This window comes from Citrus sinensis, chromosome 2, assembly GCF_022201045.2.
Source record: "Citrus sinensis cultivar Valencia sweet orange chromosome 2, DVS_A1.0, whole genome shotgun sequence".
NCBI lineage: Eukaryota > Viridiplantae > Streptophyta > Magnoliopsida > Sapindales > Rutaceae > Citrus > Citrus sinensis.
The window spans coordinates 28,493,840-28,602,317 of record NC_068557.1 but is presented as its reverse complement, the minus strand read 5'-3'; the positions used below and the strand labels follow the sequence as shown (position 1 = coordinate 28,602,317).

At 34.8% G+C, this 108,478-nt stretch overlaps 20 protein-coding genes and 1 non-coding gene across 28 annotated transcripts; 10 read left to right on the top strand and 11 right to left on the bottom strand.

Moving 5' to 3' along the window:
- The first annotated feature begins 3,323 nt into the window (after positions 1-3,323).
- Positions 3,324-8,431, top strand: LOC102611625 (tobamovirus multiplication protein 1). The gene is made up of 11 exons (XM_006467952.4): positions 3,324-3,680; positions 4,031-4,121; positions 4,224-4,276; positions 4,652-4,744; positions 4,856-4,927; positions 5,782-5,854; positions 6,008-6,053; positions 6,190-6,253; positions 6,884-6,937; positions 7,707-7,784; positions 7,866-8,431. The coding sequence occupies exons 1-11, from the start codon at positions 3,522-3,524 to the stop codon at positions 7,956-7,958; spliced, it is 876 nt and encodes a 291-aa protein (XP_006468015.1). The 5' UTR covers positions 3,324-3,521; the 3' UTR covers positions 7,959-8,431.
- A 623-nt stretch (positions 8,432-9,054) lies between these two features.
- Positions 9,055-11,978, bottom strand: LOC102611922 (derlin-2.2). The gene is made up of 6 exons (XM_006467953.4): positions 11,685-11,978; positions 11,023-11,122; positions 10,485-10,699; positions 10,303-10,386; positions 9,803-9,856; positions 9,055-9,655 (listed from the first exon to the last, which is right to left on the bottom strand). The coding sequence occupies exons 1-6, from the start codon at positions 11,781-11,783 to the stop codon at positions 9,473-9,475; spliced, it is 735 nt and encodes a 244-aa protein (XP_006468016.1). The 5' UTR covers positions 11,784-11,978; the 3' UTR covers positions 9,055-9,472.
- Positions 11,979-13,582: 1,604 nt separating this feature from the next.
- On the bottom strand, positions 13,583-15,498 carry LOC102606817 (taxadiene 5-alpha hydroxylase-like). Its single transcript, XM_006468173.3, has 4 exons — positions 14,889-15,498; positions 14,368-14,806; positions 14,097-14,290; positions 13,583-14,004 (listed from the first exon to the last, which is right to left on the bottom strand). Exons 1-4 carry the CDS (start codon positions 15,492-15,494, stop codon positions 13,693-13,695), a joined length of 1,551 nt encoding a protein of 516 aa, XP_006468236.3. The 5' UTR covers positions 15,495-15,498; the 3' UTR covers positions 13,583-13,692.
- A 2,746-nt stretch (positions 15,499-18,244) lies between these two features.
- Positions 18,245-20,223, bottom strand: LOC102612219 (taxadiene 5-alpha hydroxylase). The gene is made up of 4 exons (XM_006467954.3): positions 19,611-20,223; positions 19,075-19,516; positions 18,815-19,002; positions 18,245-18,706 (listed from the first exon to the last, which is right to left on the bottom strand). Exons 1-4 carry the CDS (start codon positions 20,100-20,102, stop codon positions 18,413-18,415), a joined length of 1,416 nt encoding a protein of 471 aa, XP_006468017.1. The 5' UTR covers positions 20,103-20,223; the 3' UTR covers positions 18,245-18,412.
- A 3,770-nt stretch (positions 20,224-23,993) lies between these two features.
- On the top strand, positions 23,994-33,195 carry LOC102612519 (uncharacterized). Of its 2 annotated transcripts, none has more exons than XM_015526517.3 (20): positions 23,994-24,782; positions 25,046-25,514; positions 25,613-25,698; positions 25,915-26,028; positions 26,139-26,327; positions 26,444-26,509; positions 26,641-26,697; positions 27,216-27,338; positions 27,424-27,540; positions 27,939-28,046; positions 28,131-28,263; positions 28,750-28,887; positions 29,108-29,266; positions 29,355-29,938; positions 30,700-30,877; positions 30,983-31,224; positions 31,531-31,720; positions 32,166-32,391; positions 32,498-32,653; positions 32,771-33,195. In XM_015526517.3, the coding sequence occupies exons 1-20, from the start codon at positions 24,087-24,089 to the stop codon at positions 32,856-32,858; spliced, it is 4,119 nt and encodes a 1,372-aa protein (XP_015382003.2). In that variant the 5' UTR covers positions 23,994-24,086; the 3' UTR covers positions 32,859-33,195. The 2 variants fall into 2 exon arrangements, with proteins under 2 accessions (XP_015382003.2, XP_024951399.2); XM_025095631.2 differs by having other exon boundaries at positions 28,131-28,281.
- A 639-nt stretch (positions 33,196-33,834) lies between these two features.
- Positions 33,835-34,576, bottom strand: LOC102612820 (15.4 kDa class V heat shock protein). Its single transcript, XM_006467956.4, has 2 exons — positions 34,410-34,576; positions 33,835-34,330 (listed from the first exon to the last, which is right to left on the bottom strand). The coding sequence occupies exons 1-2, from the start codon at positions 34,549-34,551 to the stop codon at positions 34,062-34,064; spliced, it is 411 nt and encodes a 136-aa protein (XP_006468019.1). The 5' UTR covers positions 34,552-34,576; the 3' UTR covers positions 33,835-34,061.
- A 666-nt stretch (positions 34,577-35,242) lies between these two features.
- On the bottom strand, positions 35,243-38,021 carry LOC102613117 (uncharacterized). The gene has a single exon (XM_006467957.4). It carries the CDS (start codon positions 37,404-37,406, stop codon positions 35,508-35,510), a length of 1,899 nt encoding a protein of 632 aa, XP_006468020.1. The 5' UTR covers positions 37,407-38,021; the 3' UTR covers positions 35,243-35,507.
- Positions 38,022-39,341: 1,320 nt separating this feature from the next.
- LOC102613416 (polyadenylate-binding protein RBP45) lies at positions 39,342-44,128 on the top strand. Of its 2 annotated transcripts, none has more exons than XM_006467959.2 (6): positions 39,342-39,756; positions 40,638-41,091; positions 43,151-43,206; positions 43,282-43,412; positions 43,517-43,613; positions 43,705-44,128. In XM_006467959.2, the coding sequence occupies exons 1-6, from the start codon at positions 39,436-39,438 to the stop codon at positions 43,864-43,866; spliced, it is 1,221 nt and encodes a 406-aa protein (XP_006468022.1). In that variant the 5' UTR covers positions 39,342-39,435; the 3' UTR covers positions 43,867-44,128. The 2 variants fall into 2 exon arrangements, with proteins under 2 accessions (XP_006468022.1, XP_006468021.1); XM_006467958.2 differs by having other exon boundaries at positions 40,638-41,112.
- Positions 44,129-44,537: 409 nt separating this feature from the next.
- Positions 44,538-46,651, bottom strand: LOC102613901 (mediator of RNA polymerase II transcription subunit 21). Of its 3 annotated transcripts, none has more exons than XM_006467962.4 (5): positions 46,470-46,651; positions 46,148-46,383; positions 45,775-45,852; positions 45,439-45,490; positions 44,538-44,857 (listed from the first exon to the last, which is right to left on the bottom strand). In XM_006467962.4, exons 2-5 carry the CDS (start codon positions 46,352-46,354, stop codon positions 44,781-44,783), a joined length of 414 nt encoding a protein of 137 aa, XP_006468025.1. In that variant the 5' UTR covers positions 46,355-46,383; positions 46,470-46,651; the 3' UTR covers positions 44,538-44,780. The 3 variants fall into 3 exon arrangements, with proteins under 3 accessions (XP_006468025.1, XP_006468024.1, XP_052291058.1); XM_006467961.4 differs by having other exon boundaries at positions 46,148-46,369; positions 46,470-46,649; XM_052435098.1 differs by having other exon boundaries at positions 46,148-46,650.
- A 410-nt stretch (positions 46,652-47,061) lies between these two features.
- LOC102614589 (uncharacterized) lies at positions 47,062-50,896 on the bottom strand. Its single transcript, XM_006467963.4, has 2 exons — positions 50,729-50,896; positions 47,062-49,049 (listed from the first exon to the last, which is right to left on the bottom strand). The coding sequence occupies exon 2, from the start codon at positions 48,991-48,993 to the stop codon at positions 47,425-47,427; it is 1,569 nt and encodes a 522-aa protein (XP_006468026.1). The 5' UTR covers positions 48,994-49,049; positions 50,729-50,896; the 3' UTR covers positions 47,062-47,424.
- Positions 50,897-51,135: 239 nt separating this feature from the next.
- On the top strand, positions 51,136-53,613 carry LOC102614882 (UPF0051 protein ABCI8, chloroplastic). Its single transcript, XM_006467964.4, has 2 exons — positions 51,136-52,670; positions 53,116-53,613. The coding sequence occupies exons 1-2, from the start codon at positions 51,219-51,221 to the stop codon at positions 53,332-53,334; spliced, it is 1,671 nt and encodes a 556-aa protein (XP_006468027.2). The 5' UTR covers positions 51,136-51,218; the 3' UTR covers positions 53,335-53,613.
- A 2,932-nt stretch (positions 53,614-56,545) lies between these two features.
- LOC102607395 (uncharacterized) lies at positions 56,546-57,463 on the top strand. Its single transcript, XM_006468174.3, has one exon. It carries the CDS (start codon positions 56,952-56,954, stop codon positions 57,276-57,278), a length of 327 nt encoding a protein of 108 aa, XP_006468237.2. The 5' UTR covers positions 56,546-56,951; the 3' UTR covers positions 57,279-57,463.
- A 7,410-nt stretch (positions 57,464-64,873) lies between these two features.
- LOC102615183 (heat shock 70 kDa protein 16) lies at positions 64,874-70,505 on the top strand. 3 transcript variants are annotated; one of them, XM_006467965.4, is made up of 10 exons: positions 64,874-65,032; positions 65,233-66,530; positions 66,733-66,945; positions 67,434-67,529; positions 67,632-67,745; positions 68,101-68,295; positions 68,385-68,531; positions 68,618-68,752; positions 68,839-68,969; positions 70,081-70,505. In XM_006467965.4, the coding sequence occupies exons 2-10, from the start codon at positions 65,358-65,360 to the stop codon at positions 70,181-70,183; spliced, it is 2,307 nt and encodes a 768-aa protein (XP_006468028.1). In that variant the 5' UTR covers positions 64,874-65,032; positions 65,233-65,357; the 3' UTR covers positions 70,184-70,505. The 3 variants fall into 3 exon arrangements, with proteins under 3 accessions (XP_006468028.1, XP_024950880.1, XP_052291068.1); XM_025095112.2 differs by having other exon boundaries at positions 64,937-65,091; XM_052435108.1 differs by lacking the exon at positions 64,874-65,032 and having other exon boundaries at positions 65,039-66,530.
- Positions 70,506-70,625: 120 nt separating this feature from the next.
- LOC102615457 (protein DETOXIFICATION 40-like) lies at positions 70,626-75,262 on the bottom strand. 2 transcript variants are annotated; one of them, XM_006467966.4, is made up of 6 exons: positions 74,113-75,258; positions 72,725-72,781; positions 72,379-72,617; positions 71,502-71,620; positions 71,245-71,331; positions 70,626-70,883 (listed from the first exon to the last, which is right to left on the bottom strand). In XM_006467966.4, exons 1-6 carry the CDS (start codon positions 75,048-75,050, stop codon positions 70,818-70,820), a joined length of 1,506 nt encoding a protein of 501 aa, XP_006468029.2. In that variant the 5' UTR covers positions 75,051-75,258; the 3' UTR covers positions 70,626-70,817. The 2 variants fall into 2 exon arrangements, with proteins under 2 accessions (XP_006468029.2, XP_052291069.1); XM_052435109.1 differs by lacking the exon at positions 70,626-70,883 and adding an exon at positions 70,890-71,089 and having other exon boundaries at positions 74,113-75,262.
- A 2,020-nt stretch (positions 75,263-77,282) lies between these two features.
- LOC102607685 (receptor like protein 29-like) lies at positions 77,283-78,654 on the bottom strand. The gene has a single exon (XM_006468175.4). The coding sequence runs from the start codon at positions 78,652-78,654 to the stop codon at positions 77,326-77,328; it is 1,329 nt and encodes a 442-aa protein (XP_006468238.4). The 3' UTR covers positions 77,283-77,325.
- A 1,055-nt stretch (positions 78,655-79,709) lies between these two features.
- On the bottom strand, positions 79,710-79,781 carry TRNAE-UUC (transfer RNA glutamic acid (anticodon UUC)). The gene has a single exon. It is a non-coding gene; the product is annotated as a tRNA-Glu (tRNA).
- Positions 79,782-84,643: 4,862 nt separating this feature from the next.
- On the top strand, positions 84,644-85,898 carry LOC102615761 (uncharacterized). The gene has a single exon (XM_006467967.4). The coding sequence runs from the start codon at positions 84,715-84,717 to the stop codon at positions 85,513-85,515; it is 801 nt and encodes a 266-aa protein (XP_006468030.2). The 5' UTR covers positions 84,644-84,714; the 3' UTR covers positions 85,516-85,898.
- A 2,966-nt stretch (positions 85,899-88,864) lies between these two features.
- Positions 88,865-91,679, top strand: LOC102616063 (protease Do-like 5, chloroplastic). The gene is made up of 8 exons (XM_006467968.4): positions 88,865-89,178; positions 89,311-89,460; positions 89,982-90,044; positions 90,144-90,233; positions 90,572-90,694; positions 91,011-91,098; positions 91,233-91,307; positions 91,449-91,679. Exons 1-8 carry the CDS (start codon positions 88,930-88,932, stop codon positions 91,553-91,555), a joined length of 945 nt encoding a protein of 314 aa, XP_006468031.2. The 5' UTR covers positions 88,865-88,929; the 3' UTR covers positions 91,556-91,679.
- Positions 91,680-92,016: 337 nt separating this feature from the next.
- On the bottom strand, positions 92,017-94,367 carry LOC102616346 (hypothetical protein). The gene is made up of 2 exons (XM_006467969.3): positions 94,165-94,367; positions 92,017-92,526 (listed from the first exon to the last, which is right to left on the bottom strand). The coding sequence occupies exon 2, from the start codon at positions 92,523-92,525 to the stop codon at positions 92,181-92,183; it is 345 nt and encodes a 114-aa protein (XP_006468032.1). The 5' UTR covers position 92,526; positions 94,165-94,367; the 3' UTR covers positions 92,017-92,180.
- Positions 94,368-94,869: 502 nt separating this feature from the next.
- On the top strand, positions 94,870-101,450 carry LOC102616634 (KH domain-containing protein At4g18375). The gene is made up of 8 exons (XM_006467970.4): positions 94,870-95,145; positions 95,617-96,213; positions 96,484-96,978; positions 97,448-97,687; positions 97,780-98,046; positions 98,265-98,320; positions 98,391-98,487; positions 98,791-101,450. Exons 2-8 carry the CDS (start codon positions 95,626-95,628, stop codon positions 98,920-98,922), a joined length of 1,875 nt encoding a protein of 624 aa, XP_006468033.2. The 5' UTR covers positions 94,870-95,145; positions 95,617-95,625; the 3' UTR covers positions 98,923-101,450.
- A 637-nt stretch (positions 101,451-102,087) lies between these two features.
- LOC102616929 (ornithine aminotransferase, mitochondrial) lies at positions 102,088-107,965 on the top strand. The gene is made up of 10 exons (XM_006467971.4): positions 102,088-102,494; positions 103,294-103,402; positions 103,786-104,016; positions 104,474-104,633; positions 104,821-104,876; positions 105,456-105,608; positions 105,868-105,965; positions 106,638-106,718; positions 107,312-107,542; positions 107,669-107,965. Exons 1-10 carry the CDS (start codon positions 102,337-102,339, stop codon positions 107,802-107,804), a joined length of 1,413 nt encoding a protein of 470 aa, XP_006468034.1. The 5' UTR covers positions 102,088-102,336; the 3' UTR covers positions 107,805-107,965.
- Positions 107,966-108,478: the final 513 nt, after the last annotated feature.

Sequence of the window (108,478 nt, the reverse complement as noted above, 5' to 3'; positions counted from 1 at the left end):
TCGTTTGCATTGATTGTTTTGCGTTCTTAATAGGGATATTATCATTTTTCCACAAAAAGTATTCTGATATATCATGTCAGTACCACGGTTTGGTAAAACTATCAATTTACCACCAAACATTTAAACTGTTAGCATTTTCCCACCATTCCGTTAAAGCTCAGTTAATATGTAACATAAAATTTCTAAAAGGTCAATTTTACCCCTGGAGCATAAAAAACCATGTAATTAACCTTTCATGAATTTTGTAATTAAATCATCATTTGCTGGTTCTTCTTTCTTAAAGGAAAAAAATTACCCTTTATAAATTTTGTAAAATTGACCGTGTGGTGTTCGGTACTTCATAAATTAATTTAATTTATTTAATTTTTAAAGGGTAAATTTATTTATTTAATTTTTTTGTGTAAAATTATTATCATCATATCAAAGATAAAATTACTTCTTTTGCACAATCTTTTTTTCCCCTTCATAAATTGATTTTTAGTAGTAGAATAAATTGGCTTTAGCTCGTCAATTTAATAAATAAATTAAAAATTAAATCAATTAAATCAATTTATGAAGTACCTAGCACCTCATGGTCAATTTTAAAAAATTTTATAAAGGGTAATTTTTGTCCTTTAAGAATGAAGAACAACAAATGATGATTTAATTACAAAATTCATAAAAAGGTTAATTATATGGTCTTTTATGTTCCAGGGGTAAAATTGACCTTTTAAAAATTTTCCGTTACATATTAACTGAGTTTTAACGGAATGGTGGGAAAATGCTAACAGTTTAAACGTTTGGTGGTAAATTGATAGTTTTACCAAACTGTGGTACTGACATGATGTGTCAGAATACCTTTGGTGGAAAAATGATAATATCCATTCTTAATATTCCGAGTATAATCATCATAATGCTAGTATTTGCCTTTGAACCAAAAAAAAAAAAAATTTCTGGTTATTGCCTGTTTACTTCTTAATTTTAAGATAAAAAACATGCAATCTACGAGTAAATCGAAACTTTATCTTTATTTGACTATGGTTTGCATCGTTATCTTTTGGTGCTATCATGTCAATCTACTACTACTTAAGATGTTTATCTCCTTAAAATAAATAAAAAAAATATGTTTATCACAGTCGGCAGATTAATGATATGACTAAAGAACATTATCCTTTCTTTTTATATAAAGACTTTTGTTTATTTTATGTGAAATTGGTTGGAAACTTGAGACAATGACCAATTATTTAATTAATTGAAGTATCCAGTCTTCTTTTAGCCAAATTTAAAAAGAAGTAATACTCATTAGTCACACTTCGAAGTCCTTGGGTTGCATAATCATTTTCTTGAATGGATGGAATTCGTACTTCACTACAAGAGTAAATATAAGTGAAGGAAAAAAAAAATGAAAATGGCACAGATATGTCGATCAGTTGCGGTGCCATATTAGGGCTGGCAAAGATTAAAGTCCTTGACTTTTTAAAATTAATAAATTTAATTTAATATTTGTATAATTTTTTATTTGATTTATCATAAAAATTTCTGTTAAATTTTAAAAATAATTAAAATATCAAAGTATTTGTTTTTACGCTTGCAACCTACAAAGAAATATTGTTATTTTGAATTCCCTTGGGTCCTACCTCTTCTCGTACAAAAAAACAAAAACTATTTCATGTTACTAAATTTATCCAAATGTTTTTCTTCAATCAATTTTATAGCACTTAAAATTCAACTTGATGTTTACATTATGAATGTGAATTATGATAACAAATTTTCAAAATTAAAAGGGGTTGGTAAGCTAATAAGAAAAATAATTGATACTAAAATAGATAAATTGTATTCATTAATTTTTTCTTGTTTGAACTTAGCCCTGTTAGATTGAATTCTTAGTACTGCCACTCATGTCGATTGTAATTTATATGTCATGTGGTCAATTATCGAGCACAAACAATGAGAATATCATTCACTCAAGAATAAGGTTTATTTATAAATTTGAAAAACATATCGATTTAATCTTTGATAAAAATTATGTAAATCTCATTATTTTTGTGTTTCCATTGTAAGCATAAGCTTCAATGGACATTGTTGTGAGAAGCTGTGCTTTCAAAATAAAAGTGTCATTCACGAACCATAGGTTTTGTTATCATAAGTAGTATAATTTTAAATTATTTTTGACGCATAGATAGAGATATGTACATAATATAGAGATTGGGAAATTGATCCATGAAATTGGATATTCATATAAATTGAATTGAATAATATTCATTAAAAATATTTTGAATTAGATATAAATTTTAATTAAAATATTCAATTAGATAGTAGATGGATATAATAAATATGTAATCAGTGTATGATGAATACGTCACCATAAAACCAAAGTCCAAACGCGCCGACTAACCGAGTACCGACTAACCGTCCTCGCCGGATTGCCGTTGGGTGAGGTGATGGCTGGACGGTGAGGAAACTTCACATCGCAAGCTGTTAAAACAACCCTCCTTCCCTAGACTCTTTGACCGGTGGGCCCCTCACTGATTGCCCAAGGGAAAATCTCTAGGAGCATCTCCTCACTCTCACCTTCAACACGTGATTCTCTCCTACTCAAATTTAATTTTTCTTCCCCTGCGATCATCATATTCTTGTGCCACAAAATTGGTCACCTTTGACTTTTTTTTTTTAATATATATGTTTCAATAATGTAGTTTTTTAAGTGATATAAAATTATTTTCGTCAGATGAAAAGTATGAAGTAATATATAATCTTATAAAGTATTTGAAAATGCTTGGAACTATTTTAAATATCGTTTTATAACTTAATTTTTCTATTCATGAAAATTTTATAATTCTTCTTTTTAATTTAATTTATTTTCTGATTCATATAAAATTAATTTTATAAACAATTAAATAAAAATAAATTTATTGTAAATTTTTAAATTCATTTTTTAACATACCATCAATTCCTTAATATTTGTATTATTTAATATAATATAAAAAAATTACTTCTTAACATAATATCGTTAAATTTGTTTGCCGCCTAATTAGTAATTACACCGGTACCAATTACACGCCATTTTTCTGCAATTAGTTAAAATGAAAAAAGACACAAAAGAAAATAGTAGACACTTTCTACTATGTTCACCTCACTGTAGTAAATTAGCAATAAACCAATTGAAAGGAAAAAAAAATTAATAAACTAACACTTGTAGCACAGTTTTTACCACGTGTCGAACGCAGAGAAATCAATAACAAATCAAAACGTGACAGGTGTAAAAATCTTACCAAAATAAGAACAAATAACAACTAATCTCATTCGTTGATCTCGTAGAAACTTAGGTGAGGGACGCGCCGTGTCCATCTGGTAGAGTTATACCAAGTCACACAATTATTTTTACTTCTTTCAAAAATTTCCTCCGCGATTGGTAATTCGTAGTTTCGTGTTTGGGCTGGTGTCCACGTTTCTTGGCTTCTCAAAGGCTGGAGTTTGTACTTGTTGGCGAAGAGAAAGGAGTTTTGACTTCCTCGGGAGAGCTCGCGAAAAGTTTGTAGATAATGAGGAGAATTACGGGAATGCCACTGAACTCATCCTCTTCCGAGTTCGGAACTGTGCTCACGAGCTGGTGGGCCGAGATCAACGAGTCGTCTCAGTGGCAGGACGGGATCTTCTACTCTCTCTGTGCCGCTTACGCGCTTGTATCCTCTGTTGCTCTGGTTATTCTCTCTCTTTCTCTCTTCTTGTATGATCATGTTTTGTTGTTTTGAGATTTGATTTTATGTAAATCGAATCATTTAATAACATCTTTGTGTATTTACTGTACATAATTATTGAATTCATCTTAAATTTCGGATGATGCATGGCAATTTTTTCTTTTATTATTATTATTATTATTATTTGTGTGTGTTCTTCACGAGCATCTTGAAAATTAGGAAATGCTACTGTTGTTCTAATTCAAGTCTAATTACAGTTTGTAAGACATGTTTGCTTCTGCGTGCTGTGATTTTGTGGTTAGATTAGTTGACGTGAATGACGAGGTTTTCTGATTGATGTTTATGATGAGCAGATACAATTAATAAGGATTGAGTTGAGAGTGCCTGAATATGGTTGGACAACACAGAAGGTCTTTCATCTTATGAACTTCATTGTAAATGGAGGTGATAACTAGAGTCTTTGTGACATTGTGATTGTCGTCACTCATTTTATTTTATTGGGAACTAATTTGACTTTGAATTTTGTCTTCTTTTTTACTGTAACAGTACGTGCAGTTGTTTTTGGGTTTCACATGCAAGTGTTTCTTTTGCATCCCAAGGTCAGTTTGCTGTAGTTCTGATAAATTGCAATTCTATTCTTGATCAACCATATATGCTTTGGCTTTCAAATCCTTAAAAAAAAATTTCTTTTTTCAGTGTATGAACAAATAGTAAAAATTTTCTTGATATATTCCTTACTGTTTATTCAGTCCATAGCATTGTCTGTATGATATACTTTAATTATGAAACATTGTGCATTTTTCTGAGCTTTCTGTACTTGTGCTAACATTCTAAACTACTGGTAAATAAAGTTTCTGGGGTCATAGTTCTTCGTTGATTTGAATTAGATGACACTTTACTTTTGCCTGCCATAATATGGCATCTAGAATGTCCAAGGCCTTCTTACGACATAGTGCTGCTGTATATTGAACCAGGTGCTTACGCTTGTAGTATTGGATCTTCCGGGACTGTTGTTTTTCTCTACATACACACTACTTGTCCTCTTTTGGGCAGAGATATATCACCAGGCAAGTAACTAATTTTTTTATGATGCCATTAGATTATTTGCAAGCTTGTATGATTCCTTTTTTTTTTTTAATACTATTCAAGGAAATATTAACATATTAACGGATTGACAGGCAAGAAGCTTACCAACTGATAAACTCAGGATTTTTTATATCTCAGTCAATGGAATAATATACTTCATACAGGTATGGTCCATCTCACTTTCACCAGTTGTCTTATACTGCTGTGGTTTTGACATTTATGTAAATCTTATAGCTGGTTTATTCTTTGGATTCTAGAGCAGTTACTGTAATTTCTGTTTATTTATTCACTGTAGGGTTTATTGCACATAGTTATAACTTAGAAGTACAACTTCACAAGGCAGGCATGCCTATTGGTTATATCATCTTGAAAATGGTTGAAATTTTGGAAGAAAAATGATATCTGAACATTCAAATCCATACGTACAGAATTTCTCACTAACTTCTATGAGGAAGTAGCATAGGAGCACATTTGCTAGCATTACTTTGAAATTTCTAAATTCCCTTTGTAGTCCTTGCACGCAATATGAGGTTGAACATTCTTGTAACCACTTCTGCATGCAGCATAGTCAACTGCAAGCCCATAATCAAACTTAAAGTGATAGTATTTATATTTCCAATCAAGATATCTAAGGTTCAAATTCCCTAGGAGTTACCTATCTGGGTAGAATGTCCAATGAGTTTCTTAGTTTTCTATAAAGGTTGACAGTTTCGGCAATAGTCTTTTGGAGTTAGTATTAAAAAATTTATATATAAATACATATTTATCCCCTCAGAACCTTTATTACAAACATGATTGTTTTTCGCTGTCCAAGAGATTAATGTTTAATGGTTTTCCTTAGAAGTCGTGCTAAAAGCATTCAAAGTGCACAGTATGATGCAGATAGAGAGTTAATTTAGGAGTACAGTTTGTACTCCAGACTCCTAGCATGTGCTGAGCAGCCCCTTACAATCCACATTCATGATGTTGCTTACTAGCAAGCTTGAGCAAAATTTTACAAAATGAAGTGTTTGTACAGGTCTGCATCTGGGTTTACCTCTGGATAGATGACAGCAGTGCAGCGGAATTCATCGGAAAGATATTTATTGCCGGTAAGTTCTTGTTTCCTAATCTAACTAGGTTTTTCATACAGTAATATTGGAGGTTAGCACTTCAAGTTGTCATTCATTTTTCTAGATTATCTATGCATTATAACTGTTGCTGCTCTCATATAAATGCACATACTTATGGTACTTGTTTTTCAGTGGTGTCATTTATTGCAGCATTAGGCTTCTTGCTCTATGGAGGAAGGTGAGGTTTCATGTCAAATTATATGTAGTGGTTAGAGCATTAGAGTGGTTTCGATTCCTTTTCCTCACTTGTATTTGCTTCTTTCTTTTTGTTTGTACATCTCCATCTTTTGCATTATCATTTATGATGCTGGTAGATTATTTTTCATGCTGAGACGCTTCCCGATTGAATCAAAAGGGAGAAGAAAGAAGCTTCACGAGGTTGGTTCTTCCCTTCATTGTAAATCTATGGGATCACATTTGTGACTCAATATCCTTGGCTGCTTTTGTGTCTTTGAATGAAGCTTGTATATGTGTATGCATGTATTTGTTGGGTTTTCAATTTGGCATTTTTCCGGGGAAAACAAATTTGGCAATAGATCTGCTTATAATTAATTTCTTTCATGGATTATGATTTGGTAAAGACATTTTAAGTTTGGTTTGGTCTGGAATCTGCCAAATCCTTCTAGAAGTTAATCATGTTACCGTTTGGTGACTTTGGTGTCTCTATTCTGTGGAAAGTGCACTGTGGTTTATTTAATCACAGTCTTTCCAATACTATGAAGGTAGTTGTGTCTGTTCCTGCACATGCTTGTGTGTATAGCTTTTGTGTTACCATAAACATGGTAGTGGAGGTGAATGAGATATATGGAATGGATATTTTTACATGCCTATTGCATCTTGAAGATACAACTCTGGAGTCTCTGATCTAAAATGATCTTTTTGCACTGTACAAATTTGGGTACCCTGCCTTGCGTCAAGCAACATTTTTGCTGTTTCTGGGAGAAAACATGCTGGGATATTGATGGCTCTAAAGTAGTGTGATTGATGCAATATGCAATATTTTTGCAGGTTGGATCTGTGACAGCCATTTGCTTCACTTGCTTCCTTATACGATGCTTTGTGGTATGTTCCAAACTATATTGTCTCCTCCTAATTAGGTTTACAAGAGGTTTCAGACTTTTAGTGCTTATGAAGCTAATCCACATCCTGCACATCCCATACATGCCATATAATGTAATAATTTGAACTTTCTGTATATGTTTGTCAATTTGACCACTTTGACAAAACAAAATATCTGCATAAAAGTGTGTGCCCCATTGTGGTCGTCTTGCTTATTGTAGAAGTAGAAAATGGAATAGAAGGTAGATGGTGATAATTTGATACTTTGTTTTTGTAGTTCATGGTAGAGGATTTCATAATTTCTTTCTTTATCTTTAAAATTTACTTGAGAAAAGCAAAAGGAATCTCTTTAGTTATTTTGCAGTTTAATTGGGGGAGCGGGGTGGGGGTGAAGGGGAAAAAAAATAGTCCAGTTACTTCAACGTGATGATGGATATTCAAATGTTTCTAAGTTTCCAGAGCAGTATAAGATTCAATCTTGGCTTTCAGTTAGTGCCTTAGTGGTGTTGAAGTTTCATAAAGGGGAAAAAGATAGTCCAGTTACTTCAACATCATGATGGATATTTATGTAGGACATCGTGATTTTTGTTGAGTCACCATGTGATTCAAGTACAAAGAAGCCTGAAAGGTTAATGATCATTGAGTGCTCGACAAGGACCAAAATGAATGTAGATTGGGGTTCTATGTTTGCTTTAATATATTTTGGATTTGCTGCACATAAATTGGATCTCTCAGATGCACATGCACTGTTAACTAAATTCCCAAAATGCAGGTGGTTTTATCTGCTTTTGATAAAGATGCTTCCCTGGATGTGATGGATCATCCAGTTTTGAATTTGATCTACTACATGGTATTATGCTACTTCTTGTATTTATTTTATTTTTGCTTATTATTTATTTATTTATCTAAAAGTGGGATTGTGTGCAAACAGCTGGTGGAGATCCTACCCTCTGCTCTAGTCCTGTACATCCTGCGCAAGTTGCCTCCCAAGAGAATTTCTGCCCAATATCATCCCATCCGGTAGCCGTGCTCCTCCTTGTCTGAAGTGTCATCTGCTCCCTGACCTCGCCAAACATGCCACTTCTAGAGGTTTGTAGTAGTTTGAGAGTTAAGAGGGCAGTTGGAGTTGAGATTCAGGCTTGAGCACAAAAGCCAGAAAGACAATCCCGATGTATTATCCTGGTGAAGCTCCTGGTGTCGGCTATATTTTTTGCATGGATTAACGAAGATGTTTGCAGCTAGCGGTAGGGGTTTTTTTTTTTTTTTTTTTTTTTCAAAATTGATATCTTCATGGCTTATGTGAAGAATTGGTTATTTCATGTAATATGTTTGTTCAAAAGTGTGAAATTGGGGGGATTTTTAATGTCTGTCTCAATGTGGAAGTTATCACTTTGTCATGTTTAAAGAAGTTTAGATATTATGATGTGTGGGGAAACTGAAAGGTCGATGAAATTTGAAATGATATACATGCCCTTTCCTTTTTGGCCTTTGGTGATACACGTCATCTTCCGATTTTACTCTTACTGAAGTCGGATTACTGTTGTATCGGGTTTGGTCTCTTTGAACAACTGGCAAAATTACAAAGGAGACGGACGTCATCTTCTTCTACTTTTTTATTTCTCGGGCCCAATGCTTCTCGCATCGTCAGCTTCAAACGATACAAATCCTTTTTTATTTTGCTTGTAAACAATTTTAATTTTACAACCCGGCTGGCATAAACCTTTGCTGTGAAATAATATTCACAACTTGACATGGTAAAACTTTTGAAACAAGTTAAGAGCTGGTCATGTGGGTTTCTCAATTCTCAGTTTCCACTATTTCAGCAGCAAACGCATTCGACGTTAAAGAGAAATTACGAAATAGTGCGCAATTTTTCTTTCTAATCTTTCCAGAGCCAGAACAAGAAGACAACCCCAAGTGCCAAAAACTAAAATCAGAATCCGGCAGAAAGATAAATATTAGAGAAAGGTAATTTAACAAAATTTCAGGGAAAAGATTCTGAGAAGAGGCTTTTTGGCCTTTTTCATAAAAAAAAAAAATGGCAATATTCATATTCATATTTCAAATGGAGAATAAAAATTGTGTTGATTTGTAATAAAAAAAAAATTGTAACTGGATAATAATATAATCCTAAATTCTCATATTTAATGATCATACATTATTCTTACGATGAGTTGTCCTTACAACAAGTTAAGGAATATAATAATTAAAATAGTCAACAAATGCACAAGAAGCACCCCGTACTAACTACAATCCTTCATTCCTCTATGTATAGATTACAAAACTCATCTTCAAATCCAGACAGATCTAGCAGCAACAGGATATAGCATATACAAAGTTAAGCTGTAATGTACTTATGACATAAACACCATAATTAGCTAGTTCACATAAATACTTTCAAGACATGGGTCAACAACACTTTCTGCAGGTTGCAAGACATGGGTCAACAACACTTTCTGCAGGTCGCAGATTTCCCATACAGATCAATACAAACCAAAAGTGAGCCCTCAAGAGAGTCCCATCCCTCAAAGGTTCTCATTAGTCTTGGTGAACTTCCTCTGCAGGTGGTGGAGCAAATCTCACATTTGCAGGCCGTGCTACCACTACAGCCTCATCCGCAAACAGTGCTTTGATAAAAGATGGTGTTTTTAAGGGCCGGCGACCTGTCATCCTAGGATAAACATCTTCGAGAAAATAGTAGGCATGACCGGCTATCATCCCCTGAAATATAGGGTAAAACAAACCATAAAGCAGAGAGACAGATGTGGTTGGTGGGTGAGACATACTGTTAGAATGTGCAAAAGTGTTTCAGATCAAATAAAATATCATGTCAATGTCTTTTTCACCAATGTGAAATTAAGAACATACCAGCAAATCCACCCAAGCGCTAGCGCCAACGAAGACTGAGAATCCCAAGAGCACCTGCAAGGAGGCAACAAGACAGTAATTACAACACTCTGCAGTTGAAAGGAAGCGGTCGAAGGATGATATAGATCCTGCTTGGGATTGAGGTGCAGTAGCTTTAAGTTACAGCTGTTGTTGAAAAAAAAACTATAACTATAAAACAAAAGCTAATAATATGTAGTAAATATAATATTTTTGACAAAATTATTAAAGATATAATAGATTTTTCATCATAAGTGAAAAATCATATAAACACTTTAATGCTATAACTTTTAAGTTACAGCTACCCAACCTCAATCCCAAACAAGAACGTAAGCCACGAAGAAAGATACCAAAACATTGCTGCTTCTCAGTGGGAAAGATTCCATATTGAGTTATTATTAACTAAATCAAGATTAATTAAAGACTAGAATGAAAACCAGATACTAATAGAACACTGTGAAGAATCTATGAAGCTAACTCACCCATGGTAAGTAAGCTGCTGTAAATGTAAAAAGGCCCAAAAAACTCATGTGGATGAAAGGATTTTGTTTGCTCCATACATAAACCTGTAGTGAGCAGGAAAATAGTGAGGCTTCCAGGAAAGTAGTCTCCAGCCATATCACCAATAAAACAATTTTAGCAATTTGAATAAATGAAAACTAACCATCATGAGTGTCAATGAATTGCTAAGGAAAATGATTTTTGCAAATGATTCTGACAAGTAAGGTATCATCCCCCCAATAAGAACAGTGCCGGTTAGAAAAGTGGCTCCAAATAAAAGCATGTACAAGAAATCTGCAGTCCTTCCCCTGAAGGAATTCTCTTCAAGAAGCTTGCAGTATCGTGCGAGAAAAAACATATGGAACAAAAAATCTAAATCTGTCATCACAAAAAAAATTGCCATATTAATAGTTACGGTATTGGTTGCTCCATCAATATAAAAACAATCAAACATGTGTGTTGCTTGTAGCATGTTCAACAGTACACAATGCATTTATATATTGCTTGTATATTTGCAATAAACGAAGTGTATGACTGACAAAACTTACATAAATGCAAAACAATGTATCAATTGAACTAGCATATCCAGAGGTCAAGTGTGAAAGGCCAAAACTAAATGCTTTGTACATATAAATTTGAAACTATCAATGCCCACTTTTACCATCACAACACAATTGGATACCCTCAGGTCCCAAACTTACCCATTTTCCGGAAGAAGAGAAAATTGGTGATAAGGCGCCAAAACTGATAATGCTTAACCACTAACGTTGGGTGCAAGCACAGATTAAAAGGAGATATTATCTGCAAAATTTTAACATAAAGAAGGGAAATTATGAGAATAACAAATGATGTCACTGAATCGAAATACATAAACCTTATCAGAATTATGTGTAGGGTTTTCTATCAATGCCCACTTTTACCATCACAACACATTTGGATACCCTCAGGTCCGAAACTGAAATCTGAATCGCTAGAATTCAGATGTCACTCACTACTTATCAGAATTATGTTGGGCAAATAGAGGACAAAACGACATGAGCAATGGAATCCCAATCATTGCAAACCAATTCAATCAAAATACATAAAACAATTGAAAACTAAGGAAAGGACGAAATTTTAAAAAACCCACATTGCAAAATGAAAATCAATTGAAAGAACCAGAAATTTGTAAAATTGAGACAAACCCAGATGAAATCGTACAAAAAATAAATAAATAAAACCCAATCGCCCAGAAGCAATATCACAATAAATTACACCATCTAATTAGAAAACCCTACACAAAAAAAAAAAACCATAATAATCTATACATAAAACCCCTAATTGCTAAACCAAATACAAGCATGAGAGAAAGAAGATGACATACATCGAGAGAGCAGCCGACGGTGGTGACGATAGCGGCTGTGAGATACGTGCGGGTGATGATAGGCATCTGTTTGTACCAATCTTCAACAGCTTGAGCCATTTTCTTTTAATTTTTTTGACTATATGGTTTATCTATCTATCTCTAGAGCCCTGAAAGTGTGCTGATTTTTTTTTTCTTTTTGAAAATTTAAAGATTTCTGAGTGAAGTGGTGAAAAAAAAAAGGGGGGGTTTTGATTGTGGAGATAGATCGGGAGAGAGCTTTCAATTCTTTTCGTCTTTTGAGGCCAAGCACAAAACATGTTTTATGTATTAATAATCTCTATTCTGTTCTATCTAGGATGACAGGACATGACCAATAAGAGGGCGTGTGCTGTTCACGTTCCAATTATGTGTTTTTGGCTACCATTTCATGTGTTCAATTCTATTTTGATTTTTCTCCTCCTCACAGTGATAGATCTTCTTTACATTTTTTTTTTCTCTTACGATCTCTTTTACTTCAATAATACACAAAATAAGGATTTACTTTTACTAAAAAAAATGGTTATCAGAATTTTTTTTCTTACAATTCTCAAACATATGAACGCATGCTTGTATTATAAAATCTTCAATTTTTTTTCTTTTAATATGAAAGTATATTTATTATTTACAATACAAAGAGGTTCATAACCCCAAGACAAAGGTATAGTTATTATTACATACAATACAAAGAGGTGCAGATCTGAAGTTAAAGATCAGCTTAACTCGTAACGCTTTTACGGCCCCGAGGGGAGTAACAAGTGGTGCCAAGCAACTCAATTATTCATCCGAGTTGTTGAGTAGATTCTAATAATATGTTATTAGGCATAAAATTCTATTACTGTAAAGGGAATTGTAATCATATATTCATTATTATTAATACTATAAAAGAAGTTCTTTGCTGTTGTTGCCTTCTTGGAGGCTGGAGCAATACTCCCTATCTATTCATGTTATGCATATTGTCACAATTAGTTCTTATTTAATTTTATGTTGAAATCTAGGGGTGTTCATAATTCAATCCGATCCGTAAAAATTTGATTCGTAAAAATTTAATCCGTGGATTGGTAGATTATATTAGATTAAAAATTTAAAAATCCACAATTGGTGGATTAGATATGGATTTATTTATGTGAATCCGTAAAAATCCGCGAATCCGTAAAAAAATAAAAAATATTTGTTTAATAAAAAAATTAAACTTGTAAATATGGCATTATACTTACTAATAAATAAATAAGTTAAAATATACTTACATTAATACCATATTATGTCTTATCTGATAATAATATAAAATAAAAAATATATAATTTCATAAGCAGTCAATTTTTATGTACTAATCTAAACAAGTGAGATTTTTATTTTTTATTTTTGGTGTGTTAAATTTTGAAACTTTGAATGTATTTTCTAGTTTTATTTAAACAATTAATTTATTTAAATCTTATTTAATTTTGAATTTGATCGGTAGTAAAATTATTTTTATATTAATTTTTTTTATTTAGTTAGTTTGTGGATAGGACTTGATAAAAATTTTTAGCCTCAAATTAATCCGCAAAATGGTGGATTGGATAAAGATTATGTCAAATCCATAGACGTATGAATTTGATTTGAATTGAATTTTATCAATCCGTGGATTGATAAAAATGTTTAGCCTGTAAATCAATCCGCAAAATGGTGGATTGAATATGGATTAGGTCAAATCCATAGACATATGGATTGGATTTGAATTAAATTTTATCAATCCGTAGATTAGACTGGATTAAAAATTTATGATTCGCAAAATCGTAAATTAGATATGAATTGATGTCTAATTCGTAAAATTCGATCCGTGAACATCTCTATGTTGAACATGTACGTTGAACATATAATTTGCGTATAAAAAAAGAAACATTTAATTTGACTGAAAAAAGAGTTTGTCCAAACATTTGCATTTTATCACATAAATTAAGAGGGAACTTGGATTCTAATAAAATTTTCATCGAAAAAGATGCAAATGACCCTAGCCAGTAGCACAGTTCTTTGGTTTAACTTGAATTTCTAGTCCATGCCTGAAAACTGGCAACGGATCTCTAGAGAAAGAATTGTCCGAGCAACAGAGCTTCCAGGTGAATTGGGTGACCAAGTAATGAATGATAACTAGAGTTTCAATTCTGGCAAATTCATTCCCAGGACACGTTCTAGGCCCCCCTCCAAATGCCACAAAACTAAAAGGTGGTACCGCTGCTTGTTTCTCAAAACGTGTTGGATCAAACTTTAATGCATCTGGGAAAAGTTGATCATCCATGTGTGTCATGCATGCAGCCCACATGACCTACGTAGATGCCATATATTAAATCAATGTCAATACTGAGTATCATCAAATCACACAAAATTAATGTAATGGTGAGTCTCGGACGAACATACTTGCCACCCTTTGGGAATAATGTACCCTTCGTATTCAAAATCTTCAAGGACTTTCCTGAAAGAACAAAATATAGGAGGTGTCGTCCTTAGAATCTCCATAGCCACTCTCCAAGTTTGCTTCATCTTGGCTAGGTCTTCCCATGTGAGAAGCTCCCCTGTCCCTGAAGCCTTGTTCTTTGCTATCTCCTCTTGTTCTACAAAACCCCAATTAATTAGAATTAATGTGCATGCTAACAGCTGATCTTTTCAATTTTTTTTTTTTTAATCATACCTTGAACAATGGTGGCATAAACAGATGGATCATTTGCTAGAAGCCTGATAAAGAAGGTAATAAGGATGGCAGATGTATCGTGTCCTGCAATCATAACAATGATGGCATTGTCTATGATTTCCTCATCAGATAATACTACTGATTCGTTTCGGATACTGAGCAAGCAACTGATGAGATCTTGATTAGGAGAAGCAGTATGTTGCTCCAGTGCTGCCCCTTTTTCGCGTATGAGATTCATTAACATAGCTCTAACTTTTTTGCTTGCCTGGAGGCTACGGTTGAAGCGGGTAAAAGGCAAATTTACAGGTATCGTAAATATCCCATCAATTATCTGTTGAAAGAGCTTTACAAGTGCATCTCTTCTCTGATCACCTTCTTCTATCCCAAATAAAAGTGAGCTCATAATGCTAAAGGTGAGTGTCTTCATAAGGGGCATTGCCTGTATAATTGTTGACAGAAAAATAGAATAACAAAGAAAAGGAAAAGATTTGCAAGTTATTAAATTAATTAATTTGACGTACCTGAACTTGTTCTTTACCATGCCAATGCATCTTCATATGCTTCCTGACCTCTTCATCTATCTTTCCAACATATTGCTTCAACACTTCAGGCTTCAGAAAAGATAAAAGCGCTCCCCTCACGCACCTGTGATCATCTCCCGTCAACTCAAGTATATTTCTCTCACCACAAATTTTTCTAATAGAAGTGGGTTGTTGACCGGCAAGTATCTTTTGATCACAAGTGTAGACAAACTTGTTAGCTGCCTGCCCATGGAGGAGTAATGTTGGAGTGCCTAGCAGATTCATTTTTGAAACTGCTCCATACTTCCTTACTCTCTCCCGAAGCCAATGTTCTGCTGTGTTGGTGCGCAAGGCATGTAGAAAGCTGAGGCTTTGGCCTATAAAGGGTAACCCGAAAGAACCTGGTGGCAACTTTTTTCTAGCTTTCCCGGTCAGTATAATAACGTAAAGAGGGAGGACAAGAAGAAACAATATTAAAAAAATTGCTGGACTCATGTCTGATTGAGAAATATTTGCAGGGAATGAATCTATATCTACTGGAAATCTGGAACGAAGAAGTTCATTTAAAAGAAAGTTGCCGGCGGTATCTTTTAATTTTGTCCTCATTAGTGATAACCTAGCATCTTTAGCAACATTGTTTTGTCGTCTCGTTATGCTTTGATATAATTAATGTATGAGTAGTAATTTTATATAATAAGGATCCTTTACTTTGGTAAGATGAGGTCTAAGGTAAAAGACAAAAAGTGAACATACTTCAATTTAATGCATTTTGCCCTGCAGTATATTAGAATTTTGTATTTTCTCATCTTTTAGCTTGTCCTTATTATATTGAAATAAGAGATCTCTCATTAGAAGGGTACTCGTTAATGTACCTCTATTCATGTTTGCTTGTCAGGATTCTAAATTCCACAGAGTTAATATGATAACGTAATTGAGTACATAACCTCATGGACATCTTTCCCATAGGCGGATGAGTGTTATCCAACCAGGGAGACTGCACAAGTTTAAGAATTTACTTAGAGATTCATTTTTCATAGATATGAATAGAGATTATGCAAATTGATGTACAGAGCCCTTTGGTTCAATTTCTATTGGTAGTCCTTGCTTGAAAACTGGAAAAGGATTTCCATGAGAATGGGGTCACCAAGTGATGAATTGTAGCTAGATTTTCAATTCTTGTGAACTCATGTCCTGGACAGATCCATGGCCCTCCTCTGAAAGCCACAGAGCTACTTTGATGGATCTGGGTAGAGATGGATCTGAATGCCACAGCGCTACTTTGATGGATCCGGGAAGAGATGGTGACCAAACTTTGACTGATGGATCTGGGAAGATATGGTCATCCATGTGTGTTACTGATGTGGAAAATGATATCAGTGGCATATTTTGGTGAGCAAATTGCCGGTTAAGTACCTAAAACATATGTGGGAAAGAAGAGGAGGCAAAAGATAGGAAGTATTCTCTCATACTTGCCATCCTTTGGGGATAATATATCTTTAATATTCAAAATCTCTAACAGCTTTCCTGAAGGTTCCTAACAAAGGAGGGGTCATCCTTAAATTCTACAATGCTGCTCTCCAAGTGTACTTACATTTTGGTAAGATTGTCCCATGTGAGGAGCTCCCTTAAAGCCTTGCTCTTAGTTATTTCCGCTTGCTACAGAGAAGTTTATGCATTACGTGTAAGATCACTATGGCAAAACAGCTGGAGATAGTTGAAATATCACTTGCATGGACCAAATCTTAAGGAGAAAAATGAAAAATGAATTCATCTCAGACCTTGGACAATGTTGGCAAAAACAGATGGATCGCTAGCCAAAATCCTGACCAAGAAGTTAAGGAGTGCACTGGATGTGTCATGCCCTGCAATCATGATGATTATGGTATTATCTACAATTTCCTCATCGGTTAGTACTGTTGGGTTGCCCTTGCTTTGGATACTGAGCAAACAAGTCATGAAATCTTGTTTAGAAAAGCAGAGTTTTGCTTCAATGCTGCTCTCCTTTCATGTACAAGATCTGTGATCAATGCTCTAATCTTTGCTCTTGCCTTGAGGCCACGGTTGAAGCGTGTGAAGGGACAATTTATTGGTATTGAAACTATCCCATCCATTATATCTTGAAAGAGCTCTATAAATGCATTTATTGTTGCTCCTTGCTCAATTCCAAATATAAGAGAGCTCGGTATGTTGAAGGTGAGGCTCTTCATCAATGGCATTACCTATATTACTCAAAAGGAAGAGCAGATTAGCCTTTAGAAAGTCAAACCATAAACAATTAAATGTATCTTACCGCAACCTTCTGCTTCCCATGCCAATGCATATTTAGATGCTTTCTAATGTCTTCATCCATTTTCCCCACATATTGTTTCAAAACTTCAGGCTTAAAAAATGATTCAAGTGCTCCCCTCAAGCGCTTGTGTTCGTCAACGCCTAACCCTGTTATACTCCTCTCACCATAGATTCTTCTGATTAATGATGGTTGCTGATTGGCAAGTGCATTATCATCACAAGTATAGACAAACTTGTTAGCGGCCTGCCCATATATGTATACCGTTGGGGTCACAAGCAGGCTAAGTTTAGAGATGGGACCATATTCTTTTAATTCTATCTTGAAACCATTTTCCTGTATTATTAGTGTGCATGGCAAGCAGAAAGCTGAGGCTTTGGCCTATAACAGGCAACTCTAAAGAACCTGGTGGAAGCATTTTTGAAGTTTTCCTGATCGAGAATCAAGGTGAAATATGTTGCATGATTCATGTCTATTACGCAGATTTAAGATATTGGAGGATTAAGGATGTTTAATAGCAGCATAATTATCTCCTAATGCATTGGGATCATAAGTATGAAAGGTGTGGATCTTTAATGAAGTTCTACATCTGCTAAAAATAAAAAAATGAAAGAGCATAGACCACTCTCAAAAACTGCCCAGTTTGTTATTATCATTATTATAATCTACTGAAAATCAGCCTAGTGTGTCCTTTATGGACCGTTGCATTTCCAATGTGTTGCTCTAACCGAAGTTGAATTACTTAAAAACGGAAGAAGGCTAATTAATTTTATGATTGGTCTAGAATCTGGATACCATCAAGCAAATTCTTAGATGGTTAAATTGGAGTGTTTGGAAAAGAGATATTCAGCCGTTCACTGAAATCCTATGAACTGTTAAGAGTAGTTCTCATTCAATGAAGTTTTTGTATCCTTTGTGCTTTATGCATTCCGATGAAGCTTCATATTGTCAGGGGAAAATAGAAATCAAGTGTTAAACACTGCTATTGCTTTGCAGCAGAGCCATGCATGAATTTGCCAAAAACTGTTCTCATTTCCTGAAATGATGAAAATACTTTTGCTTGCTTCCATTGGATAAGTTATGATGAATTAGCTTATTAGAAACTCGAACAATGTATCAATAAAGCAGCAATTCTACCATTACAGGATCTGGTTGACTTTCCATTGAGATTAATACAACCCGCAAGAAGTTGATTGAAACTGACAAACTTCTTTGGTGGTACTTATGATTGAAAGAGCTATTTAGGCTGAATTTCAATTGGCAGTCCCTGCTTGAAATTTGGCACCGGATTTCTGGTGAAGTTGTCTAAACAAGAAATTTTCCACGTGAACTTTGTAACCAAGTAATGGATCGTAGTTAAAGTTTCAATTCTTGCAAACTCATATCCAGGACAAATCCTTGGTCCTCCACCGAATGCCACAAAGCTGTAGGGTGGGATTGATGCCTGTTTCTCAAACCGTGTTGGATCAAACTTTGATGGATCAGGAAAAATTTGCTCGTCCATATGTGTCATGCATGAAGCCAAAACTATCTAAATTTCCAGTATAAAAGAAAAAAGAATATTAGTCATAAATTTGTAATAACTAGTTACAAAGACTTGGGGGAAAAGTAAACTGTTCAAAGATAGAATTTTCCATACTTGCCATCCTTTTGGAATAGTGTACCCTTCATACTCAAAATCTTTGAGGACTTTCTTGAAAGCACCATAAACAGGAGGGTAAATTCTTAAGGTCTCCAATGCTACTCTCCACGTATACTTCATATTGGCAAGATCATTCCATGTCAACAGCTCCCCTGAGGCTTTGTTCTTGGCTATCTCTTCTTGTTCTATGTCCAAGGAAATAACTCGATTAGTTTATTAGCAAATTATTATAATTATAAATCGAATTATAGGCATACCTTTACTAATGGTGGCATAAACAGTGGGATCATTAGCTAAAAGTCTGACCAAGAAGGTAATGAGAATTGAAGATGTGTCATGTCCAGCAATCATCAAAACTATGACATTGTTTACTATTTCCTCGTCAGAAAGTATAATTGAATTGTCATTGTTTTGAATATTAAGCAAGCAAGTTATGAGATCTTGTTGAGGCAAAGCAGTCTCATTCTTTAATGCTGCCCTCCTTTGCTTTATAAGATCCATGATCATTGTTCTAAATTTTGCTCTTGCTCGCAGGCCTCGATGGAAGCATGTAAAGGGAATATTTATTGGTAAAGATACTGAGCCATTACTGATCTGTTGTATAAGCTCTATCAGTGCATCTCTGCTTGCTCCTTGTTCTATTCCAAATAGAAGAGAGCTCATTATGTTGAAGGTGAGGGTCTTCATCGATGGCATTACCTGTGTTTTCATGACGAAAAAGCATATATTTCAATCAAGGAAAAGCACAGCAACATGTATTTTATGTGTGACAATTAAAAAACTTGTGACGTACTTTGATCTTTTGCTTGCCATGCCAATGAATTTCAAGGTGCTTTCTGATTTCTTCATCCATTTTTCCAACGTATTGCTTCAAAACTTCAGGTTTCAGAAACGACATAAGCGCTCCCCTGATACGCTTGTGTTCTTCTCCATTTAACTCCAGTATATTCCTCTCACCACAAATCATTTTGAACGACGGTGGTTGATGGGGAACAACCGTATCACTGTCGCAAGTGTAGATAAACTTGTTAGCAGCCTGCCCATGGATAAATACTCCGGGTGTCCCAAAAAGACTGAGTTTGTAAATGGGACCGTATTTTTTTATTCTCCTTTGAAACCATTGTTCTACTGTGTCAGTATGCATGGCACGCAGAAAGCTGAGGCTGTGGCCTATAATAGGTAATCCAAAAGAACCAGGTGGAAGCTGTTTTGAAGTTTTCCTTCTTAGGATCAAGTAAAGAGGGAGAAGAAAAAGCAGCAAGGTGAAATAGATTGTAGGATCCATGGCTCAAGTCAACAAGAATTTTGTTACAGGAAAGCTTTTGGTGAAAGATTGCAATCTATTTCAGAATTTCAGTGACTATATTTTTACATATTACTCAGACTCTCAGAGACACAAGCAGAACATTTAAGCTAGAAGCATTCTTGTGTTTTCCGTTGGGGTATATCACAAACACTTTGTGTTTGGACATATGCTGAAGAACAAAAGCAGGTCATTTTCTGACATTGACAAGCAATGTTTTTAGTGAGCAACTCTGACTACGGCAAAGTGCTTAATAATTGAATGATCGGTCGGCATACTATATATTTGATAATGAAATTCTTAAAGGATTAATCAAATTAAGAATAAAAGAGAGTTATTTGATAATCTAAATCTATTACAGCTTTTATCAGCCATGACGTCATGGAAAGCCAAGGTCACTTCTGTTGTTATTATAATCTTAATTCTTTTAAAGGAAGAAACTGCATTGGCTAGAATATTTTCTAATCAAAAAGTTGTTCATGGAGTTGTGTTTTCCTCTGCTGCTTTTTAATACATTCTATTAAAACTCCATTTTTCGGTAGGAGAAAAAAAATCAGATATTTGGATGATTTCACTGATTTTGCAATAATCAGGATAACTCTCTTAAATTTTGATATTGCAATTAGTATCTCTTGGAACCTGTCATGAATCTTCCCATAGAAGGTTTTTAATGAATTTTCAGACTATTCAAATTTCTCAAATTTGATATAAATATAAGCAAAATCAAATGATATCACTCTTTTATTTCAGGACAGTATACTAGTAAGTACAGTGATCAGTCTATAGAGACTACTCGAAATTACTTGAATTCCCAAGTAATTACCCAGTTGTTATGTTTTCCGGTCTACCTTTGAAACTTAGATTTATATGCATACTGGAAATATAAGTACCTTGTAACACACGTCATAAACAGACTTATTACTAGCCAAAAGTCAGACTGAAGAGGTAATGAGAACAGAGGATATGTAATGTCCTGCAGTCATGACACGGACGACATTATCAATAATTTCCTTATTAGATAATGACATTAAGTTGTTTTCATTTTGGAGACTAAGCAAGCAAGTAATGAGACACTGATGAGGAAAGGTAGTGTGTTGCTTTAATGCCGCCCTCTTTTCATGCATGATATCCACGATCGTAGTCCTAACTCTTGTGCTTGCTTGGATGCCACGGCTAAAGCGTGTGAATGGGAAATTGAGTGGTATTGATAATACTCATCTATCATTTTTTGGAGTAGCTCTGCAAGTTCGTCTCTAGTTGCTTCTTGCTCCATTCCAAATATTAGTGAGCTCATTATGTTGAATGTGAGGCTCTTCATTGAAGGCATTACCTATATGTTTGTCAGAAAAAAAGAAAAAAAATGCACAAATTAGATCATAAACAAAATAGAAAATAAACATTTGCATATCGAATAATTTGTTAAATATTGCAATCTTTCGGTTGCCCTGCCAATGCATCTCCAGAAGCTTTGCAACTTCTTTATCCATCTTCCCAAAAAGCGCTCCCCTTAACGTTTCGAGCTTCAAGAATGAAACAAGCGCTTCCCTCACACGCCTGTGGTCGTCGCCTGTCCACTCCGGTCATATTTTTCTTACCAACAACCCATCTAAATGGCGGTGGCTGCTGATGGGCCAGCGTGATGCCATCACAAGGGAAAATAAACTTGTTTGCATCCTGTCCATGGAGGAAAACCGTTCGTCTCCGGAAAAGGCTGAATTTGGAAACAGGACGATATTTTCTTGCCCTTTTTTTAGGCCATTGTTCTGTAGTATTTGACTACTATTTGTGTGCATGTCATATAAAAAGCTGAGCTCTTTGGCCTATAATGGATAGCCCCAAAGAACCTGGTGGAAGCCTTTTTGAAGCTTTCTTGGTAAAGATAATGTAGAAAAGAGGGAGAATGAATAGAAGCAAGGAAAAATAGATTGCAGGATTCATGGCTAATTCAAAGAAATGGCAAAGGACATGAAGTTAAGAGAGATTAGTAAGGAAACGTTTTCGCTGTCTTTTGTTGTCATTGTTGCTCATGCACATATACAAAACTCCAAGAAATTAATACGTGATGCATGCACTATATATTCTTGAGGTCTCTCTTGTTGGTAATATTAATCTTTTGCTACTGTGCGAGTGCAATTGAATCATTTACAAAAATGTTTTGCACTCTTCTCTGCCTACAAACTGGCTATGTTTTCTGGCAATTAACCTCGCGGTTGTTGGGTGGAAAATTCTATGTGGAGTTCTAATTTAAAGAATTTTATGTAGCATAAGGATCATTTGATTGGTTTTAAATGATGCTGCTAACAAAGTAACTTCAAGTTAGCAGTAAAGTAATAAGACATGTTGATAATCAAACTCTTTCGAGATACTTGTCATTTTGGCGGTGAGTTTTAAAAAAAATAAAAAATAAAAAGTCAATAAATTATAAAAGAAAAAATAAAAAGTCAGTATCTTCCTAATAATATTATCCTTCAAATAGCGGCTCTCCATCCCCCTTCTCATGTGAAAGGCATGGATACCATTTTTTGGGCTCATTAGAAGCATGATGAGTTTACTACAAGCTCGGCGTATTTGGCTCTCTCTGAATATAACCCAGCTGCTGAAGATCGAGTTTGGAGGTTGATCTGGACTTGGAAAGGCCCTCAGAGCGTGTGAGTTTTCTTGTGGCAGGCTTTTCACGCCGGTTTGAAGACTAAGGCTGAGCTGGCTAGACGGCATTTACCCATCTCGACTTGTTGTGACCGTTGTGTGGTTGTGTGTGAAGATGATATTCATGCCCTACGTGATTGTTCTTTGGTTAAGCAGTTTTGGATCAACATCATCACTATAAGTAAACGACAAGGTTTTTTTAATTCTCGGCTTAATGGTTGGTTGCGCTCGAATTTGGTTGATGACAGTAGGGTGGGGGATGTTTCAAGCTGGGCTGTTTTCTTTGGTGTTGCTTTATGGAGGATTTGGTTTTGTAGAAATCAGTTTCTCTTTAACCAAAAGATGATGGACCCTGCGGCTTTGTTGGTAGATGTTCATACAAGAGCTGAGAAGACGCATAAGCTTTATAATAGCCCGTTGGTCACAAGGAATATTAGGGCTAACAAGTGGATTTCTTGGCATCCTCCTGAGTGGCCATGGTGTACTTTGAATACGGATGGTGCCCACAAGTTTGATGGGATTTACTGCAGGTGGTCTGATTTAGGATCATTTTGGTCATTGGCTAACTGGCTTTGAGATGATGATTGGCTCTTGCTCTATTACGTTTGCGGAACTTTGGGGTTTGTATCAAGGGCTTCAGCTTGCTTGGAACTCTGGCATCCGTAGATTGAAAGTTGAAACGAATAGCCTGTGCATCACACAATTGGTGGCTAGACTATCGGTGATGACTAATAACTATGCTCCATTGGTTTAAGCTATTAAGGATTATTTCAAATTGGATTGGTATGTTTCCATCTTTCATATCTACAAAGAAGTCAATTTCGCTGTAGATTATATGACGAACCTCGCTTTTTCTCTTTCTCTTGGTCTTCTTGTGTACCCTACCCCTCCTGTGGGTGTTAGGTCTCTTTTACTTCATGACCTTTATGAAGTTTTTTACTCCTGTTCTATTCTTCTTTAGCTCTTTTTAGAGCCCCAGTTAAATATAAAAAAAAAAAAAAAACACATTCTTTTCGGACGATAAGTCGTCTCATGTCGAGATTATCGGACGACGTGGCATTTTTTCTTGAATCTGGTCTATTAAATAAACTATTATGACTAATGAAATTGCTACATTTCGGGAATTTTCCCGTTATTGATTGCACACGTGTAAAGTCTCACGAAGGCGCCGGCACGTGCCCCACTGCCAGCAATTCAAATTCAAAAAACACTAGTCTCCCTCTAATTTCAACTCCTCGAACAATTTTGAAAGAAGGCAAGGCAACGGCACTTTTACTCTCAAATCTCTCACAATTAACGAATCTCGTCGATTCGCAGTCAATGGATGGTGATGATCAGCCGTGTCCGTTACCGTCAACGTCACCGTCGCTCCACCTACGACCGCCGTCCTCCTCTGTACTTCTCAAAGACATCTCAAATTTCAAAACCCCGAAGCGCCCCTCACAGCCTCCAAATTTCCAATCTCCCTGTCCCCAGAAATACTTCACAGCTTCCAAAAATACCCCTAAAAACTTGTCCTCCCTTTATCGCCGCGGTCTGTCCTCGGCCCGGTCAAAGTCAACCAAGACCAAGACTGCCGCGGCGCGACGGCTCAAATCCCTCGAGGTGGAACAATCGAAGTCGGCTTACAAGTCACAACTTAAAAAGGAACAGTCGCTCAAATCGCTTTCCAAATCCCTCACCGTATGGCTCAATTTCCTCCTTGAAAATCCCAAGTCATGCGGCTGTGATAAATTTGATTCTGGTAATGTAGGGGCCGTGGCAGTGGGGAAGGGGAAGAGGGAGGGAGGGGAGGTGATGACGTGGCGGGACCCGAAGAGGCAGAGGGATGCGTGTTGGAGAGGAGACAGTGATGAAATAGAAAGTGAAGGTGCAGTTTCTGAATCAAAGTACTCTACTTTGAGGAAGTCATTGAACAGCATTTGTAGTTTAGAGGACTTGAACCAAAGAATGAGAATTTACATGAGTTTGGGATGTTGCAAGGAGATTTTTGATATTATGAGTCGTGTCACCAAGGTTTGGATTTTAAATCTATCAAATTTATTTCATAATTTAATGGTTCAGAGCATATGTTGATCACTAGCATAAAATTTCCTCAAAGATTGAGTTGCAACTGTTGTGGAATGAAATTGCTAGTTATTAAGCATAAGCAAAAGTGAGTGTTTACTGAAGAATTTACTTAGTTTGCTTTTGAAATCAGGCAGAGTTTATTTTTAAGACTTGTAAGTATTTTTGTTGCAAACGTTAAGAAAATTTTTGTTTTGTCTTCTATTTATCAGAATATTGATGATGGGAGACTACAAATGAAGTCGCATTGTCCCATTGTAACTGATTTTGGAATGAAGGAGAAGGCAACTAATATTCTGTTGTGTTATAACTCTGTTTGGCTCCGAATTGGACTTTACATTCTATTTGGTGGTGATTCCTTGCTGTCAAATGAAGATGTTAATACCTGTCAAGAAATGGAATTCTTGAAAATGATGATTGAGAAGCAGTTTTTTACTCATGCTGGGCTGGCAAAAGCTTTTGCTTATAACAAGAATGTTGAGGGTTTATACAGACCGGGTTACTATGAGGCTTTGGGGAGTGTTATTTTGAAAAGAGTTTTGCTGCTGGTTCTTATACTTGATAGAGCTAAATCTCAGAGTTTACTTCCTCTTAAATATGGTATCGATGGAGTGGATGGGGGTTCTCCTCTCTTGTTTTCTGTGCAATCTAATGTCAAATCAAGCCGCCAAGTGATTGTTGGTAATTGTTTTTTTCTTTTAGTTCAACATTGTGTTGGTTGTTTTCAGATTTATGCCTTTTCCTTTAGGCTAACTTTTTCCACTTATATGTATTATTAGATTTCCTATCATCAGAGGTAATGCATGGAGAAGGAAATCTTTTTGCACACCTAATGATTGTTGGATACAAAGTTTCTTACCAGCAGGTAGGTATTTTAATTCACTCATTGTTATTATTTTCATGTGTGCTTGTGGTGGTGTGTGAGTGTTTTAACTGCACAGAGGCTCACCATAGAATTAATTTAATTTTGCACCTGGTTGTGGCCTTTATGCATTCATGGCCAGAAAAACCATATAATAATTTTATAAGTACGATTTTTTAAGTTGTTTACTGAAACAGTAAAATGTTTCTTGTGGTGCAGTGTCTACTCCTTGAGTATGATTTCAGAGTGACTAATTTATTTGTAGACCTTCAAGATGGAGTGCGGCTTGGCAGAATTGTTCAACTCTTGTTACAGGATTCCTCAATCCTTACGGTTGGTGCCTTTTTTTTTTTCCTAAATAAGAAAACAATGTTCAGAAGGCCAATTACTTATTAGCACCAGGCTCGATGTTCTTATGACATATAGTTTTACTTTTTTGACAGAAAATAGTAGTACCATCAGATACGCACAGAAAGAATTTGGTGAATTGCAGCATTGCACTGCAGTATCTAAGACAGGCTGGTGTAAAGTTATATGATGAAGATGGAACAGCAATTACGGAAGATGATGTTGCTAATGGAGATAAAGAACTTATTCTTTCCTTGCTGTGGAACATGTTTGTGCACTTGCAGGTGACCCTATTCTTGTTTTTATCTAAAAATTTGAGAATCTCTGCATTCCACATTATTTATTGCTTGTAGAAGTCAAATTCATTAGTTGTATAATTTACATTGTTTTAAACCTGCAGCTACCACTTATGATAAACAAAAAACATTTAACAGAGGAAATTTGCAAAATTCGTGGAACCAATATGGTATGTCTCAAACTTTATACTTTCCTAATGATCATTGAAATATGGTGATGAGCCCTTTTTGGTAAATTTGGATTAATTGATAGTGACTGTCAGAATTCTAATTTTAGTTCGTATGTTTTTGCCTTCCACAGGACAACTTGAACATTTTTGATTCTGCTCTTTTAGATTTGCTTTTGAATTGGATCCAGGTATTACTGCTTATAGCAAAAAATGCATAAGGATTTCTTCCTCTTCGCTTTCATTAATATTTTGAGTGGTTGGATTAACAGAAAAACAGTGGTTAAATATGGAATATGAATAGGATGTCTGCTCATGTGGAGTGCATGTCTTCTCTTTCTCCTTTTAAAACAACATTTTTGTTTATATAACGTCTTCCCGCCTCTCATTTTTCTTGTTTTCCATTTTGGTTTTGCATTTGGCAGAGTCCAAACATTTGAAAAAGGATATATCTGTTTTTATTGTGTCAAGTTTTTGCACATATACCATGAGGGTTGTGCTTGCAGCCAAATTTCAAGAAATGAGAATAACTAGTTAACTACTCATGTTAGGTCCTCCCTTTTTCAATCATCCGTTCATGTTATCTGTATTTTTATGTTTCCATTTTTTGGTTATATTATTTAAATGCAATCACTTTTGGGCTTTTAGAACCCATTTGTAGCTTCTTCTTAACACAATTCTTCATTCTATAAAATTGTATGATTTCCAGGTGATTTGCGAAAAGTATGACTTTCGGATCAACAATTTTTCTTCACTGACTGATGGAAAAGCCATATGGTGCTTGCTGGATTTTTATTTCCGGAAGGAACCTTGTGGTTCTTGTACTTCTAAGGTGCTGTCTTTTATAGTCAACTGAGTTTGTACCTCTGCAAGTTTTCTGCTAACATCTGCTTCTCATAATTTGATCATTGGTACAGAACCTTCTTGAAACAAAAGGTGAAGAATCAGTTGTGTCAACAACTGATTATACAGATGCATTCCACAACTTCATATTGTCCCAAAAACTGACAACATTATTAGGGAACTTTCCGGAGGTAGGTTTTAAAATTGTTTATTTGTGTTTGAGTCATTGGGAAAACAATTCTAACTCGATGCTTATGTGAGCAAAGCACAGTTAAAGATGCCTTAGATTAGATTTGTTTGATTTCAGGAAACTCAATATTTGAATTGATCTCTATTTTTAATGCTTAGAAAGCATCCTTTTCTTCCCTATACTGTTTTTTCCTTCCTAAATCAGAAAGTATGCTTCTGGTTTCCGTTCATATTGTAAGGTGATCTAATAGCTTGTGCTCGCTGTAGCAATTGAGCATGCTAATAAGGTGCAAACTGGATACATTTAATGGTTTTTAACCCACATGCACATGCAATATGTGTATGTCACAATATCATGTGGTCATATGTGCCATAATTGTTGTAAATCTTCTGTTTACAGGTTCTACAAATGAGTGACATACTTGAACATAATGGTGCATGCAGTGATAAGAGTGTGGTAATTTTGTTGGTTTTCCTCTCTTCCCAGCTGATTGTCAAGAAGAATATGGTAATTGATAGGATTATGTGCTGGATAATCACTGAAATATGCCTTGAGAAATTAGCTTATTGACAATTGTAATTTACTTTCTAGGATCAACTGAATTTGCATAAACTGTTGGGTTGTAACTGTCAAAGTCCAGAGAGGAGACATTCAAATCCTAATTGCAGGATTGTGGACTCTGAAGCATTGCCAGACCAAGAAGAAAATGGGCACAGCACTGAAGGTGCTCATTCTCCATTAAGTAATACCTTTTTTCTGGGGAAAAAAATTGTAATGATGTTAGCCATTTGGGCATCTGGATATATCTATATCTGTAGTCCTTTAAAATGCATGCTGCTTGCATAGTAAGTTAGCCATTATGTTCCCTCAGTTAGCCTCCTTGATTCATTAGAAAAATGGCTTTGAAAAATTATGCCTGTTTATTACTCTCTTCTTTTGGTTTCAATTTAGTATCATGTTAACACTATTAGGGTGCTAGATACAAGCAAAGTCAGAGTCTTTGAGATTAGCAAGTGATTTCACATTGTAAGATAAAATAATTGCACATGTCTAAGTCATTGCTTTTAGAAGCAGCCCTGTATCAACTATCCCCTTGAAACTTCTTCAAAAAGACAAGGAAAGGTTTCTTCAAAATCTCTTGTTAGTTCATTAGATGGCACTTAGTTGAAACTTGATTTAATTCTTGTTCCACTTGCAAAATTCATTGCAGATGCAGTAAGGAAGTTCAAGTCCCTCCAGGCATGGTGGCAAAAAATGGCTGAACAAAACAACAGAAGTGCCTCTCAACGTCTTAGTTCCACTTTGCAGAACTTCTCAACTGACAAAAGCAACATTAACATGGAAAGAGGTTAGCTGTTTTGAGGCTGCCTTAGCATTATTATGATGATAACCATTATGATAATCTGTCTGTTTATTTGACTTCAAATAAAAACATTTTAATCAAAATAAATAAATCAATACAATCGGACATGATAGTTCTTCTAAGTTGTGGCAAGCAAAAATTTTCATTGTTCTGTGATTGACCTTCTCCAGTGCTTCCTTAGCCATTGATGTGCTCATGCTTCCAGGAAATGCTGCAAAAGTTATAAAGTTTCATTTCAGGGGATGGATTGAACGTCGAAATTTTCTGAAGATGAGGAATGCAGTTTCCTTTTTGCAAATTGTCATTCGTGCTTGGTTGGCAGTTAAGCATAATTCAGCGCTAAACTCTTCCAGTACTAGAAAAGGTCACTGCTTAGTCTTCAGGCAATTTTGCTATGTTGTGTGAATTTATTCAATTTCTCACTTTCTTAATCTGTTCACTTGATCATACAGAGAAGTTGAACCAATCTGAGCAATTTAGGAGGTATGACAAGTTCATAGTTGAGAGGCATAATTTTGTCCAGTTAAAACGTTCAGTATTGCTCATTCAGCGAGCAGCTAGAATATGGATCAGTCACAGGCGTCAGGCTCGAAGTATTCTACTTCATTGTATATCCACTCCTGATCTGCTTAGTGGTGCCACAGATGAACAGAAGTATCTTCATAGTTATGCTGAAATTGATAAAGCTTCAATTATGTGTCAGGAAAAGAGTGATAGTGATGTGGGAATAAAAGCAGCTCTTAAAATTCAGTCTTCTTGGAGGAACTTCATAGCAAGCAGATCCCTCCAGAAGAATTACTTTGCTGCAACTATGATTCAGAGTCATTTTCGCAGTTGGTTGCTAAGAACAAGGTTCTTAAAACAGAAACAGGCAACATTAAAAATTCAAAACCATTTCCGATGTTTAAAATGTTTGAGAGCCTTTCAGCAATACAAAGCTGCAACCAGGTCAGCCATAATCATTCAATCTTATGTGCGTGGTTGGATTGCAAGGAGAGGAGCCTGGAGACATAGGTACCTCATTGTCGTCATCCAAGTAAGTTTTCTAATTTGGTTTTCAGTGATTTTGAAGTATGTTTGAATTTTACATTTTCTGACGTGATTCTTTTCCCCCTTCTCTCTAATAGCTCTAATAGGGTAGAATTATTTCTTTGATCTGTATAGCTTTGGTTCTTAATCTTATGTCCACCTTAAATCTAGAGAAATGACTTAGAATCCTAAAATAAGGAGACCATCAGAATTTAGATTATCAAATTAATGATTTTTGTTATCATGACTTAGAATCCTAAAATAAAGGGAGCATCGGATTTTAAAATTTGATTATCATGTTGTTTATACAGGTAAAATGTTGTTTATCTTCTTTTTAAAAATCTGTTGTTCTAGCTAAAGTGATCTACGACATACGTCCACCCACAACACCCTAGTTACTGTTAATCACTCAAGTACTCCTTGTCATCCAAGCCCTCTTTTCTTAAATTCAATTCTTGTAACATCATTAGATTTGACAGGCTTACGTTATGTATATTATCATTGAACTAAAGAGGCCTAATAGTATGGCTATTTTCCAGGCTCTTGACGTGAATTTCTGGCTTTGGTGCTATATACTCTTGCTAGCATTTATAATGCTTTGGTTTATAAGTTACATCGTCACACCTATGATATATGCAGTATATTTTCTTGGGATGAGTTCTTTATCCTTTTATTACTGTGCCATTATCAGTAATTTTTTTATCAATATATATGCCTTTTTCATATGATCATTTATGCCTACAATTTTTTTTTTCTTTTTGAGTTCAGAGACATTTTCAGGGTCGATTTAGAAGGAGGGACTTTCTGCTCCAAGTGGAGGCTGCCATAAAGATCCAAAGTGCTGTTCGATTCTTAAATTGCTGGAGGGCTTTTCATTTTCAGAAACATGCTGCTACTGAAGTGCAACGATTTGTCCGGGGGCAGATTGTACGAAGTAGGCTCATAGGTAGTCATGCAATTTCCTTATAAGTTTACAGTGCCTATATCTTTTCATGGAGTTTATGTTAAAGCATTGTGATAATGTTTAATACCTAGTATTGAACTGCTGTAGGCTCTTCTCACCATCGTGCAGCCATCCCTAGTGGCAGCAATTTTAATACCTTAAGAGGCTGCTTCCAGAGTTTTGAACTCAGCATTTTTCTCTTTTCTGTTGTGAAATTGCAAAGGTGGTGGAAGAATGTTTTATTGCTTAAATTGAAAACAAAGTCAGCTATCATTATCCAGTCACATATTCGAGGATGGACAGCTAGGCGAAGAGCCTACAAGGAGAAGCACCATATTGTTTTGATTCAAGTAAGATATCTCCATGTTCTGCTGCTCTTTACTAGTTTGCATTTATATTAAAATGGAATGAAGCAGTCATTATTTGTGCACCACCTTTCATTTAGGGATCAATATCATGTTTTGAACTATTTCTTATAGGTGAAACAGTCAAACAAACATGTCAGATTCCTGCAAGATAAATATGTGGATGTTTGAATTCTGATAGTTTAAATGGATTTCGTCCAAGTTAAAATGCTTTTTATCCCTTTCTTTCTTACCTGCAATATGGCGTCACTTTGTATTTTCGAATTCTTTTTGACTTCCACATTTTGTTAGTCTTACTGGAGAGGTTGCCTTGCACGGAAAGCTTCAAGTTGCCAATTACTGGATTTGCGCTTGAGAATTCAGATCTCTGCCACAAATATGGATGAAGAAATGCGCATTATTAACAGACTTGTGTCAGCGCTTCGGGAACTGCTAAGCATGAAAAGTGTCTGTGGCATTCTTCATGTTTGCACTACTCTGGGTGAGTAGGCCTAAAATTACTGCTGTGATCACTTTTAAGAATATGTGCAGTTGTGATGATTGTATTTTACTATGAAGTCTCATAAGTACATGTTATTTTCAACTGAGTACTCTTTAGCACTTTGGTTGTTGTTGAGCCAATTTCCTACTCCCAGAATTTGATTGGGTAAGAAGGTAAGAACAGAATTCAAAGAAATGCTTTGATAAAAAAAGAGGAACAAGTTGATCATCAGCACTTCAATTGCATGCATGTTTCGCTTCACTATCTTACATACTAAATGGTTGGTCAATGAATCAAAAATGATAAACCTGAAATATGGTTAAAGAAATTAATCAAAATTAACGTTGTAATCAGTTATGAATGCTGCTTGTTGGACTTTCAAGCTGTGATGTTATTTGATTCTGATTTACCCTTGACTGTTATTTGTCAAACTCCACTTTTGCAGATATGGCAACAGAAAATTCTCAGAACTGTTGTGAAAAGCTTGTGGCAGCCGGTGCAGTTGATACTCTACTGAAGCTCATTGGTTCAGTCAGTCGAAGCATGCCTGATCAAGAAGTTTTAAAACACGCGCTATCAACTCTTAGAAACCTTGCCCGTTATCCACATTTGATTGATGTGCTAATTGACAGTCAAGGATCTGTTCAGACAATTATGTGGGAGTTGGTAAGGTGCGGACTGCGGACTCTTCATCAATTTGATTGAATTCAGGAATCAGGAAAAAGTATCATTTCTAATAGTTTGTCATTAATTCCTTTCTTTAATAACCTTCACCAGGAATAAGGAAGAGGGATATTTCATTGCCGCCGAGATTCTGAATAAAATTTGTTCAACTCATAAAGGTGTTGAAGCCATCAGCAAGTTACCTGCCCACTTAAAGAGACTGAACAGTCTTGTTGATGAACTAACAAGAAAGCAAAGCTTGGAGAAGAGGTCAGATCTCTTCTGTAATTTTACTCGAATTCAATTCAAAGTGGGAATTATGATTGATGTTAAGGGGAGTTAGAATTGAAAAGAATATAATTAAATTATATAAATTCCTCCATGCAGGAATGCCCGAAATTCGGCAGTGAGAGAGAACTTGGAAAGGAGATTGAGAGAGGCAGCTGAAATTCTGAAACTGATTAAACATGCCTGAGTTTAGCTGAGAAACAGGATGCTTTGTGTGAAGAAAAATGTTAAATGCTTAGAATTGTTGGTAGCATATATTTTCCAAGCGCCGTTGAATCATACATCCAATGCAATCACTGGACACATCCTGGATTCGAATGCGATCGTCAGAATCATTGTGATTGTACAGGGTTAAAAATATTGTAGCATTACATCCGTACCTTTCAGAGAAAAGAAAATGACATTTTTCATTTTACTTGAAACCGCAACTGCGGCTGCGTCTGCCTCGATGACCTCAATCAAAATATCAAATTGGCTCAAGCCACTTGCAAACTTTGTAATTAATCCTATTCTTAATCTGTCAAGTTGCAGGATTTAATTATTGTTCAATCAAATAAATTAACTAGCGGACGCGAATATCATTTTCTTCTGTGCGGTGGGTGGGTCCCAATCGGCAAATGGTCACACGTTATAACATGTTATCTTCTCTTTTTCAAAGGGCCATAATCGATTCAGATTCTTTGCCGTTCAAAACTAACTTTTAAACTTATCCAACATATTACACATATCTATGGCACAAATTGGTGCCAGCAAATACTGTAAACCAAACAAGTCTTTCAATTTTAATATCTATTCAACAATTTTCAAAAAAAATAAATAAAATTCAGCGAGATTTTTAAGCGTATATATTTATTAGAAAGGATAAAATTAAAGAGGACATAGTTGTATATTTACTAAATACTAATGGTGACGGAGGGATTAACTAACACATGGATAAATGGGTTGATTATGCGATTATGATTTTTTAATAGATTGTATCAAACTCAACATTTTATAGATCAAAAGATGTTGTGGTAATTGAAGTGAACATTTTTCCTCTCTCACTTTTGAAGTCAGTTGGAAGTTAGGATTACAGTTCCAGTCTTCGACCAACAACAGAAAAAATCAGACACTGACCTACACAGACCTAGTGTCCTTCATGAAGTATTTGATTTTAGCACATATTCAATAACCAAAAACATATCTAATTTTCAGAAAAGTAGAGCCAAACAATTGAATCTAATGTCTTCACAAGTTCAAGAAAGCCTTGTGCACATGAATTGGCCAAATACAAATTCAAATGAAACATAACAACCCGAATATCATGATCACAATTTTCATGCTCAAATTTTCATCCTACCTGAAAACTAAGCAACCATTTATGCTTGGTGAATGATGATTGAGACTTCAATTAAGCAGCTCTTGCAAGAACTTCAAGCCTTTCAGGCACAGCAGCTGGGTCAATTAAGAGGCCTCTTCTGGTAATTGATCTTGGCGCCATGACTGTCAGTACACCATCTTCATAACCAGCAGATATTTCATCAATATTAATCATACCCGGAAGCCGAAATTTCCTCATGAAACTCCTGCCAGGTATTGTCGACTCATCGACGGCCTCTGTTCGAATTATGAGGTACTTTGAGTCCTCAACTTCTACTTTAATCTCTTCTTTCCTCACACCTGCCACAAGATCGAACATTAGTCTGCGAAAACGCAAGAAGAAAAGAAAGTATAGTTTGAAGTTTAAAGGGCAATTTACCAGGAAGGTCAGCAGAGAAAATGTGAGACTCTGGGGTTTGAGTCCAGTGAACATAGTTTTCAGGAATGATTGGATAAGAAAAAATGGCCGGTGCAGTGAGGATATAGTTCCAGGGAGAGAGCTCATAAGTTGGGAACTCCATTGCCTGAATCAAAGATAGAGAGTTGTTCTATATTTATAGGCACATGAGGGGGGGCCAAGTTGCTTGATCGTGATTGGTTAATCAAATTTGACCGCACGAGGCCAAGTTGCTTGATTGTGATTGGTTAGTCAAACTTGACCCTTTATCTTAGCCCTTAGGGAAATAATTATGTGAAACGTGAGGTACTACAGACCGAAAGAACTGAATATACATTGAATTTTGATGCAATTGGGCGACAAAAGTTACTGTTCTGTTATAGGAATTGTGGGATTACGTTTTGCTAATTTGCTTTGATTAATTGATTATGATAAATGGGCCAGAAATGAAATATTCTATCTCGGATCCACCGATAGAAAGTACCATATAGGGAATAAGTCATATTGGTGTAGACACGCCCAGGCTTATATTTTAGTGCAAGAAAATCTTGCAGCAATGTGACAAAAGAAGTAGATATGTACGCGCTACGATGCTCTTACTTCACGGAGGGAATTCGTTAAAAGTCCATGGAGTTAGTTCTGGAATTTCAATGAAAGTTCATGAAGATTTTATTATACATTGATTACTTTTTCTTCGAACATGAATGCCAGGTTTCTGAGACTTTTAGTGCTGCATCTAAATCAAGCCCTTTTTGTATTGGGATGAAGGAAATATAATTCTAAGAACCAAGCATACATTATGAACTTACTTATCATTCAGAAACCATGCTAAGATCTTTCATTCAACACTCCCATTTGACGGGGAAAGGGATTAACATAAGCTTACAGCTGGTTGTATTAACACTGAACATTCAACGATTAAAAACTGGCAAATTAAACATAAAACATCAGTCCGTAAATTGTCTCCCACTTAATACCTCAGAAGTAGATCTCAGACAACCAACAAGGTTATAGATGATCCGGTAAATACAACTAACAGACATTAGCTTAGCTTCAGTCTTCCAAGAGTCCCTAGTCTCACTATGTATTCACCCCAAACACAAAACCATTGCTATAAGAAGGAAGATTGCTGGAAGGGCTGTGATTCCTCACAGGCGAACGGAAGGGATTTGGAGTTACAGGATGGGTGATATGTAAGCCAGCACTACGAAGAACCTGTTTAGCATTTGCACATGAAATTTCAGACTGATCTGTAAAGAATGCAGGAAAACCCATAGTTTTGATTACATCAAGAGCTCCACTCCAACTTCCATTCCTATCCAATACACAGTTTAATGCAATAATAACATGAGGAGAAGGAAGATAAGTGGCTTCTTCCTGATAAACACCCCTCAAAAGGTTCACCCTTACCCGGCTACTTATTCCCGAAGTTGTTCCCGACAAGTTTGTTGGAACTTCAGGACCCACCATCACTATTTGTATGTTACCTGACCCATTGAGCAAATGACCAATCTCTGCAAATGCTGGCATCCAGTCCAGTTCCCCTTCGGGCCCTAGGTAGTGAAGAATAACCTCTTTTCCTTTGAGCAAACGGTTCTTTGAACTGATGCTGAGAGCTGTTAGTATATAATAGACTGTCAAAGGGTGGGAAAGAATGTCGGCAACGGGGCTTGACAGTGGCAGTGACCGAAGATTGTAGTACTCTGACCAACCAGAAAGAAGGATTGGACTAGAAATCCCGTCCCTTATATGATTGTGATAAGGAGCATCCTGAGGATACTCTTCATCATCCAGCCCACCCCATAAATCCCACAGCCCACCTTTAACAGGAAGGAGGCCAAAAGGACAGTGAGAATAACAACTACATTTCCTCCTCCACATGCCCTTCTGATGCACACCCAAAGCTTCAAGCCATTTACAAGGCTGGTCTGCAGAACAAGGGAACATGAAGATTTTCATTGCCAGCTCTTCTTCTCTTTCCATCATAGCCTTGTAAAGACCACACTCGCTTTTATGTGTGTCTTTCCATTGCTGCTTCTGACAGGTAGAACTGCAGTAGATTACTGCTCGACAACGCCCACAACATACAGATTGATCTCCGTGGACTTCCTTCTCACACGTGGCACACTGTCTCAAGCCGCCATTTGAGTTCATTCTTACATCAGCAAACGTCTCTTCCTTAGTTGGTTCTGCATACTTGGTGGGTGTGGAGTGAGAAGTTGAGCTGGCCCTTTCATCATACACCTGACCAGGGGGATGTGAGACAGTCACTGCAACAAGGTCATTACCCTTGGCCATTTCTGGAGGCCATTGAACATCTACAGTTTCAATAAATGGTTCAAAATGCAACAACCTCGACCATTTAGGACCACCATCTGTATCCACCTGAAGCAAAGGGTGCACCAAAGAAATAGCCCTCATGAATGCATAAACAAACCTAAGCTCCTCAAGCGTTGGATTTCTAAACCAAAGCTCACCCGAGGTCGTACAACGGGTAACATCAATAACAGGAAATCTGTCTGTCCCTGATGCTTCTAGTGACAAAGACCTAATCATTTTCTTGTTCGACGGAAACATCAGCGACTCAGTCTCAAAAGTGACCCTCAAGAGTTCAACATTGGGAATCCGAATTGTCTCTCTTGAACCTGTCATCCTCTTACCGTCATTTTCATTTCTAAACATATAAATCCCAATATCTCCACCATCACCTCCAACAAATTGGGCACATGGAAAAGGTTGTTTCTTATTGGACCAGTCTGAATCCTTCCCAACTCGGATACCAAATAGATGTCCTGGGTGCAATCTCTTCCATGGTTCTGTTCTATATAGAGCTGCAGCAGCCCTATATATTGACTTGATACAGTTAGGAGCAATGCCTTCAACTTTCATAAGGCAAGTTCCAGATCCAGGACCAAGGCCAGGACCAGACCCAAATTGATCCTGGAATCTACCAAACAAGTTCTTCAAATGCAAATCCATCTTAACTCCAAGTTCGGATCGAAATAAATCCTTTAAAACTATTAAAAATAAAATAAAATCCAACAAAAAGGAACACAATCCTACGATTTAAGACATGCACAGATCCTAAAATTTTATATTCTTGCAATCAAATAATCACAAAGGGTCTAAGAATCTCATAATAATTACACCTTTACTCCACTGTTTATCTGAAAGCAACAGCCTTGAAAGGTCAGAATGCGTTAACACAAGAAAATCAGTAACTTGGTTCTGTAACGTTACAAATTCCAAACCCCAGATGGGAATTGTAATGTGCAATCTAAGGAACAATGAATCATACGAATGAAGGGAGTAACTATGAAGATCAAATGAACTTCTAAAACTTTACAAAAGATCAGCTTTCACATACCACAATGAAAGAGAGCAGCAGATGGTGAAGAAGATTGTCAGATCCAGAGCAATTCGGACATGGAACTACGGTTTAGTTTAGTGTCATCTTTCACAGTAACTTGATAGTAAACGACAGTGACACTTGTTGACCCCTTTTTATTGGGGTGAATAAATGAGACGACCTTTGCATGAAAATAACGATACCGATATTATTATAATTTCTATAAAATTCTGTATCAAAATGAGCTTATCTCTATTCAAATAGCAAAGAGCTTGAATGTCCATTGTTAAAATTTGGGTGGATTTAGTTTGAGTAAATTTCGCGAGTATAATTTGAGAAAATCATATGATAGGTTGTTATTTCTATTTATTGAATGGTATCATTGGTTAATATTAATTTTATTTATATTTTATATTTTCATATCAGTTTATTGGGCTTCTGTATCTAAGATTCTGAGATGTCAGAGCCCTTTGTTAGCTCATTATGTGCTACATTTATTTTCTCGTTACATATGTGTTACTGTGTAGGTCTGACCTAATTTTTATGTGCAATATAAAGTTAAATTGAGAATAATAAAATCATAATTATGGCCAGATTGGAAATAGTAGGGCTTTTTAAAATAATTACTGTTACTTATATTGTAAAAATAATTAGTTATGAAAAAAATTTATGAAAAATTTTATAAAATTTATTTTTAAAAGTATTATAAGTTTTAAAAATAGTCGTATGCATTTTATAAATTTTTCTGTTAAACTGCCATAAAAATATAAATGATTGAATTAAAGATGATATTAAATAAAATTTATTTATATATTTATAAAGATGTATATAAAATATTTTTTATTATGTGTATATAATAATTAATAACTAAGATAAATATTTTACATTATTCATTTTATTTTATTAGTTTTTTATCTCAATATACTTGGTAATAATAATAATAATCATAATTATTTTATTTCTTAATATATAATAATTATTTTATATTTTTATTTTATATATATATATATATATATGAAGATATATGTAAAATTATATTAAATATAAAATTAATTCACAAAATTAGATTTTAAAAAATTATTTCTTTCGCTTTTCAAGCGCAGCTATATGATGGAATGATTATGTTAAAAGTGATTTTTATCTAATATTCAAATTAATTTTTAATCTTTTAAAATTATTTTTGAATCTACAAAAAATAATCTAAACTAATCTTATAGTGGAATAATTTATAATAAAAAAGATAAATAACATATCAATAAACATATTCGAGTTCTGTAATCTAATTTTTTTAAAGAAAATATTTTATTGAAAAAAATCATGAAAAGAAAACAATTTTATAAATTTATAAAGATGCAGGGATACTATTATTAACAGTACTCACGGATGACCTAATAACTAAGTAAATCACGGCCGCAATTCTAGATGGAAACGCAAGGAGGTATAAAAACAAAATAAATCTATAATGGACCCACAAATCAAACGGCTATTAAACCACGCCAACTCGACGTATGACACGTCAGTCGCAAACGTGCTCACAATTTGCCTTATAAGCCCCAAAACAATACAGAATCTACCCTAATCGTCCCCTTTTCCTAGGGTTAGGGTTTCTTTCTCGCTTCAGAGTTCGGATTATTCTCTCGTTCAATCTCAATAACGATCATGATGCAGCCAGCGCCCGGAGCGGTCCCACCCCCGCCACCACCGATGGCCGCTCACCAGTACCAATACCAACAACAGGCGCCGCCTCAGCAGCAGCCGCCACCGCAACCCTCGCCGTACATGATGATGATGCCGCCTCAGCCCCAGGCCCAGCCTCCTGCCATGTGGGCCACGCAGGCTGCTGCTCCTCAGGCGGCGGGAGTTGCGGTACCACCTCAGCAGCAGGGTCAGCCCGGTGAGATCCGGACCCTGTGGATCGGGGACTTGCAGTATTGGATGGATGAGACCTATCTCAACACTTGTTTTGCACACACCGGCGAGGTATTAATATGATAAAACAACGTCACTCTTTCCTGTAGGTTTTGATTCTTAATTCACTCAATCCGTGGATTTGTTTATTTCTTTGTTTTTGTTCGTTTATTCATATTTTATTTCTAATAACCAAAAGAATCTTCGGTTGGTAATTTTTTCCATAATACCTTTTAATTTTTTTTGGTCCAGATTGCCCCGGAACGGCTTCCTTTTTTTTTTTTTTTGGTTTTAGGGGTTTATAATAGCTGTTATTTTATTCATAACAGCTATTATTTTATAAGATATCCATGATGATTTTTCAGTGTTACTGGAAATCATAACAGTAGGTTAAATATGTTAAAATAATAATGTCATTGATTGCTTGAAATTGGAATGTTTGAGACTTTGAGCTTCAGTTGATGTGTTTTTACATTTCCTCTTGGTTGAAAAAGCATTAGTTGGTAACTATAATGCTTCAAGGTATTGTGCCTGATTGTCAATTAAGTGCTATAAGAACTAGCAATCTGCAACTTGAATATAAAGATGGTTTAATTTTGATTGATATGTATGGTTGCTTGGTTTGATGTAAATCAAATGTCGTGATGCTTTAATTCTTCCTTTTTTCAAAAAAAAAAAAATTCTTCTCCTGTGTGAATTTGATTGGAAAAACTGAATTTAAGAAAGTCAGATTTTGAAACTGTATCATTAGTTACTATTTATGCATAAAAAGTCCAATCTAGTTTGAAACAGTCCAATCTAGTTTGAAACTGTATCATTAATTATTTGAGTTATGTAGAACTATTTATGCATATTTTATTTATCACGTGGACAGAGCTTAGATAAATCAATGGGTGGGAGGGGGGTGTCTTATGCCATATTTCCTATCACTGAAAAAATGGTTATTTTTGCAGGTTGTCGCTGTAAAAGTAATTCGTAATAAGCAAACTGGTCAAATAGAAGGTTATGGATTTATTGAGTTTATTTCGCGTGCTGGTGCTGAAAGAGTTTTGCAGACATTTAACGGTACCCCTATGCCAAACGGTGAGCAGAACTTCAGGCTAAACTGGGCATCTTTTGGTGCTGGCGAGAAGCGCGATGACACCCCTGACCACACAATATTTGTTGGAGATTTGGCTGCTGACGTTACTGATTACATGCTTCAAGAGACCTTCAGGGCCCGCTATCCCTCTACTAAAGGTGCAAAGGTTGTCATTGATAGGCTTACTGGACGCACAAAGGGTTATGGATTTGTGAGATTTGGTGATGAAAGTGAACAGCTACGTGCCATGACTGAGATGAATGGTGTCTTTTGTTCTACGAGACCAATGCGGATTGGTCCAGCTACTAATAAGAAAACTGTTTCAGGTCAGCAGCAGTACCCTAAAGGTACTTTCTTGGTGGTTGGTACAGGATTTTGTCTGCAAATTAAGTTTAAATTTAAGTACTTCATTGGATGGCTGATCTTTATCATTATTTTTTTCAATATCTCTACATCCAGCACACATTAGTTGGCTTCTGTTTTTGTTTTGCATCTTCAATTTGCATTAGTTTATGTGTGTTGATCCTTCTAAGATGATAGAATCTCTAAGTTTGCTCCTGGAAAATGGTGAAGTTGTAACATTAGTCTCCAATTATTGTTCAGTGTGCTTTCAGTTATGTTATTGAAGATAAGCAGCACTTTCCAAAGCCATTTCGTTCCTTTATTTTCCTTTTAACATGCGGACACGGTAAATGCTATTAAAATCTGGACTCATAGAACTCCTGTTGTCTCAAAGCAGGGTGTCAAGAGGCTCTATCATCATGGGGCCTGGAACTGATTTCAGCTGAAATGGTTATCCCTTTAGTGCATGCCCTCGTTTAGGTCAGTTTCTGTGTTTATGTCATGTCCTTTATTTGAGATTTTTGTGGCATCTGTTATGCTACATTTCAGAGTATCTGTTCAGTTCATTCTATTGGTTGAGCTGTCAGTCAAGTTACTTATTTAAAGGATTTATGATCCCAGTAACATTTAGGTTTATTTTTAGGGTTTATCCTTTCCGTTTTTTATTGATTGTAGAAGAACTATGCTTTAAATTTCTTATGCTTTAGTTTTTCTCGCTTTTACAATTAGTTTCTTTCAGTTGTTTCCCCTTTTGTTCATAGTGTGTAGTTCTGTTGACATTTTCAGATTCCTTGGCTGTGTATTTTTTTTTTTTTTTTTTTCCATGAGATAGAAATCGCTTATGAGTGCCAGTGGCATCTCATTTATGCTGCATGAAATTCCATTTGGTATGCTGGCTATTCTTGGGAATGTCACCATATCTATTTCTCTTTTGACAATTTTATATCTGCTTGTCATTTTTACTTCTCTTTGTCCTCCTGTAGATTTTGACTTTTTTGGCTCCTTTTCTCTTTTACCTAGTACGCGTAAATGGGTTATAATAATCATATGGCTGTTGTTTACTGTAGGTGTGGAAACTGAATTAAGAATTATCTTGTTCGTGTTATAAAACAGTGTTATTACATAATATTTTATGTTAAGAATGATTCGAACAAATTCTATTGCAAGGGGGATTAATAAATAAGGTGACAATCTAGCCATTACATTGGAGGCAATGTTTTAAACAATGGATTATCATTTAACTGGCAACTTTATATAGCCCCTTTTTTTTTATATTTGCTTCTTGCCTTGACAGCCTGTTGATTCTCATTGTTCCATCTTTGAGCTGTAAGCTTGTTCTTTTCACCAGACATTGTTTTAAGGGGTGGCTTAGTTGTAAGTAACTTCTTTTATTGTTTTTATGTTTAAAACATGCTTTCCGGTGAATAAACATCACATGATAATTTTTGGGTTGAAGCCCTGTTAATTTAAAATGTTTATTCTGTGTTTGGCCGAGCTTGGTAATTAGGATTTGCCCAATCCTTTGTCTAAAGTATGTTCTGTAGAATGGGGATGTCTCTTCTAACAATTTGACTTAGTAGTATAGTATTATATCGGCAAGTATTTCTGCTGAATTTTAGTTTACTTATAATAATCAGTGCCTTTGCAAGATGTTATGTTGCTCTTTCGGCAAATGGTTCCGAGGAATATATTTTTATAGTTCAATAAGGTTGATGGAGCTATTTTGACTGGTTGGTTTGTGTTATAGTTTTGGTGTTGACCCTCGTGTGGATACAATTGCAAAACAAAGTGTGATTTTATTGTTTATTTGATTCATACTGGTAGACATATCAACTGTTTTGCTGTTAGGGCCATTTGCATTGAACATTATCATTTTGACATTCTCAGTTTAAATGCATTATTTTTAATTGTTACAAGTGTTCAGGGATCCAGGTTGGCTGGGGCTTGCATTGTATTTATCCCTGGCCTCAAGGTTTTGGATGGGATGAATTGTTTCCTCACTTCTTGTTTGCCTTATGTTTTATTTCTGTTTCACATGTGCAGCTTCATATCAGAATTCTCAAGTGGCACAGAGTGATGACGATCCAAATAATACAACGGTGAGTACTGTTGTCATTTTCAATATCAAGAATCCTGTTTTTCAGACATTTGTGATTTGAGGAATTTCGATTCAGGTGTTTGTTGGTAATCTGGACTCTATTGTTACGGATGAACATTTGAGAGAACTGTTCAGCCAATATGGGCAACTAGTACATGTGAAAATACCAGCAGGCAAGCGATGTGGATTTGTTCAATTTGCTGACAGGCAAGTATATTTGCACTATATCACTGCTTAAACTCTCTTAAATCAACAGCAGCATGTCGTGTAATGGCATTTTCTTTGAAACTGTTTTATTTGTGTTTCTTCAGAAGTTGTGCAGAGGAAGCATTGAGAATGTTAAATGGAACTCAGTTGGGAGGACAAAATATCCGGCTATCATGGGGACGTAGTCCTTCAAACAAACAGGTCCTATATATAATCTGATGCATCTTTTGATTCTTTTTGTATGGTGACCTTGAATCCAACTAATGCTTTTCGGGTTTCTGTTTGTATGCAGGCTCAGCCAGACCCAAACCAGTGGAATGCTGGATACTATGGATATGCCCAAGGTTATGAGAATTATGGTTATGCGGCTGCTGCTCCGCAAGACCCTAGCATGTACTACGGAGGATATCCAGGATATGGAAATTATCAGCAGCCCCAGCAACCACAGCAGTAGGAAGTGGATATTGATGAGGAGTTTTTGTTTATGTGACTGCTTTTTATTGTAGCAGTAACTTAATGGTGTGATACTACTACAATGATCTTTCTTCCTGTCCTCTCTGGAGGAAACCAGTTCAGGCTCTGTACCCTTATCTTTTTCTTAATATCGCTATGTGTTGTATGAACGTTCATTCTCATAAAATTTTTGTGAGTACTACTTATTGTTATTTAAATGCTTTTTACTAAATTATGCTATATATCTATCTGTATTGATTTTACTCTACAAGGCTTATTCAACGTTGACAGCACGAAACGTGCAAGTTTTCTTTTTGAATGTGTGGGGATTGAATGTCTGTTTTTCTTGCAATGCAAATAACATGTTTTTAATGTTATGAGCTTGGGTAGTTGATTATGTGGTGTGGTCATGTTGTTTGAACTGTTACCTGAATTTTCAACGCGGACGTAAATTGCAATGCAGAATCGTAAGTTGTGGTTAAACAGGTCCTTTCCTGAATGCATAGACTGGCTATATGTTGGATGGATTGATTTTTAAAAAAGTAGATTCAAGGATTCCACTTTGACATACAGAAGATCCTGGTAAATTTCTCAAAAAAATAACAAAAGGGCCAAAAAAACAGGATCCTGATAAAAATCTAAGTTGCGTGTACTTTGTTATCCAGTGACGAATAAAAAAAACACTTGAGATTTTATTTCTCCAGGCACTAGTGGGAAAATAGTGCATAAGGTGTCTTTTGATTGCCAACATAGGCATGAAAGCTCCAACTTCAAACTCAGAAAGGACAAGAAAATAGCACAAGTCTCCAATAAAACAAAACAAAGATTAGAAACATTGAAATTGGATTTATTACAGTATTACTGCCCCCCAATAACTATACTACAGACTGCTGGGTTTCTCCTGTTCCTATATACTCAATTTGGTTTCTTCAAGTTCAAGCAATTATCTGCCGCTTGGCTAAACAGCTCCTGGACCTGTTTCAATTCCTTCTCTGCCACCAAAAAACCCACTGAGATTGTTAGTTCTGGTGACCAGAAATTATTTATAACCCACGGTACACAAAATTAAATTGCTGAAAAACCAAGAACAAGCAGATGACACAAAATTAGCTGTGTATCCAGCACAGCTGTTGATGGATTGTCGAGTGGAATATATTTTGCAGGATTTAAGTTATATCTAATAACTGCTCCCTGGAACTTGTTTCCCTAATTCTAGCATTTCTTGCACATGATCCAGATACTAATTGGCAAAAATTGTTTGAGCTCCTGGCATCTAATCCAGAATACCTCCCCATAATGCAAGGAGATAATATGTAGATTTCAATTTTCCAAAAAAATATTCATCAGTGTTTAAGAATTGCTAAAACCAGTCCAGTTATTGAAGGATTAGATGACACAAGTTGTTGGCATTTTGACACTACTAGCATTTCCCCTCAAAGAAAAATGGCTATCGAATAAATTTTTTTGAGAGGAAGACTGGTAAGATAATTTCCCACAAAAGCAGTAAGAACTAACTATTCTCGTAACTTAAATATCCTGTCAAATTGATGAGTATAAGGATCTTTGATTTAACCTGCAGCTTCCAGCTGCCTTTGCAGATCTTGGCCCACCGCATCATTTTCAGACTGGGAAAGGAAAATTACCACAAGGAAAAACAAGTTAATGCATAAACAAAGAAACATTAGAGCAATAAATTAGAGACAAACTGTTTTGCCCAAAAATTGCTTGAATTATCAAAAATTTGTAGCAAGAAATGCAATGAAGTGTAATTAGATCTATTTCTTGAGGAAGCATCCGGACAACTAATAGCAAAAAAATCAATTTTATGGTTGTCTTGGCTGGACCAATAAAATGAGGTATTCATGCTCCGTGTAGAAAAACCAAAATCTAACAAGCCCATAGCATATACCTGGAGTTCAGCAATCCGTTTCAGTTGAGCTTCTTCACCACCCTCGGCCAATGGAAGTGCGGCAACCAATGCATCAAACTGCAAGAGCAACAAGCAGCAGACATATTATGTTGGACTGCTGATTAAGCAATTTGGGGGAGCTCAACACTCGGTAATCAATGAACATTACATTAATGGCATGCAGCAAATTGAGGCGATTGATAGCCAAAAAGGAGAAAATCAAATGCATCTTCCACTTCTTTACTTCAGAATCTAAGAAAGATTCTACCCAAAATCGTCTAGCTATAAATTTTCCAAACCACTGTGGTTAGTTTCATTTCTATCCAAGTATGATTCATTAAAGAAACCGTTATAATTAAAGCAAAACGCAGACCTGCTTAGCAGCTTTTACAAGAGCAGCACTCATGAGTTTGGGTTGCTCCGCAAAGTTTGCCGCATCCTCCGTAGGATTAGCCGGTGGTTCCGGGTAGTTCGGAGAGAGTCTGACAGGAGGAGCATCCCTTTGGAGTGTCCCAAAGGTATTAAAAGCGATGCCTGCAATTTGATTGATTTGTTCTTGTAACTGTGAGATTATGTCCATCCTTTGAACCTACTCCTGAAAGTTTTCAACTACAAAATATTACAACTCTAATCAGCAGCAACCAAAATACATTAATTATACAACTTCAATGTTGTGAGCTGTGGCCGTGGGTTACTATGTTCGATTCAGACAGCCATGGTGCGGCTGTTGTGGGCTGACGCTGATTTTGAGAGAGAAGAGATAAGGCTGACGTTGGGTGAGGCTGTCAGAGAGGAGTGACCGAGAGATCAGATCAGTTTTTGCTTTAGGGTTTGTTTTGATTTTCTTTAGCTTTCATTTGATCGGCTTCGCCCTTTTTTTTCTTTTTTTAACTTGTAAGCTTTAATTACTCAAACCAAATTACAATATTTATCGGTTTTATAAATTTAAACCATTTGGTTAACCTGAACCGAGCCGAACCCAGAATACAAATTCAGGTCCGGTTCTGATCTGAATTCAACCGAAAGCAAAAGTTTGATAGTGGTGATGATGAACTTCATCGACTCTATGCATGCAATTTGTTGGGATTTACACGCAACTGAAAAAAATACGCACAAGAAAGAATGAAAGCACACGTTCAAATAAAAGTAATGTTAGGCTCATAAAATCATGATGTGAAGTATGCTGTATTCCAAACGATATTAACACCCACAATAACAATAACGCCCGCATTTTGGGGAGTTACATAAAGCATCAATATTTGGAATACCAACTTTACATATTCCAACTATGTAAACTATTTACTTCATATTATTATTATTCCAGAAAAAAAACTGAGACTACAAAGTATTTCAACCACTACGCACTCCCCAGTCCTCACATATTGTAGAAAAACAATCATCATCATTCTGGAAACCTAAATTTTCCATGTATTATCTAATCAAAGGTTGAAAAAGTAGATTGCAAGAATTCAGATTACAAAATTATCCAGAGCAGGTCATTATACACCAAACTCTGAATTACCCGCGAGCATCTACTTAATACTCTTTCTAACTACTAGCAATCAAGTTCCACATCGCCTTTTTATTCCTAAAGCCTTCATAATACATGCATGCCTCAAATGTGCCAAGTCTTATCCCCATCTAGATTTTTCAAATGTGTGGTTTGAGATAAGGATCTCCGTCATTGTTGTGTGGTTTGAGATCAGGATCTACGTCATTGTTAGCACCAGGAGAAGAGCTGCATATTTGGGTATCGATTATTCTTGGAAGAACCGATTCTTCTGTTCCAAGCTCGGCTTCGGTTGAAATAGCTTCTCCACCAAACATCATCACCAATGCATTAGTCATTGGTGCAGAGTAGGTACCTCCAGCAGTAATATTAGCAACTTCACCAACAGATAAGGATGTGTCATAACTTCCAGCAGTTATATTAGCAGCTTCACCAACAGGTAAGGATATGTCATAACTTCCAGCAGTTATATTAGCAGCTTCACCAACGGGTAGGGATGATACATAATCTCCTGAAGTAATATTAGCAGCTTTACCAACAGGAAGCGATGTTTCATCCCCTTCTATTGTCTTGTTAGCAAGCTCCAACAATGCATCTTCTGGCATATATTTCCTCGGAGAATCCTGCTTTTCTATAATAATCTGAGTTCCCATTGGTTGAGTAGAGATGGATTTTGGTTCAGCAGATAAAGGAGTTTGGTTGCATCCAAGGTTTGGATTATCCATCAATAAACCAATTCCAATAGGTTCAGATGACAGGGATTCAGGTTTAGTTAATGCAGCAGTCTGGCTGTCTTCAATGTTCAGACTTTTCACGTCCTCATTAACTAGATCACTTGGCTTGGGGTCAGAACTCAATGGCTGATGTTCAACTTGAGGCTCCTGATTAACATTTTCAGAACATGGTATAAGATCAGCAAGTGGTGCAGAAACAGGTTCTGATTGTGCTGGAGCAGGCTCCAATTCTTTACATGCCTCTACATCCATCACATTGTCCTGCTGTATTTGACCTTGTTTGACAACTTTATCATGCTTTAATTGTGCCATAATTGAGGCTGTTTGGTTCTCAAGTCCGGACTCTATTATCTTTTGTACCACAACTTTTTCTTCTGAAGATGGTCCTGCCTCATTCATTGGCAATTTATCAGCTGAAGGTGTCATAGCAGAATCAGATTGATTTTCACCTGCAGTTGGGATGGCAGACTGAACTTCATGAGGTGGAACTTGATCTGGAGATTTAGGTGCCTCCATTTTAGACTCAGTAGCTTGTTTATTAATTTGTTCTGATGGGGGAACAAAATCATGGTGTTGAGTTTGCAGGTTTTGAACAGGGATAGGAATTTCTTTTCTTCTATACATCCTAGCATTTGGAGCGACATCATTTGCTGCGGTAATCGGAGTGAATCGGCCCGGTAAAAATACAACACCCCTAAGTTGAGTGTCAGTGTCACCTACTTTAACATTAAGAAGATATCCAGCATCAAATGAACCTTCAATGACGCCAGAAACCATCTGCCCCACCATGTCATCAATGGCAGGATTACTTGCGCTCACAATCTGTTTGTTTTTCTTCATACAGTCAGATCCAGGCATTACTGGCGAGCTCTCCCCTTGAATTTGACTATCATCCTTACGTGGACGACCACGTTTTCTTTTCGTGGGGGGATCTGCTGGAGAAAACAAAGTGGTGCCTTGACTCTGTTGGCTCATGTTGTTGGAATTGATTTCAAACAGCCTAGTTTATGATGATCTCCAAGAACTTTTCACTGCAAACAAGACAGTAAGGTCTTTATCTTTTTCACTCATATCAAACAACCGATGATTGAGGGTAGAAATGATAATCTATAATGTGTTGAAATTGTCAGTTTAGTTTGCAGTAACTACAAGCAGAAAGATACGCAACAAAACCGAAAAGAAAAGATAAACTACAAACATGTAGAATGTGATACCAAAAAAAAAAAATATCATGTCCAAATAATCAAGCAGTTTGATGGCCAAAAATACCATACTTTAGCCATCTTGAAAAACCTAAATTCAATAAACCACAAGCAAGGAGCGCAATGATCATATGGCAAGCAAAAATAGCAAAATACATTCAGTGTAACTGTTTACTGAAAAGTGATAATCATTAATTTGAGAAATCTAGTTTAAAAAGCTATTATACATGCATGATTAACGAAATTAGAGTTAAAGATGGATAAAGTTAGAATCATTAATATCAGTAGAAATGCATGCATTTATTTCATGAGATGATAAATGGTAGCACTAATAATGAAAAAAGATGAAACAAGATAAGCTCAAATGAGTTTTACACATAAAATAGATACTTTAGACCCACAAGACTGCTTCTTGAGACAATCTGTGGTCCAAAACTAAACCATATCCCAAGTCAACCAACCCAAACTCTACCCAGCAATATCTCGCTCTTGTAGACATTGAACAAAGTATGGGTGCGGCAAATTTACTGACATTCAGTTCAATTTTAGAATTTTTATTGCTTCATCTTTGTGTCTTCAAACTCATTGTATCTTTTGCATATGACCCATGGGAATAACCAACAGATTAGCCAAACAGAATAAAAGCACATTAAAAATAGCCAAATAGAGAATAGACGTTTGAAAATATTAACATAAACCTAGGATTATCTGTCTGCCATTGGTTGAGGTCAATGTTTGATGCAGGCAAATAATAGCATAGGACTGATGGAAAAACAATAAATTTGAAAACATAAGCATCCAAACACTAATTAAATAAGAAAAATTTCTATAAAATGCTGGAAAGCAATCTCCTGTCAGGATTATGACCCATTTTCATACGATACTGTTAGATAAATTAATCTTTTTCTTCTTCTTTTCATTTCAGTGCAGTCCTCATGCTCATCAGTTCTCACTTTCTCTGGATCCAGCATAAGGTTTTCAAAATAAGTAAGTTTGCAACATTACGATTCTAAGTTGTTCATCGCAATATTCTTGCGTGTTTCCTTCGTAATTTTCATTTGAATCCCAGCCAGCTAAAATAATTTTTAAAGTTAACACCTTTTGACATTCACCGCTAAACTTTTGCAGAACAAAAATTTCGCATCAAAGCACAGATAAAAACGGAGAGACAAATATAGAATGTCGTAAGTGACGACCGTACGCATGCAGGGCTGCCCACAGATATCGAAAAGGAAAAGAAAAATGCACTTCTGATCAAATTAAACTAGCTAGATCTTTAAATTTAAAGAAACCCAGAAACGATCAAAAATCTCATTTAACAACACGAAAATTCAGAGCTCAGTTTCAGTTTCTTTTACTTTTTTCTTTTTATCATTATTATTATTATTATTATTATTATTATTATTATTATTTGGGGGGTAACAAAACAAACAAACAATTTCGTAAGAGATCATTCGTAAAATAAACGTAACAAAAATGTAATGAATATTTAGTTTGAAGAGACTTACGTTTGCGCGATAACTGGTGGCAGCGCAAAAGGGTGTCTGGGGAAATAATATAACAAAAATCGAAATTGGTGGAGAATTTAGCTGTGGGAAAGTGTTTCCGTTTCAATTCTTTTTCTTTTGTTTTGTTTTCGCTGTTCGGCTCGCGGGCTAGTGAGTTGTGTAACCGAAATGCAAAGAGACTCACAGCGAAAACGGTGTCGTTTAGGTTGTTCGATGGAGATGTCCTCTGGGCCGCCCAATAGCCACCTGGGCTTTCCTCTAGAGTCTCGACGGCCTTTGTAAGCTGGCCACACCGTTTAAACTGGGCGGGTTCCCTCACAGTCATCACGGTCAACAAACGGGTACGTGTGTCGCGCACGGGACTTTCAACGATTTACAGCCAAGGAAAAGAGCCGCAAAACAAATAAATTTGGAATTGGTTTCCAGAATCAGCTAAAAGCCTAAAACAAAAACAAAAGTGCTTTTTTTTTCCCCTCTCTCATCCACAACCATGAATTCTCTGCTAGCTAACGGAATTTCAAGCTTCTCTCCGCAGCCCACCGTTGATTCACCAAAACTCTCGAAAGGGTTTCACCCAAAGCTCGAAAATCCCAAGTTCATAGTCCCCAAAAGCTCAAGGCTCTTCAAGGTCCGTGCGGATGTCGGGTACGGGTCAAGCACCATCAGCTCCGACCCTAGCTCTTCGCCAGGTAATTTGTCAACTTCTACCCAGAGCTCCGATGATAAAATTCAAGAAATTTTACGCAATCGTGATTACGATAAGAAATTCGGCTTTAATTGGGATATTGACTCGGTTACGATCCCAAAAGGCCTCACGAAAGAAACGATTCATTTGATTTCTTCTTTAAAAGAAGAACCCGCCTGGATGCTTGAGTATAGATTGAGTGCCTTTGAGAAATTTCTTAAAATGAAAGAACCCAATTGGTCTGATAATCGATACCCGCCAATTAATTTCCAAGATATGTGTTATTACTCTGCACCCAAAAAGAAGCCAACTTTAAATAGCCTTGATGAGGCCGATCCAGAGCTGATTAGGTATTTTGATAAACTGGGTGTGCCTTTAAATGAACAGAATCGATTGGCTAATGTGGCAGTTGATGCTGTTCTTGATAGTGTTTCTATTGCCACAACTCATAGGAAGACTCTTGAGGAGGCTGGTGTGATTTTTTGTTCCATATCCGAAGCTATTAGGGAGCATCCGGATTTAGTTAGGAAGTATTTAGGGAGAGTTGTGCCCAGTGAGGATAATTACTATGCAGCACTGAATGCTGCGGTGTTTAGTGATGGATCGTTTTGTTACATCCCGAAGAATACTAAGTGTCCAATGCCGATTTCAACATATTTTAGGATTAACGCAATGGAAACGGGGCAATTCGAGAGGACTTTGATAGTTGCCGATGAGGGTAGTTTTGTGGAGTATTTGGAAGGGTGTACCGCACCTTCTTATGATAGGAACCAGCTTCATGCAGCTGTGGTTGAGTTGTATTGTGCTGAGGGTGCGGAGATTAAGTACTCTACAGTGCAGAATTGGTATGCGGGGGATGAGGAAGGAAATGGTGGGATTTATAATTTTGTTACAAAGAGAGGACTTTGTGCTGGGGATCGCTCTAAAATATCATGGACTCAGGTGGAGACAGGCTCCGCTATTACTTGGAAGTACCCTAGTGTTGTTTTGGAGGGTGATGATACTGTAGGAGAATTCTATTCTGTTGCATTGACAAATAACTATCAGCAAGCTGACACCGGGACTAAGATGATACACAAGGGGAAGAATACGAGGAGTCGGATTATTTCTAAGGGTATTTCAGTTGGGAACTCAAGAAATTGTTATAGAGGGCTTGTTCAGGTACAGTCAAAGGCTGAGAATGCTCGAAACTCCTCGCAGTGTGACTCAATGCTTCTCGGTGACACTGCTGCCGCCAACACCTATCCTTACATCCAGGTATTTTTATTTGATTTATTGTTGTTTTTTCTTTTAACAATCATATTAGATTTGGTTACTTGCCCATATCATCTTTTGTAGTTGCATGACTTGTTCATTGTTTTGTGAGATTGTGAAACTGTGGTCGATGTGAAATTGACTTCAGTACCAATGGCATAATGGACGGTATGGTTGTTGTTAGAGAGTTTGCTGGGGTATGGTTGTAGACATAAGAGAACTTGTAATCCTAAGGAGCACGGGCATTTATTTTGCTTGTCCCTATGGGTTTGTATGCTTGAGTTAGTATTATCTGCTGAAAATCCATGTTTGAAGAAGTGTGGTTTATTGGTAACTGGTGGTTATAGTACAATCGAAGTAATCTCCAATCCACTTCTTTCTGTGACTACCTCATGCTTGTGGGATACACTTCTCTTGAATGATGGATTTGTGCATATTTTTTTAACAGGTGAAGAATCCTACCGCTCGTGTTGAACACGAAGCCAGCACCTCAAAAATTGGTGAAGACCAGCTTTTCTACTTTCAGCAGAGGGGAATTGACTATGAGAAGGCTATGGCTGCCATGATTTCTGGATTCTGCCGAGATGTGTTCAATGAGCTGCCTGATGAGTTTGGTGCTGAGGTGAACCAACTCATGAGTTTGAAACTCGAGGGATCAGTAGGTTAGAGGGAAGGAATTTTGGTATCAAGTTTATCTACAAAAGTTTAGATACATCTGTGAGTTCCAGATTATGAAAGGCTGTAAATGCATAATGTTGGGACGTGTACTGTTTATCTTGTAAACTTAAATAAACATGTTCTAAAAGTAGTATCACACTACATGTTTGCAGCTTTGTACATACTTGTTTATTTCAAGAACAACATGTAATTTTAATGGAATTTATTCGGGAAGTTTTGTGGCAATGGGATCGCCTTTTGGCTTAATGATAACATTCGTGTTAATTCAGTAGTAGGATTAATTCTTTAGTTTGTAGACAATATAAGCTGTGCAACTTTTTCTATCTTTTTGGAGAGTAACAACATATTTATAGGGGAGGTATTCAGGTTTATGTGATATGCAACAGAAGTAGAAAAAGATTAAAACTGAAAATCTGAGAGATTCAACGACCTCTGTTAATATTGACTTGATCCCTATTAGCCTTGCAAGTTATGCTTTGCTTTGTTTTCCATTTTCCACTTCTATCTTAATTAAACATATCATTTTCTCAATATCAATCTTTTATAATAAGGGATTGAAATCCATTGACTTGAATAATGTGCGTTGATGAAACTTTTCAATTGCGTGAATGATTTTGTTTATTTTTTTCAGACACCACTGTATGAAATGATTTTGTGTGAACAAATAACATCACAATACATGTCGCACTGCGAGTGCTACTTTCACATTGAGTTACACATTGAGTTATTGTGTGAATCTCACAAAGGTTAACTTCTGAACTTTTTTTACGATTTGGCTTCGTTAGCGGCTTGAGTAAGTTAATGATTTGTGAGATTTACAGCATAAAATATGACACCTATATTTATTACTTTTCAAACCACAACCACAACATTCCACGTTACCAAATAACAAATCTTAACGACTTTACCGGGATGAGGAGGAGAAACAAGCTATGGCACCATATAATTAATTATCAAATAAAAGTAATTATAAAAAAAATTCTATAATCCGGTGATTAAAGTTATGACATCAATACAGTGATAAACATAAATTTTATAAAATACATAAAAAATTTATAAATAAAAAGTAAAATTAATTAATTAATATAAAACTATTAATTGTAAAAACAATTAAAATGGTTTCTATAGAATTTTAGTGAAAAATTCTTTATTCATTTACTTTAATTAAATGAAAAAAAATAATCGATTGAAAACAAAAAAGAAAATTGTACTGAAAACAAGTGAAATAATTTTTATTGAATTAATTTAACTATATATTCTACATTATTCTAGGACTTTTATAGACTTTCATTTTCTATAATAGTCTTTTGTTTACTACACAAGTTAATTAAGCAAGATTGTTTGTTTTGATATAGATCAAGTCAAAACAAAACAAAATAAAAAAGATATTCTTATTTTAATAGATACATATATGATATATCAATAAAATTATATATAATTTTAAGTTTTAAGCATACTTCCTCTAGTTTTAAACTTTGTTCCTTACTTATACTTGGAGACCATTGTTGAGGAGGTGTAGAAAAATGCGGAACCATCTCGTCTTATAACAATTTTGAAAATCATTAAAGAATAGTTTTTCAAAATCCAATTTTGAGAGTAAGTATTATCCTTAATAAAAAATCACATATACTACACAAATCCAAAACTATAATTATTTAATTTAAATAAAAATCAGTGAATATATTAGGTAATTAATATTATAATAAGTTCTTATTCTATATGTTAAGTTTCTTTTTAATTTTTTTCAATAACTCTGGTATTAATTTGTTTGTTTTGCCTTCTATTCATAAGTTTTAAATGTAGTCTACAAAATTTATGTTTTAATTTACACTTAATGTTGATTAACTTATATTATATTTATAGATTTTGTTTTATTTGCTAGAAATACTCCAATTACTATTTTTATATTAATTTACTTATTTTATCTTCTATTTACAAATTTTATGTTTCATTTCCAAACTTTATGTTTTATTTCACACTTAATGTTGATTTATTAGTTTTATTTTATATTTATAAATTTTTGTATTGTTTACCTATAATACATTAATTTATCAATTTTATATTAATCTATTGTAACACTTTCTATTCACAAGTCCTACGTTTTATTTACAAAATTTATATTTTACTTTATGGTTAATATTAATTTATAATTTTATGTTAAATTTGAAGCTGTGATTAGAAGTCACGAGACTCACGACACCGACCTATAAAAGAAACTTAAAAATGAAAATTATTAGTAAAAAAGAGTCAGCAATTTTGTCAGTGCGTTGACTCTAACAGCAGCCCACTGCTCAACCACGAGAAAGCCCAAGTGCCCAGCACGTGTGAGGTTGCCCTTTGTCCCCTCATTCTCAGTTGACGATTAATTTTCAAATAATTTAATTCTCTTCATTTTGATTTGTTATTAATTATATTATGTCAAAGATGCTTCAGGTTCTGGTTCTGGTTCTGGTTCAGGATCAAGCCGGTGGAAATTATGTCTGTTTTTTAATATGTCAGGCCCCATGCGCTCTCTCTTTTGACTTTATAATCTCAGCTCAGAAGAGGCCCAACATATAAAAATAAATGTCGTTTGGTTTTACGTGATTTTTTCTGAGACAGTGTGTTAATTACTTAGCTTGCAGACATATATTATGTGTTGAAACCAAATTATTGTTCTGTAATCATTCATTTAGTAAACATATGGTCAAAAATGTAATCGAATAGCCGTTGATGTGAATGACTAAAAGATTCACCGGGGGACAAGTTCATAGTTATCCGGCACGCTCACCCACATGCTATTGCAGTTGCTATGAGAAATCCCCTTTAATCACCAACTACGTCTAACAAATATGTGGCAAAATTACAGCACCTAATCAATTTGACATAGCTGCAAAATTACAGGCTTAAAAAATTAGCAAGATATCATAGCGGCATAGCCTTATTTCCTGCACTTATTTTTTGTCATGCTTCCTCCATCTCTCTCCTTTTTAATGCCCAACAGGCAAACAATCTGGCTATCTTCCTCAATGACCTTTACGTGAACCAATTCTAACTTCACATATCTCATATACCAGAATTTTTACAAAATTTCAATTAATTATGTTATTTGAGTGATTGTTCAGGTTGTTATCATATGCATTTTTTATTGGGCTTTGATACACATGTCGAACAATGAATGGACGGGGAACAATGCCCGGATAAGTCCCAAGACTGTGGTGAAGGACGTGAAAAAAAGAAAGTGAAAACCAATATAATTATATGATGGCATGCATGGCTGCACGCAGGCACACAGCTAGAGCAGGTGAGTTATTTCACAATATGATGTAAGGGCCAACTCAGAGGAGTGCAGTGTTCAATCACCATTATTATTTTTAAAAAGAATTGAGCATTGGGTGCACATGCATTGCTTCATCACCATATGTCATATATGTGAGCATGACCTTGCTCATTTACCAAACCTTCAACCCCCTATAAATACACCCATTGATTCGAGCTTCAACTCCATCTCTGCTTCTTCTCTTGCATGTTAGCTATAGTTATTATATATTTGAAATCTGCAAGTACTTCACTTCTCTTTCTCATCAGCTCACCGGGGATCAAATTGCTAATTAAATCCTCTAGAAGATGACTATTTTGAGGAGAAACTGTGGATACTCAAAGATTGACAAGGAAGATCCTGAAGAGGTGAGTCGTCGGCGGGCGCAGTTTTTGATCTACAAAGTGCTCGTGCAAGCTGATTCTAGAAGAAAGCCATCGTTTATTCGGATCAGATTATGCAAGCTCAAGATCAAGATAGGAAAGAGATTGAGGAAGTTGAGAAAAAGCATGTTAGTAAGCATATCTGCTGCCAGAATCGCTTTTTACAAGCAACTTATCACTCAGTTGACTACTTGGAAGCGCTTTTTCGGCCAGGGAGAGACCATTGCTAGTCTTCCTCCTTTGTTCAATTGAAACTAATCCACCTCCTGTCTTATATTTTGTTATTAATCTGTATTACTATTTTGCAGGCAGCAAATGATCCAATACATGCATGATTGTTTTGCTTTAAGTTGTTCTCTTACTCTCTACAGAATTAATACAGAGCTTTTCTATCCAGTTTTCAGATTTTCTAAAAACCAGAAAAATATGAGCTTATATATTACCATCAAAATATTCTGGTCCTTGCAACTTGAGATAATTTGCATGTTCAATTCAAGCTTATTTCAATTCTCAGTGCTACCAATTGACAGTTTGAGATCATGACAAATCCTGATAAATTTGGGGTAGTTCAGAAATAATAATGAACTGACCAGACCAAGCTAGTTGAAATTAATTTGAAAAGAAAATGAACAGCATAGGGAATTTAAGTTTCGAGTTTAGACAGTGGTACATATATTATCTAATAGTACTTTCTGTCCAGTAGAGTTGTGGGTTGGTAGATAGAAGATGGATTTGCTCGCACGCAGATACAGAAGCAGTGGAGGCCATATTTGATTAATTATATAATTAATCAGTCAAATTGGATCGTAGTTGTTTGAAATCATTAATTAGATATGTTCGGACCACCGGCAAATAACTAAATGTAGTATGTTGAATCTAACATATAGTACAGGATTTATATGTGTGTGTGTGCTTGTGCAGGCAAATTAATATACAATATATTGAGAGTTAAAAGACTAGTCACTTTTTTCTGGAAAAAAAAAAAAGAAAATCATATTGGAGGACTTTGGAAAAATATAATAATCAGTTCAATTTCAATCCTAAGTTAGGTGATTTATTACATTTATTTTGATTGACTGTTTGAAGCCATTGTTAGATAAAAATTTAGTTATAATAGAGATGGGCTACTGAAAGTCCATAAGATCAATGTAAGTGCAGGGCAGGGAAATCAACGAAGTCCATCAAAATTTCAGGGTCTTACTTCCCAGTTCATGCCGTACTGTTCTACATGTCTTTTCCACAGCTGTTGTATTAATTGATTGGTTGAGTAGTGGCCAGCTAATGCAACCCATATGGTCCAATGGGAGGCCTATTAATTATAATGTTGAAAAATTGACATTTACAGGTAATAGAATATGTGCGTAATATGTGCAAAAAACAGTGCAAATATTATTACAGTCTCAAGTCGCAAGCACGTTACCGATCCTGTGCTGGATGAACACTACAGTCTCAAGTCTCAAGCACGTTTTAAGAGCCGTCCGTCCAACTGGACATAGAATGAATAATAATAAAATGTTAAAAAACTAGTTGATGAATAGCAATGGCTGAACTGAAGGTGGCAAGGGGAAGCCGCGAGTGACAGGAATGGCATTCGCTGCACTTCAATTAATACGTCTTTGGTCTAGTGGGAGAGCCCTTGCAGTTACAATGTGTGAGAGCAAGAGTTTGAACTTCCGTAAAAGTATTATGAGGTTAGTTTAATCCGTAGAAATAATCATATTCCTTACAAAATGTGAGTACAGTATACACCTCTCAATGTTAGAAAAGTTTAAAAATTTAGGCAAGTACTTTAGAATATCATCCTTCAATGATATAAAATCGGTCAATTTCCAACATTAGAGATTACAATTAGTATTTACGATCAGATTAATACAATTAAGATATCGTGTACATTGATCTTAGTTGTATTAATCTAATCGTAAATACTAATTGTAATATCTAATGTTGGAAATTGGCCGATTTTATATCATCCTTCAATTCGAATTAACAAAAACAATGTCTCCTTGTATAATATAGATTCCAAACATTCATGATTTGGATGTGAATAGGTCAAATTACTTATCCCTCGGTCTATTAGTGAAGTATCTCTCGAGGGATTGTGAAAAATGTTCCACTAGATATATTCTTGTTATTACTTGGACTCATATTTCTCAAAAGGTGGATCCCACTCTAATAGCCCCAAATAAATTAAATACATCCAATAAGACACCCATGGATGTTAGAGATAGTTTAAAAATTTAGACAAGTACTTTAGAATATCAATGTACACATAGGCGGATGTAGTGTAGGACTAGTGGGGGCTTGAGTCCCCACTGGAAAAAAAAAAAAAAAAAAACCCTTTTTGTTTAAAAGAAAAATTAATAAATTTTTAAATAATCTCTATCAAATTATCAAAAAGTCTCATTCTTTTAGTTTCTATAACCACAATAGAGAGAACATTTTCAGCAATGAAATTTGTGAAGAATAAACTTTGGAATTGGATGAGAGATGAATTGATGAATAATAATTTGATTGTTTATGTAGAAAAAGATGTATTTAATAATGTTGATAATAAGTCTATTGCACAACATTTTCAAAATATGAAATCGCATAGAGAACAATTGTAAATATGTTATAAAAAATTTTATATATTCAAATTTCAATTTTTACATTTTGTTGTTATTTAATTTAGCCCCCGGTAAATTATTTTTCTAGATTCGCCACTGAATGTACACGAGGTTTAATTATATAATATGATTTGTAAATATCAATTATAATCTCTAATGTAATATTAGTAATAATAATGTATATCAATATTTGGGGGAAAAAAAAACACAAACTCTTGTTTCATGCATGAATGACAACTCTAGCTGAGCTTTAATTTAAAAATAGGTTGAATGCATATTAACTCTTCACTCTTGGGCCATGGCCTTGCTATTGCTTTGACTTGAGTGAGTGTTCATTCACCGCATCTAGTCTACTCAACAGCTCAGCCAAATTTCAAGTCAATTTTTACGCGATGACGATGAATATGTCATGTAAATTCTCGTGCCACCACGTGCTTGCTGCCTTTCATCTGCATCGACCCTCTCTCCATTTAAGCATAAGTTCTTATCATAAAAGTGTAAATTTGGGCTGTCCTCTCTTTAGCTTAATTCTTCATCATGAGCTATGTTTCAGCTTTCATTGTTAAGCCTAGTTGAATATTATGGAATTTTTTTTCAAAGAAAAAACAGAGAAAAAACCACTCAAAATGTATACAAGTCCCTTGAAAATCTTTAGATTGCAACTTTAGTCACATTTTGTCACTCAAAATCCGTACAATTCGCCTTATTATGATGAGTTTAAAATAAATGTTTTTATTGTGCATTTGTACTTCCAACAACAAGACAGACTTATGCGGTACCATGACTACTCGAAATGAAATTGGAGATGATAATGTGGATTGCAATTTCATACTCAAAAAATTTTCCATATCTCAAAGCACTCCAAGTTTCAAAGAAAATCTATTATCATATCAAACATTAAAAATTTTATGATTTTCACCACATATGTGCTGATCCAAAGATGCTGTTATTAGTGAACTGCCGGTGTAGACCATATCAACAATCTACATGGGGATCGAAATTAGTAATTTGCATTCTACATTGATTTCGGCTTCATTTGGCACAACTTTTTAAGTAGAGTTTACTTAATTATAGCTTTTACAAATAAAGTTTCTACCAAAAAAAATTTAATTGTTGGTTGTCAATGAGAATTTTTATTAAAATTTTATAAAATTACTTTAATAGACAAACTTTTTAAAGTTATGTTATGAAAAAAATAAAATAAGTTATTAAATAGTAGATGATATTTTAGATATTTTAACATTTAAAAAAAAAATTAACCTCTACTCCCAAAAGCCTAAAATTTGAGTTTTTGATATTATAATCAAAATAGCTTATCTAAACTTCAAAAACTCTACTAAAAAAAAAAAAAAACAAACAAACAACAACAAAAATGATAAGACCTTATTAAATTAAATAAACATTTATGACCATTATAAAACATACCAAATAGGCACTTCATCATATACTAAACAAATTAACAAACGGTATAAGATATTTAAAGGAAAATATAACTAGAATTAACATAAGAGCCAAATTCCCAATTAAGATCAATGACAGTAAATTGCTGAAGTTGATTTTTTATGACCGAAATGACTTAATTGAATCATATGTAGTGTAATTATACTTATATGGCATTTGTTTTTTTTTTATTTGAAATATGAATTACTCCAAATTAATCCAAATTCTGAATAGATCTCTAAATCTAAATGACACTTTTTTTTGCATGACAAGAATTTCTAAAAATAAATACTATTTTTTTTTTTACTTTAAAAAACTGATAACTTATATTTTTACATTTGTATCCTCACTAAATTAAATGTTAAAATATAAAAGCAGAAGTAATATAAATTGGAAAATGATGATCACTTCCCACCACTACAGGCATAAACGCAAAATCACAACTTAAAGCATGAATTAAAATCCAAAGCAGTAAAAAAAGATTTTATAAATTCAGATTATATAATTACATAAAAAGCTTAAGAAAAATATCTTTGATTACTACTAATAGAAATTCATCAATAACTTGAAGAATGAAACAACTTAGCAAAATGATGAGGTATATCAGCAAAAAAAAAAAAGACGAGTTTATATTATTTGGGTAAATTTGCATGGAATTTTGGAGTAGGTATAGAAAACAAATAACAACGTAGAGATGTATTTGACATTAAAATTTAGTTGCCTTATTCAATTTTTTTTTATTGTGTGTGTAGTTAAAATTATCCAAAAAGTATAAAAACAAATACTTAGAATTGACTTAATTAATTAAGCTAAATAACTTCAAATCGTTAAGTTAAAAAACAAAGGCATCTTTCCCTTGTAAAAAAGTAAATTTTTTTTTTAACTCTTTCTGTTTAATTTGTTCCTAGCTTAAACTCTTTTGCTTTTATAACTTATATCCCAATACCCAATTTTACCACTCTTCGTAATACCGATGTTCTCCAAAATTTAATTTATACAGCAACATTTACCACAAATCTCTTCAAATTTACAATAATAATAAACTTAGGGAAATTGCCAATTTATCCCCTACAGTAATTAATATATACCATTTTTCCTCCTGCTGTTTTTATAATGGTCAAAAATCCTCATGACAGTATAAGTTTACAATAATACCCTTATTTTCAACTACTCTTTTATTTATATTTATTATAAACAAATAAATCACAGAAACTAAATAAAAAATTAAGCATTAAAAACAAGAAATATATGTTTTGATATGAGAAAAAAATTAATAATAAATTTTTTTTCTTGTACTTATTTATTTTGTGAAAATTTTCTTATAATAAATATATAAGAAAGTTATTATAAAATGATAAAAAAATTATTATAATAAAATTTGAATGACAAATAAAAATTTATTATAAGATAAATAATAAAATATTTTGCCTATACTTTTTACATTTAATTTTAAAATATTACAAAATATTTATTATAAAAAAATGTTCACAAAATAAATAATTACAAAAAGATTTTACTATTAATTTTTTTCTCATATCAAAACATATATTTCTTATTTTTAATACTTAATTTTTTCTTTAGTTTCTATTCATGTAATTTATTTAATTTATTTAATTTATAATAAATGTAAATAAAAAAATAATTAAAAATAAGGATAATATTGTAAATTTATGTTGTCAGGAAAATTTTTTACCATTATAAAAATCACAATGAGGTAAATAATATATGTTGATTTTTGTAGGTGAAAAGTGTCAATCCCCAATAAACTTATTCCAAAGATATGACGGACCCATACATTAATGGGTTCCTCTATGATGCTGTAAAAAATTTACAGCATCAATAATGTATTAATTGTGAACCATTAGATTTAATCAATGGTATATAATATTTGTACTAAAAAAATAATTTTAAAATAATAGTAAACAGTTTGTTAACCGTTCAAGTGGGTGGAGATTTTTTGTAAAATAATTGTGACCACCCTTAGAGTTTGAAACAATTTCACTTAAATATCATATTTTATTTAAAATAACTTTGCAGCCCTCCTTTAAATTTGTAATATGATAATCTTTTTAAATAAATCTTCCAAAATCAATTACCATTAAGTATAAAATATAATATCAAGTAGGTTATTTAACACAAAGTCTTATAATAATTTGTATTGTATGAATTTAATTACAAACCATTAATACCTAAATAATAATGATAATAAAAGGCATTTCAATAAACTATTTTATATGTGTTTTATTAATAATACTATATGAGTCACAACAAAGGAGAAATATTTTATTCACCAATTATTATTGAAAAATATATATGTCTATATAACTATAGAGTGATAAATATTTTGATTTAAATTTTTAACAAAAAATTAAACTATTTATTTCATGCAATTCAATGGTGGAGGATATAACATTATGAAATGTTGCTTTGACTTTCAATATCAACCATTAGATTATGATATATTAGTGGCTCAAATATTATGTCAAAATTTTAAGTTAAAGTATCCCAAATCATATATTTATAATGGAAATATAAAAACATGCAATGATTTTTTTTCCTCATTTTGTCCATTAAATATTATTTGATGTGATATTTTATTTATTGTCACTATTAATTATCATAATAAAAATAATGACTCTTCGTAACATAAAAATTTTATAATTACTATTAAATAATGATAATAAAATAATCTTTCATGATTCATAAACTAAAGTTAATTAGAAATATATGTTAGATTTAACTTTTATGAAATTAACAAAGTGACATTTGAAAATAAAATGAAAACAAGCTTGTGAAAGTTAAATTTTATAAGGCTCATATAATTTTTACCATGTCAATAAAAATATAAAAATATAAATGATTTTCTTTTACTTTTTTTCCCACGTAAATATTATTGGAGGTAATATTTTATTTATTGTCACTATTACCTATCACAACAAAAGTAATGACTCTTCATAACATAAAATTTTATAATTACAATCCAAGGATATCAATAAAATAATCTTTCACGATTTATAAACTAAAACTCATTAGGAATATATGTTCGATTTAACTTTTATGAAATTAACAAAGTGATATTTGAAAATAAAATGAAAATATATAAGCTTATAAAACTTAAAACTCCTACCATGTAAGCATATTAACAGTAAGATAAATATAAAGTTCAGAAAATAAGTATATTAAATGGGTGTTAAAAATGATACATACTTCATGATCAATTATACAATGGCCCTTAATATTACATAAAATAATGAGTATTTTAATATACGATATTAAATTTTATTAAAACACGTGTGATCAAGTAATTTTTATAATCTCAACAATGAGTTTATTGATGTAAATATGACATTTACTTTAAGTATATGTACTTAGTTGTGTTATTTATTAGTTTTATATCATATATAAGTTTTGCAATTACAACTTATTTATTTGATTTGTGTTAAATAACCTACTATTATATTTTATACTTAATGGTAATAGATTTTGGAAGATTTATTTAAAAAAGATTATCACATTTCAAATTTAAAGGGGGATTGAAAAATAATTTTAAATAAAATATATTATTTAAGTGAAATTATTTCAAACTCTAAGGGTGGTCATAATTATTTTACAAACTTTTCCATCCCTTACACGTTTGCTAACCGTTTATCATTATTTTTTATTTTTATTTTTACCTACAAATATTATGTACAATTGATTAAATCCAATAGTACACAATTAAAAATATTATTAATGTTGTAAAACAATTACAGCATCATAAAAGAATCCTACATTAATACATTATTGAGCCTCGTTTGATGCTGACGTGGACATCGACTCCGCAAAAGCCCGCTTTGGAAGGCACTGTTTGTTTATTCTTTTTGCGCATTGCTAGGATGCATTCGATCTTAAAAAAATGCCAATCTCCAGTTCGCTAAACCAAACAAGTCCCTCCATTTTTTGAAGTCTGGTAAAAACCTGGTAACGTTTTCGTTTCCAATCCTTTTTAAGTCTTTTCTCTGTTTGGTTGCCGAGAAAGTGTAAGAAAATTTAAATTCTGATCAACTCTATACTTAATAGACCAGTTTCCACTTAATTAAGCTAAAATCAGTATATTCACTTCTTTATCTGTCTATTGTTTTTTTCCCCGTTTTAATATAATCTTATTCAAACATTTTCAGCCAATTCTGAGACGTTTCAGTCACTCTAAATCGCTTTAGTTAATCTCAAATTGTAGCAATTCCTATGGGGTTTTGAAGTGAAGCATTTGAACCTCCGTAGGATTTGGTTTTTAAGTGTTGCGAGAATGAGTGTGGTGGGGTTCGATATTGGAAATGAGAATTGTGTGATTGCGGCTGTGAAGCAAGGTGGAATGTTGGATGTTTTGTTGAACGATGAATCCAAACGTGAGACCCCAACTGTGGTGTCATTTAGCGAGAAGCAGAGGTTCCTGGGATCGGCTGGAGCTGCTTCTGCGATGATGAACCCGAAATCAACAATTTCTCAGGTTAAGAGACTGCTTGGTCGGAAATTTAGGGAAGATGATGTGCAAAAGGACCTTAAGTTGTTTCCATTTGAAACCTGTGAAAGTCATGATGGTGGAATTTTGATTATGTTAGAGTACTTGGGGGAAACTCATAAGTTTACACCAGTTCAGATACTGGGAATGTTGCTTTCCAATTTGAAGCAGATAACTGAGAAGAATATAAAAATTCCCATCTCAAACTGTGTGATTGGGGTTCCTTGTTACCTCACAGATGTTCAGAGACGTGCTTATTTGGATGCAGCAACAATTGCTGGCTTGAAGCCATTGAGATTGATGCATGATTGTACTGCCACTGCTCTAGGATATGGTATATACAAGACTGATTTTTCCAATGTGGGTCCAACTTATGTTGTTTTTGTGGACATAGGTCATTGTGACACACAGGTCTGCGTTGCATCGTATGAAAATGGACACATGAAGATACTTTCTCATGCATTTGATGAGAGCTTGGGAGGGAGAGACTTCGATGAGGTTTTGTCTAGTTATTTTGCAGCACAGTTCAAGCAGCAGTATGATATTGATGTTTATACAAATGTTAAGGCATCTATTAGGCTGAGGGCATCATGCGAGAAACTGAAGAAGGTCTTGAGTGCAAACGCCGAGGCTCCACTTAATATAGAGTGCTTGATGAATGAGAAAGATGTCAAGGGTTTTATTAGGAGGGAAGAATTTGAGAAGCTGTCATCAAGTCTTCTGGAGAGGATGAGAATTCCTTGTCAGAAGGCTTTGGCTGGTTCTGGTCTCAATGTGGAGAAAATTCATTCAGTTGAGCTGGTTGGTTCAGGTTCTCGGATACCTGCTATTTCAAGGATGTTAAATTCTCTCTTCAATAGAGAGCCTGGCCGGACAATAAATGCAAGTGAGTGTGTTGCTCGTGGTTGTGCTCTTCAGTGCGCAATGCTCAGTCCACAATATTGTGTTAGAGAGTTTGAGGTTTGTGTTTTCCTCTAGTGCAATGGACACTGTTTTTTTAAAACTCTTTGGTATTTTAATTTGATCAATATGATTTCCATCGTTTATGATCTTTCTTTTTTTCTCCCAAACTATCTGATTATTATACTTTTCTTCAGTGTGATAGTGTATCTGAGCATGGGGCCTATATCAAGACTTAATATATCTAATTTTCTGTTATCAGGTTCAAGATTCCTTTCCTTTCTCCATTGGATTCTCATCTGAGAAAGGTCCAATTTGTACATTTTCAAATGGCGTGCTTCTTCCTAAAGGCCAACCATTTCCAAGTGTTAAGATTCTTACATTGCATAGAAGTAATGGTTTCCAACTGCAAGCATTCTATGCTGATCAGAATGAATTACCATCTGTTGTATCTCCTCAAATTAGTAGTTTTATGGTATGACTCTATTCGTACATACTTTTCTTTTCCCCATATATATTTAGATTGTCTAGATTTTTTGGTAATAGTATATTGATTGAAATAATGCAATGCTGACAATTTAGACTTACAATTTCTTTTGACTTCTTGGGTGCTTCTGAATTTTCACAGCATTCACTCCTAATGATGATATTGTAGTGCATCTTTCATTTCTGTTTTTTTTTTGGGATATCCAAAACTGTTAAATTTTTAAACCCATCTCAGTTTATATCAATGCTTGCTTAATTAATATCCTCCATCCAAGTATTTTTATAAATTGAATTTCCTGAAACATTACCACAAATTTGTATTTAGTCTGTTATTATTCTTTGCATGAAATCTGTAATTAGTCTTTATTCAGAGGACGCATTTGTATTTATGTGTTTTGGTATTTCATCGTCTCTTTTGGGTTTTTAACTGTTAAGATTCTGTGTTTGTGCTTGAATTTATGGTTTACATTTTTGTAGATTGGGCCTTTCCAAACTTCCCATGCGGAAACAGCAAGAGTCAAAGTCAGAGTACATCTAGACCTTGATGGGGTTGTGAGAGTACAGTCAGCTTCAGTGAGTATATAGTTAGATCAATGGACCTTGCAACACTATTTACCTTCTGTTGTTTTTCTGGTAATTACTCTGATTTGTTTTTAATCACTTCTACTTGATCAGTTAATTGAAGAATTCGTGGACGATTCTGTGAGAAGGGAATCCAGGGATGCTCATTTGACTTTAGAAGAAGATGCCAAATCTGATCATACACCTGCTACAGCAATTGATCCTGAAGTCAGTTATCTTAAATTTTCTGTTCCTTCATTCATAAGTTCACCATATATCTGTCCTATCTAACTCTTGTTTGCATTTGCATTATTTTATCACTTCCATTAACATCCCCGTGAAAAGATATTAAAATAAATTTATTTGGAAATGCTTGCTTTAACTGTTTGTTTTATAATTCAAATTGCATTGCCCGATTGATGATCCTGGCTTAATTATTAGCAGTTGTCCCCACCTAACAGTGCCTCTCTGAAGATGTTTTTGTTTAATTATATTGCATATTGTTATGAACTGATTTTATTCTAACTAAGGATCAAAAGTGTTAATTTGGAAGGTTGATTATGAGTACAATTTTCTTTTGCAGATAAATAGAAAGGGCAAGGTCCTCAAAAGGCTGGAAATTCCAGTTAATGAGAATGTCAATGGTGGAATGACAAAGACTGAGCTTTCTGAAGCTGTTGAGAAAGAACATCAGTTGGTGCAGCAGGACTTGAAGATGGAGCGAACCAAAGATAGGAAAAATGCCTTGGAGTCCTACGTCTATGAGATGCGGGATAAGGTACATTTCAGATATAATAGCTATAACATCCTCCCTTTTCTAAATAACAGCTATCAGGATTGAAATTAATAACAAAATTATATGATCAGATTTCAAATATATACCGGAGTTTTGCCACTGAGTCAGAGAGAGAAGGAATCTCTAGAAATCTTCGAGACACTGAGGAGTGGCTCTATGAAGATGGAGATGACGAATCTGAAAATGTCTATGCAGAGAGGCTGGAGGATCTTAAAAAGGTTACTAGCTTGTACATTTTTTTTTTTTGGAGTCATGTAAATCAATTTCCTAACTGAAATAACTATCTAATTCCAAAATTTTATAGCTTGTTGATCCAATTGAAGGTCGATACAAAGATGAAGAAGCCAGAGCTCAAGCTACTGGTGCTCTGCTAAAATGTGCAATGGACTACCGGAAGGTTGTCGAAGCACATTCACTTCCATCCAAAGTGAGAGATGCGGTATGATCTTTGTCCTGTAATAGGTTCTAGGTGAATAGAATGACTATTAGTAAATCATTCTACTATCCGAACGTTCTTTTTTGCAGGTCATTGATGAGTGCAGTAAAGCAGAGGAATGGCTGCGAGAAAAAGTCACACAGCAGGACTCATTACCCAAAGATGCTGATCCAATATTATGGTCGACTGAAATCAAGAGAAAATCAGAGGCTCTTGACTTGTATGTTTTCCATCACTAACCTATACAAGTAAACAAAACATACAGTCCATTCCTTACTAGGATAATAGATGATTCAGATAATTTCGCAGTATACAATCCATATTAAGCTCTTAGGGCAGAGATTCTTTCATAGTGAATGCACCTATATGTATGAAAATTATGAATTGTAGATGTCCGCATTTTGTTAAAAAATCCAGACTGGCAACTCTTAATATCAAGACTTGCTAAAAGGCAAAAATTGTGAGTTCCAATGCATTCATTATGCCATGCAACTCTTTACACCGAGAGTTGAGAGAATCTGTCTTTTAGTAACTCTTGACATTGAGAGTTTTTGTTCAAGATTTTGACAAAATATGGATGCCTGGAAGAGATAAGGATATTATATATAGGATTAATTATACTTGTATGTGCTGTAAATTTAGTCAAATATTCACAAAATCCTACAGATGACAGTGTATGGCACAAAAACATATTGCTCTAGTTAAAAGAACAGCCAAGTTTATCAAGGGTCAATCAAGCTCCAAAGAAAATTAAATGTATCAGATAATTTCTGACTGTTAAATTGCTTCGTGTTTCATTTTGTATTCAACTATGTTATATACATCCACATCAGGTTTGTTCATCCCTTATATGTAGGGAAGTTGGTATTTTGCCCTTCGTACACCCATCTGAAGGATTTAACAACTGCACTTATACTGACCATATGATACTCTCTTTTTAGTATTTGTATTATTGATTATTTGGGTCCATTTAATTTTTGTGATTAGGAATATATATATATATTTTGGTTGAAAAACTGTTTTAATTCGATGTGGTATGTATCTGGTCTCTACCATGGCGCAGAGAGGCTTGAAACTTCTTATGAGGTCATCACAAGAGAAACTTTTTGTAACACCTTGCCATTGGATCTTCGTTTATGCCTCACATGTTTTGCTAGTTTGTATTTAATATCGATGATCAATATACAATCTTAACTCTCTATCATCGATCGGTCGTCTCTTTAGTCCATATGTTTGCCAAATCTCCTTTTGGTGCATGTGTGTATATTTTGTTTCTGCATTACACTTTTTTTCTTTAATGTCTGACACAATCTATAAATTGTATTTTTCAGGACATGCAAGTGCATAATGAGATCCAACCCATCTGTCCCGATAAGAGATGATGCAAATGACTCGGACCGGAAAAGAAAATCAGATCACATGGAGTTGGATTAGATTTGTGAAAATTAGACACCGAAGGCAAAAGGAAACAGCACTAACGAAGTTTAAATGATTTTAGATTTACACTGACCTGTTTAGAACTTTTTACGCTGTTGTTCACAAGTACAGTGGGACGGTCATTGTTGCTCAAGGGAAACGCTGATTTTTTTTCATATTTTCATAGGTTTTCAACATTGTGTCGGCATTTATTCAATGGGATCCCCTAGGCTTTGGATCATTTTGTTGGGATTTAAATGGTCTGTATAGAGGATGATTCTGAAGCATCCATATTGTTTACTGATTGGTTTTAGTGAATGATAGTCAACTATTATACTGATCTGTGCGTATGTGTGTCAAGCTAAGGATTGGAATGTTTTAAGAATTCAATTACCCGGTAATTAAATGCAAATCTTGAAAGCAAATCGTCTCGACTCCAAACCAAATGGGAAAAAAAGAATGTTTTAAAATGGTAAGCGGCAAATATTATTTGATAGCTATAGGCGGTTGCATTCGTATTTCTGCTATCTGTCTCAATCAGTTATTGCTATTTGGCTGCTGGGGGTTGAGAGTTCTGGCCTTGAATTGATGAGTCCATGCTGACCTGCCGCTTGCACTTGTCAGAATTCTGGTTTCTTCAGCAATAAATCAATCAATTCTTCAGAAGAGGTTGCTGCTTGTCTTCCCATTTATCCAATCGCATCTTTGCTTTCTCCACCTGAAACTCCAAACCCAAAATATCTCAAGTTCTACATCATAACCTGCCTGCCTGCCTGCCTGCCTGCCTGCCTGTAACTCAAAACTACACCTAACCCTCTTGTGATGCTGATGCAATGATGCACGTGTGACTTATTGATAAGATCATTAGCCCGGCCGAGGGAGTAGAGAGACAACTACTTGTCTTGGAAATGTAAATGCTTGACGCTTGACACAATCAAGTGAAATGAAATCTACGTCAAAGACACATCATTGTCTAATTTCTAAAGCCCCACATGCATTTTTAAGGCATCGTCTGGCTTCATTAAATATGGGTAAGAAAACCAAAAAAAAAAAAAAATGATTAACTCAAATGAACTTGCCTCTTTCTTCCAGTCGGTACGAATTGTTACCCACAGTAAAATAATGGTCTGCATAGCGGTACCTCCGATCATCCCAGACCATATACCCTGCTCAAACAAACTAATTAGTGGATCAGAACTAAAAAAAAGGATTGGTTTCGAGGGAAAAAAAAACTAATGGAAGAGCTTTAAAATAAAAATAACTATATATGTATGTTACTTAGAAGTGAAGCAGAAGAGTCAATATATAGTGATCGTTACTAATGTCGATTTTTCACCTTAGCGCCAAAGTTGAACTTGAAACCAAGAAGACAGCCCAATGGAATTCCAACAATGTAATAACATGCAATATTTACATATGCCACGAAAGCTTGCCATCCACATCCAACAGCCACCCCTTCACCATTTAAATTGACAACTTATTATTATAACACAAGATTATGATGGAATTGATGGGAAAAAAAAAAAAACACAGTCAATTTTGAGGGCTTTAATTTGTCCTTTTGCATTTGTATGCTTTCTAATAGAATAATGTACCAAAAAATAAGAATTAAACAGCATCCAATGCACAGAGTGCAAATGAGCACATAATATTAGGTATGGCCAACACACTAATTTTAGTTAAGAACAGCCCGAAGCACCAGGTAACGACACTATTTCGTTAGCCACCCTCACTGATTACTTTTTTGATACGGTATTTATTATAAAAGACAGCTTGTATGCATGGTAATAAATATTGCTGGCAGAAAACAAATAAAAAAGGCAATCTCTAAGTTACAATTAATGTAAGATACACCATTCATATAAACAGTACATGTATAGGGTTTACATATTATTCATGTGAGAGGTGTATCTTATATTAATTGTAACTTAAGGATCCCATAAAAACATGTTACCTGTGCTAAATTTTTAGATGTCATTTCATGGAAAAATTTTAGAATACATCTGTTGTACTAAGTCACCCATACAACAAGTAAATAATGTCATGACATGTGTGTATTTATTTTATAAATTATCATGCAAGTAGTGGTTGTATTAAACTCAATTACACATGTTATGCATGCATTAATTGATTGTAACACAACAGATGTATTTTAGAATTATTCCATTTCATGACGCAAGTAAAGAAAATAAGAAATATATGCATGTACGGACCTGATAACACAGGTTGAACACCATTGAGGAGAAGAGTGAGAGCCAAGAGTGGACATAGCTCTGAAACTGCATTGGCCACGACCTCACCACTGGTGAAGGCATAGCTGATGACGTGGCGAAGAGCCAGCACTATGACGGCAAAGACTACAGAAATTATGAAAGAGATTGAAGTCACCACTACAACCGAAAATGCTGCTGCCTTGGGGTTCCCAGCTCCAAGCTCATTGCTCACCCTCACACTGTTTCAATTAAATTCCACACATCGTTTAATTAAAGTTAATCTTTTTACTATTAGGGATTATAACAAACATTGAAAAAGAAAAAAAAAAACACTCAAATGACTAACCTTGCGGCTGCATTGAACCCAACTGAAACCATGAACAACAACCCAGACACAGCCATACTGCATTAATCACCGTATTAGTTAAAACAAATTACTAAAAAAGTCAAAAGAATTAGAAAAAAATCATTGTGCCCGATATAATGAAACCTATATAATGCATTAGGGTCCTGTTTGGAAGCTAGTTGTTGTCATTTGAAAGCTATATTGACATAATTTTTCACTTCTACAATGAAAAATTTATTATAGATTTAATAATTTTATTAAAGTTATTGTTTAAAAATCATGTTTACTATATATTATTAACTTTTATTTCATAGTTATAACTTTTTTTCGGCAGTAGCTGTAAATTAAAAAGTACAACACCTCAATTCCAAACATGCCTAAGTAAAGTTAAATTTGAATGTTTAATCATACTTTTTGATTTTATTAAGATTCTTGACGCCAAAAATCTTACTAACATACTTCTTTTTCTTTTTTTATAAAACTAATAAACTTGATAAATGAGATTCTACTACTTGGAGGCTAGAGCTCACCAAAAGACGCTTTTTTAAAGACTTATTTGTTTACTAAAGTGAAAAATAGAATTGTTATGTGGTAAATAGAAGTGTGAACAACTAAGTCTTCTCCCAAAAAAAACTTTTCAAATAAGATTAAGTCTATATTATTTTAATTAATTTTTTTTCTCTCACAAAATAATAACAATTTATATTTCTCTTCCTTCAACAATGATAAGATAAAAATAATATAATATTAAATTAAAAGCTTTAAAGAGTTCTTACAGAGTGAAGCACTAATTTATTTAAAGAGTTTCTTAGAGCTCTTTTTAATCATGAGCCTCTTTAAATAAGAAATAAATAAAATAGTGTTTTGCCGATGTTAATTTTATAAATATGTGTTACTACAAGTGGCAGGCTGAAGGAATATATTTTGTCAGATTTAATGGAAGTGGGCAAGTGGCTGAATAACGACATGAAGAAAGGGTTCAATAAATAATATATATACGCCAAATTAATGAGTCAATCATTTGGTAAATTAATTGAGCTTTCGAAACGGCTACTTGAGAACAAGAATTGGAAACAAAATACAACACGTAATAAATTTTGAAAACCCAATTCTTTATCAAAAGATATATATCAGAACATGTTAGTATCAATCGTTAACACAATCACTGTTGAACGAACACAATCACTGTTGAACGATAAATCATATAGAGGGACACATTGGACCACAATGTACGCGTGTGTGTAAGGTTATATTTTCATACTAACTTTCTTGGGAAAAAAAGAAGAAAAAAGAATGGCCTTTCATGATTTCTTAACTCAAAATGATTAAGATTAGAGCGAATTTCCTTCATACGATTAAAACAAACAGGTGTCTGAAAATACACTTACCAAACAGAAAGAGAGTCCAAGGCAAGCTCAGGATTATCGAGCAACCCTGCTATCAAAACAAGTATCTGAAAATACCATGTCTCCAAGCAGAGCATCACCGCCGACGATCCCGACAGTTTCAGGAATTCACAGATCCCGGAAAATGCCTGCACACTAAACCCAGTCCACGTGTGCTTACATTTATCGCTCATCAAGATGTAAGCAAACTGGGCCCCAACTATAATATACCACGACAAACTTAGCACCAAGGATGCACCAATCAACCCCGCACCAAATTTGTAAACCACCAGCCAGCTTAGCAAGAGGTGCAACACAAGAGTAGCAGCTGATATGTAAGCACTCGGAAGCACAATGCTCTGTGCTTGGAGGAACTTTTGTATTGGGAAGTTCACAGCGTAAGCAAAGATTTGTGGGATCAGGCCGTAAACAAACAGTGCAGCCGCGGACGCCACAGCCGTTGATTCACCAAGTAAGATCAACATTGGCTTACAAAAAATGTAAACCATCATCACTGGCACCCCTGTAGCCAGTAGAACAAATGTTGCTCTTTGCATGTATACGCCTAGCATCTCGTATCTGCCGGCGCCATAGGCCTGGCCACATAGCGTCTCAACTGCACTCCCCATGCCGAGCATGAGGCCGTAGGCGAAGAGTTGGATGCCGCTGTTGCCAAGAGATGCGGCAGCGAGCTCGAGGTTGCCGAGATGGCCGCAGAAGACGCGAGTTGAGAGTGACATGAGGTTGTTGATGAGGTAAACAAAGACGGCTGGTGCAGCAAGACGGACGAGGAGCTTCAGTTCGAGCCAAGAGGCAATCTGCAGCCGCTTGAAACACGACAAGTTGGTGTCGGACAACACATTTTCAAGTCTACGGCTTGCATCTGTAGCTTCGGATTCTATAATTGGTTGGTATTGGGCTGCTTCTACTGGAGACTCCATCGCTGTGCCTCTGTGCGTGTGATGATGAAGATTATTAACTTTGGATTGGTTATAGCCTTGTAGGATGAAGAGGATTATTTTTATACTGTTCAGCAATATTTAGCTACACACACAGACAGAGGATGCTTCCAAATAAGCCATGAGTGTCACACTGCCTGTACATCTTTGATTTTGCAAATTTTTAAATCTTGACGATTTGTTATTATTTTATTTTTAATTTCATAAAAATTTAATGATTGGCTTCAATGAAGTTTCACGTGGTTAGCTAGCACACATCAATATCACAGATGAAGTGATTAATTGAAGGAGTTAATTAGAAAGTAATATTAAGTCTGGTTACAGTACTGTAACATGGAAATTAATTAATGACTATATAAAGTAGGTGTGTGGAGTCCATGTTTCCTTTTCACCTTGAGAGAACAAAGCAAAAGGATTTGTGTCCATGTGACGGGAGGAGTCTTAATAAGGTATAATTTTGCATGCGTTGCCCATGGATTAACTGGTAAGTACAAGTTAAGTTAATGGAGTTTTAGAAGATCATCATATAGCTACTGCCTAAGCCCGGATGCAAGCAGCAGGTAAGCTTGTGTACATCTCTTCTACATGGGAAAGTGATGAACATTGTGATGCATGCTAGACGGAGAAACAAAAGTGATTAAGTATGTAATTGAAATTTAGACCTACACTAATACACTTGAGAATTTACTGGGTTTTCATTAAGAAAATATTAACTGACCACTTTTCTGCACACGATATTTCTATTGGGTGTCTCATAATTATTCTAATAAAATATTTTTTTTATTAATTTATTGCAAGATGTTTATAATTAACTTAGATATTTTACTCTTTTTTGTATTTTCATTAAAATTTCATAACCTATTGTGTTTTTTTTTCCTTTTTAAAAAGTAACATTGCTCTTTTATTAATTGTCGGATGTTAACTTGACACGACTATTTGTAAAGTAAAAGTGTTTTCCTCTCCATTATAAGGGAGAAAAAAAATTGTGTGTAGTTGTCCCACTAACTCGCATGCTAAGATATGAAACAGTACAATTATGCTCTTTTATGTAGGAGAGCAGTGGGTTTCACTATAGGACTCATTAATATTTTTAATATTAAATTTAGTAAGACAAGCAAATATTTTTAATATTAAATTAATTTAATATATCTCATTATAAAATCCACAACTATTATTATTATAGAACTCATTACTCTCACATATGACAAAATGCTATTAAATTATCTCACCACCTCAGCAATTTCATAAAAGACCTTCTTCCAGATGTTTGGTAAAAGAAAAAGTGAAAATAGAAATTGTAAGAAATCATAGTCCGAGCTTTATACAATGGCAATTCGCCCTTTCTTCTTCTTTTCTTTTTTCTTTTTCCCACTTTATTTAGAGTCAATGTCAAAAGGCAAGTTCTATTTAAGAGTCAATGTCTATATATCATGACTCACGACTAAAAGGGTCAAGCCCAGAAGAAAAACCACCATTCATCCAGAAACAGACCACAAGTCCAAAATTAAGTTTAAAGATGGCTGGAGACGAGTAGACGAGGAAGAAAACAGCCACTATTGCATTTATTGGGTCCTAAAGTTGGAATTAAATATCTATTTCTAGTGCTATAAGGATGGATTTAATTAATTTTATGACATTTGGGTAGTTCTTTTTTATGTAAATATTAAGGCAGTTAAAAATTTAAGAATAGTAACGTATAATTTTACTACCCCTTAAAATAGAAATTTGTAAACAGTTTGGCACCGTATGTCGGTGTCTCGAAACTTAAATATTTTTTTTTTTGTCTGAACCACAATGTGGTCCTGAGTGGGTCACAACTGTGGGAGTCATCTTTAAGCATGAACCACAATCTAAATTAATCATCACTTGCATTGGGTCGGCCCGTAAAGAGTAAAGTGCTGATCAAAGTGGTGACTTCATTCGAGAACGAAACTTGAACATTATCTCTTAAAGATTGAAAGTGACAAACCACTCACACCAACCAACTTTAATTAAACTTAAACACTCTTTAAATGTGTTAAATGACCCTTTCTTTTGCCAGAAGGTTGATACAGAGGACATAAAGTCCCTGACGGATCTCTGTCACTCACTCGCAGATCCTGGCCTCTTCATTCAATAACAGGAAAACTGCCAAAAAGTATAGACTTTTTTTTTTTTTAACCCTCGCTTCAACTGATTAATTATGTAACATACATTACGCCTGCACTATTTTTGTCTTACACGTTACAAAACAACACATTGTTCTTCTTTTGGCGTATTACAAAATGAAAATCCAACAAAAAGCAAAATTATAGTAGATGAAAGAAAGAACTTCTAGCGGATTCAGCCATTGAGCAGCATTTGAACTTATCTTGCCATGGTACCGAGATGAATTATCTGGGTGTTCTTGAACAGTTCCGTTGCCACCGTTTTCTTTTGTGCCCAAACAAGGAGGAATTTCTAGATAGATAGAAATGTTTTTATTCAAGTATAGCTTGTTACTTGTGCACAGCTTATCATTTCCTCTGACATCCAGCCGCTCTCCAAGCCTCTCGATGAACTCTTCGGGAAATTGTAGCTCTCCACTTAGCTGATTGTGGCTCAAATTCAGTTGGTCTAGCATTGAATTCGGAAGTGACCCTAAACTTGGAGGAACTGTCCCACTAAGGTTATTGTTGTCAAGAGACAGAGCAGTGAGAGTATTCAATGAAGAGAAGAAATTGGGAATTGGGCCAGTGAGCCCACATTCAGAGACGCTGATTGATGTGAGATTTTGAAGCGTCCCAAGAAACAACGGTATCCTAGAATTTATCGGGTTGTGATAAACTATTAAGTACTGTAACTGTTGTAAACCTGAGAGAGTTTCAGGGATTGGACCGTTGATGCAATTTTGGCTCAAGTCAAGCAAAACTAACCTGCTTAGCTTCCCTATAGCTGGAGGTATGCTTCCAACAAGCTTGTTAGAACCCAAGTCAATCTTCTGAAGAAGCTGGAGAGTACCCAGAGAAGGAGGCACCTGCCCTTGAAGGCCATTCCAGCTTAAATCCAAGACGGTCAGACTTATCATGCCTCCAATTTCATCAGGGATTTCACCACTTAAGTTGTTGTAACTCAAGTCAAGTTGCTCCAAATTGACCAACCTACCAAGCTCTTTGGGAATGTTCCCTTGAAGATTATTCTGTGAGAGACTCAAAACCCTGAGGTCAGCAATCTCAGCTAAACTTGAAGGAATCTCCCCGGAGAGTGTTGGATTAGAGTAAAGAGCTAGATGTTCTAATGAAGATAAAGCGCCAAAAAGAGTTGGAGAAAGAGTGACTGGAGATGACACAAAACAGTTGAAAATGGAGAGGGTTTTTAGGTAAGGAAGCTTAAGCAAAGCATCTGAAATATTAGCAGAAATTTTGCAAGCTGGGGTAATAATATCAGAGCCAATGTGAACTTTTGTTACATGAAAAATAGATGGATCATCTTCACCAATCTCACATTCAACACCAGGCCATGGAGTTTCAGTGCATGGCTCAGGGTGCGCTCTGGCCCAGCCGGGATCCTCTATAAGTGAACTCATAACTTCAAAAAGACCCAAAAGTTCATCTTCATCCATCTCCATGTCACTCAAATCATCTTTTCTCTGTAATGCAATCGCCTCACCAGCTAAAACAAGAAACCCAACAAAGAAAAAAGCCGCAGAAGCCATGAAACAAGAAAGATAGGAAGAATTGAAGAACATGAAACTGTAAAACACCAAATCCCAATAATCAATATAAGTAAGCGCGAAGTTAATAAAGTGAAACAATCTTTTGCTCAGTCTTGGTAGCAAAAATAAAGAAAGTAGAGGAATTGGAATTTATCTATCAGTCTATCAGCTTGCTTCATTGTGTCAGTGGTAGCAGAAGTGAGACTACGAGAGTGGGATGTTGGCGCTTGTTTGCATGGAAGCAGATTGTTACTATAAGTGGAAACAATTGTCAGCGGTCAAATAGGGTAACTGAATGAAAAAGAGTGAAGTTGATGGGACAAGACTTTGAACACATCAGTGACCGTCTTCTATGAATGCAGCACATCGACATGACAATTGACAGTTTGACACTAGCTTGTAATTTCACTTTTACAGAGTTGCAGGAGCCAATGTGTTATCTCTATCTATCTCACGCCACCCTGCTGGACTGCCTCTTGCTTCAAAATTCAAAGTGTGTCTAATATTAGCTAGTAGCTATATCCTAGAAGGTAGACACTCGGTTGTCTCTCTGAATACTAGTGTGGGGTAAATGTGAACAATTTGGACGTGCCATTATGATTTAGGGCTGGAAATCGAATCCATCACTTGGCAGTCACGTGAGCTTGGTGGTGAGATTGAGGCCCTTTAGGAAAGATATGTAAAATGTAAAATGGTGAATTGGTGATGGTTTAAGAAATCTTGTTAGTAATTGATTGAGCTTCTAGAGTTCAATGTTTGTTAATTCTCTGGTCTGGTGGTAAACCAATCTTTCTGTTAGTATCCCAATAGTCTACCGAGATTTGAGACTTGAGATTAACAAGAGAGAAAATATTTTCTTCGTCTATTGAGATTAAAAAAAATGTCTTATTATGAGAGATTAAAAAAAAAAAAACCTTTAGCTGATCTGTGTCATTTTATGATGCACACGTATAAAACGAAAATTGTGTTTCCGTTGCCGGGAATCGAACCCGGGTCTCCTGGGTGAAAGCCAGATATCCTAACCGCTGGACGACAACGGATGGTTTGTTATGTCCGTCACATAATTACTAATTTTAATTAGAAATACATATTAAAATTCAATCATACTTGGGGTTTGTTTCGAAACGATGTAATAAATTCTTATAAGCTTCAACTCGTGCTTATTTCAATTTTGTTTCTTTTTTATTTCCTTCTAACAATGATTCAATAATGCATATGATTTTCTTGGATTAGATTTTAACTTTTAAGTGTACATCATAAGTTTCTTCCTCCCCACCCCCCCCCCCAAATTTAACATACTATAATCAATAACTATCGATATGACCATAACCAATATCTTGGATTAGATTCATTAGAACATTTATATATGTTAGTGGTGATCTGATCCAAAATTTAAAATTTATTAAAGCCCGAGAAAGCCACTAAACTACATGGTTTAATTAACGCAATTTAAATTTATTAATGCGATTTAATAGTATAATGTCATTACATTATTAAATCATATGATTTAATAGTTGTCACTATCATTTCTATTAAACTACACGGTTTAATAGTTTTTTAGACTTTTAACAAATGTAGGATTTTGGATTAAAACATACACACAAACAACGGATCAGCAACCCCTCTAAAAATATCTTCAATTTTGCTCTTATTAATATCCATTAGATTTGAATTAAATCAATGGACAAAATTCATTAAAGTTAGATATTCAAGAACTTTTAATATATTCTCTTTTCGTGTAGACTATGTCCTGAATTTTTCTCCCTCTTATATTTTCTCTCTTTTTTGCATGTGTTCTCTCTCCGTCTCTATTCTATTCTCTTATAATCTTATTTTTTAATCTTGACTTTTTATTTACACTTTTTTCCTCAGCTAAAAATTTCTTTACTCTCTCCAAATTCATCTCACAAGTCCTTATTTCATTTATTTTCTCTCCCCGCATACCATTGAAAGCACAAAATGATCAATTTTAACCATTGGAACTGGTCCCCACAGAAACATTCATCAAACGCACAAGTTAACAAGAAGATCTTGTGATTATGCTTGTATATTAACAATCACATTACTATCAGGTAATTAATAGCAAAATCTATTAGTGGATGGAATGGTAATGGTGGGTGGCAATGAAATGAAGAATTCATCACACGGATGATGTCACAGCAACAGTATCACAGGCTGCTCATGATTTTTACACGCGTCGTTAAAGCCGATGTTAATTGTTATTCAATTCATCATTAAACAGAATCCAAACCCCAAATTATGAGAAATGGAATCGCGGCATGACACAAAAGAGAGGAGGAGCACTCGTCCCCACTCCTGTAAATAAGTGTAGCTCAAAGAAGAAACAGATGTGGGCCACCGTCCCCACTTCCCGGGACCCAGCAGCTCCTCCACAAATACATATCCTCTCTCCGAGTTTCGTCTCACTCAATAACAAGTAAATTAAAAAAAAGCAAAAGCTACATTACGGTAACCATCAACAAAAGCTTTAGCTACAATAGCAGAGTCTGTTCACGTTCTAGTAAAAGAAACGAAGGATTATTTGTCTGAGTATGTATTTTATAAAATTTAATGTAATAATATAAGTCTCAATTATGTATATCTGATTGTAAATATCAATGTAATATATCTGTTATAATAGCAGTTGTTGTAAATATCTGTGTAATACAGTAATCTGATGTGTAATCAATATTAAAAAAAAAAAAGAAACGAAGAGAGAGAAAGGAGGAGCTCGAGCTCAAAACGCTTGGGCTTGGCAAGTTTATAATTTTCACTTTAATTTTAATTTCAAAGATTTCAGTGAGAGAAAGGAAATAGATGAAATAAAGAGTTGTGACATGAATTTGGAGAGAGAAAATAACTTTTTGGCTAGGAAAAAAAAAGGCAAACGAGAAGAGAAGAAAAGAGAGAGCGATAGAGAGACCAAAAAAATAAAATAAAAGTGAAAAAGATTTAGGATGGAGCCTATATCAAGAGAGAAAATATTAAATTTTTTAAATATTAAATTTTAATAAATTTCATCTATTAATTCAATCAAAATTTAATGGATATTAATAAGTATAAAATTGAAAGTATTTTTTAAGAGATTGCTGATCTGCCCTTATATATATATATATATATATAATCTTAAAGTGCAGAAAAAGTCTGGAAAAATTTTAAAATCGTTGAGTTTTAAAAGTTTAAAACTTAAAATGTTTAAATTGTACTGTTTATGTATTTTTTTAAATTTTTCTATACTTTAAAATTTCGAATCGAAATATATATATATACTCACTCTAATTTTTAGTTATGGCACCTTGTAAGTATTGACAAGATTATTGGGAGATTCTAGAACTTTCAACCCTAACATGTTGGTTTATCATAAAAACAATTATCTTCATACCTCCATATTATTGTATAATCATTTTTTTCACTAATCAGGTGATGACAAAGTATGATATGACGATCACATTTGACAAATAGTGCAATTGACTTGGTCTTTAGCGCAGACAAAGAATTAAACCCCGCTTCATTCAAACGCGTTATTATCATTATGCTTGTTCAAATCTGTCTTTAGTTTTATTATTATATACACCGAAAATGATACAAAGATTAATAAATTAATCAAAGTCGTAAATGGAAAAAGCTGCGCCATAAATCAAGCCATTGCTTCCGTGAAGATTAATAATATAAGGGAGAAAGTAATTTACACCCCAAAATTTTGAGAAATGGTTATGTAGACTTTTAACTTTTAAGTTTTTAATAAAAGATACTACATCCTTTTTTTTTTTTTTTTATTACACTCTTTCTCTCTATTAATTCCAAAAAAAATTGACTTCAATTTTTTTTTTATAATAAATAGAAATAAAATATAAAAACAAATGTAACAATATATACATATTAAAATAATTTCAATATTTTTTTAAAAAATATTTTTATACTTTACAATCTTACATTATATTAAACTAAATTTTATAATAAATGGAAGCATAATATTAAAATAAATTTATAAAAATATTATAGTTAACAAAAATATCAATATCTTTGATTTAGAATTTAGAGATCCCTATGATCATTTTCTAAAATCATGAGGGTGTAGCTTTAATTTGCTTTTCCCGCAATATAGACATAAACGAACACACGAAACTCATGCTTTTGTCCTGCCGTCTTTGGAGTGTTCCTCTCGTTACCACAAAACTCAATTGCTTAAACATGATTAATGACTTGATTAAATCTTTAAGTCGATTTCATCACGCAAGGAAGATAACCCATTGACCAATCACTAATGTACAAATTATCCCTCAATCTTTCATTCCACGAGCCTTTGCTCCCCCCTAAGGCCTAAACCCTAATCATATTTTATTACAACAAGCCAACAAAAAAAACCAAGTAACCAAATATTACAAATCCTGACATTCTGGGCATGGTGATGTGTTGTTTTAAGTACCAAAAATATTCATTATTGTAATCATTGTTTGTGGAGACTATGAGATGAGACGGTGATTTCACAATCTCGTGTGTCAACTTCTTTAATCAATCAATGGCTCTACACGTGGCAAACATCCAAATGAGTTGGACCCAACATCGGCCGCTGAAAATTTTATCGAACAGGTGTAAGATCATGATAATTTTACATTAAAAGACGAAGGGGTCCACACCCCGCAAAATTCAATGATGTGCTTAAGATCAGGAAGGCTATGAAATCTATCAAGCAAACTTTTTTTTTTTTTTTTTTTAATTTTGATACACATTGACATTTCACACAGACAGCTGCTTTCAATGTGTAATCATTAATCAATCAAACATGAGGAATTATGTAGATGTGTTACGCGGATCTTAGGGACAGTAAGATCACCGGCCTTTGAATTATGTGGTGAGGGGCTGGGGGCTGCGATAATGACACGTGGAATCAATCATTCGTAGAAAAGACATGTACGACCTCTGTATTTTGGTATGGGTGGTTGGTGGCACTGTGTACCGATGGACAGATCCGTGTAACGGCAAACAAGATATGTTCGGTCAAGCCGAGAATTGCCACTTGTACTCCTGATGTCGTTTTATAATAACTTTGGCAATTGGTAAATTGACTACCGAATTACATTTTAATGGGCATTAATAACACATTTTAGAGGTTTCTAGACAAAAGGGGGAAAAAAAGACAAAAAGCCTGTGCTAGTATAAAGTTTTAACTATATTGGCACATTAAAGGAATGAAAAAGAAAATATTGTTGCAGTTTCAATGTTTTAAAAATAAAAGTTAATTCTTACCTCTCTTCATATATATATATATATAAATTTTTTTTTTTAGATTTTAAAGTACGAAAAAAGTCATGAAAAATTTTAAAATCATGAGATTTTAAAGGCTTAAAACTTAAAGTACTTAAACCGCACGGTTTATGCGTTTTAAGTTTTAACTTTTCCGCACTTTAAAATTTCAGATTATAACATTTCTATAATTCTTCTGTATTTATGTTCATTGAGGTTTAATTTTCATTCATAAGAAATTTTAATATAAATCTTTTTTATTGAGGTTTTCAATAAGACTAATCTTAATAAAAATAAATACATATAAAATATTAGTGAATTTAACTTATTTAGTGTAACTTTCTCCCAAGTATTTTATTATAACTTGTATATATATATATATATATATGCAATTCAAACAAATTATTAACTCAAGTTTTGAATTTCTAGTTAAACAAGTGTGCTAATCATTGTTGTGCTTATCATTTAATCAATGCCTCGAAGGTGGCAGGACAAGCAAGTAAATACGTAGAAAAGCTAGGAGCAACTGGTGATTGCAAAGGTTCAATTATTTGCCACCTTGATTACCATAGCAAGCCCTGTTCATAAGTCATGGGAACTTCACGACCAACTACACTATATAAAGACCAAACTACGCTAATAAATTTCTCTTACCCCACAACCGCAAGCTCACAACTCAACTCATTGTTATAGCTTATCCTATTCTGCCTCTTCATCTAGAGTCTAGACATGGCCAAGCCACCATCATATTATGATCTAGAGCAAATTCCTCTCAAGGCTAATTTAAAATCTAGAGAAAACCCTCAACGGCTTTATTCTTTCGTAGTGTTTCTCTGTTCCATCTTTGTCTATATCTCCATCTTTTATATCTTCAACCTTTCTCCCTCCACATTTTTGTACAACAACAAATTTTGGTTTTTCATCTCCAACACTCTCATTCTCATCATTGCTGCCGATTACGGCGCATTTTCTTCATCCGAAGGAAATAAAAATGATGTTTATGAGGAGTATGTGATGCATAGCCAAGCAAGAAGTAGTGTTTCCTCATTTGTTTCTCAATATCAGTACATCTCTTCCAGTAAAAATATTATTAATCCCAGAAAAGAGGAGGCTCCGGCCGAGGACTCGCCCGAGGTTAAAAAAGAAGTCATTGTTGTTAGTGATCAAAAAGAAAAACTCCAAGAAAACGATTATAAACCCCCCCAAGTTGTAACCGACAAAACATTCGGAAATCCTAATGAAAGCTTCCAAGAGAAGCCGGTGGAAGCAAGGACATATCGCCGTACCAAGTCTGACAATAAAACAAAAAGATCCGTGCTGATTGATGAGAGCAAGAACAGTACTAATTACATTTTACGTAGGTCGGAGACTGAAGTTAGAGAAGAGCCGGCAGCGGCAGACAGCTGCCAAGAAGAGAATGAGTTCTCTTCTATGTCGAACGAAGAACTAAACCGAAGAGTTGAGGAGTTTATTCAGAAGTTCAACAGACAAATTAGGCTTCAAAGAGCTGGAAAGTTCCATGAAATTTAGACCCTTTTTTTTTGTTTCTTTTCTGTCTGGTCTTCCACTTTGTAACTCCCTCTGAGATCGTCCACTTTGGACTTTTGCTTAGGGATTTTACCTGTCTTTGTCAATTATGTTCCCATTTTCGGGCCGCCCCCACCTCCTCCACCACACCCACCCCCCCCCCCCCCCCCCCCCCTCCCCCCAACAACGACAACAAAAAGACATTTTTATTACTTGGTAATGACTTCTGTTAAGTCAAGAATTTGGATCTCGCAATGCTTGGATTGTAGCTTTTCATTTTGGAGATGGTGTGATGACTTAGGTGTACGCTTAATATGACCTAAAAATTATTTATTTTATTTTAAAAATTTTGTAAAACCTTCTTGTGTTGTTTTTTTTTTGCAGTTTGAATAAAATTTTTTGAGATTAACTAATTAAGTTACAAAATAAACTTAATACCATTTGCATTACACATAAAATTGCACATGACTATTAAAGACAAAAAAATATATCATTACAAAATAAAATCAATCACTTTATTAGCTTGGTCTTTATCTATAAATGTCCACATTCTATTTATTATGTATAATTTTGTATCCAAATGTCATTTGCAAATAGCATTTTTTTTTTTTTTTAAGTTAAATATTCTAACATATTCTTTATTTATTTCATAATCTTATCTCATTTTGTTATAACATGACTTTAAAGAAATTAATCTACTAAAATAATTTTATAATTTTTAATAAGCTCTATTTGAAAAATTATACCGGAACTTTCTAATAACATATTTGTAATCTTTTTAATCTAATAAATTTGTTTGGTACAAAATGGATAAGCATGGATGAAAATCCCCAATTAAAAGTGTACAGTTGGTTCCTTAGGGTAACTTCATTCGGACTATTAAAGCTATTGATTGGAGTCGGTCGATTACTATCTAAACTCTTAAGAAAAAAAAAAAAAAAAGTGATAATAGTTGGCTGATACATCATCGGCAGAGCTTTGATAGATTCGCTGTATGTTTCATATAATTATTATAAAATTGGTACGAAATAAAGAATTATATCATCTTCCACATGTAGAAGTATGAACCCATTAACTTATATCAAAATTTTTGTATTATGTACTAGTTCGAATTATGTATAATTATGGAAAAAAAATGTAAAAAACCTTAACCATAAAAATAAAAACTTGATTTTATGCATAACCTAATTTTTGAAGTAAGAGTTATAGCATTATTGAACTTAGTATTATCCTATTATTATTATTATTATTTTAATTTTTATTGTGACATTAACTTGAAGTTCAGATTCTGCATCGATTATATTTATGGTAGTGACATCACGATATTGAGTGTATGATGCAAACAAATACGATTGTTCAAGCATATGATTAATTTAGTAGTAATACGTGTTTAGACTGTTAATTATATAATCATTATCAATAATTTAAGGGTTTCTTACAAATATGGTTTTATTTTCTCAGTTACCTTATTCTTAAATCAATTCATCGTAGCCACTCGGCCTTTGGCCGAGTGGTGAGAGCTGCTGCTCTCCAAGTTGGAGAGCAGCAGTTCGAACCCCCACAATGCATTGTGGGGGTCTTCCTTTCTCAAGTAAATTTGAGTGAAGGCAGTCTGCTTCCTTACCCAAGTGTGAGGAGTAGACATCCCTCGAATATTTGAGAGGGTTAAAATCTGGGCAGCGCTCCATTAGTATTGATGTATGTTGGTCCCAGTTATAGTCTGATTTGTAAATATCAGTTATATTCTCATGTAATATGAGTTGTAATTTGAGCAATAATCTCATGTAATCAAAAAAAAAAAATCAATTCATCGCAACAGTTGTTGGAGATGTCAGATCAAGTTACATTATTTGTAGCTCTCTATGTTGCTATCATGATTCAAGAAAAACAATTATAATATATAGTCGAACGATTAATAGACATGATTACAATAATTATAATTCTTAACGTCATATTGTGGTTGAGCTGTACCTAACGGAATGAAACTAGCTAGTGTGGCAAAAACGCTGAGGCTCTTATCATGCAGAAAAAAATTTCAAGTCAATAGCATGACTTATATTACAAATATCATGTAAAATATTCATTAACTAATGAATAATGATATCACTACAACAAATTAGAGGTTTAAATTATTGCAATCAAACTAAGGTTTTCAGTTTCATCACGTTTTAAATGATGTTTTAGTTCTGTCGTATTTGCAACTCGTTATTCTAATTTATGTGTATGAGTGGAGGATTTTATTTCTATTACTAACAGCATTATTATACCAACAATATTTGAAATTACTAAAAGCAATGTGAATTTTATAACTATTTTTCTTAAGATGAAAGGTTTACACAATTAATAAAGAAGAAATAGGGTAAACATATATTAGCTTCTTAGAAAGTACAAGAAACTACTTATTCTTGAAATCAACTTGAAAAATTGGTGCAGAAAATTTCTTTTGTTAATATTGAATTTTTTTTCTTGAAAACATTTATAAGTTCATATAATATCGTATGGTCTAAAATAATTAGTACACCACTTTCATATAATTTTGTTTTGGAATGAAAAAATTATGATGTGTCACAATTTTTAAATTTATAAACGTCATGTCATATGTAAATCTTCGAACAGTTTGACATGTCAATGAATTGTTTAGATATTTTGGAGCTACGTGTAACAATAAAGATCTTTCCGGAAATATGATGTTTTTTGCAATTTGAGCATAGCATAGGTTATCCATTTATATATATAGGAAATAGAGGTGGTAAAAATACCCGCTCGGTTTGGATCTGAACCGTATTCGGGTGTTGTGAGTTGGGTATTATTTGGTTTAGGTATGAAGGTGGGTCGGTCTTGAGCATCACTTGATAAACTTAAAACCCGAATTTTATTAAAAAAAATTATAAAACATATATTATTTTAAATATTTATATTTGGCTCATTTATTATACATATATAAAATTGTAAACACTTAAAGTTTATATTTTCATATCAAATTTTATTGAAATAAATTTAAAACTTATAAAATTACCAAAAAATAAAAAAATATATACACATAATATTAAAAAATATAAAATTTAAATATCTAGATTAAAACCCGACCTGAACCCGGACTGATTATATCCAAATAAAAGTCCGGTCATTGTAATATCCGGACCCAAACCGGAGTTTTGCCATCCCTAATAGAAAATGGATACTTCACGACTGTGAAAAGGGTTGCGTTCGTTCAGGGACCTATTTGCTACAGAATTAACAAAATATGTCCTCAGTTGAGAAATTGTGGAAGGTCAACCAAAGATAGCAATTTTTTGAAATAATAAAATAGCCTAAAGAATTTACAATTAAGCCACGTAGACAGTCACATTATCCGTCCGTCAAAACGAACTAGTACCATTTTGGATTCCTGATACGTTAAGCCTCCCCTAAACTGAAATGAAGGCGCTACTGAGTTCGCTTCAAACACTTCCAGTTTCAACTGCTTCAACTGATGTAAATAAGACTAAGAGCCTTGATATTACAAGAAGAAGTTCAATAGGTTTTGGTTCAAGCGTTATACTGTCTTCTGTTCTAGTCAATTTCTGCAGTCCAAGCTCAACATTGCCTTCATTCCGCTCTGCTATTGCCCTCCAACAGAAAGATGAACTTCAGTTAGAAGAAGATAGAGTTGTACAACTCTTCCAGGTCCTACAACTTTTTTTCATTTTTTTTTTTTTGGGTTTGCCTCCTTTAAGTAAGTTGAAATTCGTTGTTGAATTCTTGGTTTTTAATGTGCTACCTGTAGTGCTGACATTTTTCTTGTACTAAATGTTGTAGGAAACTTCACCATCGGTTGTTTCTATTCAAGACCTTGAATTGTCTAAAAACCCAAAGAGCACTTCTAGTGAATTGATGCTTGTTGATGGTGAATATGCAAAAGTTGAAGGCACGGGTTCTGGCTTTGTTTGGGATAAATTTGGTCACATCGTACGTACCCCTTTCCTTTCTTCTTTGTTAACTTTGTTTTAATTGCATTTTGCAGCAAGTATATGCATGATAGTTCATTTGGTTTGCTAATAATTCATTCTGTCAGTAATCTTATGACTTTACTTATTCAGTCCGAGAAGTAATTTACAGGAGAAAAGCTACTTAACTGAGCGGAAGGGGATGTGCATTTTATTTTATGCTTTTCTTTAGCGAGTGCATAAGTGGGTTTCATCAAAGTTGCGCGACATCTTTAGGTAATCATCACGTTCAAACCCATTTATGCACTCGCTAAAGAAAAGCAGATATGTTAAAGGCTTTGATCTATGTGAAAAAGTGAAAAACATACTAATAAAGTAATTCTCATAACAATGTTCCAACGATCATTATTTCTTACTGGTGTAAAGGTACCTGCCTCTATATACGTTATAATATATATTTGCGGAAGATGGTGGTTAATGCCTATCCGAGTGCATTATCAGATTAGAACTGATGTACGAGGTTCCTTTTCTTGTGTATGACAGGTCACTAATTATCATGTTGTAGCCAAATTGGCCACAGATACAAGTGGGTTGCATCGCTGTAAGGTTTCGTAACTTTATTTTCCCTTTGACTGTTACTGCATTTCTTCTTTCTGGTTAGCCATTTGACAATACTGATACTTCTTGCCTTTTTATTTGGGATAGGTTTCTCTATTTGATGCCAAAGGCAATGGCTTTTATAGGGAGGGCAAGATGGTTGGTTGTGATCCAGCTTATGATTTAGCTGTTCTGAAGGTATCCAAGGAGTTTTTTTTTTTTTTTAATTTAAATTATTATTATTATTATTATTTAAACTTTGTTTTGGACTCTACTTATGCATTCAGAGCACAATTCTAATTTCATCAGCATAAGACCATTAGCATTAGGAAGATATGTGATCTCATTATTTGGATAAACAGATTTCAAATAGAAACTAGATCCAAGATGCATATTTTTTTCCCCCTTTTAGTAGATGAAAGAACATTTAGTATTGGCAAATGTAGAATATTAGGTTAATTTCACATAAATTTGGGTGCTCCTCGATTTTTCATTGTTTAACTGTTTGGAAATGCTCGATGTGATATCCTGTGTAGGTAGATGTTGAAGGATTTGAATTGAAGCCGGTCGTTCTGGGTACATCGCATGATTTACGTGTAGGTCAGAGTTGCTTTGCAATTGGGAATCCTTATGGATTTGAAGACACACTTACGACAGGGGTAACCTTTCAATAATTTTACTGTTATGTGGATTATTATTAGAAGAAAGCCCCTTCACTGTTTGTAAGTCTCTGCAGACATAATTGATTTCCATAATAGCTCTGCAATAATGTTCCGGAGTATTTGAGTGCTCATTCAACAGCATGCAGTTCCTGTCCAAGTAATTTAGTAATTATCTTATCATTTGTCGATGCTGATATAGAAAATCAGAAGAGAATATTTCTTGCTTCTGGACTTCTGGTTTTGCTAATGGTAACAAAATGACATACCAGCTAAAATTGTTGCCTATATACACTAATTAATCTGAACAAAACAGGTTGTCAGTGGACTTGGCAGGGAGATACCATCACCAAATGGAAGAGCCATTCGAGGAGCTATCCAAACAGATGCTGCTATTAATTCAGGTGAAAATATAAATATTCGATTCAACAAGCAATTGCTTTTGTGCAAACCTGTTGATATTGTGTCTGTGCATGTCTTTTTCTTCTCTTTTCGTGATATCATCTTGAATCTATTTGGCTCTTATGAATCTGTACAGGGAATTCGGGTGGGCCACTAATGAATTCATTTGGCCATGTTATAGGAGTTAACACAGCAACTTTTACCCGCAAAGGTAATGGACTTGTTTTTGGTGTAGGGATGTTCAACATTTCCAGCTTTGTAATCCTTGACATTGTCTCATTTTCAATCATAGTGTTTATTACACTTCAGTTCAAGTATTCATTTTGCTTCCTGTATGCATATCATTCTGCAGGGACAGGGTTATCCTCCGGTGTGAATTTTGCCATACCAATTGACACTGTTGTGCGAACCGTGCCTTACCTTATTGTGTATGGAACACCCTATAGTAACAGGTTTTGATAATAGTATCTTTTCTGTAATTTTGCTACGATTTAGTCCTGAATCTCAAATTATGTAAATTGTGCAATCTCACTGTATACTTTTCCTTGTTTCCAAGATAATTAAATTGACCACTTAGTGACAATATTTAGTGCTAGCATCAAGACTTTGCATCCTTGTCAGCAGTCTCCCAGGATTTGCTCCTGCAATAAAGGGATCATTAATGCATTAAATAATGGACATCCATCCTCTCATGATACTTATTTGAGCTTTGAAGGATTTTCTCATATGTGTGCATTTTCATTCATGTATGGTCCATACTTTCACAATACTTTTTATTCTTGTTGGGTTGTTTTCGATAAACGCGGGAAATTTTGCTCAAGCAAAATGAAATATCCAAGATTGGTTTTGATTCAAGATGAAGGAATACCCTCAAATGCCATGCAAACGCAAAAACTGCACAAGCGAAGAGAACCATGCAATTAAAATGATATAATGTTAATTTAACCAGTCACCAAGCCAACATTTATATCATAAATGAGATATATTCATGAACTAAAGAAGTTGTGATAAAAAATTCAACATTTAAATCATAATTGAGATATAGAAAAGATCTATTAAAATTTTCTATGGATCCCACTGATATCTATTGGTCAACTTTTAGCAGTGACAACTGTTCATCAATGGAGCAGTCTACATGACAAGAAGTTCTACAGGAGGAAGGGATAAGAATGATTCCAAGGCACCGCTGTTCCATTGGAGAGGGAGAGGTACGTCTGGTGCTACGATACTCCACTGCATCTTGAAGAATGATGTTCCCTTGCTTGTCGATGCAGTGGAAGGAGCCCAAGAAAAATCGACCATCTTTAATCCCCACTAGCATTCGGCGACAGAGTAGCTTCCTCACCCGACTTATGTGATTTGATCCTTTTGTATCAGACCCGGCTGAACTCTCCACTAGAGTTTCGGTTGTTTCCACTTTTTGTTCCATTCTATATGCAAGTTGAAGCAATCACAGTTAGCAGGCAATTAATTGAATTGTATAATTGCTTTTTGGTGGGATGAACAAATCAATTAATTGTAAATACCAGCAATATACGAGTAAAGAGAAATCTCCAAGAAAGCCATCTAAAATGTTCCACAATATACTAGAACTTTAGTTGTTAACACTATATGTAGAGAAAAATTACCTAGGTTTAGCATGATTGCACCAAATCTATAAAATTTGTCTAACCAGTTAACAGAAAATTGTATTTGTCTAACCAGTTAACAGAAAATTGTAGTTTCTTTTGAAGACTGTAAAAGTAGAAACTATTGTTAACGGTGAACAGAAATTGTCGCAAAAATATCATCACCAACTTAAACCTTGGGAAAATCAGGTTGATTAGAAAGGAACCAATGAAATAAATTAACAGATATGTTGCCCTCTCAAAGAGAATGGACAGAACTCACTGCGCCCTTGTCACCAAGAATTACATCCAAAGAAACAACAGAAAGATACAACCATGACAGGACAATATATAGTTGTCATAAGTCAAGCCCACATGTGAAAGAGGGAGGAAAAGTATTCTGCAAAAAGGATTACCTACTAAAAGAAAGGAGTGCTCAAGGTCAAGGACATGCAAGGTCAGAAGTGGTCAATGGAAGTAAATAATTCACACCCTGTGTAGGAACAATATAGTAGGTTTGAAGAAATCATTCAGGCACAGACACACTAAAAAAAAGGTAAAAAAGAGTAGACCGATGACAGGTCGGCTAAAAGTTCCCTAATCCTATCAATTTTAAGAGCCAACTGGTTTATCAATTATGAAGTACTAAAGGTTCAGTTGGGTGTAAAAATCAAGCAAAAGAAATACAGAAACCACAAGAATACTTCACTAAGCATAAGAACCATTGCCTGGTGAATTTGGGAGTTCAACTAGATGAAACTCCCCTTGACAGAAAGAATGATAATGAAACAAAGGATTAGCATCAAACAGTAAACTCATAACTTTGCTGTTCCAAACCCTCTTCTCACATTCTCATAATTAATTATAGAACACCCGCAAAATGCCTGCTCCATGTTAGGCACATAATATGCAGATCCAAATTCATGTAATCCAGGTAATTCTGTCGATTGAGGTCTACATGTAGGCATTTCTTTTTTAAACCCATAATATATGGGCGCTCCACACAACCCTATCAAGGTCAGAACTGTTTGAGAACTCTCCTGTCTCAACTATTATTGCCATCCTAATCAAACTAACAATACCTTACATTCGGTCTTCAGCTCAAGGCTTTGATTTGTTGTCACCTTCCATTTGTCTAAATCCAACCGACACCTTTATCAGGTCCTCTACTAATGCAACTTTATCACATTATGAGGGATAATCAAGCAAATAATTAAGCCAAAAAAAAATATCGAAAAATGTTACAGAATCATAAAGTGTAGAACAAGTCCAGACTAGAACAAAATATTTGTTCTTGTAGACTCAAAATAGTCTCTTTTGGAATGAAGATGTAACAGTAATCTCAAATTACCATAAAAGGAGACCCAAATTTACTCTATATTTTGCTTGATAGAAGCATAATTATCAAAATTAAACACAAAATCTGTTTTTTTTTTTCAATAAAAAAATTAAGAAACTAACCGTTACGGCGACCGGCTAATGAAATCAGAGACCGCGCGAGCTTGCAGCTTGCATCCGGTAAGGAGGGAAATTGTGAGAGCGCCGGCCGGTGTGAGGATGCGAGCCGGCGATAACGAGAGATCACAGCGGCGGTCCAACAGAATACGTGAGTTAGTTCAGTGACTTTCGTACATGTAATGGTGTAAAAGCCTTTCATTCAATCAGATTAGTTTTATTTTATTGTTTTATTTTCTTAAATTTTTTTTAAAATTAGCAACAATTACTGCGAGTTCCGGTTCGGGTATTTCACGGGCACAGTAAAAGAAAATAAGAGATTATATTCCTTATAAAGTGTAAGATAAAGTAAAAAAATATAAATTTTAATATATTATGAGATAAAATATTTTATATCAAAAAATATTTTAATTAACTTTCTCTTTCGACTTATTTTTATTAACTTGCTCTCTCAACTTACTCCTTACTATTTTTATTAAAATAAGAATTCTTATTGAAAAATCTCTCTGTTCATATGTTTAAAATTTGCATCTTATTATAATATTAAAAAATTCACTTTTTTTATTTTTTAGTATAAAAATTTTATGTTCTGGTAATTTACCTTTGGTTATTACACGTAAATATTTGTATTTTTTAAAAAAATGTAGCTTAGGTATAAAAATTTGACCTCAGATTTTTATTAGGAAAATAATCTTTTGGTTACAGCCCGATTTCGATCCTATATTGATTAGTATCTTAATTTTCTTCCAAAAAAACAAAAAAATTACACATACCCATTACATTCAGTGAAAAACGAAAAAATCCTTCTCGGACCAGAAGTGTAAAGTGAAAACTAAATTAAAAAAGAACCTCGGACGAAGGTCACGAAACTCAATAAGCCGAATCCAGGAGAAAAATCAGGCGGTGAAGTCAGCAAATCCTTGGACCAAAACAAATTAGTGCACCGTATCGAAGGAGCCTACTCTAGGGTTTGTTTCTCATTCGCAGGTAGGTACCATTCAGATTCTTATCTTTAGTTTTCGGCTTTTGCATTTTTTTCCCCCGCCAAGCAACGTCTTTTTTTTTTTTTTTTCCCCTTTGAGTTGTATTGTTGTTGCATGTTCTTAATTCTTGATTCTTAAAATTACTCAATGCAAAGTTTGCTTTTTTTTTTTTTTTTAAGAATTATCAGTGTTGAAATTATTGGGTTTCATACAACTATTTGTATTTTTCAAAATCCTTATCAAAAAGGAAAATAGAAATAGTTCTAATAGTTTGATAGGTTTTCATTTCTACTGTTTTCTTGTTGGTGTTTGGGAAATTTTTTTAAAAATTTTTTTTGTAAGTAAGCGGCATCGTATAAGCTTTCAGTCTTAGCGCTCTGTTGATTCTTTTCAATTAGTTGCCCGTAACGAAAAGTGTTTAATTCATTATTTTTCCATGTATTCCTTGCATAATGACCTTTTTGTGTGCTATCAGCCAGTAAAAATGGGTGACAGTGGTAAGCGGTATCGTTCCCAGAGAGATAATGATAGGGATGGTAAGAATCAGAAGAGGCGGATAAATGAGAAAGATGAAAAGGGTAATGAAGAGTCAGTTATTTATAGAATACTTTGCCCAGATGGAGTTATTGGAAGTGTCATTGGTAAAAGCGGTAAAGTTATAAATTCAATAAGGCAAGAAACCAGGGCGAGAGTCAAGGTGGTTGACCCGTTTCCTGGTGCGAAAGATAGGGTTGTAACAATTTACTCCCATGTGAAGGATAAGGAAGATGTTGAGGTTGATGATGAGTTCAATGATAAAGAGCCTTTGTGTGCTGCCCAGGATGCTCTTCTCAAAGTTCATGCTGCAATTGCTAATGCAATGGCTAATGCCACAGATAATGATAAGAAGCGGAAAGAAAAGGAGGAATGTCAAATACTTGTTCCCTCTAGCCAGTCAGCTAATATCATAGGTAAGGCTGGGGCGACTATAAAAAGACTGAGAAGTAAGACCAGGACAAGTATTAAGGTTACCCCCAAGGATGCCTCTGAACCAACTCATTCATGTGCAATGGAGTTCGACAACTTTGTTCTGGTTAGTAAGAAGATCATTAACGCTTAATTGCTGAGCACTTTTTAATAAAAGGGTCAATTAATAGACATTTATTGTGGTTCTGGTACATGATACGACAAAATTGTATCTGTCAATATTTACCTGCAGTTGCATTAAATTAAGCGAACATATCTATATTTTCTTTATATTTTCATCCGCTGATTAGGGTGTTTCTCCATTAGCATTTAGGGTACTGTCATCTTTCCAGGTTGGCGTTTAGTGAATTTTAATTTTGTATTTCCATATGAACAGATAAGCGGTGAATCTGAAGCAGTGAAGAAAGCATTATTTGCTATCTCTGCAATCATGTACAAGTTCTCTCCTAGAGAAGACATTCCTCTTGAGACAACTGTACGAGAAGCTCCACCAAGCATTATTATCCCATCAGATGTCCCCATTTATCCACCTGGTGGATTGTATCCAAATGCAGATCCCATCCTTCCTTCTAGATCCGTTCCTTCTATCTTAGGTGCTGCACGTGTACCTGATCTTCAGGGTTATGCTGATACAGGGAATACATGGCCTGTATATTCAACTGGCCTTTCCTTAGTTTCTGGTCTCGTTGGTGCCTCTCAATCCGAGGAGTTAGTTATAAGAGTCTTGTGCCCCTTTAACAAGATTGGCCGTGTCATTGGAAAGGGAGGTGGTACCATTAAAAGTATAAGGCAGGCCAGTGGGGCTCAAATAGATGTTGATGATACTAAGGACAATCGCGATGAATGTGTCATAACTGTCACGGCAATTGAGGTATGGGTGTCTGTTTTTATCCCTTTTGTTTCAAATCTTTTGATTAGTATTCAAAGTAGGTGGAGCAGAAGATTAACCAATTCTACCTCTAATTCTGTTGTGGACTTATGCTTCTTAGTGGGGAAATATTTTATCGCAACTTTCCATGATGTTACAATTTCTGAAAATATTGTTTTGATCTGAAACACATTGCTTAAAATGAATGAATCCTATCTGTGTTCGCATCAAAATGTTTCAACATTTTCTTCTGTCTTCATATATGAACCTAAGACCGAGGCTGAGCCTACACCAGTAATAACCATTGGGTTAATGGAAGTGGTATGAAAACATGTCCAAACGTTTAGCATTTATTTTGTTCGCTGTTAGTTATCAGTAGGTTAAGTATCTTGCTGTCATTTTTCCCCTATGATGTGCATGGTATAGTTTTAATAACATGTAAAGATCATGTGAAATGCCTACAACCTCGCAGTCACCCGATGATATAAAATCCATGGCGGTTGAAGCTGTCCTCTTGCTGCAAACAAAGATAAATGATGAAGATGACGATACAGTTACTATTAGACTCCTTGTTTCTTCCAAAGTTATTGGGTGTATTATTGGAAAGAGTGGTTCAATTATAAATGAAATTCGGAAAAGGACCAAAGCTGATGTCCGTATATCTAAAGGGGATAAACCTAAATGTGCTGATGCCAATGATGAGCTTGTAGAGGTCTGTTTTATTTTTAATTTTTAAATTATGTATTGTTCCTTTACTTTTTATTGCTGCAACAGCATTGGGGTTGACCCTTTTTCTGGATTTAGGTGGTTGGAGAAGTTGGTAGTGTGAGAGATGCACTTGTACAGATTATTTTGAGACTCCGTGATGATGCCTTGAAAGATAGGGATGGTTCCCGTAACCCTCCTGTAGGTGCTGATCATATATACTCCAGTGGCACTGGTATTTCGATGCCACCCCTCTTGCCGTCTATTCCCCCCGTTGGTCCATTGGGATATGATCAGAGGGCTGATTCTGGAAGTGGCATAGGCATGCTTTCCTCGAGCAGCCTCTACGGATATGGATCCTTGTCGGTATGTTAGCTGGGAATATGATTATTATCATGATGATGATTCTCTTTCGCTCTTTTCTTTACTTTTTCAATGATGTTAAGTTCTTGGAAATTGTTGTCCATTTGTATTACTTGATGGTTACCTGATCCCCTCCCCTTGCCTCACACACCCCCTTCCCCCTTCTCTCTCTTTTCTCCCTCCTTTGTTAGCATTCATTTTGTTTTGATTCTGTTTGACAGATGGGTGACAGCCCCTATGGATCCATGTCCTCCTATTCATCCAAGCTTTATGGAGGGTTAGTATATTTTCTCTGGTTTGTACACTTGCCGTCAAGATCTGCTTTTTGATTCTATGTCTTTATCCAGGTTGCCTCCTCCCTTGACACTTGAGGTATTGGTCCCTGCTAATGCAGTAGGTAAAGTGATAGGCAAAGCTGGGTCAAATTTAGCCAACATCCGGAAGGTTTGTACTTATATCTCCCTCCCTATCAAGATGAATAATGCACCTTTGCATTTATTGAGATTTTAGAAGAAGCCAAATATTGAACCAAGCGACAAATTAATCAAAACAGAAATAGCATTTACAGTGTGCATGTACATGAACCATATATGTTGTCTCTGTTTTTACTTGTCCTAGTCTCATCAACAGCAAGAAGGGCCAATTGATTAACCTGTTGCTTCTCTCATCCTATTATTGGTTTTTTATGGAACATTGATCATTAGCTTGTGGAATAATGGCTTTATCATGAATGTCTTATTTTTTCAGATTTCTGGAGCAACGATAGAAATGTCTGATTCCAAATCTTCTCGAGGTGATCGGGTTGCTCTAATATCTGGTACACCTGAGCAGAAGCAAGCTGCCGAGAATTTGATTCAGGCGTTTATAATGGCCACATGAGTAGTGAGGAAACCTTGTGATAGTAGAAGGTGAATGGTTAGAATCTTGGGATTTTCTCCATCAAAAAAATCTCTCCTCTCCATAGTTCCATTAGGCTTGATTCATTCTGGGAGGACTGAATATTCTAGGCTACTTCAACAGGCTCTTTTTGTTCCTTCAATACCTGTCAAGATCATGCTGGAAGATCTGCTGCTGATTTACCATTATGAGAGTTAGGGTTCCTTCTTTGTTGCTTAATCTATTCTTCATCTTCAGTATCCTAGAACTTGTTAGGGTCTTTCTTTCCCCGCGAATTGTTTATTAGGTCATATCATTGATTAGTTGGCTGTCCGTCGCATTTCCAATATTATTATACTCTATAAATTTGATGTGTGCAAAGAGGAATTTTTCAGTGCCATTATTGTGAAAATCACAATATTTATGTGCTACTTTTCTGCCATTCAATCTCTTGCCCCTAGCTTCTTGCCCAAAGGATTTTTCCATCAACTATACATATCTGTGATGCTGTTGGTAATATTCCTTTCGCTCAATGAATCTCCTTGCTCGCTTGTGCGGCATTAAAGTTGAGGAAAATGATCCCCTGGAATTATATAAACTACCAACTCAATGGAAAATTGAGTTTCCCCGCCCATTCTCGTATTTCTTGATCTCATTTCTCGTTCCTGATTTATAAGCAGATTGATGCTGCAATTAACCATGTGTGTGCAATGTTCTGTCACAAAACACTGATCCATTCGTGTGTTTTATTGCTGTCAATCTTGCAAGTATCATGTAAAATTTAGCTCTTGTTTACCGAAACCTATTGGCATTACTTTTTTTGATTGACCAAACAAATCTTGCCCTAGAAACTATTATTTGATTTGTTGCCACTTGTAGTTCTACATTTGAAACAAAAGCAAGTAAATTTTTGTTTTTGTTTCTGGTTGAAAAGTTCTCCTTACCATTTTTTCTTTATCGAAGATAACCTGAGTGGAACTTTTCCTTGCTTAGCATTGTGTCTGCTCTCAGAGTTAGGAGTTTGAATACACTAATTGTTACCTATATCTGGTCCATGCTTTACTGGCCAATGCCTTTTGTTTTCTTACAGCTCAGTTTTTGGAATCAGAATTCAGTTTAGTATAATTTCACTTTACAATTTTTTAACTGCTCTGCTAATTAGAACTTACGGCACAAGTAATTTTTTTAATTTCACACTAGGGGGAACATTGGCTGCACACATGCATGGGTGATGGGTGTTTCTCCAATGATTAGTTTTAATACGTTCTATTCTGTCTTCTCTCTTGTGAGATTTTATCCTAATCTGATGTTGTCAGGTTGGCCATGATCATATTGGTCATAACTGACAAATATACACCCGGTTAATATTGCAGAGAACAGAAGCATTAGTGAAGTATTGTAATGCTGCTTCACTGAATCATGATCTCTCCCATCTTCGTGTAATGTTTGTCTCTGAGTTTCGTACCTGACAATCAGTGATTGTCTGCAATCATACTTCATATTGGTTTTCACAATGATGTCAATTTGCACTGTTTTACTTCTTTGGATCGAAAGGGTTTAGCCAACTCATAAGCTTGATAGTTTACCAAACGTAGTCAGTTCTCTCTTTTCATTCTTCTGTTAACAGCCTTCAGAGGTGCTGCTTTCTTATGTAACAACCACTGTGAATTTTTCATTGAAGTGTTATCGAGCAGCACTCACAATATTAAGCAATGGCATCCACTTAGTTTGTGTTCCATGTCACGACCCCCATTGCCGTTATGGATGTGTCCCACATCTCCAATTGTTCAATTTTTTTGGACTTCCTAATGGTTGTTTTTCTCTTCGACTGGTCCACTGCCGATCAAACTGCTTCAAGATCAGCTGATCTTCCTTCCGATGGTTTTTAGTTAGGGTACATGCTGTATAGCCTTGGCCATCAATATTTAGAATTAAGAAGTAGGGAGTACATACATGATCTAGTGAGATAAGCTTGTTATGCCTTTGAAGAGCTTTTGTGCTGAATATGATTTCACTGTGTTCAGTAGTGAAATCCAGGATTGGCCTAGCTTCTTCTTGCTTAATTTGTGATTAGCGTTGTCAACGAGCTTTTGATATTGTTTCCTCTTTGCCTATTTATTTCAGACGATGCCATCATATCAAACTTAAGTTTGTATTCATGAAATATTATGTCAATTGTTTTGTAAATACAGGAATATTTTAATAGTTGAAGTGGGTTTAAAGGAGAGTTTAGGAGTAGGTGGTATGCACTTGCCTTATTCGATTGGTGGGGGTGGATGAATCATGAATGTGATGTCATCTGAAATGTTTATTTGGATCATATCATGTGTTTTTGTAATGAGAGTAGTTATTTGATTTTGTTGGCATTAGGTTTAGGCCGTGAAATCTTTCCCTGAAAAATTGATGGTATTGAATAGTTGGATTATTGCGAGGATGAATCTCCTTAGTCTTAGGCAGACTTGAAGGCTGGGTACTGTTGATTCTCTTAACTGCAATTTTCTCTAATGCCCTTAATTCTTTGGTTCATGCCATTCAGTGACTCTCTTTATTTACTTTATCTTTTATTTTTAATGACTTTGGATTGTCGATTGATTGACCGATATCCAATTATTCTGCTAACTGCTTATCTTCATCTATTTATTTGGTGGAATCTTGCGTGTCCTCAACTTTCATCTCTTCCATCTGCACGAAATAATAATCTGTTTTATTTTTTACAAGCGCCAATATACAGTAAGTATTAAACTGATTTTTCCAAATTCAGAGAAAGATATTTGTCCTGCAACATGAGCGCGAGCGCTGAACTAAGGTTACAAATGTTAGCACAAATCTGAAAAACTCACGTATCTGAGTAGTGAATCCATTTTTGATCCAGACAAATATTTATCAACGTCAAATATTTCTTCATATGGAAATATTTAACTGCGATTTCTCTCGTATCTTTTACTCACTACGATCTCATGATCGGATCACATCTGAACTTTTTTAAGGTTGTAACATTATGTAGAGTTTAACAAGTTAAAATAATAATAATGATCATTTTTTCAACTGTCAAAATTTAGAAAAAGAAATGCAGAAGCAGCAAAATTACTGGGCCAAAAATGAATTGGATAGGGGGCATGGGTGCCGTGGTCTAGTCATAGTTCATTTCGTAGGTTACTGAGATGGAGAGGCATTGGGGATTGGATCACTGAGTTGAATGAATGGGAATGGATTTTTGCTTTGGGACGTGTACCTTTACGGCAACCATGACGTAAAAGTCGTAAGCTAAACGGAACATAACAAAAACAAATATGGAAATTTGACGTCCTGCTTTCGTTCTTATCTATCATTAGCACACTTCAACGTTGGGTTATCCTAGGATCCAACTGAACGTAATTAGATTGGATTATCAAAAATTACAGTGATATTATTGTTATTATGAATTCAATGGGTGCAACAAGAAGAAATTTGCATTGCTTATTGAGCAGAGTATGCAGGAAGAGAAGTTATGGTGCTCAACCTCAAGGAGGCACTTCTCCTTCTTCTTCTTCTTCTCAACAACTCATCAATTTGGAGTATGAATACAGTGCCCACAAGTCAGTTCCTTTCCCTCTCTTTCTCTCTGTATTATTATTATTGTTATTCCATATTTCCTTATTTTTTTCATTTCTGGGTTTCCTTAGTTTCAATCCATAACGTTGGTTACACTTACTTGTTCAAGTATTTTAATCTGAATATTCATGATTCAAGAAAAAAATATTAAAAAAATATCTTTTGACAATTTTAGTCCTACAGATGTTTGAGCTAGCTTCTGGGTTTTGCTTCCCTCTCCAGATTTTGTAGTAGTGTTCCTTTTTGTCTAAATATTCTAATTCTGCAAAAAAAAAAAAGGCGTTCAGCAGCTCATCATTGGACAACTGTAGCATGTGCAGCTTAAGATATAACATGTCAATTCTCAAATGTTTATTACTGGGCCTGGAACCTCAGTTTCAACCCTCTTCCAACTTAAAGTCAGCTCAATTTTAGCTTATGCTGTACAGACACACAATGAATATTCGTTGCTAGATCCTCTATTCTACACGTAGTCTGGGAATGTGGTAGGTACGGTAACCTGGTGTATTTTGAGTTATTTAGCTTCTTCTGAAATTGCATTTTGGTTGGCTCTGATGGTAACTAAGAGGCCAATTCCTCTGAGAAGTTCATTTATCGGTTGAAAAAACTTAATCCAAGATTGTTGCAGAAATGATGGGTCATTCTTTGCCCTCGTTTGCTGCATTGTGCCCCCCCCCCCCCCCCCCCTCCCCCCCAATTTGTTGCTAAAGCTTGCAATTCTGTATTTTGTTGATCTATATTTTGTTTGTATCTTAACTAAAGTCACTTGTGTTTCAAATGCAGTTACCACCCAGTTCCGATTGTATTCTCTCAAGCAAAAGGGTCATCCATATGGGATCCAGAGGGCAATAAATATCTGGATTTTCTCTCAGCTTACTCTGCAGTTAATCAGGTAGACTAATATTGGGTTAATTATGCTAGAACTCCGTACCTTTCATAAATCAACAGTGTCTTCCAAATTTTGTTCGGATATCTTGAATTTTTCTTGCCGAAAGCCTAGCCAGATTTGATGGTTTTTTTGAGGAAGAAAACACCCAAAAAAAAAAAAGGCCCACAAGTAGCAGTTTCTGCCTTTTCTTTTTTTTTTTTCCCAAATCAATGGTAGTAGATTTCTGGTTTCTACCGGAACGAGAGGCAGACAAATTTCTTCCTCTTCTTTTGTTTCTTTGTTACACTTATTGTTCCAAAAACCTGAAAGCCTCCTGTTTTATACTCTTTTCTGGTAATGAATCTGAAATGGACCTTCTCATCCATCTTTATGACTTCTTACTATAGGGACATTGTCATCCAAAAATCATGAAAGCATTACAAGAGCAGGCAGAAAAGCTTACTCTCAGCTCTAGAGCCTTCTATAATGATAAATTTCCAGTATTTGCAGAGCGTCTAACAAGCATGTTTGGGTATGATATGGTACTACCTATGAACACCGGTGCCGAAGGTGTGGAGACAGCTCTGAAGTTGGCTAGGAAATGGGGTTACGTGAAGAAAAAATTTTCCATAGATGAGGTACAATGCTTCCATAATGTGCTTGTTGTGAGAAGTTACAATTTTAGCTTGTTTTCTAATTATTTCTTAATGGTCATATTGAATCCCATTTGCTTGACTGTTGGCAGTTGACATTGTTTTTTGTATGTCTTGTCCATTGTACTTCCTGTCAATTGTGTTTGTGTAGTTGTATGCTTTTTGCGATGAGTGTCCATTTAGTCATTTTTAATGTAAATTTTCACCTTTTAGTTGTTAACTTTAACTATTTGATATCAGTGCATATGATTATAGCACAACTTTTCTTGCTTGTATAGATTTGATATAGAACTCCACTGGCTATTTAAATATTAATCTTCACACTGTACTTCTCTGTTCTGGTAAGTCTTTAAACTAGACCCCTCTGCTCTGATACCTATCATGTTATTTATCCCTTTTAGTGTATTGCGTCAGTCCTTTTCTTAAACTAAACCTTATGCAGGCTATCATTGTTTCTTGTTGTGGCTGCTTCCATGGTCGTACATTGGCTGCCATTTCTATGAGCTGTGACAATGAGGCCATTCGTGGTTTTGGACCATTGTTACCTGGCCATCTTAAGGTTGATTTTGGTGATATAACTGCTCTAGAGAAAATCTTTAAAGGTGTGTAGATGCCGGATCCTTCCTTTTCTCTCTATCTTCTTAATTTTTATTTTTATTTTTGGCGGTTGGGGGGAGCTGCTCATTTGTCTGTTGTTCTTGGTCTGAGAGACCCCATTCTGTATGAACAATTAGTTCATCTCATTACTTTCGCATTGAAATTTATTACTTTCTCTGTTATGGTGTGCAGAAAGTGGAGATCAAATAGCTGGATTTCTTTTTGAACCAATTCAAGGAGAGGCTGGGGTATGCAATTAATTTTTTACCGTGATTATGTAATATGCTATTGGCACTAGAAGAACATTTAGTGTTGATAGTAGTACTAGATCCGGTTAGTCATGACCAAATAGTTCTTTTGTTTTTTAAATTATCTTACTGAGCACTGAGCAGCATGTTCAACAGAAAGCACGAGAGAAATTTTTATGAAACCATCCAGTCTAGCAATTCTTATTCATTGCACATCTGTAAGTCTGATGAATGCAATTGATAAAAAAACATATTCAAATTGTATCACTCATGCCCTGATCGTATACGTTGCGTCCCAAACAATTGCTTTACCCAATTTAAATGACATTTATAAAAAATGTGCTGAAAAAAGATCTTGAATTTATTCTGAACATAGAGCCAAAAATTTTAACCGATTGTCTTACCCATATTTTCAATAGTTAGCATTATCATCATTTCCTCCCCCCCCCTCCCCCAAGAAAAAAATTCTATTTTCAATTTTCTCCTCTTTTATTTAGTTTCTTTTCTTTCAAAGACCATGCATTTTCTCGTATTTTTTTAGATTGATAGAAGACTTTTTTTTCTTTTTTTTTTGGCTAGGTTATAATTCCTCCAGATGGTTACTTGAAAGCTGTTAGAGATCTTTGCTCAAAGTATAACATCTTAATGATTGCTGATGAGATACAGAGTGGTTTAGCACGATCTGGAAGAATGTTGGCCTCTGATTGGGAAGAAGTTCGCCCTGATATGGTGGTAAGATCCTGTTTCCGGTTCGTGCTTTTGATGAGTTCCCCAAGTGTTACACATGAACGTAAAGCCTCCATATTGTTTCATAGTTGCCAAGAAACTAGTTCAGGACAGTTGATCTACAAGCTTGAATAGTCTTCACTTGTGATTTTCTTGTTAAATTGAAGATAATGAGACCTATTCTACATGGATAATCCAACCATCTTATTGGCTTCTTAAACATGCTTCTTGTCATCTTATAATTTTTGTCGCATTGCTTTTCCAGATACTAGGAAAGGCATTGGGTGGTGGAGTCATACCTGTCAGTGCAGTGCTTGCAGACAAAGAAGTGATGCTTTGCATTCAACCTGGAGAGCATGGAAGGTTTGCTTTTATACTATGTTTGTTTTTTTCACCTTTCTTCTTGGACCTGATGTTTCACAAGAATACGTTGATCTCTTTCAAGCATAAAAAACTATTTATTAAAACCTATATATCTTGAATTGGAAATTTGTGCTGAGATATAGGAAGCTAAATTGCCAATATTATAGCTTAGAGTAGAAGTTCAAGCAGGTAGGTGGAGAAAAGCACTCAATTCGGAGCTTTTCTGGATTATTGTTAAAATAAAATACTCGACCTAAAATGGTCAAAATTGTAGGGATCCCTGGTTCACTAATGGATCTAGAATTTCTTCTATTTTATGTTTAAGGAAGTCCTTGGTCAGCTAAGAGATCTGGAATTTCTTCTATTACGTGATGAGTTGTGGAGTCTAGGCCCTTTTCATAATAATATCTTTTGCAGTCTTCTGTTAGAGAAGCTGTGATTCTTGCTTTGATATCTGTGAAACATCTATATTTCATTATGTTGCTCTCAGTCTGTGTAGTATATAGAGTTTCTTTTGAGTTTACTGTCTTTTCCTGATTCATGAATGACCATAGAGTGGTAACTGTCGTAATTATTCTTGAGTTTTGGTGGTCTGTCTGTGACCTTTGCTTAGTTGCTGTTCAGACTTATTTTCCAAGAGCTCAACATGTTCTTATTTGTGTTTATTGTCAGCACCTTCGGCGGAAATCCTTTGGCCAGTGCGGTGGCTATTGCCTCGCTGGATGTGATCAGAGATGAGAAACTTGCAGAGAGGTATCAAATTCATGCTTAAAATCACATACTAGCTAGATTATATAAATGACTAGTTGAGAATTATTTCAGTCATTTAAAAATTTATACTACTTAGATAGTATTAATCCTTTCACCCAAAAAAAACAAATTACTATTATGAGATATGACAAAAGTTTGACTTTCACTTGTGCTAATTTCCACATTCTGCAACTTGAATTTTAATGTATACGGCAAAACCTGGCATTTAGAGCACATCCCTAGTAATTTTGATCATCAACATCAGGTTATTGATTGAGTTCATCTCATCAGTCGCAGTTGAAGCTTGGGAAATAATGTTTGTCGTAGTTTGTGCATAGCTTTATAACCTTTATTTTTCTAAAGCTAATATCAGAAAGTAGTGTCAGATTTGGGTCTCTTGAATTTCACTAGGTTGACATATGGCTCCTTGAAACTGAATTTGACTTTAGATTAGGGCTTTTATGTAACAGAACTTATCTCCTGCATATCATAAATCTTGAACTTGTATTCATCTATTTTCATTGTTCTTTATTTTGTTTCCCATCGAAATATTCCAATACAAAATGTTCCTTTCTTGATTACATGCTATTTGACAGATCAGCGCATTTGGGAGAAGAGCTCAGACAGCATCTTTTTAAAATTCAGCAGCAATTTCCAAACTACGTTAAAGAGGTTCGAGGAAGAGGTTTGTTCAATGCCGTGGAGTTTGACAAGACGGCATTGCCTGTTTCTGCATATGACATCTGTCTAAAGATGAAGGAGAGGGGCATCCTTGCTAAACCCACTCATGATACAATAGTCCGGTTAACTCCCCCACTCTCCATAAGGTAACGAAACAGCTTGATGAACACAATCAGCAGTTTCATATCATTAAAATTTCGAAAACTCAATCATGTGGTTTTTTTTTTTCAAGTTTACCCTGCACTCATATTACCTTACTGTGGTGCTTTCAGTTCAAATGAGCTCCAAGAAGGCTCAAAGGCGCTGCATGATGTTTTGGAACTTGATCTGCCAAAGATGCGGAAGCCCAAGCCAGCAGATGCCCCTGCTACACCATGTCACCGTTGTGGCAGAAACTTATATGGCTAAAAATTTTATGAATTACAAATCTTCTCTCTGGCAAGTCAATTTCACTTCTAGCTCTTTGTTATGAATATTCTTGCGTATGAGTTCTCAGAAATTGAATCTCTTCTTCAGCAACTTTATTATTGAATTAAGCAAATATAATTGAGATCCCAATACTTTGTTCATTTGTTTTTTAGCTTCTGCAAATTCCAAAGAGCCAAAAGTGGCACGCGTGAGTCATCTAGTTTGGCGTTACAGATTTTATGTTCTAATTTGCATAATGAATTTCATATATAGCTGTAACGATAACATGGCTGTACACTTAGCAAATCCCTTAAAAAAGGGCAGATGGTGAGGAAACTTTTCCAATTCAGGATTGATAATGACTTTGTCTTATGTATTGAAAAGGACAGACATGGTGGAGACAACAAATCGATGCAAAAAGTCTGGCTGTTTGAAAGTAAATAAATAGCAAGAGACAGCCTTTCTTTTTTTTTTTCTATTATTTTTTATTGTTGTATTGTTTGTGTATAAAATATTGTGATTTGTGTGACTAAATATTGATGGGTCCTGTCACGTTAACCCATGAGAGAGAGCCATGGAAGGAAGCTCGCATTTTTTTTTATTAGGATGTGGTGGTGCAGGGGCATCGTCTCGTCTAAATCTCAGGGCTCTGAGCTGGGAATACATTATTGTAT

Coding starts and splice junctions, on each gene's coding strand:
- LOC102611625 (XM_006467952.4), top strand. CDS start 3,522: ATGAGGAGAATTACGGGAATGCCACTGAACTCATCCTCTTCCGAGTTC. Junction 4,122..4,223: donor GAACTTCATTGTAAATGGAG/GTGATAACTAGA, acceptor TTACTGTAACAG/TACGTGCAGTTGTTTTTGGG. Junction 6,254..6,883: donor GAAGAAAGAAGCTTCACGAG/GTTGGTTCTTCC, acceptor ATATTTTTGCAG/GTTGGATCTGTGACAGCCAT.
- LOC102611922 (XM_006467953.4), bottom strand. CDS start 11,783: ATGGCTCAAGCTGTTGAAGATTGGTACAAACAGATGCCTATCATCACC. Junction 10,700..11,022: donor TCTCTTCTTCCGGAAAATGG/GTAAGTTTGGGA, acceptor TTGTGATGACAG/ATTTAGATTTTTTGTTCCAT. Junction 9,656..9,802: donor GCGCTTGGGTGGATTTGCTG/GTATGTTCTTAA, acceptor CCTATATTTCAG/GGGATGATAGCCGGTCATGC.
- LOC102606817 (XM_006468173.3), bottom strand. CDS start 15,494: ATGAGGACAAAATTAAAAGATACCGCCGGCAACTTTCTTTTAAATGAA. Junction 14,291..14,367: donor TTATGCCACCATTGTTCAAG/GTATGATTAAAA, acceptor GGGGTTTTGTAG/AACAAGAGGAGATAGCAAAG. Junction 14,005..14,096: donor TTATTCCCAAAGGGTGGCAA/GTATGTTCGTCC, acceptor GCATCTACGTAG/GTCATGTGGGCTGCATGCAT.
- LOC102612219 (XM_006467954.3), bottom strand. CDS start 20,102: ATGGATCCTACAATCTATTTCACCTTGCTGCTTTTTCTTCTCCCTCTT. Junction 19,517..19,610: donor ATGGCAAGCAAAAGATCAAA/GTACGTCACAAG, acceptor ATGAAAACACAG/GTAATGCCATCGATGAAGAC. Junction 19,003..19,074: donor TTATGCCACCATTAGTAAAG/GTATGCCTATAA, acceptor CCTTGGACATAG/AACAAGAAGAGATAGCCAAG.
- LOC102612519 (XM_025095631.2), top strand. CDS start 24,087: ATGGATGGTGATGATCAGCCGTGTCCGTTACCGTCAACGTCACCGTCG. Junction 29,939..30,699: donor ACCTCATTGTCGTCATCCAA/GTAAGTTTTCTA, acceptor TTTTGAGTTCAG/AGACATTTTCAGGGTCGATT. Junction 32,392..32,497: donor ATTATGTGGGAGTTGGTAAG/GTGCGGACTGCG, acceptor AACCTTCACCAG/GAATAAGGAAGAGGGATATT.
- LOC102612820 (XM_006467956.4), bottom strand. CDS start 34,551: ATGGAGTTCCCAACTTATGAGCTCTCTCCCTGGAACTATATCCTCACT. Junction 34,331..34,409: donor TTTCTCTGCTGACCTTCCTG/GTAAATTGCCCT, acceptor ATCTTGTGGCAG/GTGTGAGGAAAGAAGAGATT.
- LOC102613117 (XM_006467957.4), bottom strand. CDS start 37,406: ATGGATTTGCATTTGAAGAACTTGTTTGGTAGATTCCAGGATCAATTT.
- LOC102613416 (XM_006467958.2), top strand. CDS start 39,436: ATGATGCAGCCAGCGCCCGGAGCGGTCCCACCCCCGCCACCACCGATG. Junction 41,113..43,150: donor TCAGCAGCAGTACCCTAAAG/GTACTTTCTTGG, acceptor TCACATGTGCAG/CTTCATATCAGAATTCTCAA. Junction 43,207..43,281: donor ACGATCCAAATAATACAACG/GTGAGTACTGTT, acceptor ATTTCGATTCAG/GTGTTTGTTGGTAATCTGGA.
- LOC102613901 (XM_006467962.4), bottom strand. CDS start 46,354: ATGGACATAATCTCACAGTTACAAGAACAAATCAATCAAATTGCAGGC. Junction 45,853..46,147: donor TTGTAAAAGCTGCTAAGCAG/GTCTGCGTTTTG, acceptor TTGCTCTTGCAG/TTTGATGCATTGGTTGCCGC. Junction 44,858..45,438: donor AAGGCAGCTGGAAGCTGCAG/GTTAAATCAAAG, acceptor TTTTGGTGGCAG/AGAAGGAATTGAAACAGGTC.
- LOC102614589 (XM_006467963.4), bottom strand. CDS start 48,993: ATGAGCCAACAGAGTCAAGGCACCACTTTGTTTTCTCCAGCAGATCCC.
- LOC102614882 (XM_006467964.4), top strand. CDS start 51,219: ATGAATTCTCTGCTAGCTAACGGAATTTCAAGCTTCTCTCCGCAGCCC. Junction 52,671..53,115: donor ACACCTATCCTTACATCCAG/GTATTTTTATTT, acceptor TTTTTTTAACAG/GTGAAGAATCCTACCGCTCG.
- LOC102607395 (XM_006468174.3), top strand. CDS start 56,952: ATGACTATTTTGAGGAGAAACTGTGGATACTCAAAGATTGACAAGGAA.
- LOC102615183 (XM_006467965.4), top strand. CDS start 65,358: ATGAGTGTGGTGGGGTTCGATATTGGAAATGAGAATTGTGTGATTGCG. Junction 67,746..68,100: donor CTACAGCAATTGATCCTGAA/GTCAGTTATCTT, acceptor TTTCTTTTGCAG/ATAAATAGAAAGGGCAAGGT. Junction 68,532..68,617: donor GGCTGGAGGATCTTAAAAAG/GTTACTAGCTTG, acceptor AAAATTTTATAG/CTTGTTGATCCAATTGAAGG.
- LOC102615457 (XM_006467966.4), bottom strand. CDS start 75,050: ATGGAGTCTCCAGTAGAAGCAGCCCAATACCAACCAATTATAGAATCC. Junction 72,782..74,112: donor TTGGACTCTCTTTCTGTTTG/GTAAGTGTATTT, acceptor TGATTAATGCAG/TATGGCTGTGTCTGGGTTGT. Junction 71,621..72,378: donor TGTTCAACCTGTGTTATCAG/GTCCGTACATGC, acceptor TAAATGGTGAAG/GGGTGGCTGTTGGATGTGGA.
- LOC102607685 (XM_006468175.4), bottom strand. CDS start 78,654: ATGGAGATGGATGAAGATGAACTTTTGGGTCTTTTTGAAGTTATGAGT.
- LOC102615761 (XM_006467967.4), top strand. CDS start 84,715: ATGGCCAAGCCACCATCATATTATGATCTAGAGCAAATTCCTCTCAAG.
- LOC102616063 (XM_006467968.4), top strand. CDS start 88,930: ATGAAGGCGCTACTGAGTTCGCTTCAAACACTTCCAGTTTCAACTGCT. Junction 89,179..89,310: donor GAGTTGTACAACTCTTCCAG/GTCCTACAACTT, acceptor TAAATGTTGTAG/GAAACTTCACCATCGGTTGT. Junction 90,695..91,010: donor AAGACACACTTACGACAGGG/GTAACCTTTCAA, acceptor TGAACAAAACAG/GTTGTCAGTGGACTTGGCAG.
- LOC102616346 (XM_006467969.3), bottom strand. CDS start 92,525: ATGGAACAAAAAGTGGAAACAACCGAAACTCTAGTGGAGAGTTCAGCC.
- LOC102616634 (XM_006467970.4), top strand. CDS start 95,626: ATGGGTGACAGTGGTAAGCGGTATCGTTCCCAGAGAGATAATGATAGG. Junction 96,214..96,483: donor AGTTCGACAACTTTGTTCTG/GTTAGTAAGAAG, acceptor CCATATGAACAG/ATAAGCGGTGAATCTGAAGC. Junction 98,488..98,790: donor ATTTAGCCAACATCCGGAAG/GTTTGTACTTAT, acceptor TTATTTTTTCAG/ATTTCTGGAGCAACGATAGA.
- LOC102616929 (XM_006467971.4), top strand. CDS start 102,337: ATGAATTCAATGGGTGCAACAAGAAGAAATTTGCATTGCTTATTGAGC. Junction 104,634..104,820: donor TCTAGAGAAAATCTTTAAAG/GTGTGTAGATGC, acceptor TATGGTGTGCAG/AAAGTGGAGATCAAATAGCT. Junction 105,966..106,637: donor CAACCTGGAGAGCATGGAAG/GTTTGCTTTTAT, acceptor GTTTATTGTCAG/CACCTTCGGCGGAAATCCTT.